Genomic DNA, 143799 nt, shown 5'->3' with positions numbered 1-143799 from the left:
CTCACACTTCGTTCCCCTCACGCCCATCTCCCCTCACGCCCACCTCCCCTCACATCCCGTACCCCCCACACCCACCTCCCCTCACACCCACCTCCCCTCACATCCCATACCCCCCACACCCATCTCCCCTCACACCCACCTACCCTCACACTTCGTTCCCCTCACGCCCATTTCCCCTCACGCTCACCTCCCCTCACACTCATCTCCCCTCAACAACCCCGGCGTTCCCGGCTCCCCTTACCCGTTGTCCCCACCGAACACGTAGATCGCATCCCGATAAGCCACCACAGTGTGTTTGCTGCGCCTGCGGGCGGCATGGACAGGTCAGCGGCGCCGGGAGCCCCCCTCCAACCATCCCGTCCGCTCCCTAGCTCACCGGGCCCCCACGAACTCATCGCAGGGTGGGAGGCGGCGCCAGCGGTGCACGGTCTCGAAGGGCCCGAAGTTGAGGGTGAGATACTCGACACTGTCCGAGCAGCTGTGGTCGAAGTCCACGCTCGGGGCCACCTTCGAGCGCCCCGCGCCACCCGCCGGGGCCGCGGCCGCCGCCATGGCCCACGCCTGGCCCCTGGACTACAGCTCCCAGCGTGCCCCGCCACGCGCGCCCGCTTTCCGGCGCGCTGCGGTCCAGCCGTCAGACCACAACTCCCGGCGTACATCGCGTCCGAGGCGCCGGCCTTGCAGCCGCCAACCCCTGGACTACAGCCCCCAGCATGCACCGCTAGACGGGAGCGGGGGCCGAACGCCACTGGGGAGCCCGAAGTGCCGCGTTCGAGGCCGGGCCGGTACCGGCGCTGCCCGGGTAAAGACGGGGAAGCCAGGCAGGATGCTACATTACTAGGGTTATTTGTTCATTCAAAAACAGAACAGTATTGATGAATATGCATAAAGTCTCATTCCAGGGTCCGAGCTGGGCGGATGGCTGGTCAAACGCGGTCCGTGGGGTCGGAGCTGCGCTGCTCCCCTCAGGGAGCGAACACGGCCCGTTCATCCCCACAGAGTCCTGAGCGGGATATGTGTGCCAGGCACCAAGGCAGCAGTGGATGTGCCCTCGGCTGTGCAGTCCCCCACAGCCCATCCTTGGCTTTTCCTTAGTTTCTGTTTCCTAACATGGTGCCAGTCACCTCTATGACTGTTAGTTTAGTTTCTTCGCAACAGCAGACAAAACAAGCGGTGCTGCACCTCAAAACCAGAGCTCAGATGCTGCTTCACAGAATCCAGCAGTTTCCATCCTGAGCAATTGCTGTGTGACTGGTCTGAGGGTTTTTTGGCACAATTCCTGCAGCAAACACAATCCTTGTATAAAGACACACCACAGAGCGAACCTTCAGAATTTTATTAGGAAAGATGACAGTGGTTAAGCAGAAAAGCAGCGTAGTCATGACCATCAGCAGGACTTTGCTGAGGTCCTTCAAACCATCTCCCTCGTGCACTCTCAGATCCTCTCCAGCCTCTTCCTAGGGATTGCTTGAGTCAGAGTATTTCTTGCCCAGACCACCCTGCACATGGTGAGGGTGCTGGCAATAGCTGCTGCACAACCACACCATCCCTGTGCCAATCCTGTCCCTCAGGCTGGTCCCAGGCTCCAGCTGCCATGCAGCAGCACCCTGCCCAGCCAGCTCAGGCTGTATCCGAGCTGAGGATGAAAGAGGGAGAGTGCAGAGCACCAGTTCAGCCAAGAAGAACAACCTTCCCACTTCTGAAGCAATCTGTAAGGGACACAGAGCCTTTTTTTTGTCCATCTGTGCTGTGGGAAACTCAGGTAAGTGAATCTTTACACAAAGAGACAATGCCACTTATCCCCCCATCCTTCCCTTCTCACACTCCTTGAAAAAGCACTGATAACTGCAAATCAAAGCTGGTTTTGCCCAAAACACAGATGAGCTCCAGCAGGAACATGGCACTGACCCATCCATCTTTTGGCACTTACAATGACACAGACACCTTTAGATGTTTCAGTTCAGTGTCAGTACTAATGTCAGCCTCATTTTTCATGGACTTGTTTCAATCCACCCTCTGACCTGGCTAAAGCCCCCCTGAGGTACAGGATTCCAGCTCCCACTGGAGCACACATGAACCCCAGCAGCACCTCTGTGAGCCCAGGCTAAGCAGCCTTCAGCTCAGTGTGCTGATTGCTCCTGACACCCTGAACACACCTCGATGCTTCCACACATTTGGCATCCACTTTTGTCCAAGTATGGATGGCTGGGTTTGTGCCTTTGTTGCTGACACACAGCAAAGAAAGCTGGTCCTGCCTCTTCCCAGAGCTGGGACCAATTCCTGTAAGGACACTCCTGATCCTTCTGGAACAGCCATGTGCACACACCACTGTGGCCATCAGCTTCTTGGTAGGTTTTCAAAACTGCACTGTTTGGTTTAACTTGTTGGCCCTTTCAGTGGAAGCTGAGAGGCAAAGGCCTCAGAACAAAACTCCTACTGGACTGTTATGAGTAGAAAAGTTGTCCATTTTTTTAAAGGTTGCAGAGCTCACAAGTTAAACCAATTGCTGCCAAGTTGGAGTTCTATTTGTTGTTAATAATTTCATGTTGTAATCCCCTGTTGTTAAGTTTTCCTTCAATTACCTGTTCTTGATAGTTAGAAATCCCCCTTTGTCGAGTATCACCCTGCTGCTCCCTGGAAGATGGCACTCAGGACTGTGAGGAGGTGACATTGGAGTTGGCAAGCAAATGAGGAAACCCCTCAGCAAATCTAGCTGGAAAAACCACTAAAAACAACGAGCCACCATGGAATTAAGAGATCAAAGTGATGTCTAGACATGAAGAACAGAATCCAGTATCTGCTGAGACCCTTTTTACCTCTCACCCTAACCTAAAACATGTCAGCTAGACAGAGGACCCCGAATGTCAGACTGAAAAACTGGGAATCTCCTGATGCTCTCGTGAGGATGGAAGCCCCAGCTCTGCCCACAGACCAGTGGATAAAGCTGCACTTTTCCTCCTCCTCTGTGCCACTCCTGGAACAGCAGCAGCGTGAGCGCGACCCATCGGTTCTTCGCACCCGAGCTGATTTTTAATAAAGGCATTAAAAGGAAAAAGATCTCCTGCCCTATTTATTTCATGGACTGTATGACAGGAGGGTCAGGGCACCCCTTTTGTTACATGTTCTTATAGACCAGAGAATCCCCAGGGAAGAAAGACACTGAGACTCAATGGTGTGGGAAGAGCTTGTACCTTATTAGACACATAAAAATCAGGCTTCAGACTCTGCATCTTATAGAGTTAGTTAGGCACTCAAAGAATTGAGAATGGCTCAGAGGAGTCTGCAGGGGATGGGGGGGTTCCCCCCTGGCACAAGGTGAGACCAGTGAGAGACAGAAGCACTCCAGGTTATGGGGGTTTTGATACAGTGTCTAAGCAAATGATTCCACAAAGGAACAGCAAGTGCCTTTCTTAAAAGGAAACTGTAATGGCTCAGCCCATTTTAAGCAGCAGATACACACAGCACAGGACTCCCTTTCTGTCCAGGTGGCTCCCATGAAACACCCAAACATCCTCTGGCAGCACATACAGAACGTGTGCTAAAGAGAAATATGTCTTTATAAAAAGTGACTTCAGGAAACAAGCACAAGTTCCTTTTAAATCTGTTTTATAAGAAGGATACCAATGTACATTTTAATAGTTTTATTTCATTTTCCCTGAAAGGGAACCAAAGGCAGAGAGGTGTTGTGAGATACATCACACTGTTCTCATGGGGAAATCAATTTGCAAATGTTACTTTACCACTCTATAAAAATACACACAGGAGTGTGAAAAAAGCAAAGTAGTTCAGAGTGGCTGTCATGGAGCAAATCTGTTAAATACAATCAGTTCTTTTTTTTCCCCTAAAAACTGTGGCTCCTTGTGTTCCAGAAAACCAGTCTTTCATAGCCACATGCCACAGGAACAGAAATGTAAGTGATGGCTTCCTCTGAGCATGTGCACACACAAGTGTTAGTGAAGAACTGCTCCCATGGGAGATGTGAGCAACAGAGCCCCATCCACACCAGGAAAGAAGAAACGCACTCAGGTTCATTGTCTCAGCTTCCCCTCCAAACTCCTGTGAACTGGCTCCATCCCACCCAGGCAGCTCTGAAAAGAGTCTGTGGTTCTAAAAAAGAAGTCAAGTCACGTTGTAGGATCAAGATATTTACCCTGTGTCAGGTGAGGAGGAACAACAGCCAAGAGGAACAACCTTCCCACTTCTCAGGCAATCCGTAAGTGACCCGGGTCCTTTCTCTGTCCAACTGTGCTGTGGGAAACTAAAAGTGCCTCTTCACAGGTAGAGACAGTTTCCTTTTAAAAATATTAAGGACACATTATTTTTTATCTTTAAGAACTTCCTGGAAAGTTACTGTGGAAAATGAAAGTGCTCCTGTGGTGAGACCAATGTGCAATGTCCTTGCTGCTTTCTCAGGATTCCTCTCCTTAGCATCCTTAGATGTGCATTAAGATGAGGCTCAAAACAAGGAGGCCATTGTCGACCTGAAACAAGGCAGGCAGACACTGGAAGATGTTTTATGTCCTATCATAAAACGTGGAATTAGCCAAAAATAACCTATTGTTCAGATCTGGCAGGTGTGGTCTCTGGAGTGGCTCTATATCCCGATGGCCTGCAGCACTCGCTTCTCGTTGTCGTTGAGGTGGTCAGAGAACATGGCATAGCAGGGCTGCTGTGCAAACTGGCACAGGAAGTCGGTCAGATAGGCCTGGGAGGGACAGAAACACCCTGTGAGCACCACCCTCCTGGGAAATCCTGCTGCTTCCACCTGGCAGGACACATAGCCCAGCCAAGTAACACCCTTGGGAACAGAAAGGAGCGTGCAGGAGGAGGAGTGGAATCAGAGAGAAGGGTTGGAGAAGAGGAAAAGGGTGGGAGCAGAGGGAAGGGCCCATCAACAGCTGCAGGTGGTGGGAAAAGCAGGAGCAAATGGTAACACAGGGGCTGACTGGGTGGGAGCATCTCCAAATGGAGTATGAAATTTTGTCAGGTTCACTCTCCAACCTACTCCTGACTGTGCAGCTCACAGGTAGAAAAGTCTCATCTCCCTCTGTTCAAAGAGTTTTGTTCATTCACATTTCCACATTATAGATATTAATGATAAGGAAAAGTAGCTCCAGAAGTTCTTGGGACACCTGGCCCTTTCAAAGTAATTTCAATTAACAGAGTGCCTTCTGGATGACAGTAACTGGTGTTTCCAGTGCTTACCTATTTGTTAAAGTACAACATCAAAAAATTAAAGTTTATAGAGAATGATTGGAATCTGATAAAACCCCTCATTCTAAAGCATCACCTGGAGATCTATTTGGTAAAGAGGGTCCTTTAATGCATCTGGATCATCCTCTTCATCATCTTCATAGTAATCTTCATCTGTCAGAGGCAAATCAGCAGGTTTTAACATCAAAAAGAGCAGAGTATCTCAGGAAATTTTCTATTAAGCTACTGAAGGATCCAAAAGTAAATAGTTTCAGCACTGCTGGGAAAGAGAAAATTGTATCCAGAATATTCTCCTTTAGGTGATGTGATAGAAACCACTGAAGCCCAGAAGCAGGGCCAGTGGAGGCTCGAGTGACACACAAGTGAGCCAAGCACACAAGGGACACTCCCAGGCAGGTTTGGCAATTCCAGGCACCAGGATCTTCTGCCTTAATCCCATGTGAGGGTGACACTTTGCCAGTTCTGAGCTAAAGTGAGCAGCATCCCTCACTGTTTCCCTGTAAAGTTCTCCCTTCTGAGGCTACATGAACCTGAGGGATGATGCCCCCACTCATCTCTTCATGCAGCACTTGCTCCTCAAGGTCTCTCCACAAACGAGCTCACCCATCCCTAGGACACCACCACGCTGAGGTCACACCTACACCTTGAGCAGCAATTTTCTCTTTAGAAGAAATACCTGCAGGAACCTCCCAGGTGTGAAGCCTGTGCAGTATGTGAACTCCCAGGTGATGTTATTTATAAGGCAGCAATTTAATCCCCATGTTGCTCAAAGCCATGGCTTCTCCAGAAAGTCCTTATTCACAATCCCAGAGCAGAATTCCTTCCCCATGCCTGCAGCCTTTGTTCTGCTGCTGGCAAGGGAAGGAAACTTTGACTAGGATGTCACCTACTTGATTACTGCTTTGAAGAAGGACTTTCAAGCTGTTACTCACCATACTTGTTTGTGGAAAGAATATCTGACAAGAACTGTCCTGCTAAGCCTTCATCTTCATCCTCATCTTCTTCCTGATCCTCCCACATATCATTTGAATCATCTGTTTAGAAAAAGAAAGTTCTAGAAATGATCCAAATCCAAGAGGTCCAAGAGGTTTGTGATCACTCTATAGGGGACTGGAGTTTGTAGGCAAACACAACTCTGCCTGTGTGGGTGGATGAAGAGAAACACCTACAATCCTCCTTATCCTTCTGGAATGGTTCCAGAGCTGGAGCCAAGCAAAAGGCAACACCAAGAACAGATACTAGAAGTAGGAAGAAAGGCAAACCAGATACACCATGAAAGGGTAATTTTATTTGCACATGGTCAGATCCCAAAAGAATTTTTAGGTCTAAGGATACACAACACTGACTGATCTTATTCTCCCATTTTATTTATTTTTACCTGGAAGAGATTGGTAGCACTTAAATACAGCACAGGGAAGGAAGAGATGTTGTCCTAATGATGAACTGCACAACAAAACAAGAGATCTGGAGAGGGACTTTGACAAAGAGGAATGGCTTCCCACTGCCAGAGGGCAGGGTTAGATGGGATATTGGGGAGGAATTGTTCCCTGTGAGGGTGGAGAGGCCCTGGCACAGGTGCCCAGAGCAGCTGTGGCTGTCCCTGGATCCCTGGGAGTGTCCACAGCCAGGCTGGACAGGGCTTGGAGCAGCCTGGGATAGTGGAAGGTGTCCCTGCCATGGCAGGGGGTGGAACAGGATGAGCTTTAAGGTCCTTTCCAACCCAAACCAGCCTGGGATTCTGTGATTCTATGAACTTACCCCTCTGGACCACTATTCAAGCCTTTGCAGGATACATGCTTTACTGTCACAAAGTTCCTATACCAGAAATTCTTCTCAAGAGAAGATCAAGTAGCTTTAAGCCATGCAAAGTGTAAAAGCAAACCCAGTATTTTACCTTGGCTCCAATCTGCAGTTGTCTGTCTAGATGCATTTGCTTCCATGGCATTAGAGAGTTCATTTATTATTAATTTTAAGATTTTTACTAACAAAGGAATGTTTGTCCAGCGCTCAGGATCTGTAAGAGAAAAAAACCCACATATTTATGTTGCTTTTAATTAAAAGTTATAAAACAGGCCCTTTTTTGTTGAGGTGGGGTTTTTTATTAGGGAGGCTGGGAGAGAAAACCAAATGACAAAAAAAACCCCCAAGCTTCTTTCCATATACCCTCAGAGCTACATTCCCAAAGATCTCAATGCAGTATCAACCTTGCATGTTCTGAGTGAGGAGGAGGGGCAGGGGGAAAATCTTCACAGCTCAATGAACGTGCGACTCTGCTCCTGCAGGCTGCTTAAGAGAGTCAGCTGGAGCCAACCTTTCCTTCCTGAAGTCCAATTGCACATCCACCAATGCTTTCATGTCAATGAGCAGTGCATGCTCCCAGGCATGGCTCTGCCCCTTCTGAGGCCCTGTAAGCTCCAACTTTTCCTTACTAGTGTTCCTGCAGGGCTCAAGTATTCCACAGGGACAGCCAGACAGTATATTTGCCCTTAACTACAAAACTAAAGATCCTATCAAATAAAATCTGGGAGCATTAGTTTTAGCTCTCACTAATGCCAGTATTAATCCTTGTTTAACTCAAATGCTGGCAGTTGCAATTTTTCTCTCTGACCTTCATTGGTTTGGTTTTTTTAAGCCAAGATTAATCAGGTAGCAAGTGATTTGTGACTACCACTCACCTCATAAAATCCCTAGTGCTTGCCCCTATTCATCTCCTTAGCTGTGACCTTAGTCCTTCACTGCATCACTGCAGATCCCAGGTCCATGGCAGCTCAAGGAGCACTGACTGTCTGGAGAGGCTCCCAGTTTGGATCTGTACAGCCTCCACATCCCATGCCACCACTGGGCACACAGGAGCTCTAGCACAGCCAGTGGCACAACCAAGGTCTGACTGATGGCTGAGCAGCCCCTGAGTGTCCTCCCCCTGGAGCTCAGTCCTCAGGAAAAACTGCCCAGGGCTCTGCACTAATTTAAAAGATTAATCTCAACAGCAACCTCCAGTCAAAGACCTTGGGTTCAACCTATTAAAAATAAGACAAGTCTTATGCAGGAGACTGGTCAAGTTTCCTTAAAAGAAATCTCTAACTTGTTGAATCATTGCTTTTTGTGAATGAGTCCCATTGAAAAAGACACCCCTTTGTTTTAAACCTCTGCATGCACTAAAGACACTTTCAGAGAAGCTACCAGGCATCCAGAAATATCAATTCTGTCTCATGATGCAAAACAACAGTGAAGAACTCCCCATCCCATAATTACCTCATCTAGTTATATTAAATCAGACATCAGGAGTCCTCCAAACCAGTCTCTGGCAGAATTAAGGTAAATAGATACAGGTATATTAAGTACCTGATGTATGAATTAGCTCTGAAAACCAACACATGCCTTCTGCAGGAGCTATCTCCCACAGCTCTGTGTGACCTGCCAGACCTATCTATTTAAGACCTTTCACAGCATCTACTTACAGAAAAAAGCCCTGTTAAACACAGCAGAATGATTACTCACTTTTGGCCGACTTGGATCGTGTCCGAATTCCCTCATCCATATTGAATATTTCTTCTCCCTTCACCCTGATGTCCTGGAGTCTCTTGTCATCTGTGTTGATGCCATACTGCAGGAGTTTGCACAGTGCTACAGAGCTGGGAGCAGAGAATAGGAAAATTAGAGATCAGAATTTCCCTGAACTGTCTGGTTTTCACAGCCCCTCTCTAACAAGGAACACAGCCCAGAGCAGACACCCCAATGCCCTCTCTTCTGCATCTTTGCCAAGAACAAGCATGACAGAATTTCTGTTTTATGTCAGCATCTGAAACTGGACTCGGCTCCTGACCTGCACAGCAAGCTGGGCACTGCTCAAGCTTTGGATTTAGCACCAGCAGCAGTCCAGACATCCATCCACACACACATTAAAGGTTCTTCCAGGTCAGAAGGGCCACCAGGTTAAACGAGCCCCTCCAGCACCATGTGCACATGAGGGTGGAATTAAGAGAAAAGCAGTGGCAGCAAAGCAGTAATTTGGCTGATCTGTAGCAATGATCTGCCCCCTTTCTCCAGTCTCAGTCCTCATTTTCACTTCTGGTCCTTCACAGCTCTGCCACACTCAGACCTTCCAGCTTGCTCCTCCCCTTTACATGTTCTTCCCATCTCTGATCTCACATTTCCACTCCACACTTCAAACCTTCTCCAGCTCCACACTGTTTTCAAGCACACTGAGGATGATGCTGACTACAGGTCAAGGTTGACAATCTATGCTTGGCACCCCCAAATCTCTCTCCCTCCTGCCTCCACAAATCTCAAACTGAAGTTTTGGAGTTCTGTGGAACTCTTTTTGTGCTTTCACTTCTCACCCTCTCTCTCTCCCACACTATGGCTCTCACTTCTGCTGGTTTGGACCCAGGTCTTACCTGCTGCCTCAAGCTGCCCAAAGTTTTCCCATCATTTCATCAAAACCCCACAGCCACTTCTTCAACCTGCCCCCAGTGGCTGGGACTGTGCACACAGGAGGTGTCAGCTGCCTTCAGGGCCCTTCTATTAACCCTGCTCCTCAGAGCAGGCCCTGCTTTTCCTCAGGACACAGAAACTCCAAGCATTTACTAATGAGGTAAATGTCACCACAACCAACCAAGTCCAAGTGTTTAATACAGTGTGGAGCCCTGTTACATCACCTGTACACAAACATTTCTCATTTTGGACAACACAGCTCTAAGCAATCACCTTTAACCTTGTTCTCCTGGTCAGCCTTGGCTTTTCCCTGTGCCATAAGCCTCAAGAGATGCTGCTGACAGGCCTGCACTGTCAAAATGTGGATAAACCTCCAGGCTTAGGTATGAAACCACCAAAATGTGACCAAAAAGAGCACTGGATCCCCAAATCTGCTCCTTGTCCTTCAGGATTATTCACTAATTTCCATTTTGAACCTGCTTTTTCTCATTATTTATTTCACAGGCTATTTGACAGCCCATAACAATGACATAACAACACGCACTAATAAGTGACTTAACACACCCTAAGAGTGGTCTGTGAGGCTTCATGATTCCAGAAAAATCTAATACAGCAGCTGTGACAAAATTTAAATGAATACAGAGCATCCCATGCTTTGGAATACAGCACTCAGTCTCCAACAGAACACAAACATGCCCCCACAGCAAAAGGGAGAGAACACTGTTGCAATTGATTTCTCGATCAACTTTTAAAAGATCAATAAATCCACAAGAAATCACCAAATTCTCTTAGGAATCCCTCTACAACACTCCAGAAATCTGCAGTACTCTACAAAGGCAATTCCATGTGTGGAAGTTCTTCTCATCTCATTCACAGAAATTCAATCCCAAAAGCAGCCCCGTATTTGCAGGAGCCATCCCCTTCCCCCCTCGTGTCTGTTCCACCACAGGAGCACCAGGAGCACTGCTGGGAAGATCAGAGCTTGCTCCAGTTAGCACAGCTCTCCTGAGCACAGCTGACAGTGCAGGGAGTTCTGCCCAATGCTGGCACCCACTGCTCCCACGTGAGCCAGCTCCCCTTCCCTGCACCCAGCACTCAGAGGCAGAGGATAAGGGCAGCTAACAGGAAGATCTGTGGCTCCCACCTGACTTTGCCTTCATACTGCCCATAGAAGAGGTGCTGCCTGCTCATCCACTCGGCCATCACAAACTCCAAGGCAGGCTTGCCAGTGGGGCCAGGCAGGCTGCACAGGAATTCCAGGAGGGGCTCCAGTTGTGAGTGAACCAAGTGAGCAAACACCATGATCAGGGACTGCAGGAGGAGAAAGGCAATGTTAGTTGTACATAATTTAATAGCTGGAAATGTTTTATCAAATATTGAAGGAGCTGGAGTGAAGCTGAAGCTCCCTGCAGGAGTGAAGGCTGTGCTTACCAAACCCAGGAGAAAGAGAAAGTACAACCAGCTGCAAAACACTGTGCTCCAAATGCAGGAAATAAACACCAGCACATCATCACTCAGCAGCACCTTCCCAATTCTGAATGCATTTTGAACATGATTTTAGGGAAAGAACTACAACTTTTGAAAAGGTTTCATTACAACATGCAGTTTTTGACTCCTAAAGACCAGGGCAGAACTCACTTGCTGTGTATGTCTAAATGTCAGCCTCCCAGCCTGAGGCATCTCTGTAGCCCTCCTCAGGAAAAAGCTGCCATCTCCAGAGGACCATCTTCCAGGCTAACACAGGGAAGAGATCCAGCACTGCAAAATGCTTGGCTACAAGGGCTGCAGGGGACTGCTTCAGATTTAAACTTCTGGATCTTTTAAATCCAAAACCAAACGAAGTGAGAGCCATTCCAAACAATTATCATCAGTATATCCAGGGGTAAAAAATCCTAAAGCAGGTGAGATCTGCTGACATTGAAATGGCAATTGTGGTACCACAGGCTGGCTTGAGAAATGTATATTCAAAAATCAGATAAATAAGATAAAATTGTTAGAGCAGAGTGAAGCTCAGCTGAGTGCTGCACTGGGGGCAGAGATGGGATCTTGCTCAGCAGTGCCAGCAAAATGTCTTCCCCCAGCTGCTACCAAGGAACCAGGGCAGTCAGCATGAGCTGTTTTACATTGAGGGCACAGACAAAAAAAGAGGAGAGAGAATGAAGACCACTGGGAAAAAAATCACTCCAGAAAACTGTGTCACTACAAGTAGGTCAAGGCTAGAAGAGATGGTGATGCTCTTTAGTGGGCTCACTCAGGCCAACTATGTCTCCCATCCACCAAAAGCTCATCTTGTCTCAAGTCCCAGGCATCTATCCATGGTATACAGAACAAATCCACTCAAAACCACATACAGCCTTTGCCATAACGTCCCTACTGAGGCCACTCCTACCCCTCCAAAGAGGGCTTGCAAGTACAAGGGCATGAGGGACTACTGAAGGTACATTACAGCTTATCCAGGAGAATCTTGCTTACCACGTAACCTGACCAAAAAATTTTGGACCTGAGGAAGTGCGTGGAGCTGTGTCACAGGAGGGTCAGGTTGGGTATCAGGAAGTTTCTTGTCCCAGAGTGGTCAGGCACTGAACAGGCCCCCAGGGAATGATCACACCCCCAAGGCTGCCAGAGCTCAAGGAGTGTTAGGACAGAGTGAGATTGTTGAGGTGTCCTATGCAGGGGCAGGAGCTGGACTTAATGATTCTTTTGGGTCCCTTCTAAATCAGGAAGTTCCATTATTCTCTGATCAGAGTAGGCATTTTCCTGACTATTTCAACAGGATACACAGACCCACCAATTGCATGAGCCGTAAATAAACAGGCATGAAATGAAAGAAAATGATGAGTTTCTTCTCCTGGTGCTTCTCCCCACTCTCCTGGGTGCCAAACCTGCTCACCTGCATCACACTAAGCGTCTCTGCTTGCTGCATTTTACTCAGGATGGCTCTCAGGATCTGGTCCAGATTCTCTCCCAGCTCACTCCCGGCTTTTGAAATTAAAGTGGAGACCAGTCTGCCCACAAAGGCAGCGGTGAACTCCGAGGTCCGTGGGTCCAGGAGCTGGCTCACCACCTGCATGACGTACCAGAGCCCGTTGTGGCCCTGCTCGTCGTGCCACTGCGCGATCTGCTCCAGCGCCACCGACACGTACGCGCGCAGGCACTCGCCGCCGTTCTAGGGACAAGAATGGGCAGGGTGTCGGGGAAGGTGAAACAGGAAAGCCTTATCAATATGATTGTCTGGCAAAAGATTTTGAGAATATGGAAACTACAAATGAGATTGAAATGAAAGCAAGCTTTGAGATCCCTCAGTTACTGAACAACTGGAAAACAATGGTGTGGCCAGCTGAAGGTGATCCCCTTTTGATGGAACAACACCCTCTGCTTGCAGACAGGCCCAAGGGTCAGAGCAGACCCTGCCAGCTTGGCAGAAGGGGCCCAAAGAGGAGTTTGTAGGGTTTAAAATGTAACAGAGTATGGTAATGTAATGATTCTTACAGGCTGTATGGAAATGCTATAGGATTTGTATCTTGTACTAGATTGGTTAGTGAGAATCAGAATATTCAACACAGAAGAAGATTTATGGTATTGTAACAGGAACCTCACTCTCTTACCCTTTTACTCTCTTACCTTTTTACTCCCTTACTCTCTTACCCTCTCATCCTCTCTCCCCCTCTCTTCTCTCAGTCCTGCTCCAGCTGTGGCTGGCAGCTCCCAGCAGGGCCCTGCACCCAGGCCCTTTGCAATAACCCACAAGTTCCAAGCCCTGGCCTCAGAGATCTCTCCTCTCCATCCGTCCTGACCATCCTACCCCTGATGCTCCTACATAAGGGAGTGGGCATGTGGCATTCACACACTCTTTGAACATAACTCTCTCTCTCCCAGGATTTTTCCTGGAGAAGTAAAGAGAGAAGAAGAGAAAGCAATTCTTATTTCTACTTGCTGCTCCTGTTGTTTTTGTACCTGTGGACTGTGTTAGGAAGATTGTTTACCTGAAGGGATTTGTCAATTGGATTCTGCTGAGGATTGTTTTGTTTCCTTGGCCAGTTGGGTCAAAGCTGTGTCCTGGCTGTCTCAGACAGTCACAGGTTTTTCTTTAGTATTCTTTAGTGTCTTTTGTGTAGTATCTTTTTAGTATCTCTTTAGTATAATTATAATATAGTATTAATATAATACAGTATCATTTTAATAAAGCAATTGTTCAGCCTTTTGAATCATGGAGTCATTCCCAGACATTGGGGTCACCCTGCATTCAATATGGGCAGGCAGGGGAGACATGCCCTTCACCATCCCAGAACCTCCCTGAACCATGATGAAAACAAGGGGAAAACTGGTGGCACCTGTGAAAGATTTACAGGTTAGTTCTACAGACTCCAGCTTATTAACACATACACTACTCCTCACTGCCCAATCAGCAGCAATCAAGATAACTAATAAATACAACAACCTCAAGTAGCTGCAGTTTTGTGACCATCTTGGTATCTGAAGAAATTCAAAGAGTTTTTAACAAGTGAGAGGTGAAGACAGAAAAGTCTGACATGAACAAAACACAACTCAGCAGTTAAGCTGCAGTCCTTTTGAATTCTTCTAAGCACAAAGATCCAGCAAAGCAACCAATGTGCAGGTCTACAATTTCTTCCTGCTGGTCTCTCACCTATTCTTACTGGTTTGTTGTTTAGGCAAAGACCACGTTGCCATGGTCTGTATTCACATGGCAAAGAGTAGCTGCCACTATGGAACTCCTTACATAAGGAATGAAACCACCCTTGTTATTCATATGCCAGTTAGGAGCTGGAATGGAAAGGCTTCCTGCACTTCTAGCCTCTGATGCTTTTTCCTTCTTGCCAAATACTCCAAAGACATCAGGCCATAGCCAAGCCTGCAAGCACAGCTCAGGCAGTGCTGATGCTGGAGATGATTCCCTGCTTTCCCTCCATCCCATACCTGGCTCAATCAAAAAGAAGTTTGCCTTCCCCTTCCCTCATAAATGAGTACAGAAAGCTGCTAGAGTAGGAGGGCTAGGAGGGTTTTTGCTGTCCTGTGCCTGTGATTGTTGCTGAAGAGAGCCCCTGCCATTACCAGGTGTGATAAATGTTATGGGGGCAGAAAAGCATTACAATTTGCTTGGTTGTTTGGTTTTGGCTTTTTTTTTTTTGTGTTGTTGGGCTTTGGTTGGTAGGTTTTTTTAACATGGTCCGGTGCACTAAAATAGAAAAAAACATCCAGGCTGCTGCCTTTCTCACTGTAATTCTCCACATTCAGTAATAATCAGGAGAAGTCACTGCAGGCCCTGAACAACAGGACTTTCATGGTAAACTGGAGGTGACAGAGGCTCTGAGGGGCTGCTGATACAGCCCTGCAATCCTCCCCCTCCCCAAGTGTCACCAGCCTCCCCCTCCCCACAGCAGTACCTGCATAGTAGCATTGTCATCTGTGTTCAGGCTGCACTGTGCCACTGCAGGGAATGCCTGGCAGATGAGGAGCTGGGACAGAGGGGGCTTTGTATTCCTCACAACTGTGGTCAGTATATCAATAGAGGTCTGAAAGGAAAGCACAAACTGTCACAGCAGCAGCCACAGAACTTGAAGTCAGCACTACCCACCCCTGCTGCAAACATCAAAGGTGTGAACTGCAGGGATGTGGCCACTGCTGCAATCACACCCTGAACTCACAGTCTAGAATCATTTTTAAATGCAAGGACCCTGGAGTCACACACCCAAGCATCACTGCTGTGAGCTGCAGAAGTTCCCAAGACAGTGCCCACATCAAGAGCAGTGTCACCACTCAAACAGGGCAAACAGATGCATGCTAATCAGAACAGCCAGAGAACTGCTCTAGCAGACTTGTTCCATTTTGATTATATTGATTTAAATTTATCTTAATTACCCATAAGCAATTATTACAGTCACACTAATTAAGAGATTATATGCATATTGATACGGATGTTTATGGATTTAATTCCATACAACCATTCTACACAGTCAATGCTCCATCTTTTATTAAGGCACCTGTATAATTTATCTCAAATTCACACATATGTGATGCATAAATCAGAAAAAGCCTTAGGAAGAAATGCAAGGAAAAAGTTGTGTAGTCTGCTGGGAGAAGAGGCTGTTTCTGCTGAAAGATGGCAATGTCACAGCAAAATGACTGGGGATGATTGATAGTGTGGAGACTGGAAGAAGGCCAGAGGAGCAGTTTAAAGCAAACTTTTGGAAGCATCTTCCTGCACCTGCAGTTTGCTTCCTCCACAGAGAAACCTTCCCCAGTGACTGAGGCCACTGCTCCAAAGCATGCCCACAGCAGCCTTTCTGCCCTTTGCAGAGCAGCCACCCCAGGTGTTACAGAACAGGAACATCTCCAGCCCAGGCCATGCCCCAGCATGTAAGAAGCACTTACTGCACACAGCCCTGCTGGGATCTTGTCAGCTGGGGCCTGCATGATGCTGACAAGGGTTGGGATCAGCCTCATCTGCATTGGACCCTGGCAGGCTTCTATTTGAGCTAGCTCCTTAAAAATATCCTGGGCAAGAGAAGCAACAACAGGATCTGGAGAGAGAAAGCATCATTTACTAAAACACACACACACACATCTCAATCTTTGCCACCACGATTTTGGCTGGGCAAGGCAGCAAGTTTCCCCTCTACCACAGGAATCAGTGTTCATTCAATGACCACTGATTAAGTTTTCAGCTGCAGGATTCAACAGCAAAACCAAGTGTGCTTTGGGATGTAGGTGGAATGCATACCGTTACTGTACTTGAGGAATATTGCAATGGTGAAGGGGCAGATCTTGTTCTCCATGCTGGCTGTAAAAGCTGCATCCACCGTGCACACGATGCACAGTGTCTCCATCACCAGGTTCAGCACCTCGGAGCTGAACTGAGTTGCCAAGTGGATCAGGCCATCCAGAATGCTGGGAAGGAAAGGCTGCAACACGTGGGTGCTCTCAGAGATCTTCAGCTGGTCACAGTAGCTAGACAAGAAATGTGTGATACAAAAATACATTCCTAATTTATTGAAGTATCTTAAATATATTCCATTCTGGATAATACATAAGGGGTTCTTCCATCCTGTCCATTCTTATTCCTTAAGTTCACTCCTCTAGGACTTCTCTCCTTCAGTTGACTACTGCTTGACCTCCCAGCAGCTCAGCAGGAAGGAGGAAAGCTCTCACCAGAAATCTTCCCTCCACATTGCACACAAAGCAGAGCTGAGCTGAGTGATGTTAGAAGCTTCTACTGCCCCTCAGTGACAGATCTCTCCTAAGAACTGCCCATTGATGGAGAAAAGGAAAAAAGGCCAGGACAGACACTGCTTACAAAGTGTTTTGTTACCATGTTCTACAAGTGAGCTGGGGTGTGATAAAGCAATTTCAGGAATAACTAAGTCATAAATCTCTGACTTTATTTACTCATTAACATTTCAGTGCAAATAAGACAAGGTGCTCTGTTTGGAAGTGGTGAACAGTTAGGTTTTAGCAGATTTTTTTGTGACTATTTTTTTGATTTTACACTAATGTTCATCAAGTAGAGCAGACCTTCCTTCTGACAAAAATGGGTAAGAAAATCAAACCCCAAACACTCCTTATTGCTGTGATTGGCTCCATAGGCCTGGATGATGTCAGTCACCTTTATGGCCTAACAGGAATAATCTGGGTTTCATCCCTGTGCTTTCCAACACTCCCTAGTGCTGCTCCTCCCTGTGACCATATCCATCACAACACTTTACTGTAGCCAACCTTGAATCTCAATTCCACATTCCTTACTAGAGTTATTCTATTTTGAACCTGTTTGCATACACTTTTTAAGCTGACATCTATTTCATTCAAAGCAAAACCTCCCACAGCCCAGACAGAAATGCCACTTTAAGAAACCAGTATATCAGTGTGATTTACATCCCTGTCCCAGGGTTTGCTTACCCCCAGATGGCTCTGACTGCAGAGATCCTGACAGAGGGGGGCTGGGTTTCATGCAATCCACTGACAGTGGCTTGCAGGAACTGCTGGATGAGCTCTGGTGACATGGCCACGGTGAAACGGCTGGCGGCCCACAGGGCCCGGCCCAGGAGGAAAGGAGACACTGCAGCAAAACAAAATACCTCAGTTGTTTCAGATTAAACTTTGTGAGTTTAAAATCACAGCTGCTTCCATCCATTATTTAAAATCTTGTCATCCCAATAGGAAAACACTGAAATGTGACACACAAGACAAGTGTGCAAGCATGCAAAGAATTTTTGTTCACGGGCAGAATCTGGTTTATTTTCTTAGTTATTTCAAAGAGTAATTCCTCATTTATTAAAAAACCTCCTCCCTTCAACTATTTACACTTGAATTTGTTCATCACTGAATAAAAGCAAAGGAAGAGAACAGAGGCTTTGCCATCAATTCCCATTTATTCAGCTCAATATTCTGTCCCCAGCTGAAGAAAGCAGCATCTTGGGGAGAAGCATTGGAATAACAGAGCTCATACCCAGGGACCTTTCACAGATTACATTACCAGTCTGCAGCCATCACCCTGCAGTTACAGAATGGAATTCTGTGGTTCACCAGCACCACAGAAGCAGTGGACATTCATCATCCACTCACCTGCTTGCACTCACTAAGGTATGATATATCTTTATCACACTTATTCCTGCTGCCTTTTCAGACTATAATCTCCTTACCTATCTAGGCTGGCCTCAAAGTGATGATGCTCTCTGTTCCTCAGCATCTTTACTGCCATTATTTATGCTCCTGCAAGTACTAATTTTAAGATGAGGACATAAAACACTCTGTGCAAGATGTACAGCAAGAGAAGAGCTTTGTTTTTTAAGTCAGTATCATAAAACACAACATTTCTTTGTCTGTACCATTACTGACCATTAAATGGATATCCTTGGAGAGCCATCAACACACTGACTGTGGGAGCCCTTCTAGAGCACAGCAGCTCATTTACAACCCAGTGCCACACATGTAAATGAATGTAAATATATGTAAATTGCTGAGGTTGGTTTCTTACATGCATTGCACACTTTGCACACTAGTTCTTCACCCAACATTAACACAAAGAAAAGAAAAGCTCCTTCTTTGTAAGGGGCTAAATAAGTGTTTCTTTGATGAAAAAGGAACCCAGGAATCAGTTTTTTTCTACCCTGACAAATCAATGTGGACTCATCAATGCTGCTCACATTAATGCCTTAAACTTCTAAAATTTTAATTTGCAAGGACTTTTGAGGTCTGACTTTCAACAATTCCTCTGATTTTCTTGCACATTGATGTAAGATAACACAGAGAGCAAAATCCTGCTGAGTTCTCAATAACAGAATGCCATTTAGCCAGGAGCATTATTTGAATTCATGTGCTACAACTAGTGTCAGCCTCAGCATAAAACAAATGGGATGACATGGTGCAGCAGGAATTCTGAAGGCAGTTAAACAGTGCTGGTGCCTTTCCCAGGAACAGACACAGGACATCAGAACAGCTATTTCCACCCAGCTCCTCCAGCCCTACAGGCTCATGCATCCAGCCAACAATGAGATCCAGCTGAAAGCACAGTCCCACATATAAAGGGCTTAGAGTAGAACTGGGAGCACGTGGGAACTCACAAGATTTCTTTTTTTCACGTGAGCAAGGTGCACAAGTGCATTTCCCAATCCCTCACGCACACATCAACCTGACTGATCCATCAGAGACTCTCAGTGAGAGGCACCCAGCAGCTACTCCCAGGGAGGCAGGGTCCCACATACCTGAAAGGTTGAGGTCTGCCAGGACCACATTTGTCAGGAAGCCATGCATATCAAAGTGTATTCTCCCATTCTTCACACTGTCTGTAATTATAGACTTGACTGAGCCCAGGGCCAGCATACAGGCTTCATGTATTTTCCACCTGCAAAATAGTTCAGATGCCTTAAGACTTTTCCTCTGTCATCACTCAAGAAATAAATACATATTCTGAAGTGAAGTCACAAGTAATTTTCTGGTCTAAGCTACGACAACTATTTCCTTGATCCCGAAAGAGAATTTAAAAAAGCCCTTAAAGAGATTAACATTCACAAACTGGAAGATGGGGGCTTGGAAACTCCCTCAGGATGGGCAGCATTCTCAGTCACTTCCTAAAATATTGGTGGAATAGTTGTTACTTGTACCAATTTTGTTCTCATAATAAAAAAGAACCTCTTCCATGAAAGCTTGTGTTCCAGCCATGCCTTCATAATTTATGTGCAGAAGCACTGGGATACCCAGTACATTAAAGGTTTAAGAACATCTAAGTTTGCATTAACATTTTGTTACTTATGATGATATAGAACTCTGTGCAAATACACTTCTCCTTGGTTTTATTTGTGAAGCCAAGAACCTACTTTACAACTTCTCACAACTGAGGCAGATGGGAACCTAATGTCTGATTTTGCAGCCATTCCATTGCTGCTCATTATCAGAGGGGCTCTTCTGACACTAATATTCAAAATAAACACAAACACTGAACCAATGCCCTGTAAAACCAGGAGAGAATCACTGTGGAACAGCAGCCAGGTACTCCTGCAGTGGAGTTTTCTTCTATCCCCAAATAGCATTAAAAACTGCAACTCTGAAGTTCTAAAATTGAACACATACATCTGCATACAGCACTACTCGACATCAAGTAAAAAAAAAAAAAATTACCATATATATATTTTAATATATATATTCCTGAAAATTATATATATATTTACACATATATAAAAATATATATTTTATATATTTTTAAGTTAAAAAAAAATTACCATATATATATTTTAATATATATATTCCTGAAAATTATATATATATTTACACATATATATAAATATATATTTTATATATTTTTAACATATTACATATTATTTTATATATTTTTAACATATATATGTTAAAAATATATTATATATCTATATATCTATATATATCTCTGAAAGTTTTATCCCAATTAACTGAGCTTGAAGTATTGCAAATTTCTCTTCTGATTTTCTATAAGTAATTATCATTTCCCATGAGATGTTTTAAGGAACATCAAGCTCTGAAGGGAGGGAGCCTTGGCACAGATGACTTGTGCTAGGAACTGCCCTAAGTACTCCCCATGAAGATTTCACCATCTGGCTCAAGAACTGCTATACTTTATTTTTCTTCTTCTAATCAGAGCTTTCCAGCTCCATCCTTGCCCCTCAGTCACATTTTCACAATTGAAATGTGATTAAATCATGGTGCTGCAGATGAGCTGGGAACCCATCCCAGCGCCATCCCCTCCCTGCCCCAGCGCTGTCCCTTCCCCTCCCCACCCCGGTGCCATCCCCTCCCTGCCCCAGCACTGTCCCTTCCCCTCCCTGCCCCAGCACTGTCCCTTCCCCTCCCCGCCCCGGTGCCATCCCCTCCCCGCCCCAGGGCCGTCCCCTCCCCGCCCCAGGGCCTCACCAGTGCTCAGCACCGCTGTTTTTAGCCTGCTCAGCTTCCTGCAAATGCCTCGTAGCTGCTGCAGCCAGAGCAGTTGCACTCTCATTCTGGAAATCAGCAGCCACAGCCTGTGCACAAGGAAATGGTAACACTCATTTGTATGGACTGTTAAAAGTTGGCCTTTTCTCTAAATGCTCCTCCTGAGAGCAGGTTTGATATTTGTTATTACTACTGCAGTATCTAAATGTGGAATATCTTTCATACCAGCAGGAGATCCTGAGCAGCAATTCTCACTGTGTAGGAAAATGTATCATCATCTTCATCCTCCACAAACTGCTGTGGATTGGCAGTCCAAACCTTAATCTAGAGGAGACAAAAAGGACAAGACAGCTGAGAATTCAGGACACCATCCATTAAAGGCAGCTTTTCTGTTCCCTGCAACCTGTTTTGGAAAACTACTTTCAGAATTTTTCTCTGCCATAAGAAGTCTTCATTCTCAACTGATTTTTCTTCTCATTGGAGAAACCTTTGAAAAGAAGAAACTCTCTTTGTTCTGAGCTCATCTTGCTCTTCTGCCCCTCATTTGAGATCAGAGTTTGACAGAACCAATGACTGACCAGGAATCAATGCTACCAGCTTTATTTTTAGATGAGGAATGGGAGAAGCAGATAAATCTTTTAACAGAGTGCTTGTTTTTATGCATGTCTACCTAAACTAAAAGATGATGGTTGTGACACTTGAGAGGCCAGGAGCTATGCAGAATTTCAGTACAAATTATTTCACTTGACTAGCACAATATTTTGGCTCTCACAGAAAGCTGTTTATTCCTTTCAGCATGAAAATCCTCATTTCCACAGCACATGGAAGAATGAAGGAAGAAAGCCTGAAAGAGCTGAGGTTGCTCAGCCTGGAGAAGATTCCTGGAGGACCTTGTAATTGCCTTAAAAATAAAGCCCTTTTACCAGAGCCCCAGGACAAGGGCAAGATGGCAGGTTTAGAATACAGAAGAAATTCCTTACTAAGGGGGTGCTGAGACACTGGGTAGGTTGTCCAGAGAAGTTGTGAACGTCCCATCACTGAAAGTGTCCAAGACCAGGCTGGATGGGGCTTGGAGCAACCTGGGATAGTGGCAGGTATCCCTGCCAGGCATACCTGGAGGGAACAGGATGGGCTTTAAAGTCTCTTCTGACCCAAACCCTTCTGTGATCTGTGATTTACTGTCCACCTTGTACCATTCTGGGACCTCTAAGTGCTGCTACAGCAAAGTGATGGAACAGCCTCTTGGATTACAGCAGCTTCCACACACTGAAACACTTCCCAGGACACTTGCTGGTTTAAATCTCTCATTTCCTTTGTTTCCTACAGAACACAAACATGCTCACCTGCTCCTCTGTGATCTGCATGTAAAGCAGGATGTAATAGATCAGGTCTGGCAGAGCCTTCTTCACTGTGCTCTTAAATTTGTTGTTTTCCAACAAGGCGTGAACAAATTCAAATATGCTGAACACCAGATTTTCAAAGCCCAGGACTTCACCTGAACAAAGTGGAAAAAACAAAAAAGAACATGACTGAATATGCCAACATACAAAAAGGTACAAATGGATGTGAAAATAACAAACTGTTAGCTTCTCTGAGGAGATATTTATTCATTCTCCTGGACTAGCAAGTGCAGCAGCAGCCCCAGGAGGATTTCGGACCTCATCACTTTCTGCTCTCTTCCCACCACACACTCCTCATTAAAATTTATCAAGCTCAACCTAAAACCTATTTGATTTTCTTTTGTTCCACTACTTTTACCTCGTAATTGTTGCCAATCTCATTCCTTGAGCCATTAGAAAACTTAAATTGTGTGCCTTCATCGAACACAATCACAAGTAATTTGCAAAGAAGTGATGGACACTATTCTAACATGGTAAATGCACCTTTAGCACAATTTCCCATGGTGTGTCAGTCATTGTTTTGACAGCAATATTCAGGTAACTCCATTCCTCTTCAAATAGCAGAAGTGAAGTGCAAGTTCTAGCTCTTACCATCAGAATCCACAGGATCCTCCACCTCTTCTGTGTAATTTACTTCTGTTCTCACATAAGTGGATGGAGTTAAGGAAATGCTTTTTTCTAAAGAACAACATCTATTTTGGAATTAGTCTGTTCCTGTCTTAAAATTGCTGATAACTTGGGAAGGTTTTGTTCTTTAAAAAGCCTTTGATTTTGTGTAGAATCCTGTGCTTCAGGACACACAGACAACAACCCCAGCTCTTGGACTTGTGCTTTGCCCAAGTTCAAAGACCACTTTCCACAGACCACTCACACACCATTTCAGCACATCTTTCATATTATTTGAATAATTTAGATCAAACTCACCAAGGTAACCTAAAACTTAATTTATGTTAACTTTGCAAGAACAGAACCCCCTGGACTCATTCTTGCCAGGAGCTGTGAGCCAATTCAACACCTCACTGCTGCCCAAGGGTGAAGAACCACTCCAAGATCCCATATCCTACCTTAGGTTGGGTCTGCTCCCTACCAAGCTTTTCCACAAGCACCAGCCCTGGAAAATGACAGAAAACTAACCTGGGGGTAAAAAGGAAGGAGTTTTCTTTGCAGATGGTGAACTGAAGATCCAACAAGTACCAGAGCAAACACAAGGAAAGGAAGAACAAGACTCTCCCCTTTTGCAAAAAAAAAAGAAAAAAATTGTTTGCCCATACCAACAGGACTGTAGTAGGAGTCAGGGCAGGAGAGGGAGAAACACACCATCCAAAATCCTACAAACAGCTCCTTGTATTTTCAGACATTCACAGAACAGTTTGGGTTGGAAGGGATCCTAAAGGCCAATGTAGTTCCAATCCCCCTGCCTATGGCAGGGACACCTTCCACTGTATTTAAACAGGGGTATGAAAAAACAATATGGAGAGATTTGAGTTGTCAGTTTTCAAGTACTGGGGCAATGCACCCACAGACCACTCTGACACAGCTGGGTGTGCAGTGAGCACTGACTGAAAATTCAAATGGCAAATCAGCTTCTGCAGCAAGTGCAATCAGCCATTAGTCCTGCTGCAGCAAGGGGGACAGCTGGTTCTCCTTCTCCTAAAGCCTTTACACTGTCACCAGCACCTTTTTAAGAAGACAATTTTTACCAAAAAGTACCAGAAACAATGCAGAGCTCGTGGCAGTTCTACAGGGCACATGCATCAACCAGCATACATTTTAAGCAAAAGGAAACTTAATGGAGCCTTCAGAAGTAACAGAAAGATCCTGTTTTGTCTGGCAGGGCAGAGCACTCCATGAATTGTGGTTCTCCAGCAGTCAGGTCATTACTGAGTTTGTCTCATTTGGTTCCAGGTAAACACATTCACTACCAAGGATATAAAGCAGCACTTTCTGTAAGGGTGTTCCAGACGATGGGCAGGATCTGCTGCATTGATGAAATCATGTGCTTTGGGTAGTTTTTCACAAGTGCTGTCACAGCCTGGAACCAAAAAGAATATCAGTCAAAAGTGAAACTGGGAAAGCCATCAACACACTCCAATCACGGGCTGCTGTTTCATTAACAACTGAGATCATCCAAAGGCTTCCTGTCACCGAGTTCACCTCTCACTCCTGACCACACAATCCCTTCTCTTGCTCAAACACTCACCACACACTCCTCTTGGTGTTTCCTCTCTGGCAGGGAAGCAAAGGGATAGCACAAGATGTGGCACTCTGGAGTGAAGACAATGCCATAATGCAGTGGTAAGACAATGACTCAAATCCAAAGCACATCACTGTGCAGCCTGTCTGGATACAATTATCCTGGAAGTGTCTTGTCCCAGAGAAAGAACTCTAATGTAATGTAAAACCAGACTACTGCCCATTTTCCACACCTCTACTCGTGCAAGCAACACATCCATTGCACATCCAGGGAGTAGCTGGAGAAGCAAACACCCACCCAGATCAATTCCCTTCCCATTCTGGCTGTGCCAGCCCAGCATAGGGGCTGCTCTGGGAGCAGCTTAGCAGCTCCACAGGGGATTGTGCCTGGACTTTGATGAAGCTGATCATCCTGACTTAGGGCAGCCCTTCCACTGACGCTTGCCAAAAGCCTTTAGGACCTTCCAGGAGTAGGAGAGCTCTCACTCTCCCCTCTCCTCCCCAGGGGTACAGCTCCAGCTGTGTTACACTTGCTACAGAACAGCTCCTCACAAACTGCCTGAGAGGTGGCTGCTCCCAGACACACAGGTATCAGTTTGTTTGTGCTTACCCAATACAAACCACTCTGTGCAGTTTGTTTGTTTGCAGCACTGGGTACATTAATAGAAACAAAAAAATAGTAATTCACCTTCCAGAAAAACAAGAGCAATCTAATATCAGTATTGGAGATGAGCAGGTATCAGAAATAACCCAGTTATGTGGGTTTGGGAATGAGTCTGGCAGGTGCTGGAAGGAAGTATTACAGAAAAGTAATGCTGAAATCTCTGGGGACAAAAATTAAGCAGGTTCTGGCAAAGGATGTGAATCTGATCTTCAGGACTGCTGCAAACACCCTGCCTAGGGCCACAGGAGCATCCAAACAGACTTGTTCCATATGCCACTCCATATGAACACTAGGTAAATGTTTCCAAGCTCTACAGGAAGAGCTGCTTGGAGTGCTAAGGGAGCTTCTCCATGGCTCTGCAGTTGTAACAATAGAAAGCTGCATTTGCAAGGTCACCACAGTCCTGCACAGCAAGTCATTAAAAAACAGAGCACTCTCCTGTCAGATGTTGTATTTCAACCCCTGGCCCCTCATTCTGCCAATTCCCACTGCTTGTCTGAACTCAAAGAACTGCTTCACAGATCCTCTGCCAATCCCCATGTATTGCTCCACCACCTATTAATCCTTCAAGAAAGCCCTTATCCTTCTCTCTTCAGAGCACTGCTCCTTCAAGTCACTCTATCAAAGCCTTTTATTGCTTCTCTTCCTGTCTGCATCTTTAAACAGAGAAGAAATCCCTACATTTCTGGATAAAAAGCTTAAAATACACACTAGAGAGCATGCTAAAGCTGACTGTCAGTCAAAGTTCAGAAGCAACAGGTGAAGTACCTTGTTCATAAAACTGGGAAGTTTATCCCAAGACACAGATCCCACCTCATCTTCCATCCAAGAACAAAGAGGTAATGATTAATTACTTTTTCTACCTAGTTATTTGTTCCAGTGTCAGGAAAAATGTAAGCATAACTTCTCTGACCCACAGGTGTTGAACAGCTTTTAAACACAAATGAAGAAGCACAACAGCGAGGCTGCAAGATGCTTTGATTGTTGATTATTCTGTGTTCCTGATATATTACCACACACTAAGTACACCATTGTATTCCAATTTGTACTCCATTATTGTGAAATTTACCTTAAATCTGTCACCTGTCGTGTTTAATCACTCTGTTTCTCTCAAAACAATCAATAGTAGCATGTTCAACACTGGAATTAGGATTCAAGAATTGCACAGTTGCAGCTCATTCATCCTTACAGACACCAATTTAATGCATGCTGAATTATCAAACACAACAATAAATTACCCCATGGGTATTTCCTTCTAGTCTTTACACTTGGTATTTTTGTTGTGGCCAAACCTCCCATCTCCTCCAAGGATAAAAGGCCCTGATTTTCTGCTGATAACTGCTTAAAAACTTGTAACTATTCTGGGAACGACTTGGGACACATTAACCATCAGTGGTTCCCCATGATGTGATCCAAACCTTTCACTCCCCTAACCAGGATAACTGTCCCCATGAATCAGGCAGAGGTGCACACTGCAATAGCCTTCCTTAAAGCTTCTGCCACTGTCCTGCAGAACATTCTGACATGGACAGCACAGCAGTTTAGGTCAGGACTGCCTCTGACTTCCATCAAGAACTCCAGGAACCTTGGAGTACAAAGCTCTCAAGTGACAGGGAAGGGAAAAAAAAGTCTTCCTATCATTTGCCACACAGCACTTCATTAAGGAAAAGAAAATGGAATTGAGTTTGCATCTGGTTGAATATGTGCTATAAAAAAGTCTCAATTCCCTCTTCCATTGCATCAGCTTTTCAAGGGGTTTCTGTAATGACCTCATCTGTAGAGCTGGTTTAAATAATCCCCTGAGGTTTCTTACTTCTACATTACAATGACTATAAAATCCACTTCTCTGGAAGTGAAGGCAATTCACCTGAATCCTTTTTTCCTCAGAAAATTGCTATCATTAGCTTAGAAACCCTAAGTTACAAAACCATGAACTGCTTTAAGTCAACAGCCAGAACACTCATCTGTTCAAAAAGAGCCTCCTACAAACCACTTGTCAGCAGCAGATCTCCTGAATTTCCTGTTTAATTCCACACTGATTCTCTGCTGCCATCGATGCCACCCAACTCACAGCAGTGTATTCAGATCCAAATCCTCTTGTGCTGCACCTCCCCTGCAGAGGCCAAAGGCAGAGCCCCTCACACAACTGAGGAGCAGAGCAACAACAAGGAGACATTTCCTCAGAGACTTTCCCAGCCTGTCACATTGTTCAAGAACCTCCTGGTGGGACCAGTGCTGACATACCCATGCAAAGAGCCCAATGCCAGCAAGCACTTACTTAAATAACAGAAAAAGCTGCAGAATGCATGGATGTAATGAGAACAGAACTGGCCTGGCCTGGTTTAGAGTGAAGCCATCAGTTACAACTGCTTTCTGTGGAGGCTGAAAAATACCACTGCTCATTAACAATCCAAATGTGAGTATCTGGAGTAAGGGATCCAAATATTCTTGAGCTGCAGCCTGTTCAAATTGAGATGATACCCTGCAGTGCTCCTTTCATGTTGCTGTTCCTATAAATCAATGCCCCAGGAATCCCAGTGCACAGGCAACAGAAAGGAAAAAAAACCCACAAGAGACACTCTCTCAACAGAAACTGCCAACATCCTTCCCCAAACTGCTTTGCAGCAGTGCTGCACAGCAAGAACAGCTCAGCTGTTCCTAGAGTATGAGACATGCAGCCCCTCCCTGAGGATGCCCAGACCAGGGACTGCTGCCTTGAACAGGACTGAGACAAGTTCCACAAAACAGAGCTCAGGAGCTGCTGCTTTGTGTAACACAATAGCACCTCCCAGCATGTATTTTCATTACTTCAGTGTTGGAATGTTGGGGGACACAAGACAGATGATGGACTTTGGACCTGGTTAACATAAGAGATTTGATAACAGGATGCCTTGGCAAAAGCAAACGGAACTTTGAAGATTGGACCTGGACTGCAAGAAGATGAAATCAAATGGGTTTACTGGAAAAAGAAAATCCCATTAAACTCTGCAAGCAAGAGATGTTGTTGCATGCATAAGTTTTTGTATGTGATTTTAACCTAATCATTGTAGTACACATTACTAGTCTCCCTGAAATGGTATATAAGCATTTGTACCCCACAATAAAATTGGATTCTGACCACCAAGTCAGTCTCCCCGTCTCTCTCCATCGCTGACACTTCAGCACAAATCTGGTCATCCTGACTTTTGACACTTGTCTTCAATAACTTCCTTATTGCTTTCTTCATGGAACTGAATGGGCCTCAGTGCCCAGCCTCAGAAACCTGTACACTGACCTGAGTGTTGCTCACCCCAGCACACAGGCAGGGAAATGAAAGATTTGGATTTGATCCTGCAACTGATGCTTTTGGCTCTTTGCTCTCCCATGCTGCAGGCAGCACTCCCCACAGCTCCAGTGCTTTGTGAGCTCTTACAGGGCTCTGCACTGGCCCCTGTCCCCATGCACACAGAGCTCTCCAATCCAATCTCCTTTCTACAGGAAAGCAGCACAGTACAAAGACCTTCCATCTCTCTTTCCCAGAGATCATTTAGCATTAAAGAGCAGGCAAGTTCCAGAAAAGCACCTGCACTTAATAAGCTTTTACTACTTCACTGCAGCAGAATTCTACAGCACCTTTAGAAAAGACTGGTGTTTAACTACAGATTATGATGTCCAAGGCATATCCAAGATACATTAGATCTTGGATATGACAAATGACAGAGACAGATGGTCCTGTGGACCAGATTCCTGTGGATCATTTTACAGACAGATCCTCATGGATCTCATCATGGGTATCTTCAGTACAGGCAAACAACTTGTTTCACTGTTGATGGCGCTGGGAGCCAAAAGCCTTCACTGTTCATACCATGAGCATACTGGGAGATGTGCCACTTGAGTTTGTTTCCCAGCACATCTGAGTGTGTGTTGGTATCCAATTCTTTCTCCACTTGAGCAGCCCTGAGTGACTCACCTTTAAAACTTCCATCTTAAACCCGCTGTCCGATGTTGGTCCATCAGGCATCTGCAGGGCCTGGACAAAGGCTTCTGTGAACTGCTGCACCACAGGAAAAATCAGGACCTTGGCAGCACCCTGGTTACAGACAATGCAAGCACAGCTGATTATCAGATACAGAACCCCCACATCTGACAGGTAAAGCACTAGAAGCAACAGCAAATGCACTTTTCTGGTACAAAATAGAAGAGAAACTCATGACAACTTCAGAATATTGCAAAGTCACATGAAAGCTGTTTCAGACATCACTTGGGCTCTCTCTTTAGGTAAGGAACTAAGCTCAGCTGAATCCCACTCTTCAGAACCCCACAGCACAGGCTCCCACAAAACACACACATCCAACTTATCACTTTGGAGTCTCAAGAGAGATCCAGACAATCCAGTCTGGAGAGCCCCAGGAGCAGCGCTCACCCCACCATTTCATTTGATGAGCTGAATCCTGCCCTGCACCCCAGCACCCCCAGGCTTCAAAACCAACCTGGGGTGGCTCCATCACACACACAATCACCCCAAACCCTGCAGCTGGCATTTATCTCCCTGCAGAGCCTCCATCCCCCAAACCAAACAAGCTGAGTATCAACAGCTGGCCTGAAGATTAACAGGATGATTCTTCCTAGGAAAATGCAGCAAGTATTTTTCCAGATGTCAGAGCACTCCATAAGCAGTCCTTGGCAGAGCAAGTAATACAGGACCAAAATAATTTTATTGAGATTATTCCTCATAAATACATAGCCAGGACAGCAAAGTCCTATGTTTAAATCAATTAGAAAATGCCATTTATAAAAAGATTCCATTTTTATTTATTTTTTTAAGTAAAATTTCAATAGAAAAGGTTTAGTATTCAATGTAAAAGACACTTTCAGCCCTTCTCCAGAATGAGTGGGGAGTTACTACCATCTCTTAGATACTGGTATCAGCTGTGTGATACAGTGCATGAATAACCTTGTCATGGCAGTACAGATACAATGTAATTATCAGAACTTTCCAAAAGTCTGCACTGGGTTGCTCCCTACGCAAACAGGGAGGGAATAGCCACTACACTGAGAGTCATCCTTCCCTATCCTCACACCCCAAAAAGTTAAAAACAACCATTTATTGTCTGGGAGTGCTGGAAAAGCCACTTGTCAAAGGCCTTTTACAATGCAGATGTGCTCAGTTAGAGCCAGACAGCAGACTCATGTCTAAAGCTGCTTGACTGCTGTGTTTGTTTCTTAGCTATTCTTCCAAAACTGGGCTGGGTTTGGCTTCCCTCACCCCTTCAGGAGCACAAGGCCAAGACACCTCCTGAAGCACGGGGTGAAGCTCCAGGAGCTTGGAACCAAAGCCTTGCCCCAGGGTCCCCCCTTACCCAAGGCCTGGCAGGTGACTGGGACATGGCTCAGCTGAAGGCTGGAAGCTAAGTTACAGGTTTATAAACAAGGAGATGATACTCCATCTCCTCCCCATGCTGACTGGACAGGGCTCAGCTGGAAGCTAAGTTACAGGTTTATAAACAAGGAGATGATACTCCATCTCCTCCCCATGCTGACTGGACAGGGCTCAGCTGGAAGCTAAGTTACAGGTTTATAAACAAGGAGATGATACTCCATCTCCTCCCCATGCTGACTCCCCCCTTTCCTGAGCTCATACAAGCATGTCTGTTGACAAACCATAAATTAACCTTAATTATGGAAACCAAGTCCCACTATCAAGGCATGCATGTAAAGCAGGGAGTCAGCTACTTTACATGTATTAAATTACAGCCTCTTCCCCCAAATTCCAGCTGACACAATATGTAATTTCCTAGTGTTTAATTTCCATATTAACAATTATTTAGAACCTCACTCAGTTTGAATTCAAAGCATCTTGTATGTCAAGTTAAATTCTTGCCTTTTCCAGCTCCTCCATGTTACAGATCATGTGGGCACACGTGGTAAATATCTCCACCGCACGTGACCTCGTGCGAATCCCATACACCTAGACAGAAGTTAAACATCAGGAACACAACATTCTTCTTACATAAGATACTTCCTTTAATTGTATTTTAATTGTATTTTATTTTTGCTTTAGCTTTATTCTCTTATTTTATTATTGGCTTCAACTCTTCTTTTAAAACATTAGCTGCCATCGACTATCATGTCATCAAGAAAATTCTTTAAGTCTAACTCATACTGCAGTATGACTTAACCATTAAATTTGAAGTTTCTCTGTTCCAAGAAACATAATTCCCACTAATTTAATAGTGGGAATTATTTCCCACCAATGGGAATTCATTTCCCACCAATACCAACCTCACTGTGAAGATCATACCTCTGCCATTGTGAAAATTTTGTACATCTCTGGAAGAATAACTGGAGCTACAAGTGGCATCTGTATGTCTGTCACTTCTCGGGTAAATTCTAAAAAATGGAAAAAAAGAAGAGAAGTTCTTATAAGAAATCCAATTTCTTGCATTTCTTATAAGAAATGTTTCTAGGGAACAGCAACAATAGAACCACTGGGAAACATTAAGTGAATTGAAACATGCTGATCTGCACTTCACTCGACTATGGTCATCTGATCTACTTGAGGCAATCCTCAAAGGCAAGCAGAAAATATCACACTAAAAACTGCAGGTATCTGGAAAACAGGGTGTTACAGTCCAAGTCCCTGCTGAGCTCTAACCTGCAGCACAGCACCTCCTTCCCCAGCCCTCATGACACCTGCTCAGCACAATTCCACAGCCAGCAACAGGCACCAAGGGAAGAGAGGAAGAAAATTCCAACTTCTTCAATTTGGATGAAACATGACACAATACTGGCACAAGGAAAAGCCTGACCAGCTCCCTAGAGCAGCCTTGCCCAGCCATGGCTCCCACAGACCTGTGAGCACCCTCATGGCTCCGTGCACTGCGTTGACATCACCGCTGACCAGCATCTCCATGAGCAGGTTGAAGAGCTCGGGCCAGGCCTCGGGCCAGTCCCAGTGGGCGATGGCTGACACGGCGTAGGCCACGCTGGAGCGCACTTTGCTGATGGACTCGCGCAGCCCGCTGGGCAGCAGCTCCCTGATTGCCACTTTTGCCTGTAGGAAACAGCATTCAGAACAGATCCACAGCACAATCTAATTTTAAAATATCTAGACCTATGGCTGCATCCTGATATTGATTCAATGCTGGTTTTACAAAATGAACATCTAAGAGACAAAAATACTCTTGCATACTACAGGCTGTAATTTCTTAGGGAAAACTGCATTGGTGACCGACAGCTTTTAGGGTTAGATCGGGTTCCTTGATTTTGTCTATTATGTAGAGGATTTGGAAGGATGGTAGGGTGAGCATGACCAGCACTATGGCTGGGAGAATGGTTCAGACAAGTTTGATTACTTGTGCTTCAACTGTGCTTGATGACAGTTTTCCTGTAAGTATGTGGGTTAATAGGTAGAGGACTAAGCTGCAGATTGCTAGTGTAACCACTAGGGCGTGGTGGTGGAGTCCTATCAGTTATGCATGGTGTGTTTTAACACAGCATCATCTCACACATAGCACCACACAAGCACAGAGTAAACAGCACACAGCTGCAACTACACAGGATGTACAGATCTACATGGAAAACATCCAGAGTTAGCTGAGATAAATCCCAGCTCCAGTGTCAGGGACTATGTTTGCTTACTTTGGAAGATTTCAGTAAACAAGAACAGTCACCCAGCCCTGAAGGGACAGGAAAAAACAAAAGCCACTTCTGGGACATAATTCAAGTAATTATCTCTGGATGGGATGAATCATATTCTAGATAGGAAAGATATTCCAGTCAACAGTCAGAGTGGAAAGGGCTGGAATGTCTGGCCATCTTAGCTGTTAAATACCCCTGCTGAGGAGATTCTCAATGAAACACAGCAGCTTTAAACTAAAATTTGTCATGGGAAAATAAGTCCCAAGATGTATAACAAAAGATTTAGCCAATCTCCAAAAAAAGACTGCCAGAATCAGTATTGGTGAAACTTTGGAAAAGGCTTTTCTTCTAGTCTTGTTCTGAGAGTAACAGGAGCCTGAACTTTGTGGCTGAACTTTCCCTACAGGAAGCAGCCCAAGCTTCTCAAGCCCAGTGCTGTTTTAGGCAACTGAAAACAGATTTTTGAAGTGCAAAATGTCAAAAAACCTTAACTGAAGCCATTAATCCTCAAAATACACATGGGTGCTGGTACTTCTTTAACTGTCTACAGAATTCATATTCTTGATGGATAAAGTGTTTCAAACCAGATAATGTGAAACCAAGTCTTACCCTTTCTGTGGTCTCTGGAGGTCTAAACTTTTCAGACTGAGAGCACCAGTGAGTTTCCACATACTGTTTGAGAATAACGGATGCCAGCTGTGTCAGGAGAGAGGTCAGGAATCAGGGACATATCCTGGAACCACTGCAAGAATCACCCCTGACCCATTTGCTCAGCCTCCTGTCCCATCATGCTTCTTTTAGAGGGGCAGCATGACTTGCCAAAAATGCTAAAAATCCATGAAATGGACCATAAAGTTACTGTGGTAAAAAGAACTGCTGGGTATCCACTGAGCAGCAATGGCCTGCACAGCACTGACCCAAGGCAGCAGCTCTACAAAGGCACAAGATTCAGGTCACAAAGTAACTAAAGAAATACAGAACCAAAACTTCTTTTCCAAGGAGGAAAACACCTCCAGAAAAAGTTTCTGCAAAGAGAAGCCACACTTCTGTTTGCTGATGCCTACCACCCACCTCCTAAGCTGCATCCATTTCCAGTACAGTATTGTCTCTGCACCAGGTTTAAGTAAAAAAAAAAAAAAAATTCAAAAAATGTTAAAGTATAACACCAGAATAATGTTGAAAGACTCAAAAAGCTACTTTCAATTTTTCATCTGAAAACATGGAAGAATATTTTAAAAACCAAGGAATTTTCCATCTAAATTCTTTCTGCAGTTCCAGGAAAACTCACCTGCCGGATGGCCAGAGCTCCCTGAGGATCCACAGTCAGTTCTGCTAAATGAACACCAAATTCTGCATGGAAAAAAACCCAAATATTTTAACTATTTTAACAGGTATTGTAACTTTTATTGCCACACAGCAAAAGTCATCAAGGTTTTTGGAGAAGGACATCATACCAATTGAGTGACTCATATGCAGGAAGGAGAAGGCAACTCCAAAGCAGAGCTACTCAAATAAATCATAAGCATTAATTCTCCCCTGTGCTCTCCACAAAAATTTCATTTATTGTCTTGGCATCTTATTTTCTTCTCTCATGGGCAAAAAATTTTGCAATGCAGGCTAATAACAAGCAAATTATTTAAATACATATATAAAAGTCTTATCTATAATGTAAAATCATTACTCAAGTTTCTACAGGAGAGATGCATGGAAAGGATCCAGGATGGAGTAAGACAGCAGCAGACTGGCAGGCAGCAGCCCCTCTGTGGACACCCTGGCTTCATCCATCATCACTTCAGCTGTCCCAGCCGTCACCCCAGCACTGCCCAGGACACACCAAACACCTTCCTGAGCAAACCCTGCCCAGCACAGTGACACCAGCACTGCCTGGACAGCCCCCGGGGCTGTGGGACCTTTTCCTGCAAAGAATCTGTCCAGAAAAAAGCAAGAGCTTCTTGTGGCTTCTTGCCAGGGAAGCTCCATGACAAAGGCAAAATTCAAACACTTGTAACAATGTTGTTGATGCTGAGCACAGGAAATAAAAGCCTGGAGGAGCAGCTGTTCTGGTATGGTAAATCCATACAACTCAATAAATTTGCTTAAAATTGCAATTTTAAGTTCCAGGCAGCTGATAACTGTCCTAAATACTTCATTTAATTTCACTAGTGTGCTTAAGAAACACATTTGTGAAGTTTTAGTTCTTAGAAGCTGTGGAGCAGAAGTTATGCCCTGGGGTCCTGTCAGCACACCCTGCCTCCTGCAGACAGGCTAAACGTGCTGACAGCATCCCTGACAAACACAGGCTGAAAATGCTTCTCAAAAGGACTTCTGTGACTTCCCTCCCTCAGCAGCACATCTGAGGGAAATGGCTGAGTGTCTCCTAATACCCACCTCACTGCTAAGAGGCTTTTCTGGGTTGGGAGATAATTGCCTCTCACTTTCCACAGCACACACTGAACATACCCAGTTCCTTTACCCTTTCTTCATAGATCATGCATTTAAGAAAGAGGAAAATAACCCTCTTATCCCAGCTGTGAAAGCAGGGAGCCTCATTCCAAGATGTACTTAACATAATACTTCTCTTAACTGAAGCAATCATTATTCTGTGTGCTGTCTGTGATTTCCATGATCAAGTGTGGCATTGCATTTCAGCCCCATCTTTAAAGGGAAGTAAGTTGGAAGGGTATAAGGAATATAAATGGGAAGCTAAAAAGGGTACAAAAGAAGCCAGAGTAACTGCAACTGCTTCACACAGCTACAACTCAGTATTCTAAACCACAATCCTTAATTTGTTGACATATATGCATTCGATGTATTCTCTCTGCATACACTGGAAAGCTGGAAGGGACCCACAAGGATCATCCAGTCCAATTCTGCTGAATGGCTTACACACTATGGAGAGGAGCAGTGTCTGCCACACAGTCCTCTAAATTAAGTGGTAAGGAGGTTGAAGGCAGCAGGAGGAGCTTTAACCAGGGCCTGGGATTTCCAGTATTTAGCTTCTCCATTTTCCAACACCTTGGTTCTGCTCCCCAGGCAGACTGCAGTGCCACTGTTGGGACACCAGACCTACTCACTGCTGCAGTGCCCAAGAGTTCTGTCCTACAAACCCCTTGGCTCTAACAATAACCACTGACAAGCCCCTCCATACACACAGGCTTTCAGCCTGATGTCCTGCTTAAAAATATTACAAAACTGCATCTTCTTAACTGAGAAATTACCATTGTGGCAAATTCCTATCAGGAATCCTGCTGAATTCAGATCACTCACACCCAGCACTTGTTTAAGGAATAAGCCAGCTCTCCTGTCAAACCAAAATCAGATGGATTTATCAAGAACAGATCACATAGAACAGTACTGGTTGTGTAGCAGCTATTTCTCCTATTGTTATAGACAGTGACAAGCTGTTTAATGAGCTGCTCCAAGAATACTTCCAGGGACTGATGTTCCACTGATCCTTGTTCAGGTCACTGGCTCCTCTTTTCTCAAAGGATGGTTCATTATTGGGTTCTTTCCCAGTTGGCTGGAAATATCATGGGTAAATGCAGTTCAAATGGACCCTGATAGGCAATTCCTCCACTTGTATTTTGTAAATTTGAGATATCAGAAATACCAAGTCTTCTCCCCAAGATAAAGTCTGTAAACCTCAGAGATTAGAAGCTTTTAATGAAGCTTTTTTTAAGTGCTCTGGCATAGACAGCACTTGGCAAACATATTTTCTACTGGCTCTGCTTCTCCTCTTCATTAACCTCAATATTAATAAAATCAAACTCTCCTCCTTTATCTACCATGTAACCAGTTTATGTTACCTCTTCACCCCCCAACATTTTTGCAAAACTAAGCCACATGAAACCAAAAATTACTTGTAAGCAAGCAGGAAGGAATAAATGAGCAGAAGTTTCTAGTGAATCTTTGCACCTACCTGCCTAGCTGAAAGGGGTCAGCACTGGCCAAGTCCAGCTCTGCACATCCATGCAGAGCTGCCTCAGGAGCTGCTAAAGGTCCCTTTGGTTGTTTCTGCTGAGGGCAGAGACAGGCTGAGCTGGAGAAAGGACTGTGGCAGTCTGGTGAACCCAGGTGGTCCATGGCCACTGACACTCCAAACTAAAGCAACACTTGGTCTGCAGAGCCTGGATCTCACCACCAGCCCCACAGCAGCACCAGAAACTGAGTTCCCTTTAGTCAATACTTGCTCACCTTTGTGCATTGTGGTCCTCAGCCACACAGGCACAGACGTTTTCCACAGCACTGACTTTCAGTAACATCATCATAAAGCAGCTTGGGTTGAAAGGGACCTTGGGAGGTCACCCAGTCCAATCTCCTGCTCAAAGCAGGGCCAGCCACGAGATCAGACCAGCACAGAATGAAATGAGGACCTACAGACAGACTAGGAGGAAAAACCAAGCAAGAATCTAATGCTTAGCCAGAGTTCTGACACTCTACACATGTGCTGCCTTGAGGAACTTCTTCATCCTCCATCATGATGCTCAAGAACTGCTCCAAAAGCACTCCTTTTGTTAGCCACCTCTAAAACTGCATTCATATTTTCCTCATCTCTCAGCAAAAGATAGAAAGATTGAGGTCACTCTTCTCCAGAAGCTGGAGAAATGCTGGTTTTAAGTATCTCCTTTGAAACCCTTCTTCACAACTTCTCTGTACACTCAACATATCTGCAGCATTTCACAGAGCAAACACCAGCAGCGTTTGCTGCTGGGAATTACCTTTCTCCCTGGCAGTATCATATGTTGCAATGTGGCCATTTCTTGTTTCAACTTCCCTTTTACAAATCAGTTCCATGGTAAAGTTTACCCCTGTTAAGAATTCAGCTCAAGCCACCCACAGGACTACAACTCATTTCTGCCCATCACTCACTCTACCACTCTAATTCAAGTTACAGCCACAGGAGCACCACAAAACCACAAGTTGTGGTCAATATCTTTATATTCTCCAGAATCTCTCCTTCCAAACAATGCTTGGGTTTATGGCACAAAATCATGGACTCACAGAGTACCTGAGGCAACACTGAATTCCCTCCTGAAGCCATATTAAAGCAGTTCTGTTGGGAAGGAGCTGAACCAGGGAAGCACAAGTGATGCCATGTGTTTTGTGCCATTATGGTACCTGTAGGTGCTCTGGTACAAACTGACACCAACTGTATCAGGAAAACACCATCAGAGAATCAAAGAGTTTTAAAGCATCAAACTGAACGTGCTGAGCCACCTGCTCTGGAAGAGGAGATGGTGAAAGAACATTTACAAGACACATAAAGCCAATCTTCCATTCTGAAATCACATTCAAATCAAAGCACTGGTTGTCTCCTAGACAGGACTAGTCTCAAACAAGATGGACAAGAGGGTCAGCATGCCCTGACTGACACAGGAGTCAATCTGCCAGGTCAGCACCATCTTCACAGCCACCTACACATCTCAGCTTCTGGCAACAAACAACCTTGTAAAGGACTGAGCTGAAGGCACCTTTTCACACACACACGGGTGTCACAAAATAAGCCATGCTGAAGATGGCCTTATGATGCCCTTCTACCTGCAAAAAGGACACACAGAAACACATCAAACAGGCAAAAGAAAGGCAATTCTCCAGCCTGGAGCCATTCATCTCTCACCACCACGTTTCCAGAGCATAGGAGCTGACAGCTCAGAAACTAAATACTGTCACCATAAAGCATCAAACTTGGAATCTAACCTGGCAAGCAGGGAACAGTGTTTTCCAGCTGTCTGAGAAGCTGCCATTAAACCTCCTCATCCACATAATTTAGAGGGGGTGTAAGCCATTCAACAGAGTTGGACTGGATGATCCTTGTGGGTCCATTCCAACTCAGAAGTCTGTGATTCCCAGCAGTCTGAGCCTTCCTGCTGGACATGAACTCCTCAGAGTGCCACTGCCCTGCTCTGGCATCCCTGGAGATGACCTGGGGTTCTTCACTACAGCAGAAGAGACCATTTTTCCACACGAAGCAATCATCCTCAGGTGATATGACACTGGCAGTAGTGCACACCACCAGGGTGGTGTGTGATGCACCTGGATGGACCAGATAACGGGAACAGAAGCCCCACTTGACCAGCAACACACTGATTGCACAGTGGAGCCAAGTCAGACACACTCACAGCAGCACCACTCCACAGCTGCTGCTCTCATTTCTCTGCCTTCCCCCTGCAGCCTCAGCACTGCTTTTATTTATGTTCCACTAAAATCTAGAGACATCAAAGGTCACCAGGTGAACTCTCCTCTTTCCAGAGACCAACAGTAATGCATCTCCCATCCCCAAGCTGCCATGTGGGGCCTGTTTCCTCAGCAGCCAGAAGATGCAGAAGCAGGTGAGAGACTGAGTTGCTGAGGACATCTGGCAGTTGCCAAAGGGTGACTGACATGGTGGGAAGAAACTGCTACCATGTCCTTAATCCAGAGACATCCCATATTCCTCCAGAGCAGATGGATGGAGTCAGACAGGACACTCCCCTCGAACAGTTCAGCCTGTTCCAGAGGCTTTGACTGTGCACTGCTACTCTGTCCTTGTACAGGCAGCAGCCAGATCCACTGCCAACCTGCAGCAGGGAGCTCAACTGCATCCTCCAGACACCTGAACCATCCTCACCTGGCTAAAACCTGCTGGAAGAGAGAGCAGCACACAGCACACAGGAGAGCCAACAGCTGCATTGGCCTAACCACAACATCCAACCCAACCCAGGAGCAGCTTAGGAAAAGGGGTGGGGGTGGAGCAATGCTGCCCCAACACCCTGCAGGAAATGCTGGCATTAGGAACCTCCTGCAGTGGATGTTACATCCAACCCGAGGAGTTTTTGCCTCCACAAATGTCAAATCATTTTAAAACCACTTCTACTTTTAACATCCAGCAGCAATGAATTCCACAGTTTGCACACTGGGGCAACAGCCTAATTCTGCCTGTTTCAGATTCATTTTCCCTGACAGCCCAGGATATTCCATGATTCTGTGATCTCAGCTTTATGAAAAGTCACAAACAATCCCTCCTCATTCACCTTCTCTATAGCTTATGATTTCAGGGCCTCCATCTCTGCTAACCCTTTTCCAGGCAGAAAAGCTGATGGATTATGTCTTTGAAAACAGAAGCTTTTCCACACCTCTGTGAGTGTCTGTGCTGCCTTTCTGCTGCCCTGCTTGATCCCTGCAGGAGCAGCAGGCAGTAATGCATGCAGCACTGGCTGTGGAAGCACGAGGAATTTATGATGGCTTTGTTCTCTGTTCCCTCCTTAACGGTCCATTTGGCTCACTGGAGCATGACAGAGCAGTGATTGGGTATTTTCAGGGAACTCTCCACACAGACAATGGGATTTCTTTTCCCAAGGACAATAGTTAGGACCGCCCATAACTTTTTAGGGCATTATCTGGACTGGGTCCCCTTCCCCCAACACTACTCTGCTGCCCAACACTGACCAGCTACAGCTTATGTGTCTGCACTCACCACACCTTGTGAAATCATCTTGTAATTTGTGCCACCGATTCTCACTCTGGCCAGACTGAGCAGCACTATCAGCAACTTTGTCCCACCACTACTCACTCTGTTCCACACCATTTCCAGATGTGCTGAACAGCTCAGCTTCACCTGGGACTCCTGACCCTGCCAGTCAGGAGCTGTGGTCAGGAGCTCAGTTTCTGCAAAAAAACTTCTCAGCAAGTGAACTTTCTAAGAGCTTTGTGGGAGTCCCAGGACTCCTTCAAACAATTCTTCTGCCACAACAACTTAATGTGCCTGTCTCTTCTCATTCCAGCTGCTGAATTTTAACCATAACAGACAGTGCAAAACCCACACCACTCCCCTGTACCAGCCCCTGCTGCTCTTCACCTTGGAGCCCTCACTTAAGGCTGTCCCATGTTTACCAGCTGAGTATTAAGCTGGTCCCTAAGTGGCAAGTTTTACAGCCCAGCAGTAATTGAATGTTTGAGTCCCTCTAAACTCTGGGAGATCCATTCTTGAGCACTGGTAAGTGGCACTGCTCCTACTCAGGCTCCAATCTGATGTGGATTCCCTGACCTGTCTCCTGTAGAGGCTCCTCAATGGTGCAAGTCAACATCAGCACAAGGAATTTGGCTCCTCTGCAGTCCTTTTGTACTGAATGCACCTTCCCAAGTCAGTCGCTGGCTTTGAACACTTCTGAAACCTTTTCTGCTTCTGCAACATTTGAAAGCATTTAAGTTTTTCTGACTTTAACTAGTTCTTCCTCAATCTCTTTTTGCCCTACTTTCCTTTGTTTTGCATTAAAAGTGCCAACCCTTGTACTCTTTCCTATTCCTTCACTTCTACTTCAGCGTTTTCATGCTGCCTAATGATACATTTTTTGGTCTTTTAAAGTACTTGTGACACACATGATCTACATTTCTCTACCTCAATAACATGGTGCTGGCACACACCAGATTCCTGCAGCTCCTCCTCTTGGTTTTTGCAAGCCTCTCCATACCAAAGACAGCACAGAAAGGGGAATGTAGCTTATTCTTCCCATGCTGCTGGACTAGTACAAGAGAGGAGCAATCAAAGGTGTGCAAAATAATTCCCTGAAAGACACCTTGGGAGGTTTCCAGACAAACCCCCATGATCCAAGCAGAGTCTGCAGCATTAGATCAGGGTGCTCAGATTTTCTAGGCAGGCCTTGGAGATACTCAAAGATGGAAACAACACAGCTTTTACAGACAACCTGCTTAAAAATTCCTTATATCCAGTTGGAACCTCTTGTTTTGGGTTTGTGCTCATTTATCCCTCATCCTCTCCCACCTCTCAGTTCCTGACAATCTCATAGTTACCAGAAGCTGCTGTCAGACCCATCCCCAAAACCCTCTTGCTTCCCCAGTGGAAAACCCCTCAACCCCAGCATCACCTCATGCAGTGAGTGCTGCAATTCCCCCACCCAACCCACGGCCCTTTGCTGAACTCAGTCCCCTCTGCTGCTGTGTCTCATCCTGGGGCTGGGAGCAAAAGTGCCCAGGAACCCCAGGTGTGGTGTAATGAGCACTGACTGCAGAGGGCTGATCCCTGCCCTGACCCTGCTCACACAGCCCGGGTGCAGGTGGCCTCAGGGCACATTGCTGGCCCTGTCCAGCTCAGCAGGCACTGCTGCTTCCTGGCCCTTTGTCCCTGGCTGCTCCCTGGCCAGGCAGTGCCTGACCCACATCCCAGCAGTGGCTTCTCCTGTCCCAGGAGCAGAACGTGCTGTCTGTCTGTCCTTGCTGAACTCCTCTGGCTCTGCTCCTGCAGGGCTCTCTGGAGAGCAGCCCTGCCCTCAGGACATCAACTGCCTCCCCTCCAGTTTGGTGTCACCTGCAAGCTGCTTGTGCAGGTGTCCTGCAGCCTCCTCCAGGTCACAGGGACAGATCCTGCACCAGACCTCAGAGTCCTGGCCCTACAACCACAGAGAATTATCGGGGACTTCAGGAGATTTGTAAAAGCATGACAAAATAGAAGGGTAGATGACTCCATTCCTCTTACCATAACATCCACTAAATACAATTCTGCAATCCTGACCTCTCAAAGGCACCTCAGGGACATCCATTGCCTAGAACCCTCAGAAAACATTCTGGGAATCTGTCACCCAAACAGACTGTGGAAAGGTTCACACACTTTGGGGAGAAGCTGCCACTGAAGTAGTAGCTGTGAAGGCCAAGGTTCCATGGTCAGTGAAGCTCCCAGCACTTCCAGACTTGTGCTGCTGCAATGTCATCAAACCACTCCATGAAACTCAGAGCTGTGGGGGCAACACACAGAATTCCTGGTAATGCCAGGAAGAGCTAAGCTGAGTGTGGTAGAAGCACTTTAAGGGAATGTACAACAACAAACATTTAATCAAACAATCTGCCTGTCTTCACTCCCAGAGCAGCAAAATCACAACACCACTCTTGACCCTGTCTCACCCTTACACCTTCCCTCCTTGCACCACAAACTGCCTCTGGTAACACTTCTGAGCTGAAGTTCAGGGGCAGAAAGGGTTCTCAAAACACTTCAGAAAACACTTTCAGAACAGTGCAATCAGACTAAAGGGAAGGCAAAATTTCCAAGAGGGTCCACAAACAACCAGCTCATCAAGCTGCCAGGCCACAGGCAAAACTTCAGGCCTGGGGTAGCAGTGCTGCACTCTCCAGCTCCTGGCACAGCAGATCATCTGCAAATCTTCCTGTGGTTTCTACAAACTCCAGTGATTTGGGCTGAAGCAAAATAAAATGTTAGCATTAATAGGTTTTTAAATGTATCTTCCACACAGAAAAAGCAGCCAGTGCATAAACTAACCTAGTGCCACCATAAAAAGGCCAAAAGACGAATGGAATTATAAGAGACTGCTTGAACTTTGGGTGTCTGCTCATTTAGAATCTCTCTTTCCAAAACCATAGGTCAGTTGCTATCCAGCTCCACTGTCCTGCTTGTCCTCAGCTTTCCAGACAAACAGTAGAGCTCTGTCACTGGAGTTTCACACTGGATGAGGGCACAGCTACATCCTGGCCACTCTCAACCTCAACCCCCCATGTAGAGATGACAGCCTGCAGGACATGGGCACGCACCAGGACACACATCCAGGGGTGAAGGAGATCCCTGTGGGAGCAGGGCAGGGGCTACAGATGGAAGGGCTCTCCATGACCCTCATGTGACCAATCCTGGGGGCTCCAGCTGAGGTGGACCAAGGTACCCAGAACAGCCCAGCTGCTTCACCACCCCGGCCCTGCAGGGCCCACCCTGGTGAGCTCAGAGCACTCCTTGGTGCCCAGATGTCCCACAGCACCCCAGATCACCCAGGACAGGGGCTGCTCCGGAGAGAGACGCGGAGCTGCGGGAGCGGGTCCAGTGAGGCCACAGAGATGATGAGGGGTCTGGAGCATCCCTCTGGTGAGCAGAGCCTCTGGAGCTGGGCTTTAGTCTAGAGCAGACTGAGAGGGAAATCTCGGCAATCCATACAAGAACCTCCACGGCGGGTGCCAAGAGGTTGGTGCCAGACTCTTCTCAGCAGTGCCCACCGACAGGACAAGGAGCAATGGCTATAAAGTAAACCACGAGAAGTTCTACCTCAACATGAGGAAGAACTTTACACTGAGGGAGGCAGAGCGCTGGAACAGCTCCCCAGGGAGGTCGCTCTGTGCAGACATTCCAAACCCACCGGGACGTGTCCCTGTGTCACCTGCTCCAGGTGACCCTGCCTGGGCAGGGGCTTGGCCTGAATGATCTCCAAAGGTCCCTTTCAGCCCCAACTGTTCTGTGATTCCGGCAGAGACATCGGGCACACACCGACAGCCGGCAGGAAACCAGCCGCAGCCGCCTGCTCCGGCCGGCTCCAGCGACGGGGCTGGAAGTGTTGGCCGAGGCCGAGGCGCAGCCATGAGGCGCCGGTACCGGGAATGGCTGTGGCGGCGGCCTGGGGTCCCCCCATCCCCTCAGCGCGGCCCTCACTCACCCTCCGTCACCTCCAGCACCTTCACCTGCTCCTCAGCAGCGGCTCGCACCGCCTGCACCGGGCACAGGATCCCCGTCAGCGTCTCCACCAGCGCCTCCTTCAGCCCCTGCGCCACCGGCCCGGCTCCGGGCCCGCCGCCGCCTCCCGCCATCGCCGCCCCCTCCGCGGGCCGCGCGCGCCAAACGCACCGCGCGCCGGTGGGAGGGGCCGGGCCGGGCCCGCGCACAGCGCCCCCTGGCGGAGCGGCGGACCGGGGGCATGGCGGGGCAGGGAACGGTGGCGAGCCCGGGAGGGGCCGGGAATGCCGAGAGCCCGGCAGGAGGGGCCGGGAATGGCCGACCCGGGCAGGAGGCGCTGGGAACGCCTGACCCAGGCAGGAGGGACCGGGAATGTCGAGAGCTCGGGCAGGAGGGGCCGGGAATGGCTGACCCGGCAGGAGGGACCGGGAATGTCGAGAGCCCGGGCGGGAGGGGCCGGGAATGGCTGACCCGGGCAGGAGGGGCCGGGAATGGGGAGAGCCCGGGCGGGAGGGGCCGGGAATGGCTGACCCGGGCAGGAGGGGCCGGGGATGTCGAGAGCCCGGGCAGGAGGGGCCGGGAATGGCTGACCCGGGCAGGAGGGGCCGGGGATGTCGAGAGCCCGGGCAGGAGGGGCCGGGAATGCCGGACCCGGCGGGAGGGGCAGGACGGGCTCCACAAGGGACCGTGCGGGGCCGGGGCAGCGCTCCCCTGGCACAAAGCTCCCGGCTGGGCCGAGGCCGGGCGGGGCTGTGCACGGTCAGAGCCCTCACGGCCCCCGAGGCAGCTCAGGAGAGCCCGAACGAAGGGGCTGGCAGGAGAACTCTCATTGCAGGAGAACTCTCCTTGCAGAGGAGCTCTCATTGCAGAGGAGCTCTCCTTGCACGGAACGAGGGACCTGCGGAAACCTGCCCAGAAAATGTAAGGAGCCTGCACAACCCATGGAGCGGACAGCAGGATCAATGTGCTGGAGCCAGGACTGCTGATTGATTGACTGATTGATTGATTGATTGATTTCTCCCTCTCTCTTTAATTAATCTCCTCCTTTTTCTCTTCTCTTTCCTCCTAGCCCCCAATCCAATCCCCACTGCCATGGGTTTATAGAGTAGATCAGGCATTAACAGAGCAATTTCTATTACAGGTGTGTGATTTACTAATAAAGCTTTGATTTTTTGTCGACTGATTTTTGTCCTTTTCCAGCAGGAGCATCCAGGGCCCGTGGGTGCCCCCTCCCCTGTAAGGGTGGGATGCCACAGGGGGAGCAGGGACTGAGGCAGTGCCCAGGGTCCTGTGGAGCCCCCAGGGAGTCCAGTGACCCCCAGAGCAGGGACTGCCCCGGGGTGCAGGGACCAGGCACAGGGAGGAAACACCTCACAACCTCTTTCCCAACACATAGATGTGGTAAACAGCCAGTGTGAGCCTTGAGGAGCCCACCTGTGTTCTCTGCAGCTGTTTATTTAGGAAGTATAAGCAATTTCACAAAGCATTACAAGTATTAAAAAGCAGTATTGCCTCATACAAAGTGGGTTTCTTACCTGGGGATGGTGATGGAATTTGTGTTTTGGGATGGGGTAGCAGCTCCCACACACTGGGAAAAACACTGTGAGGTTTTCTGTATCCAGTAATGGTTTGGTCACTAAGTCCCCAGGAGTGTGACAGCAATTTGTCTACAGCCACAGTTCAGTGCCAGGGATGAGCCTGGCAGCCACATTCAGAGAATCACAGAATCACTCAGATTGGAAAAGCCCCCCAGGATCATCCTTGTCACCAGCCCAGAGCACTGAGTGCTGTGTTCAGTCATCCCTTGGACACCTCCAGGCACAGGGACTCCAACAAAGCCCCTTGCAATGTTCCATCAGCCTCTGTCCAAGAAGCCCTGTCCTGCTGCAGATGCACTTTGCACTCAGACCACCCTATCCTGGGGGAACACCTCTTTCCACTGAGAGCCCATCAGCATCCCAGTCCATGGTGAGGGATGCTCTCCTTGCCCACAGCACCTCCTGTTTGAAAGCTCTGGGGTTTATCAAGTGAGCACCTGGTCACTCATGTGCTGCCACCTGCAGAATTTGGGGTTCACTCTTGTTCTTGTGCAAATAACAAATGTTCAAGGCCAGGATGGGACTTGGAACAATCTGGTCTAGTGGAGGTGTCCCTTCCAACAGCCCAGGGTGGAACAGGATGGGCTTTAAGGTCCCTTCCGACCCCAGCCAGTCTGGGATTCTGCAATTCTGCAATTCCAAACTTTTGCAACCTGGATTGAAGATTTTCTGTAAAAGCAGAAGGAGCAGCTTGAGATGCTACACAACCCCAAGCCTGGGTTCAGCTCCCTGCAGGCTCAGTGTCCTGCTGCCCCTCATCCTGCAGCCCCCTGCCAGCACACATCAGCACCAGAACCCAAGGGCAGAACCCACCTGCCCACACCAGCCCCCAGCCCCCCTGGAGTCCCCTCCTCACCCTCCCTGCCCGGTCTCCAGGCCTGGGCAGCTCCTGCAAGGGCAGCTTCACATCAGCCAAGAGAGCAGAGGAGACACCAAGTGCCTCTGGAAGCTCCCCTGTGTTCACCTGAGACACAGCCTGGGCAGCTGTGGTGAGAGCAATCAATTCCCACCTCACACCAACTTCCCAAGAATGAAGGCAGATTTCCTTCCGCAGAAGTTGGGCTGCTGGGCCCCATCTTGCCTCCAGATAAACAGGAGCAGGGGCCATACCCCAGACAAGCCCTGCTCTCCCTGGCACAACACAGACTGCACAGAGAGGACACTCCCAACCAGAGGCACAGCCACAACCACACAGGCTGGGACTTTTGTAGCAAGAGAAGGGCACATTTCAGCCACACTGCTCCACCCAGACTGGGCCCTGCCCTGAGCAACCAGGGAGCTCCTGCCATTCCTCTGTCATTGCTGGTCCCAGAGAGGTCTCTGCAAGGGGAATGTTTGATTTTTCTCTCTTGTTCTTCCCAATCCAAAATGCTGCTTCTGCTGGAGGAATAAATACATATTTTTATGTGTGACTTCTGCAAGCTCAGGGTCATCACTCATCTCTGCACTGTCCCAGGATTTCAGCCTAATGGAAAACATAAGTGAGCTGCTGCTGCACCAAAATCAGCGAGGCAGGAGCTCCAGATCTCTTCTCCCAGGAAATAAGGGATAGGACAAGAAGCAGCAGCCTCAAATTCCTCCAGAGGAGGTTCAGGTTGGATATGAGGGAAAATTTCTTCCCAAAAGGGTGGTCAGGCCCTGGCACAGCTGCCCAGAGCAGGGGTGGAGTCACCATCCCTGAGAGTGTTCAAAATATGTGTGGATGTGGCACCTGGGGACAGGGTTTAGTGGTGAACATGGCAGAGCTGGGGGAATGGTTGGACTCGATGCTCTTGGAGGGATTTTCCAGCCCTGTTGAGTCTGTGGTTCTCTGATCCCATCACAGCAGGCTCTCAGTGCCAGCACCACATCTGACACATCTCTGCAAGTATCTGTTAGGAAGGCACAAAAATGATTACAATGCCTTACAAACACATTGCAAAAAAAGAGGATGAGGTTTAGTGAGAGGAGGGGTATCCCAGAGCAATGCCAGCCTAGCCCAGCTCCTTTTAGCTGAAGTGATGCATAACCACCCTGAATGTGCCAACTCATCCTTCTGTACTTGTAGAAACTCCATTTATTTGAATCTTCCAGGCTTTTCCAGTTTGAATTCCCACCTGTTTGGGCACTGCACAGGCTTTTCACAGGTTTCTGCAGGGATCCCTCATCAAAGCCAGCACTCAGAGCTTGCTGATCAAATACTTCTGTCTCCAAGCTTAATCCCAGTGCTGTCATCCCTTCTTTGGGAGGACAATTCCCTCACCACAAAAAGACATTCTTGGTATGCAAAGGTGTTTTATGGTGAACTCTCTGTTTCTGCCTTTGCTGTTTCAGCTCAAAGCACAGCTCTGAGCTCCCCCCACAGACCCATCCCCAGAAGGCCCCACAGGAAGGTGGCATGGGACTACTGGAACCAGCAAAAAAACCCCAAGAAATTATCAGGGCAGCACATGGAGCAGGGAAAGGATCAGCCTGGGTTAGAAGGTGCCAGCCCAGCCTGTCCCCTGCTTGGTTAAAATCTAACTCCAGACAGTAACAAAAACATGAAAAGCCAAAATCCCAACAGACACCAAAGCAGCCCAAACACTTGACCCACACTCTCCAATATTGGTTTTATCTTCAATAAAGCCTGGATGATGGAGAGACACTTCAAGTGAATTCCATGTGCTTTAGACAGGGGGCTGCTGCTTTTACTTTACATGTTTAGAAGCTCAGCTCTCACAGATTTCAACAAACAAGCACACACACATAATTTTATATATATATTATATATATATATATATATATATATATATATATATATATATATATAAAAATCTGGCCCAGTATTATGACTAAACAAACAGCTAAATTCCTTTAAAACACCACTGTAAGCAGTTTTTCAGAAGTAGAAAAACTGAGGTGCACAAGGAGCCTTTGTGAAGCTGCACCTCTGAATTTAGGGTATGTCACTATTTCTTTTCAACCACCTTGCAGCAAACCTTCCTCTAAGCAAGTGGAATTTTGGACCTGGCAGTCTATCACATGATCACACAGGCTTTTCTTTTTGTCATAAAAGACAAAAATTTGTTCCTTCTACTCAAGGCCTTTGGGTAGAAAATATTTGTTCCTTCTACCCAAGGCCTTTTTGCAGGAACCCCCTGATCCCAGTCTTGTCTGGCTCTACGAGCAGCTGAGTGTTGAACCTGCAGTTCCATTCTTCTCGTGTGGCTGCTTTATCTCCTTCTGCAGACAGACTTTATCTCCATTGATGCTCTTGGTGAGGAGCTGTTTCCTCACAGGCTGAGGTGCTCACATCTTCAAGGAGAGCTCTCAGTATGAGACTTGTTCCCTTCTAAATGAAATGTATTGCCATTTGTCAGGGCTGTACTTCAGCCACTCTCTCAGAGCAGCACACTCATTTCTGGATTCACAGAAGAGCTGTCTCAGCTCCTTATGTTGCTGTGTGTGCATTCTAGAGATGATCCCTTCCTGAACCCTGTGTGACACGTGCAGTTGTGTCCTACAGACCATCTCCTGCAGCCAAAACATCCAACATTCCCGTTTGTTGATGTTTGTGTGCCCTGGCAGGGTCCTGGCAGCTGAACCCCTGCTGGAAGCCCCGATTCCCTGAGCTGCACTGACCCTGGAGCAGCCCAAGCACTCAGCAAATGCCCCCCAATGTTGGTTTTATCTTCCATAAAGCCTGGGTGATGGAGAGTCTTCGAGTGAATTCTGTGTTCCGTAAGGATAAGCTCATAGAATCACAGAATCCCAGACTGGTTTGAGTTAGAGAGGACCTTAAAGCCCATCCTGTTCCACCCCCTGCCATGGCAGGGACACCTTCCACTAGCCCAGGTTGTTCCAAGCCCCATCCAACCTGGCCTTGGGCACTGCCAGGGATCCAGGAGCAGCCACAGCTGCTCTGGGCACCCTGTGCCAGGGCCTGCCCACCCTCACAGGGAACAATTCCTTCCCAATGTCCCATCTAACCCTGCCCTCTGCCAGTGGGACATTCCCCCTTGTCCTGTCCCTCCAGGCCCTTGTCCAGAGTCCCTCTCCAGCTCTCCTGGAGCCCTTTGGGCACTGGAAGGGGCTCCAAGATCTCCCCAGAGCCTTCTCTTCTCCAGGGGAACACCCCCAGCCCTCCCAGCCTGGCCCCTTGGAGCATCTCTGCAGCACCTGAATAGGTGGAATCAAAGCCCTGAGCCTTCCTTGGGTGAGTCACAGGTGCTGTGTGAGCACCCTGGGCTGTTCTGATGCTCCTGGAACACAACACAGGAACATCCCATGGACTAAAGGTGGCACAACAGGTACAATCTCAGGGTCTGGGCACACGGTACAGGCAGGATTTAAACCTGAAATCCACAGGTAGGGTTACTTAATTTCATTTTTGTCCTGTTTTATGATTAAACAAATGTAGAAGCCATAAACTATTCTTATTAAATAAACAATTAGGATCTGATTCTTCCAAGCAAAAAGAGGAAAAAAACCCCAATTTCTCATCCTTTTGGTATTTAAATAAAAAGGACCAGTTATACCATGGAAGCATAGACACAACTCCTATACAGAGGCTCAAGGCTCTCCCTTACCCCAGCACATTCAGACAGATCACTTGAGCCAGGCTGAAGATTCTTTTAACAGTCAAAAATTAAAAATTTTAAAATTTTTATCTCAGAAGGAAATAAATTAAAAAAAAAAAAACAACCTAACCAAATCCCTGTGGGACCAAATTCCTGCACAGTTCTGATCCCACCCACAGACCCTCCCTGTCACCATCAGCCACAGATGCTCCAAGCCTCTGCCCTACCCCAGTGACTCCGTGCACTTCTGTCCAAGGGAAAAGAGGTAAAACCAGCAGGGAAAAAACTTACCAGCAAATTCCTCCTGGTGATGAGGGGAGGGAACAGCAAGCCCACCACGGTTCTGCTGAGGAGAAGCTGTCCTGGAGAGTGCTCTGCCTGGGACAAACAACTCCAGCCCTCCTGTCTCCCTGGGCTGCAGCAGTTCCACCTCTGGCAGGCCTTGGAGCCACATCCCTGCCATGGGGCCCTTTCCAGCTCTGTCCTGCAGCAGTGGCTGCTCTCCAAGGGATTTTGGGGGCAGCCCCATGTGGGAAGTGCCCTGTGGGCATGAACACCCAAAGCTGTGCTGCTCAGAGCCCCAGGTTCCTCTGGTAGCCACACCTGCAGTGCCCCAGCTACAGGCCCTGAACAGCCTTTGGGAGAAGCATAAATCTCCTTATTCTCAGGCTTCTGGGCTAAATGCAGGTGGGAGCAGCTGAAGGGGTCCACGCAGAGGCAGAGCAGAGCTTGCTGTGGCCACCAGCCTGGGTGGTGAGGGAAGGTCTCTGCTTTCCTGCAGCTGGGAAGGGCTGGCAGGAGAAGCTGCCCCACACGTGAACCCTCCATTCCCCTCCCAAGTCCCAAATTGTGCCTTCAACTCTTCACACATTCAACCTGCAAATAATTTCAGCTTTGAAAAAGCTTTGCACCTCCTTCCAAACCTGAACAGACAAGAATCACCACAACTTCTGCATTGCTTCTTTGGAAGGTGATTATTTCTTGGCTAAGAGAACCCAGCGATGCAGTGTGGATTCAGAGGGAAATAAAACTGCATTTCAAACTCTCTAAAAACACCAACATTTAATTTTATAACATAACCAGGGGTTTATTCCACAATATAAACTGCAACATTTGATACAAGCTACCCAAAAAAGGAGAAAGCCAAAATACAGCTGTGGCAATTACTTTACAGATTTTTTTTTCCTGTCTTCTACATCACAGGGCCCTCAGTGACACTAGGATCTAACATTTGCTGTCTGTACATCAACCAATGCTAGAAGCAACACGCTGTTCAGTTGTCATTCCAGTCACTGAAACCAGACATAGAAGTTATTGCTCAGATAAATAAACCTAGTCTACGAAAAACGAAGTGAAAAAAAACTAAAGTCTCCAAAGAGTTAACAGAGTAAACAGGGATTTCCTCAAAAGAGGATTATTGGAAAATTCATGGTGCAGGGGTTTTTTTTTGTTTGTTTTTGCACCCAAACCAAGCTGAATTAAATACGTCGGTAAATCCCAGAGGTAACTGAATGCTGTACAATAAAGGTGCATTTGTCAAATGCCTTCCCAATCGGTGGAAACCCCTGCAAACAGTCAGCATCTCAAACCTCAACAACCACAAACAGATCAAGGGAAAATACAAAAGTGTCAAAAATTGTTCTGAGTTCTGGAAAATGATCCCATAAGGATAGAAGTAGCACCATTTGCAATCTGGTTCTTAAACCAGCCCCTGTGGCTTAACTGGAAAACTGGGAACCTTCTTTACTCGAGTCCTGAAGGGTTTCTGGGGTTTCACTTGCGGCCCTGGGCATCCTTGCCGGCGCAGCTGGCACAGATGTAATCCTCCTTCTCTGCCATCTCGGGGGAGATGCCCACACACACCTGGTGGAACCACTGGTTGCAGCTGCCGTCACACTGGACCCAGTCGACCTGGTGAAGAGCAGACACAGGGGTCAGAGCAGGGCCAGCCCAAGTGTCCCACACTCCTGGGTCATCCTGGGACTCCTGGTCTGTGAGAATTGTCTGATCCACAGCTGGCTGGTGCTGGATATTCACTGTGTTCCCTGCTCTCCCGGGCTGTGGGCAGGGCACACCCTTCCTTATCTCCCCACTGCTCTCCCACCTATCAGAGACTCAACATCCCTCTTCTCCATTTCCAGCGTGGATGGGCCTGAGCAGAGCCCCAGGCACTGCCCCCATCACAGAGCCCATCCACACCTGGATCCCAAGAGCAGCCAGGACACAGTGTCTGCACGGCCCCACCTGCTCCCTCCCATGGTGTGCAGATGTTCTGATGCCACATGGCTGCCCCAGGGTAGGTGGGGTCAGTCCTGCCCATCCCAGCTGCACAGGCACCAGCCTTGGGTTAGCCAGGGCCTCTCACCCCCCTCATGAACAGCTTTTCTGCAGTCAAACAGTCCCAGGGCAGCTCCCTGTCCCAGATCCCAGCACTGGGAACACCATGGTGGGTCTGCCCCTCCTGACCTCATCCCCCTCAGGCTGGAGGCAGTTCACAGCTGGGCAGATGGCATCCTCATCCTCGGAGTCCTCCTGCTCTGAGAAGGACGTGTCTGAGGGCAGCAGGTGGCTGTCACTGGAACGCTGCAGCTCCAGGAGCCGCTCCCGCTCTCGCTCCAGTTTGTTACTGCACAGATCCTTTGAGTGACTCAGTTTCAGTTTCTTCTTTTTGGGTGTTCTCATCTTTTTTACTCTCGCTCTCTTCTCACCACAGAAGGTTTCTCTCTCGAAACGCCGCTTCAGTTTTCTCTCCATGTAACTAATGCCGTCCTTCTTCCCTCGGCAACACTCGTTCTGTGGGAAGGACATTTGGCAAGGTTGGAAGTGTGCAGCTAACACCCATTATCCTGTTATTTCAGACCCTGATTCTAGGAATAGGTTTAAGTACAAGTGCAGTGTTTGATACTGCAGCATTTTCAGTAGCATGAGATGTGTAAGAGGAGCCAGGGGCAGGGTCAGGCACCAGGGATGGAACTCAGAGAGAAAACCATCCTCATTTCCTGCCTCTGAGCCCACAGCTTCCACAGCAGCTCCCTTGGAAAGCCTCAACATAGGACAAGAGTCAAGTGTCCAAGGCCAGGATGGGACTTGGAACAATCTGATCTAGTGGTAAGTGCCCTGGCCCATGGCAAGGGATGGAACAAAATGAACTTTAAGGTCCCTTCCAATCCAAGCCAGTCTGGGATTCTGCAACTCTATGAAATCAGGACAGATGTATGTAAAGTACAGAGACTGACCATAAACCCATATCTAAATTTCAAAAATATATTAGGCCACAAATTCAATTCAATATTTTGTAACTAATTTATTACCGACTTCTTGACTCCTTTTGCACAAGGAAAATGTATTTTCATGGAAGTGCAGCCACACACACAAAGCCCAGTAAAGCCCAAGGGCTGAGGCAGAGCCTTCCCCAGGGTGCCCCAGCTCAGTGCTGCTGTTGGACACTTGCCTTGTCACCTGTGGCTGTGCTGGGTGACCTCTGCTCTGGCTGCAGGGCTGGGCTCTGCTTTGTGAACAGGGCCTGATAGAGCTCCTGGATCTCGGGCAGAGAAACCTGCAGCAGCTGGGCTTCCATCATCAGCTCGTCCAGCTCGGTGCTAACCACTAGTGTGAAACACAAGGAGACACAGCAGGAATTCTTCAGTGACAACAACTGCACAGATAATGAAAAATCTCTGGTATCACAACAAAAAATGGTGAAAGACTTGAAATCTGCAGCTGCATGAGTTAGTTCTTATCTGCTCCCTCTCGACTGCTCATTTTTAACAGTAGGGTTAAAAGGAAAGACAAAGGCTTGCACAGAAGCTCCTGCACTGTGGCTCAGCACCCTGCCATGCTCCCATTCCCTGCTGGTTCAAGGATAAGGCATTGCCATCATCCCTGGAAAATTCTCCTGCTTTGGGAGCTGCAGGAGTGTGACAATCCCCTCACTACCTAACAAGTGGGTAACATGAACAAACTGAGTGAGGTCTGTACAGGGAGCCATGAGAGGAGAGGAAGGAAGGCTGAGGATAAGCCTGATGACAACTGCCCACTGCTGCTACTGGCTCCAAGCTCCAAAGCTCATGCAGGGCTCTGAAACAGTCCTGGCCAGGGAGGCAAAAATCTTTGTATAAATAACAGCTTATTAATGCACTACAACTCAAATATGAAAAATAAACCTGATGACACAAAGAACTGCCTTGTTTGATGTGAACTGTAACATTCCACCATTCCATTTTCTAGCACTGGTATGGACTGAGCTGCACAGACATGAAGGTAAGTCTAGACTTGTGTCCCTGGAGCATTATGCATGAGGAGGGAAGAAATGATAAATAATTTCTGTCACAGTCATAAAATGATGCAATTCACAGCTTGTCTGTTAGTCCAACCCACTGAGTCTGAGGTGAGGATGGTCCAGAGCCTGTGCTGAGCAGAGCAGCCCCATGGGGGCTGGGGCAGCTCCAGTCCCTGACAGCTGGAGAGTTGTGCTGCAGCAAAGCTCACATGGACTCGTGTCCTGTGCATTCAGTATCCCATGGCCTCCAGCACCACATCCCTGCTGTTCCCATCCACCTCCTGCACTTCCAGTGGCCCCTCCTCTTTCCTTCCCCCTTCTGCAGCTCGGCTGGGGCACAGCCTGGGGGAGCTGTTCTGGTGGGAAGGGGCCAGCTCTCCTGATTCCTCATCCCGTTGTGCCACACCTTTTCATCACACACGGGAAATTTCTATCCTCAAGCAATGCACCCCTCTGCCAAAGCTGGACACTGAGCTCCAAATTTGCTGAGGAGATGGAGAAACAACCACCAGGGCTATGCAGTCACAGGCCTGCTCAGCCATTTCCTGGGGACCAGGACACCCTCCCTGCCCCACCAAACACAGGGGAAAAAAGGAAGGGGCAGGGGGAAACCTCCCAAACCAAAGTGAAGATTACAAACCATGAAGTGGGATGCAGTGCTGTCCTGTAGAGAATGGAGAATGCAAATACATGGTTCTGTTATCCCAGTCATGAGGCATGGAGAATGACATTGCCCCAATTGTCTGTGACACCTAGAAAACAAAACACATAGTTTCACTAAACATGGAGTTTGAAATGCAGAATAACTGTGATAGGATCAACACTTGTTTCTCTTACAGCTACTGAAATCTTGTATCTGGTCCAAAAGACTGCAGGGACACGCCAACAGCAAATCCTGCACCTCCTGACACTGCCAGGGGCATCTCACCAGGAACCTTCCACAACACCCTCAGCCTCACTAACCCAAGTGCCTGGGCCCCTTGCAGAAGAGGGCTCTCCTCAATCCCCACTGCTGCTCTCAAGGGAATTTTTCAAACTCACCCACATTCCTCACTTTGGCCTGTGTCAAAGCAGCCCAACTCCAGTGGTTACTGAAGAGCTTCCTGTGTGGAAGTGGGTGCTGGATTAGCCCAGATGACAGGGAGAACAGAACTGGGACAGGACAGGACAGCCATGGTGAGACACTGGATTCACCAGAAAACCACTCAAATCCATGGAGACTGAAGTTTCAGCTCACACCTGCCCCGAGGAGCACTGGGGCCTGGCTCTGGAGGGTCCCCAGCTCAGGCACACTGAGGGACCCAGGCAGGGGGACCTGCTCAGAGGCTCTTCCACTGAGCTTCCCAGGGACCTCTGACTTGGGAAATGTCATCACAAGGACCTGGACAAGCTCAGCCAGAAACACCCTGATTTGGAAGGTTTACTGACTTACGGTCCAGACCCTCAGAAATGGTTACACTGCTCTGGGTGGGAGGAACCTCACAGCTCCACGCTGAGCTAACACTATCAGGCAAATAAAATGAAACTGTTTCAATTTCTGGCCAAAACATCAACTTCTGTTTCCAAAATCTTGGCCAGCTCTTTTCAGCTACACTAGCTGACCTAGTAAAATGATACTTTAAGACCTAAATTACCAGAAAATCATCTTAAATACCTAGAGATATTTTAATACATCTTGACTTGCCTGTTTGAAAAATTTGGTCCACTAGCCACTGGCACAGCTGGGTGAATTAGAAGCAGCTGCAACACCCTGTCAGGTGTGGCATGGTTTGTGTTTTAATGTAAGTGAACATGAAAATAGAAACACAGCCTAACTGTAGCTGGACTGGACCAGCTAATCTAAGGTGTTTCAAAACGTAAAACCAACAGAGTACATTCCATTTTGGGGAGTTTCATGTCCTTCATAGAGCACAGAACTTTGATTTCTGCTATTCTTCTGCATTTGTTATTCTCAGGAAAATTCTTTACCTCCTTTCCTTCTTTATGTGGGCTTTTTGCTGAAGGAGCTTCACTGAAAAAAAACAAACTCCCTCACTACCCCACCTGAAACAGCTGCTGTGGCCAAACCCAGCAATATGAGCAGGATATTCAGTTTGGGAGGTCTAGAGGAAGTGAGGAGAGCCAGCAAAGGATGAAGACACTTTGTTGAAAACAACTTTGCCTGAGAGCCAAGCTGGTAATGCACAGGACAGTTTGTGCCTCTGTCAGTAATTCTCAACACTTATTTGAATACTTGTAGAAGCAGAATATAAAGACCAACTGAATAGTATGAGTGACAGTGTTCACAGGGATCTTAGGATGAGGGAAGAGATGAGGATCTGACTCCATGTTTCAGAAGGCTTGATTTATTATTTTAAAACTATACTAAAAAGAATAGAAGAAAGGATTTCGTCAGAAGGCTGGCTAAGAATAGAAAAAAAAGGAATGAATAACAAGGCTTGTGTCTTGGAAGGAGAGTCCGAGCCAGCTGACTGTGATTGGCCATTAATTAGAAACAACCACATGAGACCAATCCCAGATGCACCTGTTGCCTTCCACAGCAGCAGATAACCATTGGTTACATTTTGTTCCTGAGGCCTCTCAGCTTCTCAGGAGAAAAAATCCTAAGGAAAGGATTTCTCAGAAAATATCATGGCTACAAGTATGCACTCCAGAAACAGTAACACAGCAGCTCTGTCGTTAGCAGCGCCACAGCAGAACACAAGAGCTAGAAGAGGACAGGGGAAAAACAGGCTCTTTGGGAGGAATTGTTCCTGGACTCCAGCAGAAAGGAGCACGAAGCTGCTGCTGGGGCACACACACATCCTGGCTGAGGGGCACAGCAGGACCCAGCTCCTGCCAGCTGTAAAGCAGGAACAAACCCTCTGCCTTGTGGGGATTTGTAGGGAGCTACAGCAGACCCAAACCCAAAGCAGCGTCGCTCTCTGTCCTCACTGACCCCGTGCTGCCAGTGCCAGACGCCCATCCCCGGCCCAGCCTCACCTTGTTTGTCTCCGGCAGCTGTCCCGCTGAGCCTTGCCACCTGCTGTACAGTAATCCTGAGCCAACTTTGTCCTGGATGCGTTTTAGATTCCCTGAATACAACATTTGTTGTGCTCTGTGCTGCCAGTTCACAGTTCTCTCGATCATGTAGCGCAGGGCGTCCCCCTCGGGCAGCCGCACGCGGATGCGCTGCAGGGACGCCAGCAGCGGCAGGATCTTCTCCAGCGGCGGCTTCTCGGAGCGCCGGCACTGCGGGCACAGCCACACGCGCGGCCCCGGCGCCGTGCCCGGCACGGGCACGCAGCCCGTGTGGAAGAAGCCCCTGCAGAGCTCACACTGGATCATGGGAGCAGCCGGCTCCTTCTGGCACAGACACACCTTGAGCTCGGCGTCCTCCTCGCTCGACAGCACCTTCAGCTCGTTGGCTGCTCGCAGGGCACGCAGCGCCTCCATCTCCCTCAGCCGCGCCTCTCCCAGCGCGGCCATCTGAAAGGGAGGCAAAGGATGGCTGTGGAAACCCAGGGCACCACAGGGAATATTTCTCTGACCCCCAGGGGAGCGTGGCAGTAGTTGCCAGTAAAGTCCAAAGTAAAGAAGCAAAAAGGGCCTTTGCATAAGATCTATAGATATTTAATTCAGCCTCGTGGTGAGACGTTCAGGTCCCAGCCACACATCCATCTCGGGTTCAGCCTTCTCCCCTCTGGGGGCTGACCTTGGTCTCAGGCAGTATAAAGGTGAGGGGCAATCAGGGAAATGGGAGGGAGTGGCTCAGGAACACCTATGTTCAGACATAGAACAGGGGAAGGAGCCAATGGGGTGTAACTTAGGAGATGCCCCCCCAGGGCCTCCACAACGGAGCGCTGACTTTGACCCTCACCCATGGAGAAAGTTTCCCAGACTCCAGGATAGACTAGAATCCCCTAAAGTGTGAAATAGATTATAGAGAGTAGTGTAGGTGTATCACTTGATGAGAAATTTAGGGTTTGGGATTTTTAGTTGTGGATGGAAGCAAGATGGAGGGCACAGGGTGTCCTCCTGGGTTTCTTCTTCCTGCTTCTTCGTCCTTCCTCTTCATGGGTTTGGGTGGCATTTTGTAATTGGGCAGAAAAGTCCACATTGTGGGCTCTGTGGAATCAGTTATTGGGTTAAAAGGGAAAATAATCTAGGTGGATAGTTTAGTTTTAAAAGACCTTGTAACAAGAGATTGTTGGCCATTTTGTGCCTTCTAATGAAAAGCTGCCGAGCTCACAGTAGTGAGACTGTTTTAGTGATAAGAAATAATGAACACCTGAGTCCAAACATTAACTACTGTCTCAAGTGCCTTCAATCCAGAGCCAGAGAAACTGACAACCAGTACCCCAGCAACTGGGACCCCAAGAGATGGCATCCCCAAGGGAGCACTGCCTGTTACAAACAGGGTGCCCCCTGCTCCATCATCCTGCAGACACACCAGTCTCCAGGGCTTTAAATGGTAGAATGAAGCAAGGATAGGGATGTGCAGTGGGACAGCAAATGGGATTGGAGGGGCAGCACTGGGGATGTGCAGTGGTGTGACTTCAATTCCCTACCATTTTCTCATGAGTCCCTGAGAGAAAAGGCTTAACCCTTTGTAAAAAAATAGCTCCTAACCCCTTCTCTCTTCCAAGCTTTTGTGTTTTGTAATACAAAAACATGGTCTGCCTTCAAGCAGCTGAAATCCTGAAGAAGTGCAAGTTTGGATTGCAGACACTGCTCTGGGAATGTGTCTCTCAACTGTCTGACTCTGGATACTCAGAAAAGCTTCCTGGGCAGTTTCCACAAATGCAAATGTACCTCTCACCCTCATTTTGTACATGCTGAGCCATCAGGGCCATGCCCTGACCTACAAACTTTCTCTGGGGATTGTGAACAGCAGACAAAGTTCAGGTGTACCCTGGATCTGCTGTTTACCCTCTCTGCAAAAGCTCATGATCCTTTTTTCAGGAATCTTTAGCACTAACTCCTATAAAGATAGCAATATATTTCAGTTCCATAAAAGCTGTTCTAACCAGCTGCAACTAATTAATTCTATGCATTTTATAATGTATATAAACACACTGAGGAGGGCTTATAGATATATACAAAGTGGTTATTTCTCACACCATAGCTTTCAGGCATAATTCCTGGACTAAAATCAGCTCTGGAAAAGTTAGACAGCTGTGTCCATCCTGGGCAGACATGGGACTGGGACACAGCACATTCTGATGTGCACACAGGTGCTCCTCTGGGTTGGGAGCTTGGGAAAGTTCTGGTTCCCCTCGTGTGTCAGAAGCAAACCCTGCCACACTGAATGACCTCTCCCTCTCCTGGGTGTAGCCCCTGGGGGTGCCCTGGGTCTCCTTGGCCAGGGGTCCTGGAGTCACCAAGGGCTGAGTGTGACCCAGGTCCCAGCCTGTCCCGACAGGGCCACAACAGGGACACCACTGCAGCTCTGGGGCTCAGACAAACAACACCAAAGCACTGAAAGTATGAGTTTCAAGTAATTGCCACAGGTTAAAACTTAAATGTCCCACATTAAATGACATTCAAACCCCACCCAATGAGCCCCTACTGCATCTCATGAGCCACAGGACATCATTACCTGGCCCAGGCTGAGGCTCTGCACTAGGTCTGCTGGAATGAAGCCCTTCCTCACCAGCAACTGAGTCTGGTCCACCCAGAGCAATGTTTCAGTGACTCCATAACTCATGAGGTTTTCTTTAATTATTTAGAATGTTTGTTTTAATTATAAATGGTGCTGGGTTATTGTGTTCTTTGAAAGGATCAGACTTGGCCAAACCCTATCCCATTTTTAATAAGGTTTAGGTATGGTAGGGGAAAACAGGTCTCCATTTTTTGTTTTGCTCAGCTACAGTCACTGCCTAGCAAACTGTGAGGCTGCCTAATGCACAAAGCAACAGATGATGTTTCCACTGAAAGCAATTTTGGGAAGTCTGAAGCAAACACAGCAAAATGTGGTTCCAGAAATCCTACAGAGCAGCACAGCAAAAACAGGGTGGAAGCCACACTCCTGCACAGGAGGCAAACAGAAACAAGGGTTCAAGGAACTCAGAAGAAATTCCAGTTAGGAGAGATCTGAGCACTTACTGCAGATGCAGTGTCCTTGCTTTCAGAGAGTGCCCGCTCCAGGTCGCTCAGCGTCTCCAGTTTAGTGCTTTTCTTCTTGCCACTTGGCACTGGCTCCTTCAGCTTCTTCTGCTTCCTCTTCAGACTGAGCATCCCAATGTCACACCAGGGACACAACACCTGAGGCACAGAACAGCAGTGTCCCACATGCAGCAGTGTTACACCTGCACTGTTCCTAACAGACCTTCCTGCCTGGATGCAGCCACAGGCAACTGCTGAGAACTACGGTTCCTGCAGTTATTCCATCAACATCTGAGGGATTAGGATGAGGTTATCTGGAAAGTAGGGAGAGCTGGGAAGTTGGAACTTCAGTTTTGTAAAATGCCCAGACCCAAACAACCCTTGTGTTTCACCCAGACTGCTGGGAGAGAGGGGGAGAGAGAGAGAGAGAGAGAGAGAGGAAGAGAGAGACAAAATGCTGAACAGCCTCCGTGGGACTGAAACTGCAAACTCTGGGAAAGAGCAGAGATTCCAGGGGCTGCCCTACATTCCTGTCTGTCCCAACAGGAGGGGGCTCAGAGGGCCTCAGTGCTGGGCAGAGTGTACATTGCTCATAGACTGCAGGTGTGACAGAGCCACAGCTCCAGAGGGGCAGCAAACACAGCCCCAGTCTCATCCTGGCACACCTGAACCTGAGGAGGATGGAGCAGGTAGGAACCTGCTCACCTGCAGCTCGGCCTGATGCACTGGAGTTAATCCAGTGCCACAGATTTGTCACTATTCCCATATTCATATGGAAAATGTTAGACACTGGCACTGCCTGCTCTTGTTAGCCACTGATTAAGAAGAATAGAGGAAACATAGCTAAATCTTAAGCATTTTAGAAGTTTAAAACTAATATTAGAGCTATAGGTCACTAACAAAAGTTCTTATTAAACCAGTTTGTGTAATCCTAAAGCAATTCTGCCAATAAGAATTTACAACCAAATTGGAGACGTTGGACTTATCCTCTGCATAGCATGACTATATTAAATATTAAATATTTCATATTTACTTAATATTTACTGCTCCCTCCTGGGCACACCCTGAGCCCCTGCAGCATGCATGACTGAGCTGATCCCCACGCAGGCTCTCACCTCCAGAAGGGAATACGGAGAGTTCTCACACAGGAATGTGTTTGCTGCACACTCCTTCCACGCCTGCACTTCAGCCACCAGGGCCTCCAGCCTGGGCAGGTGGTCCAGGTGCACTGGGAGGGACCGGCCCCTCGTGACGAGCTCCACCAGCGTGTCCAGCACGGGCACACGGCCCCCAGCCTGCCAGGGGGAAATGAGGAGATGCTGCATGCACCCAGCACACAGCACACAGCACTGCCCAAGTCACAGCAGTCACTCAAGGAATTCAGGGCAGAGCTTGTAAAAGTGAATTTAATGCTCAGACAGCTCAGTGACCTGCACTCTCAGTCCAACATTTGTGCTGCTTGTGCATTTAGTCATTGACTATCAGACAAAACTAACAACACATTTGGGGCCTGGGAAGCAAGAATGCACTTGCCAAGTGACCCTTTAAAAAGAAAATAGAACAAAATCAAAGACTGACAACAATATAAGTAGTCTCCCAGTCTCACACTGCATTCATAGCAGAAAATCAAAATAATTCTGAAATTGTAACACTATAGATTTATATTATCATTGAGAGAAGATCTCCAAGATCAATTTCAGCAATTAACCCAGCATTGCCAAAGCCACCACTTCTCCCCAAGTGTCACATCTACATACCTTTTAAATCCCTCCAGGGATGGTGACTCTACCCTGGGCAGGCTGTGCCAGGGCCTGACCACTCCTTTCAGTGAAGAAACTTTCCCCAACATCCAACATGAACCTCCCCAGGTGCAACTTGAGGCAGTTTCCTCTCATCCTGTCCCTTGTTCCCTGGGAGGAAACTCTTGATTCCCTGGCTCCAGCCTCCTTTCAGGTACTGCAGGGAGCTCCAGCACCAGAAGACAAGCTTAACCCAGGCTGTGCCAGGCCAAGAGTGAGAACCACCCCCAGTATCCCATGTGCCAGTCAGGAGAAAGCTCCAACCATTCCCTTGGCACCCCACACCTCAGGCAATGCAGGTACCACACACTCAGAGGTAAAGCAGCACAGGAGTAATTCCAGAGGCAATTTCTAGAACAGGCAGTTGATGTAGAACTGGAGAACTATTCACCAAAACAACCCCAACACCTCTAGCAACTTCAAAGTCCTAATGCCAAGAACTTCCTGCAAGTCACAGTGATTGCAGGTCTTTAACAAAACCTTCACAGAACCAAAGCAGAAATTCTTGGTGCAGACAGAACTAGTTTTCCATGTTCAAGAGGCAGGATTTCAGAGTCCAGACCAAGAGATTAGCAAATACCAAGAAAAAAAAAATCACTCAAATTCTTTCAAGACAGCCCTCAAATGGAAGTTAGTATTACATGAATTTTATTCCTTAAAAATATTTAAATCCAAGAAAATTAGTTTTTTAAATAAGAGCTCAAAATAAATTTTTATTGAAAGCCGAATTTAGGCCAGACAGGCCTGAAAATACCCCTAAGTTAAATTAGAGCTCACTTTATAGAAAAAAAAAAAGAGGATAAATGAAAATACTTGGCAATTTATATCAAAATGTGAAATCAGGGCTATCCCAGTGCCACCCTGGTCTGATCTGGGCAGTCCCACCGTCCCCTGGCTGGCTTGAGCACTTGCAAGGCTGAGCCAGGAACTATTTCTGTATCACCACTCTGCATCTCAGTGTAGCACAAAAACGTGATTAACAAGGAGTTGTTACTGAGCAACTCAGAAAAAGTGACCTTTTGGTGAAGCTCCATAATGCAGTAACTTTTTAACTTTAGATTTTTGCTAATAGCTATTTTACAGATTTTATTGCAGGCAGTTAGTTGCAAAGGTGAAGGAATACAGACCAGAAACAGAAGCAAGAATCAGGGCAGTGGGTGTAGCTGCTCCATGGCTGAGGTAACCAATGATGTCCCAGACTGGGAGCTCAGACTCAGAGCGACACCAGAGCCCAGGAGCACACACGGGGTGTGGGGTGGCTCTGGTGACATGAGCAGGGTCACTGTCCCTGCCCAGCAGCCAGGCTCACGTACCTGCAGAGCCTCCACCTCCTGCAGCCAGTCCTTGGCCTTCTGCACTGCATCCTTCAGTGCTGCTCCATTTGGGAGGTAGGCTGGGATCTCCTCCAGCTCCTTCACTGCTGCTGCCAGGCTGCTCAGGGACTGCCGGGGCCTGGGGGAGCACAACAGCCCAGATGGGAGATGCTGCTTACAGGGGGGCTCTTCCACTCACCTGGGTTGTTAAAATCAGAGGGCCACACCAACTGAAGATGTTACTGATGATGTTCAGTACTGGCTGCACCCAGCAGAGCTGGGGTGTCAGGAGCGGGGTGGGTTTAGAAATATCTGTTTGCTTATTCTAGCCTCCTACTAGAAATATTCTCACATTTGGACTTAAAGATGATGTTCCTTTTATTAACTTTTGGATGACAAACACCCACCAGACCCCAGACCAGCACCAGCTGAGAGATTCTGCATTAGAAAATTAAAACCCTGAAATGGGCTTTTCTATATTTCCCGGTTTGATTCTGAGGTTTTAGAGAGGTACAAACACAACACAGCTCCCTATCAAATGTTGAACCCAAGCTTAGTCAGTAATGTGCTATATGAAATTGTCTTAAAACCCTGTGGGGTTAGTAGTGGGTAAGAAATGTTCCAATACTTCAAGTATGACAAAATTAAAAAAAGAAAGGAATCTTGAGGGAAGAAACCTGGCACATAAGTTTGTGCCACGTTCCTAATTTTAAGTACACTGTCCTCTCCCTTGTTTTACTTTATAAATCAGAAGGTAAAAACCACAAGAAAATTTTTCTTAGTAAGGATGTATTTGGCTTATTTCCTTCTTCCCTGCACCAATTAATCTGGAAAAATCTCCTCCTTGTCAGTTAGAAACAGCCCTACATGGACTCTATGGACTACGAAGTTTTACCTGCTGGTGGTACCTATCTGAGCTTGATCTGAACACGTGCTCTCCAACCTGAAACTGGGGAGGGGAGAAGGTGGAAAAGAAGGAAGAGGTACCTTAAACCCCTTTCCTGAGTGTCCTGCTTTGATAAGTTTTTTTGGCATTGTGGTAGTGTCAAACCATGACACCGTGGCACAAGGAGAATTTACACAAGATGGTTGAGCAACACAAACACTGCAAAGCAACCCTGACACCTGAAACTGCTCCATCCCTCATCCCCCTCCTCCAGCCCTGCCCCTTCTGGCTGGCACAAGCTTTGCCTTCATCAAACTGGATGAACAAAGGGGAGCCCCTCCAGGAGTCAGGGCACTTCCATCTGAAACAACTCATGAAACTACAAAATGCAACACTGAGATTTAGCTCTACCTGGCCTTTATCAGGTTCCTGGCTTTGTCATCCCAGTGCTCGGACACGGTGAGGAGCTCCTGCAACTTGGCCATGGCCTTCTCCACTGCCGGGTAGGGCGCGAGCCCCACGCCGGAGTCGATGAGGCGCCTCATGTCATCCAGGGTGAGGGAGCTGTGCTCGGAGCAGGCCAGCTGCACGTCCTCCAGCCAGCGTGCCTGCTCCAGCCGCGCCCGCAGCTCCGGCAGCTGCGGCAGCTCCACGTCGAAGTCAAAGCTGACGTCCAGCAGCTCCTGCAGCTCCGCAGCGCTGGGCATCTCTTCGGAAAGGAGCTTTTGGCTTTGCTGCTGAAAAGCTTCCACACGGTCAAGGAGATCCTGAAATACACAAATGCAACATTAACAACGGGAGCACGGGCTCCTGGCAAACCCCCTGCTGCAATGCCACAGTGCACATGGCAAATTATCCCGATGTATGTCTCCTATTTCCTTTATTTCTCCTCCCAAGTTGTCCAAGTTTTTTGCTCCTGGAACTTTCCTTAATTATGAAGGATTTAAGAATTTTCATTGTGATGGTCTAATGTTATAGCGTTGCTTTTTTTTTTTTTTTGGCCCAAGGCGGTGTACCTTGTGCCATCTGATCAGACCAACAACAGACCCCCACTGTTCACCATCCCCTCGTCTGCTAGTAACCCCAACACACCCCCTACAGCAAGCCCCACCACCACAACCAACCCCATCCCAAGGCCATAACCAACAACACCCCAGTTAGCCCAGGCTTCTGGGTAAGGATCCACTGCCAATGACACTGAATAAACAAACACTACCAACATCCCCCCTAAATAAACCATAACAAGCACCAAAGACACAAAGGAAACCCCCAAGCTTACCAGCCAACCACACCCTGCAACTGCTGCTACAACCAGCCCCTGCACCCCATAATAAGGGGAGGGGTTAGATGCAATTAATAACTTATACTAAACCATATGTGCCAGAGAAAGGAGGTGTGGAAACATTAGAAAAAGTACCAGGAGCTTTTTGTAAATGGCACATGGCAAATTATCCCGAGGGCTGAAACACTACAATAGTGTCTTCCACACACAGTGTTGCCAGCACCTCCTCATATGTAGCTGGGGTATCCCAGAACAAGGCAATCCCAGGGACAGGGTGCCAGAAAGAGGGCTCCAAAGAACAGAAAGGATGGAAAGGGAAATTGAGCATTCCATGGATGTTGCTGCCTGGCTTTGTTTTGGAATGGTTCAGGCAGCTGAGGAACAGCAAGGTAAGGAATATGAAGGCTGTGCAAAACACTGGGAAGGGCACAGAATTTCTGAGGTTCATTTCTGCTGCACTGCTAAGGCTTTTGAGCTGCACCCCACAGTCCCAGTGAGCCACAGGCATTTTACTCTCTCATGCAGGGGAACACCTTCTCTCTCTCCATGCACTCAGCAGCTCTTTACCCCAAAGGTATTTCTGAGACTGTTTGCACTTTCTTTAGGATAAAGTACAGTCATCCAGAGCAATCCCACAGTGAAGGCTGGGATTATTCTGTATGAAGCAACCTGCCCAGTACCCCCAGTGCTGCCTGAAATGCTGCTCCTGCAGGAAGTTCTTCCCTCACAGCTGACACCTTGGCATTTTGCCAGTGAGGCTGTTTCCCAGGGTGGGCAACTACCCCCAGCATGGAATCAAACATTTTTTAGAGATAGACTGAATTGTGAACCCATCTCCAGTAATGCTGGTCATTTATATTAACAGCCTAATTTGCACAATGACATATAATTGAGGCTTGTTGAGGATGACACAAAGGAACACTCTGACCATATGTGTTTGTTATTTCCCTGTTCAAGAATGCCAGATGGAGAGGAACTGTTTGCATGTCTGGCATTTCCAAATTTCTGCTTTTCAACCAGCAAGAAAACTTCACAGCTTCAGTGCTACAAACAAATAACTGTAAATAGGACTGCATCGAATCTGATCCACACACTGCAGGGCAGATAAAGCTTCCAAAGCAGCACTCAAAGCTGAGTAGAACTGGTTTATTCCCATTCATTTCCATGGCACCATCTGGTGTCAGTGTTGGGTGGATATTTGAGGGACAGTTCAAGAACTGGACACGGCATCTCCTGGTTTCAAGTATCACAAATATGCAAAGCCCTTCTCCTTTAAGACAGGAATTGCAGCTGCACAGATTTTTTTTAATTGCCCCTCAGTGTGATATGGAACATTTTGGCAAATTCTGAAACAAGATCTTGAATTACTTTCAAGTTTGCCTGAGGGCTCATCATGTGGGGAGCACAGAACCAGCACAGCTGGTGGTGGTGGGATTCAAAGTGATCTGACTCCAGCCAGCAGCAGGTTCTCTGCTAGAGACAGGATTTGGCCAGCCTGGGCTGGGTTTGGCTGGAGTTATCTGTGGGGTTTCCTGGAATGTGGTTAGAGAGCACGAAGAGGGATCTAATTACAAGACTGAGAAAGCTGATTTTGGATTAACAAAGAAGGAAAGTGGAAAGGATGACAGAGCTGTCCCTCAGAGCACTGGGGAGTTTGAATGTTCTCAGATTAACCTGGCTTTACTCGTAAGAGCAGACAGTTAACTGACCCCAAACTTTTAACTTGTAGTTACCCAGGTCATCCTGCTCCTTCTCCTACAATCCTTCATACAACATGAATGGTTTGATTTGCCTGTGCAGTATAAAACTGTTGACCACAAACAGCAGCTGGTCAGAGCTCCTTTCTTCAGCATCCCATGTGCCCAAGTCACCCCAGCCTGCCGGTGCCCAGTATCAACCCTTGAAGCAAACAGTGAGATGGGAGATGAAGGCAGTGCAAGCCCATCACTCTGTAAATGCTCCTGCTCCCTTGCCAAGGCTTCCCCAGTTACCTTCAGCAGTGGTGTCTGGCTGAGGACACAGGGCAGGGCGTAGAGCTGCCTCACGAAGAGCCGCAGCTCGTTCACCGTCAGCTGGTTCTGACACTTGCCTCCCCCGGAGCGGTACCTGCAATGACACATTCAGCCTTCAGCTTATCACCAAAGAGAAAAAAACATCAGAACATCAACTCTGAGGCCAGGCTGGACAGGGCTTGGAGCAACCTGGTCTAGTGGAAGGTGTCCCTGCAGGGAGTGGAACAAGATGAGCTTTAAGATCCCTTCCCAGACAAACCATTCTGTGATGTATTGATTCCCTGACATCTGCTTATGATTTCATGTCAGCCAGGCCTTCTTCAGGAATTACAGAATATTCACAAGCATCCAAGCAGCCCAGGGCTCACACATGTGGGAAACCTCAGTCTGCCACTGAAGAACGAGCTATTGTTGAAACACTCATACTAAACAGGATTCTGGAAAAACTACTCAGCCTTGGAAGGGCATTGGTTATTATGGAATAAAATTAAGCTTTTTTTCCAGAACACAAAGCAACTGTGGATAAACTATTCAGTTATGTTGCAGTAGCTATTGTAGTCAGCTCTGCCCATGTCCACACCAAAAGAGAACAAATCCCAGTTCTGAATGGGTTTTATATTGACAGGTTGTGTAGGCACTTCTGAAAAATCCTCTCTACACTGAAATCAGCATTTTTATTTTTATCTAAAAGCTTTGTAGCAAATGAGTGGCTTATAAGTGTTAACAAATGGCCCAATATTAAAAGCCTCTCTAAACTCAAGCCAGTATTAATGAGGTCTGAGAAGCCTGAACAGAAAAGGAAAGAGATCCCTTACAATGCTGGCTCCAATTGAATCCACAGTGTGTTTTTTATACAAAAGAGGAGAACAGCCCAGCAGGATATGCCAGCATGACTGGAATGTGAACTCTATAAAATAAATTTTAATTTACCATTCTGTGTTAAAAATAGGTATTTTTAACGGATACACACGATCACATTGAGAGTTCCAAATCCCACAGTCAGCTGAACAATAAAATGAATTCAAAGCCTCAGGTATAACACAGGTTTCTTTACAGTCTGCTTTGTTCTACTGGTTTTTGAGTAAGCTCCACAGTGTCTTCCAAGAAAAAGCACAAGTTTTTAAATACATAAATATTTATATACATATACATACACATAGCTAAATAGCAAAGCTGTCACAAGATGTTTTTGAAAACCAGAAATTACATGAGCCTAAGAAAAACCATTGACAGAAGCCAAACCCATGTCCATCCAGGGTTAATAATCACAAAGGTCTCCAAGCACCAACTCTCAGAGACTCTAAGGAACAGAACAGGTTTCAGGAGACCTAGAGAAGAAAGGGGATAGACAGGAAAAATATGGCAGCAGGGCAGGAACACTACTGCCTTCCAGTGCCAGGAGAACAAGGGCCACACTGTGCTCCAGCCCCATTCAGATGCTCACAGAACATCTCCAAGCCAGAATCTGTGAGTGTTTAATCCCCCAGCACCAAGAGAACCAGAGGAAACAGGGACATAGAGCCCATCTGCATCTCTTCAGGTACTGCAGAGGAGCTGGTGAGCAGGAGCCACAGGGTTTACTATGATTTATATTCTGTCCGGGTCTTCTCCCCATGAACTGCTGTGTTTACTGCACTGGAGAAGATCCTCCAGTGTCACTGATTGCTGTGACTGACAGGGACAACCTTCCTACAGGAGACAAGTCTCCTGCATGACTCTTCCAAACTCAGGATCAGACCAAAATGCTCAGTCCACAATAGAAAAAGTTTGCCAAAAGCACAAATCAAGTTTCAGGCAGAATCCAGAATCCTTCCTAATCAACAGCTGGGTGTGATGGAGGTTGTCAAGCATCCTGCAGATGTGAGCTCCAGGCATATGAATCTGTATGTGATGTAACATGTATTAAGATTTTAAGCAGGTAATTATCTTCTTTACATTTTCCTTCAAAAGTTGTGAGCATTCCCCACTTCAACCTTGTAAGGAAAAAAATAATCAAGTGACACGGGTTTTAAAAACAACTAAAAGTTATGAAGACATGAAACTGGACTTATCCCAGAAACATACTAAAAAAGATGCAAGAAAAAATTGTGAGAGAAGGACTAAAACCTCTTCTAGAGCAAATAAGAATCTCAATGCAGGCACTGTGTACAGCAGCAGCACAGGGTCAATTACTTGTCACAGCCTGAGATGCTGCAGGAGCTGGCAGGCCCAGCTGTGAGGAAGGCTGAGAGCCTCTCATGGTGACAAAAGAACAGATCTAGTCAAGGAGATGAAGATAAAAATTGCTCCCAGCTCTTCCCAGGCCAAACAATGTCAGGGACACATTCAGTGCAGGAAGGACTCATCTGGCAGAGGAGCTGGGAAGGGCCTGGCTGCTGTTCCAGTTCAGCACTGGGAGACCTGAACAAGCACCAGGGATGGGAGAACACACACAGGGGACACCAGATGGCTCAACACCAAATGAAGGAGGGGATCCAAAGTGGACAAGTCCTTTGGTGATGGTGCCTAAAATCTCTAGGTTGGAAGTTCCCTATCTGGCAGAAGTCATGCCTGTGAGAGTGCTGAATTTCTCATTCCCTCTTGCAGTATTTTCATGTTGCTGTTACAGAGGCTTCATCTTCCTGTGTGTGCAGGACAGCAAAAGTGAATTTTTATCAAGTTCCTACTACAAAGGCTTACAGAGGGAACACCAGGAAGGAAAGCAAGAATCATGTCTAAGTGTGACAGCAATATTCAGCTACAGTGTCACAGAACATTCTGTCCCCAAAGTTCTTCCATGCCAGTCTTCAACGTACTGCAAGAGCACAGGAGTGAGGAGCTCTGTGACCCCTGCTGAGGCAGGTGACATGCAGGAACCACATGTGCACTTGCAGCAGCACAAAAGGCAACTGCTCCAATAAACACCACATTGCTCAAAGCAGCAGAAATGGGTGATAATTCTCCAAATGGGACAAATGACAATCAATTTTTTCTGAAGTATATCACACTTAAGATTGGTGGACATGAGCCATACTGTTCTCCACACAAATAAACCAAACATTTTCTTAGAAACCACCATCCTGCAAGGCTCAGTGTGCCCATGGTGAGTGTGAGTGCCCTGATCAATGGCTTTAAGTTGAAGGAGGGCAGGGATAGATGGGATATTGGGAAGGAATTGTTCCCTGTGAGGGTGGTGAGACCCTGGCACAGGTTGCCCAGAGAAACTGCAGCTGCCCCATCTCTGGAAGTGGCCAAGGCCAGGTTGGACAGAGCTTGGAGCAGCCTGGGATAGTGGAAGGTGTCCCTGCCCTTGGTAGGGAGGGTAGAATGAGATGAGCTTTAAGGTCCCTTCCAGCCCACACCAGTCTGGGATCTATGAGCGAGAATGACATGACAGAAGATGGTAATTTGTGAATCCTGAGAGAAAGGCTCTTACATCAATACAGGCACAACTAGACTTGTGCAATGAAGAGAACTGGCCTTAGTCTTCTGTTCTGGCTCTTTTCAGCTCATTTCAGACATGGAGTGCCAGCAGGACCAGGTAGGCAGTTCACAACCAACACTGCCTTACTTCAAATCCCTTGAACAAATAACCTGTCTGAAAGATTCAATGTAAAGAGCAGGTATTTTTTCAGAGCTCTCATACAACATTCCCACCAGCAGCAGCTCAGGGAGTTAAGGCACTTTGCTATTCCACAGCACAGAGGGTAATGAATACAACAACACCTCCACTATGGACAGATTTACAGTGCTCACAGCACAAAGACAAGGGGACTGTATCTTGCTGAGTGTTACTTTGTCAGACATACCACATTATTCTTTCTTTTCAGGGAACACTGGAATGAATTTACAAACTGTCAAACACAGAGGAAGAAGAGATTTCAAAACTCAGGATGTTTAACTTATTACATATAGTAATGCTGAATCTCCCTGTCAAAGATAGCTCTGCTGAGGAGACAAAGATTCTTTTAATCTTTAAGTCTTGTAGAGCACTAGCACCCATCACTGGCCACTGACATCCATCTCTGGTGGCCCAATTTTGCTGCAGACATGGAGTGGCACTTACCTGGTCTGTCTCTTGCCATTCAACAGCTGCTGGGCCACCGAGGCACATTTGTCTGCGTCCTGTGTCACCAGCCGGAGGTGTCGCAGCAGGTCATTGTCTGGGAACTTTTTCATTTCTGATTCTTCTATCAAAGCCTTGAAACTGATGAGACCTGTTGGGAAAGACATTAAGTTAAGAAGTCTCCTTTTGTGATGGATTTTCCATGGTAAGGCTTAGAAACACAACACATTAAATGTATTTCTATTTCTACTTCAGTTACACTTGGTGTCAAACTAATTTATGGTCTTGTCACACAGAGACAGCTTAGCATCATTTCTGGGACTATAACAGCTAAAATATTTACTTAAAAACACAAAGTAATAAATGATTTCTTTTGATCATCACATAAGAAAAAAGTTACTGCAGTTTGGAAACTAAACACTGAAAAAACAGTCCTTTTAAATGATGTGCTACAGGCAGTAGGTAAAATCCTCACTTTTTTTGTTGTTGATCTTTGCCTCCAGGGCCTCGTTGACGTTGGAAGCCCACTCGTTGTAGGACTCGGCGCGCATCTTGAGCGCGTTCATCATGGGGTACAGCTCCTCCAGGGTGTAGCGGTACCTGCGGGCAGCACACGACTCAAACCTCCTGCAACACCGCGGCTGCACAAGGGGGCAGCGAGGGCACCAGCACGAGGACCCAGGTTGGATGGGGCTCAGAGCAACCTGGACTGCTGGAAGGTGCCCCCTGCCCATGGCATGGATGGAATGAGATGAGCTTTAGGGTCCCCTCTAGACCAAACCATTTGGTAATTCTAAGGTGTGTTGGTCTGTACAATACAGAAATAAGCTTCTGTGCACTCAGGGTTACGCAATTAAGACCTTAGAACCACACCACATTCCTTTTGAGATAATTTCAATGTTGTAATTGCTTCAGAAAGCAATTTCTATGGGACAATTAAGGAGTTTGGACACTGTCTTAGAGCAAGCTACATTCATGTAGGACAAAAGATGTACTAAGAAGCACAGCAAAGTTAACAACAGGAAGGAAAGCTCCAAAAAACAAAACAATACTCCTTGGCAAGGACTGGATCTAAGGGACAATGACCTGGTTGCTATAAATAAAAATGCAAACTAACTTAGCCAGCAAGTTTTGCCATTATAGAGCAAGAAGAGCTGAATGCTGAAGAGGCTTTGTGTGTGAGCACAAAACAGTCCCAATTGTTGTGGGGGCACTGGATTTGCAAAGGACTGAAACAGAAACAGAGAGCAGTCCCACTGGCAGCAGAGATTACCAAATCACAGTACCTACACACACAATACTATCTCCAGATCGTGGTGGTAGTTACTACCTCAAGCTTACCCCAGTTTGTATTTGTAGGTGGGACAGGAGCAGAGGTCCTCAACGTGGTACAAGCACACCAACAACCCAGGTTTGCAGGGACAATAAACTGCTGACATGAAGCAGGTGGTTTTACACTTCAGGCACTGTCGCTCATCATCAGGGAACAGCTCAAATGTCACCCTCTCCGAGTCAGTCACTCCCTGCAAGAGTGTCACATCAAAGCCTAATGAAGAAGTGACTGTTCCAAAGAGGAGGCTATTCCAAGCAATAACATCAAAAGGTGAATTTATCAAAAGAATAATGAAGTTTAGATATAAGATATTCAACTCAGGTAACAGAAATCTTGGTTAATGAAAAAATCAGCTTTTCTGACCAAATGACTGGAAGTACAAATATTACCTTTAAAGTGACATTCTGAGCAACATTAAAGGGCAGGTACTAAAATAAGGTGCATGATCAATGATTCTTTACCCAGGTGCTCCTCTGAAATCCACAACTTAGGAAGGGACTAAGCACCTCTATGCCTCTGACACCCCAGTACAAGAACCAGCATGTTCTCACATCACTGTTTCAACTGTTACTTCATTCATTATAATTAATTCCATCCCTCCAAGTGCTCAAGCCCAGGTTGGATAGGGCTGGCAACAACCTGGTCTAGTGAAAAGTGTCCCTGCCCATGGCAGGGGATGGAACGAGATGACCAGTGAAGTCCCTTCCCACCCAAACCATTACTTCCTACAACTCACCAGTTTATCAACCTTCTCACGCAACCTCTTCTCCTCTTCAATCATAATAGCCATGTCTTTCTGGACTGTAGATGCCACCACAACGTCCAGGACATCTGCTTTGGAAGCCATTTTACAGATCATCTCGTCGTGGGAGAAGACGCAGTAGCGGTTGAGCAGCCGGTAATGCTCCACGCACTGCCGGCCCAGGGGCAGCTGCGGGGCAGACACAGGGTGCACTTGGGAAAGGACATCAAGGGAATCCCTCTGTATGCTACTACCCAGAAACTGCTCCCAGACAAATCCTTTCAGCAACAACATTCACACTTCAGAGTGTAAAACTAGAGAAATCAAGATTCCATGTTGTGCACACCAGGAATGCTTATGGCTCTTTCCCAGTGGACTCTATGGGTGTGAGCCGACGGAGGTGCCTTCTCTTGCAGGCTGTAATTAAAGGCTACTAAATCACTAAACCACAGTGGGCTCAGGAAGATCCAAGATAAAGTTTCACTGAGGCCAAGGAAGCATCAAAAGGACAAGTACATAAGCCTGGCCTGTACCCAGCACTCGAGGGATGCCCCATTCCACACGGGCGCAGGGCACCCTGGGCCTTTCCCCTGCTGACAGGAACTGGTGCTGCAGCACGAGAAACTGCTGGCTCAGGGAGCACTGATGTCCCTAACTGGCTGCAGGCACAGCACACAGCTCATCCTGAGCTGGGCAGGTCACTCAGCTCTGTTTTAAGAGCAGGCAGACAGGGATGCTCAGGTTGCCACGAGGTTATGTGTTGGGTCCAGTGTGAAACTCATGGAAGGACAAGAGGAAAAACCAAACCGACTGACATGTGAGCACAGTCAAGTGCAGAAAGCTTTCTTGCAATATTAGTCATCTTCCTCTTCTGTTTTTTACATCTAGCAATATTTCAGTTGGGCTACACTTAGAAATAGCCAAGACTTTTTTGGGGGAAAAAAAATCACAAGAGAAGTAATTTGAAATACCAAAAGCTTAGAAGAACCTTTGTGAGATCAGACAGCACTGTGTGTCTGAGTCACTTTCTGTGAAGGCAAAATTACTTGTAACTTAGGAGCAACTGTCCTCCATTTGTGTTTATTTTTAAAAAGACAAAGATCTTACTCAGTAACTCTAACCTAGTAACTGTAATGTGTGCCCACCTCTGCCAGTTCAGTGAGCTGAGTGAAGCTTACCGAGAATGATGCACTGCTCTGTACACCTTCCATCTGAACTTGAGAACTTTCTGCTCTCTTCTCATTAAGGAGTTTTTCCCTAAAAATCTAGAGTACCCCTGGTTACCTAAGAGGATGTTGTCACATTTGCAATTCCTACTTTTTTCCCCCCACAAGAGGACTATCAATGTCCAACTGTTATTAATGTGCTACATGTATTATCTAACTTTATCACAGAAGCAAAAGCAGAAAAGATATACAAGTTGGATTTGGTTTCCAGCTGCAGAAAGCACTTAGAAAATTCCCAGTGCAATAAGTTAGGAAATTTTATCATTCCAGCTTTTGATTTGAGATGGAATTTGGGGACACAAAAATGAGCAACACTGGTGCATCTCATACTCCAGGCATGCATGGGACTGTGCCTCCCTCCTGCTGCAATAGCTACATCAGCCCTGATACATAATTCCAAATGAAATCTTCAGAACCAGAGGCATCCTGCAGCTCAGTGCATGACAAACCTTCAGCAAACACAGTAACAGGCTCCTTCTGATCTGTGGCCTAGATTTGTGCATCAGCAATAAATCAGAGCTATACAGCAGCTAGGAACAGCTTTGGAACTGCTCACTTAGGGAAAAACTGGTTTGGAACATACCCAGTCCACGGTGCAGAAGTTCACAGCTTCAGCAAAGTTGAAGCCCTGGTTGAAGCCGCTGTGGTAAGCTCTGGGAAAGGTGATGACAAACTCCCCTGCACACTGGTTGGTTCTGTACACCTGGGGGGACAGACAGGCCAGTGTCAGCTCACACCCAAGCATGGCTGCTGAGGAGAACATGGATTTCCAACTTGCAGTAACTTCTGTGAGGACTTCTGAGAGTTTAAACCACAAGCCCAAGAATTACAACTGGCAGCTGATAAAGCCTCACATAAAACCCTGGAAAGCCTGGCTTCCTCTAAGCCACACCCCTCTCTGAACAGTTTCAAGTTGGCTGCCTGGGCCTCGTGCTCCTCACACCTCAGGGTTAGGGTCAACACAGATCCAGCTCTCTCCAACGTGCAGCTGAAGGGGAAAATAAATTTGGAACCTTAACATTCATATTATTGTTCATCTAAGACTGTTGGGGCCACACGGTCATCATGAAAGCAGGCAAGTCATCCTGCATCCTTCCATTTTGGAGGCTACCATAGGAGACAAACAATTTTGCTACTTTTTCCAGATTTTCCTTTAAGTCCCAAGGTCAGCTCATCAAAAGCCAATTAAGTTGTAAAGGGACATAATTCCCATGAATAACCTGGTATGGAATAAGATGAAATCTGATGAAAAAATGTTTTTTTTAATACCTAAGGACTTATCCAGGAAAAGTAAGAGAATGTGGATGACAAAATAAAGGAAGAATGGGGTTTGGGGCCTTGACAGAAACTCTATGCCAAAAAAACTGTGTCTGATTGAACAGACATACAAGAGCTCCTGCCATTGTTCCAAAGGTAAAGCCTAAACCTTTCAGCTGAGACACAGAAATAGAAATACCCAAGATAGATCTCCAGAGAAGAGTCTGCCAGTTGACTCCAAAGGCAACAATTGCATTGCCCATCTGTTCACACTGGCACATTTTAGTGGGTAAGGAAGATGCAACACACATGGAAACCACCACACCACCTCTGTAATAAAAGTGGCTTCAATTATCAGCTTTAAGTAGGGTTCCAATCAAAGAGGGTTGGTTGGGGGAGTAGCACAGGAGTCTGACACATACAGGCACCCCGTGGGCCATCAAAGTGTTCGGGTTCATTATGGTGACAAGTTGGTGCAAGAGATCTGGCTGGGACTCAAATAGCTCTGGAGCAAGTTTCTTCATTACATCCTCCAGCTGCTCAGCTGCGTACCCTGGGGCTCCATACCACGTTTTAGGCTCCCCCCTGCAAGATTATTAAAAAAAGTTAAATATAAGCAAACTTTAAGTTACATTTTTAGTCTTCTGCTTTAAAATACACCATGTCAAAAGAAGGGCATATCACCAGGAAGGAATGCAAAGGTTCTGTACATTCCTGAATCTTCACAATTTACACAGGTCCCACTTCTCCAGACCTGTTTTTAACTGCCTACACTTCTGAGCAGGTACTTCAAATATTGTGGGGGAGGGAGAAAAAGTCTGAAGAAGTCCTCAGTGAAGTTCTGCTGTTCCAGCACAACTTCAAAACATAAGCTGCCTGTCTTTTCCCATGAACACAAACTCTCTCTTGGGTCCAACAACCAAAGCCAGTTCGTTCTCTCTTATGTATAGCTGCCATAAAAGCAACACATAGGAAGTAGAAATCAAACTTCCAAATTATGCAAGACTTCAAGGGGAAAAAAAATCCATATCCAGAGTAGGAACAAAGAACTTTCGGCACTCGATGCAAGCCAGCTGAGAGAATTAAGGGGATGCAGATGTGTTCCAGCAGATACTGTTACAAGCTTACACTGACACTGGCTCACTGCAGCACTGAGACAAAAATGCCTCCAGGGCCTTCGAAAGAATGAACTTAGAAAAGGTATTTTGAAAGGAAAACAGACAAATCACCTTATATCAAGATTTCTGAAGAGTTGGCAGACTAAAACTGACCCAACAGTGTTCTTTACTTCCATCAATCATTAAGCAATTGGGAGAATTCCAAAAGATAAAAGTGAAGTGTGAATCCAGAAGTCTCTCTCTCATCCCTAGGAGCTCATTCCTGTACTTACACAGCCCCTGTGTCAGGGGAAGAGGAGAGCCAGCAGGATGGACTGTGGAGGGGCAGTTACACACAGGGAGTTACACACAAGGAGTTGTTACAGAGCATTAAATGACTTTGCAGCCTTGGGCCTGGCCATCATCCTGGGACAACTCTAGGAATTCAGGAAGACCAGCCACAGATGTAACTAAAAACCATTCTGTGTCTGGACTGGGCTAGTCAAGAGTTCTGCTCCCTGACAGATGTCAGCACTGAGGAATGGGTAACATAACAGATATGAACTGTGTAAACTTGAAGCAGGATATTGGAACTGAGGGTCTCTGGACTCAGGGGAACAAGTAACAGACAGTTCTAATGCAGGTGTTGAGGTGCCAGCAGCCTGAGGGAGCAGCAGTGGAGGTCACAGGTTTTTTGCTCTGTTTCCTGACTGCTCCACATCCCTGCCTGTACAAATACTGGAAGCATTGATGGCAATTCTTCCTCTGTCCAGGACTGACATCTTATTTATTTCCAAGCATCTTTAGAGGAAAGGTTTGGGGTTATTTTTTCCCCTTTACCATTTCTAGAACCAACACAGAATTTGGAGTTCTGTAGGAGGACTATTGTCTTCAACCCTAGGAAAGCTCTGCTGCTGCAGCCTGGGTCCCTTGGGGTTAGCTGCTCACAACACTGCACCAGGCAGGGCACAGGCCCCTCCAAGGCACATGGGAATGTTGAAGACAGACACACCATCCCTAGGACTCTCCCAAGAACCAGTCCTGCTTTTTGGAGTCTTTGATTCACAGTTTGGAGCACTGTCTCTGCAGAAGCAGGCTGTTCAGGCTGCTCTGGCCAAGAACAGCTTTAACCTCAACTGCACATTGCCCTCCAATGCAGACTTAAACCTCTGCATGGAAGGGAAATGAAGGATATCTGCAAATGAAAGGACATCAAGGACTTTCGGGATGGAGGATAAATAAATTGAAAGCAGGTCAAGCAACTTTTTATGTCTGGATGCATCTCATGTATGCACAAGTACACATTTGCACTGACACACCTTTCTGGCCATCTGCAGACAATAATGCAACTGGGGGCTCACTATGGAGGTCAGAAAGCCATTCTATGAACAGTTAAGGAAACTCTTCTAGAAGAAATGAAATCTGTGCTGCAATCTCCTCTTCCACCCACAGTTTGCAGTCTGACTGAAGACTCAGACAAAGAGAAAAAAAAAGCAGTAACACATGACAAGAAAGATTGTTTTTACCATGCAATACTGTCACTCCTTTGCTCACTCTCACTCAAACATTTGTTTTTTTAACAGTAAGAACCATGAAAGCAAGTGAATTAAGTCACTGGCTCTTGGGCTGCACTGCAGAAGCTGCTATTTCAAGGAGCAACAACAGAATAACCAAGCAAAAAGGACCCACTGAACCACAGCTGGGATTGGTTTTACCATTCTGCTTGAATACTCGTATGAACTAGGAAAGAGAAAGAGCTTGACAGGTTTCAGGAAGAGTGACAAGCATAATCCAGACTCTAGAAAAGCTGTTGTAAGGTGAGAAGTTCAAGGAGTTCAGTCTATTTAGAATATCAAAGAGATGGCAAAGATCTGTCCTGATTACAGCTGACAAGTGTTGGCTTGATGAGAGGATTTATGACAGCATGATCCATCCAACAGACAAAACCTGCCGGAACTGAGTTGCTAAGCTGAAGTTGGATGATTGTTAAAAGAAAACTCGCATGGTTTTTAGTTTATATTGAGTATAATAAAACATTTGATGGAGTATCTGCTGCATCTTTCATGGATTTTTTAAAACTGGGAATGGATGTCTCTTTCCAAAACATGACCTCTTGTCCAAAAGTAAATCAATGTAGGAATTACACTGTCAGATTTGACCCTGCTGCAACAGGACAGCAGGTTACTCTGGCTGAGCTCTGTAAATCTGCTTTTAGTCCACTAATTAAGGAGAATAGGGAAGGAAAGGGAGGTTGTTTCCTAGACTGGGTTTATTCCTCAAACTCACCAATGCAGATAGTTAATGGAATAGCTCCAATGGTCTTCTATATGCCAACAAAATGAGGAAAAGCACATTCCTACGTACAGCCAGGGCAGTTTCATCCCACAGATGTCTGCAGTGATGTGAGCAAGCACAGACTGCTCCATCACAGGCATGTTGTTTAAATTCCAGCCACTATCAAGGTATTCCTGAAAATAGAACAGAACAGTCACAGGTTTATACAATAGGAAGAGAAAACCCAAGAAGATAAAGCTGCTCAAGAGCAATAGAAGAGAAACACTTTTCCCAGCCGAGGAATATAAGAAACAGGTCAACGACTCAAAGACTAAAGCCTCCATTGTCTTTGCCTCTTTCACAACCCTGACCTGCTTTGTTAAAATGACACCTTTTTTATTTGGTTTTATTTGGTTTGGAAGTTATTTATTAACTACTAGAAAAAACCTATGGCTTTGAATGGCTGATCACAACAAATTTTATTTATTCAAAATCCCAATATAGCTCTCCTCTTCAAATACTCTGCCAGATACACAAAACAAACTCTTTGCAACCAGTTCAATTATTGTGCTTTAAACCAAGAAGACCTATTCCATGAAAAACTGCAATAAAACCATCCATAGTAAACTAAAAGACCTACCTCTTCTTCTGGTCTAACTTTAAACTTCCCACCTCTAACAGGGAAGCCACTGCCAAACTCCTTGGAAGCAATGTCAGCTCCGTACTCCACTGTCACATCCTCTTCAATGGTACTGACAAGTCTCCAAAATTCTTTTTCAACCAGCTCAGTGGGGACCATCTAGGTATGAGAAGAAAAGGGAGTATGTACTGAGGAATCAGTAGATGAGAAGCACATGCATCAAAGCTGTCTCAGGGAGGAACCTCCATTAGCTTGAAGATTTTCCCCATTTTAAAATTATTTCAATAAGAGAAAAACAACTGCAGCAGAGATGGGGCTCCAGGAAATGCTACTGCCCTGTTCTCTCAGGAGTGCCTGACGGTCACCTTCTCTTCCCTACAGACACCTCTTGTAAAGTGGGAAAAAACCAAATACAAACACAAAATATCACAACCAAATACAAGCAGCTGGTGGAACAAGAAACCACGACACCAGCAAGAACCAGGATTTGCTGACGTAAATGAGAACCTCTGATCTGGGATTTCATTCAATTCAAAACCAGAATCCCTCCTTTCCTCCCTTCCCTAGAGTTACCTATTTTAGCTAACCACACAAAATGAACTGTACACAACATGTGGATAAAGCAGGAACATACATGTACTGGCATGTTAAAATAGTCTGACTTGAAGGCATCGGCCATTTCCCCGAACGTGCGCAGGGTGTAGTCTCGTGCTGCTTGTTCAAACCCAAAGGCTTCCTGAGGCTTGTTACACTCCTGCAAGTGAAAAGGAAATTGTTTCTATAACCCATTAACACAACACTGTGCTCAGATTTACACAAATGGCTCCTGTAACAGCTTCTGAGCGATAAGAAGGACACCACTGAAATGAAAACACTTTCCTAAAGGGCAGAGTCACAAGAAGAAATTCTGCTTGATTCACCAAATTACAAAATTTATTTATAAATCTGCATAAACATTAATGAATTAATATGCCTAATTTCTCCTTACTCTAGTAGAGCTAAGCAGGATAAGATCCATAAATGATCACACTGAAGCGCCCAGTGAAACTCCAATTTTAAGTACAGAGAAAAGGTGTCAGTTAAAGTCCAAAATGTTCTTCAAAGACACACCAATTTTTGGCTCAAAACAGTAAGTGTGAGCTTTGCAATATGAAGCACTCCCAGTCTTCATTTAGGTTTACCTCTATCACCTTATTTGCACAACCTTAAATAACAAAAAATTGTATTTTCTATTCCTGTGACCAGTTTAAAAAAACCCACAAAATACAAATTAGCCTTTGGCCTTACTGCAGTGATTACCTGAGCCAGACACTGGGGACACCTCCAGTCCCCTTTGGGAACATCATGGAGGGGTGGAATTAAACAGAAGGTGTGGTAACTGTCATCACAGCCATCACACAGCAGGAGTCGGTCCTCATCGTTCCCACTGCCACACAGGAGACATACATACAGATCCACCTGCAACACAGAATTCCACAGGAGCAATGGGAGAGCTGAAGGTAACTCAGGGTGAAAGCAGTTTGGTAACTCCCATCTGTGACACTCCCCAAAGCTTATCCTTACTTTATCTCTGCAATGGAAATGAGACAAACACACCCTGAATATTCTTTTAGAAGTTTAATTACCTCCCTCTTTAATTTAAGAAAAGACCACAAGAGCTGCAAGCCCTTCCATGCATTTTTTTTTTCCCAAATGCCAGAAGATTGACCAAGTGCCAGGACAGCTCAGATCAGCAGCACTGTGGCCTTGGCAGGTACAGCCCAACACCTGGGGCTGGGCAGGAATAACCCCACACCTGCTGGGGCTCACAAACCCAGCATGGGCTTTTCCCATGTACAGCCTCAGGTGTTTCATTCCCCTCCGAGACCAATTGCCTTGGAAAACAGAAATCTGGAGAAAGGAGGTCCTGTTGCTGAGGATGTTCCTTATTTTCCCCAGAGAAGGCTCCAACCTCCCAGAGGAGCTTTGGGTAGGGGGACAGTTCTTAATTCTGACAGAGCAGCTCCCAAGCCCCAAGGAACAGGCACAGGCACTCCAACCTGGGATGGGCTCTCTGCTGCCTGTCCTACACCCAACTCTCATCAGCAGTAGCCTGGAAGTCTCTTCCCAAACACAGAACAGAGTCATGAGGACGGACAGAACCTCTTGCCTTATGTTGTTAAAAAAAAAAAAAAAAAGCAGCAGCATCTCCTGTTCCTCCCCACAGGCTTTTTTCATTTGGGGGTGAGGGTGTCAGGCTTCTGGTATTTGCACCCTTCATTTCTCAGGTACCAGCTACAGGTGTGGATTGAATGAGAACATGTTTGGTTTTAGGAGGCACCCAACTCGTGGCATAGGCAGAAAGAATCTCAGCATTATCTTCTCAAAAGTGAGACAACTACCACTGCCTTCAGGTGGGGGCTTTGGGGGTAGTTGGTGGCATGTGGAGAGCTGGAGCAGGAACAGGGCTGGTTTTTTAAGATACATTTGAACAACAAAGCTTCCAATTTAGTGCTGAAATTGGGGAATTAGGGGCAGTCTGTGAAGTGCCATGTGCCACAGCCTGCACAGAGCTCCCCTGAGAGCAGTGGGGAGGGATCAGCTCACACAAGAGCCACTTCCACTGGACTATGCTTTCAAAATGCTTATTTTGAGACTGTACTTTGGAGGCAGAAAACAAGTTACTTTAGTTATAGATAATGAAACTTAACCATCCTGCCATTTCCAGCTCTGTGAAGCAGGAAGCTTTGGCAGTGATGATATTCCAGCAGGCACAAACACTGCTGTGCTTCAGCCTGGGGCTCCAGGAAGAAGACAGGAGTCCTCCAAGTGACAAAGTGACAGCAGATTTTACTACACACCCTAGAGAAATCCAGAAATGCCTGCAAAACATGCAGCTGCAGGAAGGCAGAGGGTACTCACAGCATTGGTGGGCTTTTTAGATCTGGCTTTGGATTTGTCCTTCTCTGGCTCCCCAGAAAGTTCTTTCTTCTCAGGGAGTTTCACCACACTGCGCATTTCCTTGTCTGGGCAAAGGAAAAAAAATGAGAGCATTGCAAAATGTTATAATGCTTAGCATTCTTTGTTAATATTTGTTTTATTTATTGCTTGTTAGACTGCATCACACCAAGGTGTTTGCTGAATTGTTATCCCCCCTACACTTGTTTCAGTCAGCATAGGGCAAGACTTGAACTCCTGCAATGCCTCCAGAAGCCAGTGTTATCCAAAAATCCCAGCACACCACCACAAGCCAGCACTGGCTATCACAGCCCACAGTTTTTCAGTATATGCCACTTCAATTCATTTTAATTGAGTTATGAGCAGGTTTATCAGCTAAGGTTTTCTTTCCACATGGTGTTAAAGAATGTTGTCAAGAGCTTTTTTCTTCTACTCTTGGGGGAGGGAGGCTAGTGCTTAGAGACTCCTTAAAGAAACAAAAGTCAAATTACAAAACACCATAATCTAAACAAATTATTGAAAAAAAGATTCTGAAGGAACAAATGAGATTGACAGATTGCTCAGGTAATTTCAATTATTGAGTAGTTGTAAATGGTTCCTGTATTTATTTGGCTAAATTATTTATCAACAAGCTTATTCTTCTGTTTGATGGCATTAAATATTGTTTCTCAGTCTCAAATAACTATTTCTTAAGGAGAGAAGAGACTCAGGACTGCTGATAGCAGCAATTTAATCATATTATGGGAACTTTATCATTAAGCTCAAAACAGACTACCTTTTGCTTTCATTAGTTAAATTTCCAGATTTTAAGTCCAAATTCCTTCCTAAAAGTGTCTGGTATCTGATACATTCTTAAAAGAGTTTCTTCTATTTAAAGCTCATGGACTGATGTTATTTAAAATACAAAACAAAAACATTGCTCCAATCTTATTTCTGATTGTTCCAGAAGAGACACCCAAGTTCAAAGAAGTGTAAACCTTTTTCAAACGAAAACATCATCTTCAAGAAAACTCAACCACTTACAAGAAAACACCCCAACAAAAATACTTAAAACCCATAAAAGAACTTTTTAGCAAAAAATCCAATTTTAAAACTAACTGAAAGTTGAGTTTTTTTATAAAATACTTTGAATAGTTCCAAATGCTGATTTTAGTTCTGGTCTTAAAATGCATTTGTGCAAAGTAACAGAAACTGCATTTATGCTGTGTTTCACTCACCACCTTCACTCTTTGGAGGGGCACAGCCCATTCTGCGTCTCAGATTGTGAGTTCTGGCTTCTGGAGGGTCAGTCTCACTTTTAACATTGGTTGCCTTTAAAAAGAGAAAAACAAGACAAGGAAAAACCCCCTCAGTAACATCCTTAGCTGGAAGACTCTGGTTTGCCACTTGTGTTTGGGAAGATGCTCGCTGCCAGCTGATCTGGCTGCTTGCCCAAGCACAGGGAGATGAGTTTGGAATCTCCAGCTGCCTGTGGGAAAGGCTGGCTCTGTGAGTCCCAGCTAAACATTTCCTAAAGTCCCTTCCAATGCAAACCATGTGGATTGCATTGGTGTGGGACACAAACACCTCTCTGAGGTACCACAAGGGTTCAAGACTTGTAACCTGCCTCATTCCAGGAAAAAGGGAGACAGGTGAGAGTCAGAGAGACACTCTGAGGACTTCAATTAAACTCGGAACCATTTGATACTTACAAACCACTAAATCTAAACAGACATCTGGAGTTCTGAAATACTTGTCTTCAATTATTTACAAGTAGTTCAGATAGAAATTATGCAGGGAACAACAAGGAAGATTGGAAAGCAAACCCTCCATAATGTCCATGCCAGTAACGATACCAGGATTTGGGTTTGCTTTCAGTGGGACCCATTAAGAAGCAAAGAACAAGGAACTCGGTGCTTTCACAGATTTTCTTGTACTCCTGAGGAGCAGAACATGCTCCAGTCTTCAAAGCAGGAACCTTTGTTGGTACATCTTGGAACTTTCACACAGAATAATGCTCTTCATTTAATTCTTACATTTCTTCCTTGAAATTTTGGGATGGTGGGAGAACAATTCTCAAATCCCTCAGTGTTACAAGAGGTTTCTCAAACACAATGAGGTTATGCAACAAGTCAGTCACTCTCAGCCACTCTCTGAAGCCCAGAAGATGGGATGTGTGGATCAGGTCTAAGGCAGGACTGGACACAGCCTCATGTACTCCACAGGTTGGGAACTGTTGCTCAATCTAGGGGTTTTTGGTTTTTTGATTTTTACAGAGCTGGTTTTGACATTATTTCCTAATCACTTTTCATGTTCTCTTTGCCCCAATGTCTCCATCAGACCACTCAGAGGTCCCAATGCTTAAGAAATGCACCAAGAGAAGTTGTTCATTGTGTGCAGCAGTTCTGCCTCAGGGCCAGCATGCCCTGAACCTCAAGTGCAGGGACAGACACCGAGTTTCTGCATCTTCAGCTCCTCTGAGCTGTGCCTTTTGTGCTTCAGCTGATACTGATCTTCACAAGAGCAGCTCCTATTCTGGCCTGAGCCTTTTATCACATCAGGTCATCTCACTTTCACCTCCCCTGCATTGTTGTGGTCTTTCACACTGAACTGCTCTACATCAAACACTTAAAGCCTTTGCATTTCAAAACCAGCCCAGACAGTCATTGCCCTTTTCCTTTCTCATTATGAACATTTTCTCCTGACTGTTTACTCACCAGGTAGAAAAGGGCAAGGAAAAACTGTGTGTCTCACAACTGCAAACTAATGCTTACCCTACAGGCCACAGTAACTTACAGTACTTCCCTGTGGGGCTCACTTCTTCTAAATGCTTATGGTCAGCCTTTGAAAAGCAGGAAACATCAAACTGGCAAACATGAGAATGAATTTAAGACTCACAGTTTAAGGCATTGACAAATCGTTGTGTATCTCATTAGAGCAAAAAACTGAAATGTGAACCAAACATTTCTCTTTTCCAACCAGATCAGTGCAAATGCAAACTGCATGGAGCTTCAATGTTGAACAAAATGGATTTAATCACCTTCTCTGTCTGCACTGATATGGAAGAGCAAAATTCACATTAACAAATCTTAAATTTAGGAAATTACTGTCTTAAAACACTACAGCTCCTGGCTAAGCCAGCCAGTCCCTGTTACTCAATTCAGCCTTAGCGCTGTGTGTTCCAGTTATGTTCTTAATTATGGATTTTCTTTCCACAAAAATGAGGTACACAACATCAGTGGTGCTTGGGGCAAGAGCTGAGAGGGCAGCCTTGCCTTTTGGCTTAGGATGTGCACTTGGTTTCCCACAAAATGACAAAAATGTGCTCTCTCTGTCAGTGCCACCGGAGACCACTGCCAGAGAAACAGCTGGAATTTTAGTGTATATTTGTCCTGCTGTCAATTCTTAAGGGATCCACGAGAACAAGAATCCTTCAACCACAGGCAGATGCTTCAAATGGAAAGTTTCAGCCCAAACTACTCAAGTCTGCTCAGAATTATAAATCCACTTGTAACCAGGTATTTGAGTGGAAAAGCTTTAGAAACCCTTAATTGTATCTCATTAACCAAGCATAATTACAGACAGAATTTGCAACAGCTAAGCTGTACTATTAGTACTAATAAAGACCAAGACCAGAACAATGGGAGTTAATAAGAGTCTGAAACAAACTGTGACCTTCCTAACTCATGATGTCACCACTAATCAGACCCTCTCCTGGGAATATCCTCCCCTACTCTTCATCTGCTCAAACAAAAGAAATAGGAACTCTCTGGAGATAGGATCATCAGGCTGGAAAGGCTGGAGCCAAAGCATTGCTGTTTTCCAGCAACAAAGGAGACACATGAGATCTCCTAAAATATGTCTTCACAGAAGATACTGAGATATAACCAATACATTTCATGCTTATCCAAATAAACATTGCTTCTTAGAGATGTGTAAGATTGCATAAAACCACGCTGACTTGATGGTATACATTTTTCCTTATATTGCAAGGGTAAATTAACACAAATTGATAGAACTCAAGAGTGAAAAATGAATTACAACAATGCTGATGTTATAACCAAAATCTTCCCCACTCTAATAGCTGGCTTCAACTCATGAGAGATGTACAGAAACCTCCTGGCACATTTAGAGCACAAGGAGGAGGAACAACAGATCAAAGCTGCTTCATTTCCAGGATTTGTCACCTGTATTTTAATCTAAGAGCCCCACAGTATCCATATCATGCTGAAAGCATAACCCTACTGTACAGCCTCACCAACAGTCCCCACAGCAGAGCCTCCCAGAATGCCAAACCTCAGTAACACACTGGGTAAAGTATCAGACAATTCTTACCCATTATTTACAATTTCTGTTATAGATGGATAATGAGATTATTGGCTCTCACAATTAAAAGATAACTTTTGCTGAGTATTAAGAAAAGCTTTAGTGATGTTATTGTAGTTTTGATGTCCTCTGTTCTCTCCATAGTTCCCTTTCCCCCCTGTATTGTTACCATCAGACAGCCAGGGTTGTCTAAGACAGGTACACAGAAGCTGCACACATGTCCCTTGCATGGGGCAGTTGGGAATGGAAAAGTTTGGTGCTTAGGGGGTGAGGCATGGCAACACCTGACCCCCAATCCAGTTACAAGAAAGCAGTTTCCACTGATAAATGGCAAAGAAGAGCTGACTGACAGACTTTGAGAGGGGCCAGGGCTGGCTGATGCAACCCCCAGGGCTATAAAAGACTGAGCATCCATCTTGAAGATGAACCAGCCACATGGTATGCACAAGGGGCAGTTTCCAGCACTGCAGCTTTTTTCTTATGTAGTCCTTTGTTGTGTTTTTGTTAAGGTTAATAACCCTTTTTAAATTTTCAAAGTGAGCAGTTGTTTCTCACAATCTGTAAAAGTTTAGGTAGCCCTGACACAGTGAAGCAGCTGTTCCTAGACACAAACACACACACACACACACACAGAGTGCCCTGCTCAGGGTGCCCTCTGCCCCCAGCTCAGGCACACACACACACACAGAGTGCCCTGCTCAGGGTGCCCTCTGCCCCCAGCTCACCTGTTCTAGGCACACACACACACACACACACACACACACACAGTGCCCTGCTCAGGGTGCCCTCTGCCCTCAGCTCAGGCACACACACACACACACACACACACACACACAGAGTGCCCTGCTCAGGGTGCCCTCTGCCCTCAGCTCAGGCACACACACACACACACACACACAGAGTGCCCTGCTCAGGGTGCCCTCTGCCCCCAGCTCACCTGTTCTAGGCGCACACACACACACACACAGTGCCCTGCTCAGGGTGCCCTCTGCCCCCAGCTCAGGCACACACACACACACAGAGTGCCCTGCTCAGGGTGCCCTCTGCCCCCAGCTCAGGCACACACACACACACACACACACACACAGAGTGCCCTGCTCAGGGTGCCCTCTGCCCCCAGCTCAGGCACACACACACACACACACACACACACAGAGTGCCCTGCTCAGGGTGCCCTCTGCCCCCAGCTCAGGCACACACACACACCCACAGAGTGCCCTGCTCAGGGTGCCCTCTGCCCTCAGCTCAGGCACACACACACACACACACACACACACACACACAGAGTGCCCTGCTCAGGGTGCCCTCTGCCCTCAGCTCAGGCACACACACACACACACACACACACACACCCACAGTGCCCTGCTCAGGGTGCCCTCTGCCCCCAGCTCACCTGTTCTAGGCACACACACACACACAGAGTGCCCTGCTCAGGGTGCCCTCTGCCCTCAGCTCAGGCACACACACACACACACACACACACACACACACACACACACAGAGTGCCCTGCTCAGGGTGCCCTCTGCCCCCAGCTCAGGCACACACACACACACAGAGTGCCCTGCTCAGCTCACCTCGGGCATCAGGCGCTTGGCGCGCCGGGCGGGCGGGCAGCTCTCCGAGGGTGGCACCGACTGCCGCTGCGGGATGTCGTGGGGCTTGTACTCCTTGTCCTTCGTGTCACTGCTCAGATCTGGCTTCTGCAAGCACTAAAGAGACAATTTGATTACTTTGTTTCTGCCTCTCCTTGCAATACAAACAGTGTAGAACAATTTCTTGGCTCTTGGAAAGAACACAGACAGGGCCCTAATAATTCCTGTGCTGGGTTAATAAACAGCATGTATGACAATGGTAACATTACTTATCTGAACAAGGCACAACATCACTTTTTCTCATCAGTTTAAGGGCTGCAATCACCATAATAATGGATCTTAAATAAAGCTGAAGTCATCCTTTAAGTGTTAATGAGCACCAAACATTTCTCTGTGTGTAATACCAAGTCCAACTCTTCTGGCAGATGGGGATTTGCAGAGTGGGTCACCAGCACTCTGGAACTGCTGAAGTGTCCTAAGGTTGAGTGGCTGTCATGCCAACATACAGAGCAATATAAAAGTAAATTACAACCTATCAAACATCCCTGTCCTAACTGAAATACAGCTCTGTACTACACACATTGCAGGAGCTCCCTTCCTTCCATGTTTTGGAGAGGACAACTGCTGCTTGAATTAAGGGCAGAAGGGAAAATATTCAAGAACAGTTTTAGTTCTTTCAAGCTGCTGAATGAACACACTTAATTGCTGAAAACTGTGCATACCTCTGGCAAGAAACAGAATAATTAGTGACAATTCCCCGTTTGTCAAGCCACACAACACTCAGTAAGTGCAGACAAAATGTAACAGTTTTTAATGAGTAAACAACAAATCCTACAGACAGAAAAATCTCATGTTGCCAGGAAGTAATTCATGAAATTGCTGGATCCACATTTCCCCAGTTCTGTTAGTCTATTCCCATCATAAACATTTTCTCAGCAAGAGAGAGCAGTAAAGGACAGAGAGAACCACTGCAGTGGTGTGAGGATGATGATGCTCTATAGACAGCACAGAAAACAGACTTTCAGAAACAAATGACAGCCAGGAGGGGGCAGGGAAAAGGAGGAAAAAGTGTTATTTTAGAAGTGAAGTCTATGCTAAAAAACTATGTATTTAACAAAAAAGGAGCATCAGTCAAGGGCGGCAGGATGTCATTAACCACCACCCACAGACAGCCTGTGATACTGACCAAAGAAACATCCAGAACTGCTGTTTGTTTCAGACTGCCTCCAGTCTTACACTTTGGAAACTCTAGGTTTATATGCTGAAAGCAAATGGCTGACTTAACTTCAGCATTAAATGCACAGTACCACTCAACCTTGCAGCTCATGCACACAACCAGTGAGTCCTGGCTGATGCTCAAAGGTTGGGGCTGGAGCCCCAGAGCACTGCAGCTGCCTCTTCACAAGAGCCTTAAAGCTCCCACTGGAACCAGAACCACAGGATTGCAGAAGGGTTTGGGTTGGAAGGGACCCTAAAGATCACCCTGTCCCATGGGCAGGGACACCTTCCACTAGATGAGGCTGAGACCCATCCAACCTGGCCTTAAATGTTTCCATGGATGAGGCATCTACCAAAGATGAAAGATGATGTGACATCAATATCAGTGGAAGACAGCAAAAAATAACAATTTCTCAGAACAGAAAATGGACAAGCAGAAAGAGCAAATGAGTGGGAAAAGGTTGAAAATGAGAGAACAGAAAAGAACTTCGATAAAATCTGGGTCCTTGAATCATTCATTTCCTCATTTGGTGAAAACCAAAATTATCAGAAAAAAGAGCTTCTACTGCTTCTGATAATAGAGGACATATGGTCCTTGAAAACAAAGATCTAGAAGGCAAACAGCTTTTCCTAAACAAAAGTGTAAGAAAACCTTGAAAACCAACAGATTGTGCCTCACTTCAGAGCAGTGCCCAAACAAACCCAAAACAAAACCAACCAAACAAAACCACACACAAAGCAAAAAAAGCCCAAAAAAACAAAACGACCCTCAAAAATCCAAACTAAAAAACCCCCAAACCTCAGGAACAAAAAAAAAAAAAAAAAAACCAAACCCAAGCCCCCAAAAACCAACGAAAAACACACCCACAAAACCCTGAAAAAAATCAATCAAACAAACCAAACCCCCCCCCCAAACCCCACAAAAAAAAGAGCATTCACTGTTCTTTAAAAAACACCAGAGGACATTTCCTAAATAATGATCTTTCACCACCTATTTAAGCACAAACACTTCCCAGTGCCTCTCTAACCTGAAGCAAAGGCAGTGGTATGGAATGGCTGTTAATCACAGTATCAGCTGTGATTAACAAGAGAACACCTGGAATTAAGTTCTAAGGATGGGAACTCCTCTGTCCCTCCTTTACTCCCACACTGACCATCAACTGGCTCCAACCAAGGACACAGCTGCCATCTCTGCAGCCCTTCCTGGTCCCAGCCAGGCTTTGGTGAGGTTGTGCTTCCATCACCCATTCCCCAGCAACTCATCCCACACACTCTGACCATGATCTCCTCATATTCCAACAAGATGGTTGCACACATGATCCTTGAACCCTCACAGTGACAGGGAGCAAGTTAAAACCCCTCAGCTGAAGCCACAAAGGAGCAGCTCCTTTAGCAGACAAAGGACAATGCAGGAATGGTCACAAGGCCTTCAGGAAGTCAAAAAATTGGGGGGGAAAGGGATACAATTCATCTCCTCCAGGTTTAGACATTTATCAGTTGTAATTAAACTGGTAGTAATTTACACAAAAGCCAGTCAGTCAGGCTCCCTGTACTTGCAGAATACAACTGGTTTATCCCTGTTACACATCCATGGAGGGTAAGCCCCACCAAGCTCCAGAGGTGCTTGTTGTTCTCCAGGAACAATGAAGATGCCAGAGAAATGTCTGTTGTTTTGGTTTTTTTCAAAGTTTTTCTAAACTTTTTAATGTTTATATTCTTGTAACAAACTTTCTCACACACTTAATGTAAATAGTTTATTGTTTTGTATTTTTTATGGAGAAGAAGAAATTTAATAAACTGTTAGTTTGTTCATTGTCATCCTCTAATCTACTGTCACTTTTAGAAATCTATAAATGTTAGAGTCAGAAATTAAACTTCCCTCTTTTTTACCTTAGAGAATTGCGTCTGTGTTGTTTTATTTCATGTCCTATAGCAACAAAATGTCTTACACTGAAATATCTTTATCAGAGGCACACACATATAAATCTTTGGAAATATGAATCTCACTAAAGCCTTACTTTGGAAAAGAGACGAGATGCACAATTACTGAGTCAGCTGGATTCACTGAAAAACAGAAGTGAGACCACCTCGAAGGCCCCCAAATGTAGCTGCACTTTAAATCATGAAACATCTGGGCAATGCACCACAGAAGATGCACTGACAGAAGATCCTGGACACCCCAGTTCATGTAGGAGACACCTGTCCCTGTGGGCATTCAGTGTGGCTCCCTGGGATGACACACAGCTACCACAGCTGGGAATGAGCGGTACAGGTGCAGGAGCCAGTACCAACAGGTTCACTGCAACTACTCTGGAGACACCCAAGGCCTGTCTAGTCCAATTTCAAAATAAGAGGAAAACAAATACCCCTTGTGGGGAACTGCTTTGGGTATTAGAAATTGGCTGGTTTAAGGAATCTTTGCTGTTGGACTGAACATGAGCTTTAATGAAAACATGCTATTCCAGTCTATTCCCCTCTGAACAGCTCCAGAGAGTTTCATTATTTCAGCATGTAGATAGAAATATCTCCAGCTGGAATATCTGTCAAATAACTCCTGAAGCCAGTTTAACATGTATTGAAGCCACACAAACAGATAATGCTATACACAGATCTAGATGAGATTAAAGTTATGGCACAGTCATTAGTGGAAACTACATAATTTCATATTCTTGGCTTTTGCAGGAAAGAAAGCAATGACTATTTCAAGTATTACCAAATAAAGAAAAAAAAAAATCAAAAGACTCAGTGAATACAAGCAGTAATCTTGTCTGGATGAGCACCAGAGCTGCATGAAGAGCTTCTCTCAACAGGCTGTTGAAGGAGGAAGCATATCTCCAACTGACAGCTGTCACATTGAACAGCCACAGCTTCTCCAAAAACACAGCTCAGGTGCTTACATTACCACTGAACAGACACACAGTAACAAACACCTACACAAGAAGCATCTGGGTAAGCACCACTTAATAAAAACATGTGAAAGGAAGCCAAAAAGAATCTCATTTGACATGATACTCAAAAAATGTATTGTAAAACAAACTCACTTGAAAGACAACACTGTCAGGAAAAAAAAAATCAAATTAGAGTGAAAAGTGAGCTAAACCCAGCTTATTTCTGTGAATTCTCTCAGGTCATTAAAAAATCTGTGTCTGCTACATATAGGAGGGGAATATTTTAACTGCCTGGGGAGGGGAGGAGCTAAAAAAAATAAGTTAACCCTACATGCATCACTTGTCTAGAACTGCCTCCACATGGGTTTGGACAGATGTCAAGTGCTCATTGCAAGACAGAGCTTGAAAAGTCATTTAAAATGAAGCATGTCTTCATTTAAGGAGGTTTTTCCTCTTCTAAAAGAGTTAAATACTGAGCAAACCATGAAGTGAGTGTTAACTGTGTGACAGACACTCTCAGGAAATTTCTATTCCCAGGATACTATGGTACCATATTCACTATTTTACAATTTAAATTAGATCTTTCCCTGTGCAATGGCACCTCAAAAATATGGCAGTAAAGACAGGTGTAACAAACATACAATAAAAACTCAAAAAGAAATCACAGTTTTCAGACCTAATATAAATGCCAAGTTTTCAATTAAATGCCTTTAGAAAATGGTGCTGCTTTCCATCACTTAACATGAATGTTTGAGGGAAGCCAAATTATTCTTGATCCAGCAGATTCCTTAGCATGAAGATTTTTATCTTCAACTCTATTTTGTTCTTATCCTGTTTGCAAAAGACCCCTTTTTCTGAAGAGCCAGCAGAATTTAGCTGTTCTTCACTGACAAGTGATTGTCACTACCTACAGAAAAAGTCTAATTCTAACCTCTCTGGACTTACATCAAATCCCTTCCTCATTTTGGTAGCTTTGTGTAAAGGCCCGTGTTGATTTCTGTACACAGAGATATTGCTTGTAACAGGATTAGGGCATTTATTGCTTAAAAAAGGTCAGCACTCCTATCTTTGAAAGATCATCACGGAAAGAGCATTTCAAAGAAATAAAAACGGATGTTGGCAACTGCAACCAATTTTGGTTTTCCAAATAAATGACTGCTGCTCTAAAAGATCAGACCTATTCCTCATTAGAGATTACGCGGCCTCCACTCTCAATCAACCCTGAATTATGGTTTAATGGCCAAATCAAAGATTGATGACTAAGAAGGATGAAGATTTAAGCTTGAAAAATATCCCAAGTCATGCTATTAACATCACTACAGCAGCCAGGAAGCTTTCTGCAACTTGTCCCCCTTAGTGAACGTGCCACAAGCCTGCCATGGCTTGGCACAGTCCCTGAGTCACTCTAGGCACGTGCCCACTCAGGCCCACAGCACTTATTGTGGCAGAGAGATGGACCTGGAATGTTCCATGAATGCAGCAGGACTTGGCCTTACAGAAATCATTACAGGAACATCCCTTATCATGAGGCTTTGGTAAACTGCAGAGAGAGAATACCAACAGATACTGCTGGAAACAGGAGGCAGAGGCTACCTGGGAGGACTAATGCTAAAAACTTCACTTCTAATGAAAAGTTTGCCTGTGGCTTCCTGAACTGCTGAGCACAGCATCTGGTCACCTGCATGACACCAGGCACAAAATGCAGCTTCACAAACATTCCAGAAACCAAGAGAACCCTCCCAGAGTGGCTGCTACATGAACTGAGCAGTTGGTTTCAGCACAGCTTACCAAGAGACTCGCCCCTGACTGGAACAAGTTGTAGGGGTAGAGAATTCGCTCGTAATGCGCGCGGATGTGCGAGCCCACGGCTTTGCCAGGAGCAAAGCCCATCCTCGTGGCTATTTTGGTCCATTTTCTCTCCTTGCAAACCACATCGAATCCTCCTTGTTCTGCAACTAGCTAAAAAGTGAAAATAAAATAGTCACATATTTAATGGTAAAACTACCAGTGTTCAAGGATAAAGGCAAGAGGACAGCATTCCAACTGACATTTTAAACAACAAAAATATAGATTTAAAATCCACACTCGACATCGAAGTTGTTTTAAGGCAATAACTGGAATATGTAACATATAGCCTGTAATTCCTGTAATATATTCCTGTAATTCAGGAATTACAAACTTGTTGAATTTACAAAGAAGTCAGCACCTGTGTTCCATGCGCACTCAGCCTACTCTGAGAAATTATTTGGCTGCAATTTGTCACTTTGTATCCCAACACAACTTTCTAGCACAGGACACACAGTCCTTTGCACTGGAACAAGTGCTATAAAATAAGCTTTAAAACTCCCAATAAAAACTGCCCTAAACATAAAAAAAGAGAAAGAATGTATCCTATTGGAGAATCCCATCTCTTGCTATCAGTATACATGAACTTCTCCACAAGTTTAACAAGTTTCATCCTAAAAGTAATTTGATTTTTTTCTTCCATATTTCTAATGGAAATTTTTTTTCTCTCACTTTTGTCATTGTTCAGGAACTTTCTCCAATTAAGCCTAAGTTTATTCTTAACCAGTATACCCAAGCTCAGTTTTAAAGAAGAGCTGTACATTTAAGGTGATCTCCTAGCCCACAGGAAAACTTCTATGAGAATGTATTACTTACAGTCTTTCTCTGATAATGTATTCTTACTCTTACTGTCCCATTAGCTATGTTAGCTTAAACAAAGGAATACTTTTTCCAGCTTAGATATACCCCAAAACCTCCCCTGACCCACTGTGATACCACCCCAGGAACTGAGATAACACAGTAGCTCTTCAGGATAGTTTTTCATAATGGTCTTACTCTGTTAAGCTGAAATAAATCCAAGATCTTCCTCTCCACATGTGGAATTTTCAGTGTGCATCCTTGAAGCTCCCAAAACTTTGCAATCTGGTCCAGAAAATTCAGCTTTACACGAGTTTGAGCCTGAAACCAACCAACCAAACAAGTGAACTGCATGCTAAAAGCAGATGTAGGTTTTGTATAAGGTTTACAGCACTGCAGCTGGAGCTGCTTGCCCAGCTTTGCCCTCTGCAAGAGTCATTTTCCATTTTTCCCTCTCATCATTTGAAGAAAAATAAATTCCATGTAGATATCATTGATGGTATTTGTACCTTTCCTTGAGTCACTCTGTGTTACCTTTTACTGCATTGAGAAAAGTACTTTGGGAGAACAGCCAAACAGTGATTACTGCTAAAACCTCCCTAAACCAGCTGCAGAGTCAGGATTTATTGCATTTACTACATTAATCATTGCAATCATTTATTACTATTTGGTTTATTTGCAATAACAAAAAAATAAATCCTTTTTTTTTTAATTTTTGAATTTTTTTCTGTTATCCTTTCTCACAACTGCTTTTGTTTCACTTTCAAGGATACAAATGGGTCAGGGCAGGGAAAGTCTGGCTGGCTGCACAGCAGTTACCACAGTTAGATCACTGCACTGCTGCTATGTAAGAACAGTAACTTAAATTTTGACTTTTTTTTTCAGCACATTTTCTAATCTTAAGGTAAAAACTGGCCACATCTGTACAGATTAGCTTGTCTGCAAACTCCAGGGAGTTCTGAACAGCTTGTGGTCACACAAATCACCCCCTTAGCATTCCAAGCCAGCAGCTGAGCCCTTCCCCAGCACTTCACACGACCACGTCAGGGCTTTAAAAACCAAGAATCAGGAGAATAATCAGGCATAGAGTCACCATCATCCCAAATGGTACCAGCACTGAGCCAACCAGGATCCCTCACACTCCCCTTTAGTGTCAATTCACTGAAGCAGTGAATGAAAGTGCTTGTGAACAGCAAATTTCCACAAACTGAATCCAGATTTTGCAATTGTTTCTTCCAAAAGGCTGGCTATTTTTAAAGCACTCCAAGTGTTTCATCTCTTTTCCTTTTGAAAGATGCTGTATGAGTACAAAATACAGACACAGATCTATAGTCCTGGACAGTTTAACTACTTTGAAGCACCACCTGTGTGGAAAAGGCCTAAATTATGTTCCTTTAATGAGCATTAACATTACTTTTATGCCTGGAATGTTTCTAACCAGGTTCTCAAACAGATGAATTTCCGTGCTAATTAAAAATTGCTGGTTTTGGTCCAAAGTGCTGTCAGCTCATGGCCAACTCTGGCAAACATCACCTCCCAAAAACACACAGACACATTTGGGAGCAGAAGTACTGCTCAGCTTTCCAGTTTACCTCCAGTTCATTGAGCCTCTGGATCCTTGGTGTGAAGTGAAGCTTGTCCACATCGCACGCGAATGGAGGCTGCCAGTCCTGGAAAACAGAAGGGTTCCATCAAAAGAGCAGGAAAAGGAAAGGAGTTCCTGTGACAGTCAAAGCCAGGGGAGCCCAAGGCATGAAGATGCCCCCGTGGCCTCCAGAGCCTCCTCAGCCCCACCAGAACTTGGTGCAGAGGGGGCTCAGCAGTCCCAGCCCGACCCATCAGGGAGCCAGGGCTGTGCTGACACCCAAACCCCCTCAGCAGGAACAAGTCAGCAGCAATGGTGAGATACCTGGAGTGAGTGTCATTGCCCACCCCTTAGAACACTCCACTGTGCCTCAAAAGCAGATAATGGAACCACAAAATCAGTTACATTTCGGAATTGAAACCTGTCCTGCACTGTAAGCCTCCACAGAGCCATGGTATCATTAAGGCTGGAAAAGCCCTTTATGATCATTGGGTCCAGCTTTGAACCCAGCACCACCACCACGATCACCACTAACCCATGTCCCCAAGTGCCACATCCAGAAATCTTTCCAACACTTCCAGGGATGGTGACTCCACCACTGCTCTGGGCAACCTGTGCCAATGCTTAACAATTTCTTTGGCTGCAAACATTCAGGAAGAGCTGGAATATGACCAATTAAAAAAAATATTATTATTACTATGATAAAGTACCTGCAACTGAAGTGTTATTTATAAACACAACTATAAAGCTGTTTTATCTTTTAGATCTCTGACAACTACTGCACACTCTTGGTTTGCTAATACACAACTTCACAAAACTAAATTAGATTTGATTTAAACTTGACAGGAATTTATTACATATTATTTTATCTTATTATCACTAATTACAGAATGAAGATAATGCACAAATGAGCTACTGACAATGGAGTAAGACAAAGCTTTGCTTCAGGAAAACAAAAACCTTTCTTCAGCATTGGGTGACTGAGGCAACTGAAGTAAGACCAGCATCATAAACACAGTATTTTTTATTTTAGATTCACAGACAACATGAAAATTGGAGTTAAAACCAATCATCCATGATTTCCAAAGCAATTATCTTACAAACAAACAAGAAGCAAGATTCACCAAGAGTGTGGAGAAGCTGAAGAGCAAAGAGAGCCACCAATCCATACATTTTACCAAACTTGCATTGATTAATCCAGACCTTAAAATCAGTAGTAGAAGTTTTCTGATCCTGCAAGGCACTTGCAGCACATCACAACTTGACAACTCCAATTGGAATTAACATTTGAATTGGAAATTAGACAATGGTAGGGGGTCAGGAAGAGAAGTTACCCAGAGAATACTCAATCCTTGACCAGTGGGACAGATTTCTCGATTATTTTCCTGCTTTTAACCACAAGACAGCCTGGTGCCCAAAGATGTGTTCTTGAGAAACTCGATAACACTAACCCTTCTTTGACTGCCTATTCTCTATGCCAGAAAACCAAATGCAATGAAACCACCAAGGCTGAGGAAGAGAACTGACATTCTTCTCTAATATCCTGTTGTCTGATGAGTCATTTCGAGCCCTCAAGCTGTAAGATGAGAAGTACAACTGGGAACAACCCGGCAGGATTTGAAGTATTGTACTTCAACAGGACAAATCTGACACTCAAGCTGAACCAACTGGTTACATCATGAGTCACAACTCCAGAGTCTGCTCTGTACCAAAGACAGGGAGACAGGAGACAGGCACCAAGACCAAGAGGGGACACAGTGGCAATGACACACAGGACCCTTGAGACACTGGGGACTGAATTAAACTGCCCAGGGGAGAACTGTAGGGAGATTTGCTTAGGCTGAGAGTAAATGAAACCAACCAATGAAGCCAAACCAGCTTAGGCTGTGCTGCCTCTGGCTTTGCTAAGCACTAAGTCAAGGCTGTTCCCAGGTGGACTATGCATTACCCCAAACCAGACCCTCTAACAAGGCTCTGCAAGGGACAAGAACCAGGAATGAGGTGAACAGGGGCAAGAAATTCAGCTCATGTGGGCAGTGATACCACGTCTGAAACTGTCACCAGTCTAGGCTGCACTTCAAGGCCACCACCTGCAGTTACTGGGCTGGCAACACGTCAGGGAAGCCAAGGAAGGGAGGGCACAGCACAGGAGACTTCTGGTTGGGCCACGTGTCTGCTGGCACAGGCTGCTGCTCTGGGCAGAGCCCAGAGGAAAGCCTGCATGCCACTGGGCACAACAGGAGGAACAGGATCTACTTGCTCCTACAGGCTCTGGCTCTTGCTCAGACTAAAGAAATCCAGCTCCAAGGACGCCTAGGGCAGACACAGACCCAATCCAAGTCAGACAGCACAGAGCAGGCGAGCCCCCTCTGCTTACAGAAGCAAATGAGGAAGTTTATGTGCATGATCTTACAGAAACACCTCGTTCACAGCTTGGCACCCGAAACATCCTGCTCCAGAATTAGCTGATTATCTCCATGATCTCCACGTGTCTATTTATTACTGACTGATGCATGTTTGGGGACAGTCTTTCCTGTTTGGCCAAAGACACTGGCTCTGGCAAAGCACCAGTCACCTACTGTGTTGGAAGAGTAACATGACTCCAGACAACACAAGCTGCCACAAGAGGCATTTCCTACTCCTGCAGCTCTGAAGTTTACCAATGACTGAATGACCAAGGCACACACCAAGACACCCTGATGGCACATCAGCTGTTTCTCAAAGACAAGCTTTGTGAACTCCATTTATTCAACAGTATTTTCAGAAGGCGACTTTTCAGCCTATCAGGCAGATGGGGTCATCAGCCAGAATCAAACATTTAACAGCCTTAAAAGTGTTTAATTTTCAGCAAGGAGAAAGTCATTGCAAGAGCTTCTGCTGGGTGATGGTAAATTGGGTTAATGAGAGGCAACACAGGATTGACTCCTGAGGTTTTTAAGCAGGTACCATAGAATATGTTGAGTTGCAAGGGATCACCAAGTCCATCAGGATCATCACATCCAATTCCTGATCCTGCACAGACACCCCAACAATCCCACCCAGTGCCTGGGAGCGTTGTCCAAACACTTCTTGGACTCAGACAGGCTCAGAGCTGTGCCCATTTCCTGGGGAGCCTGTTCAGCACCACAGCACCCTCTGAGGGAAGAACCTTTTCCTGACATCCAACCTAAACATCTCCCAGCTCAGCTCCAGCCATTCCTGCCAGTCCTGTCACTTGTCATGAGAGAGAAGAGATCAGTCCCTGTCCCTCTGCAGCCCCTCAGGAGGATGTTGAAGACCCCAGTGAGGTCTCCCCTCTAGGCTGAACAAACCAAGTGACCTCAGCTGCCCCTCATGAGGCTTCCCCTCCAGACGCTTCACCATTCTCATGGCCTTCTTTAGGATGCTCTCCAGTGGCTTCATGTCTTTTTTATATTGTGGTGCTCAAAACTACACCAAGGACTGGAGGCGAGGCCGCAGTGGTGCAGGTAGAGCTGACAGAAACAATACCATACATAATATATCACATTAGATTATTATAAAACCACTCCTGGCCTTCCAAACACACTACAGCACATCCCACTGCACACAAACTGTGTCAGATGACACTGCTGCAGACCCACAGCCATTCACCATCTGGAGAAATGACAGCAGGTATAGCAGACAGTCCATCCTGACTGTCACTGAGTCATTTAAAGTCACAACAAGTTTAATTTGGGGCATCCAAACTACTCAAAGTTGATATAACAAATAAGGCTAATATTTATCTTTCTCTATTCCACAGTATGGCAAAGTCCTAAACAAGATGCTTTCAACTCTTCTTTAATAAGTGTATTATTTACTCAACAAATATCTTGGGCACATTTTGAAGCACAAGTTACCAAGCCAAATGCGATGCTCGCTTGCAGGCCCATGAAAAGACATTTCTGTGAGACAGAAATGCCTTTATGCACTTGGAAAGGCAGCAGCACCACGAGAGGGAGCTTCATTGTGCAGGATTCACTTGCCAAGCTGCTGAGCCACACGAGCAGCTTTGCTGGGGAAGAGACCAGCCCCCACCCCCAGCTCTCCAGGCTCTCTTCCCTAAAGCTCCTGCCTGGCAATCAGTAAGACTTGCCCTCTCCATCCAGCTCCTCAAAGGAACTGGTTTGGATTTTCCTGTTTGAAAAAATTAATTTTTAAAGTGTAAGAAGTTCAGTTTGAAGTGTCTTCCAACAGCCATGCTGGGCATTAAGTATATACAGAGAGCAAGAAGATATCAATTTCCTAAAAAAAAAAAATCAGGTGTTCTTACTCCACCAGGACTCTACATTTGAAATTACTCTACTGTGTTCTCTTGTCTATCCCTGACTGTTGTAAGCCTACAAGGGACAAACAAAATCCTGTGCCCACCTTTGCCTGCAATTGTTATAAACCTATAAACCTGTCATCAAATCCAGGCAAAAATGAGATTGACTTCAAAATTCCAAACTCTTCTATAAACTTGAGGGACAAATGCAGCCATGCAGAAGGCACGCTCTAAGGATCACATTAATATTTCAAGCAGTAATGTGAACTACAAATGGTCAGCAGAATTATTTCTGTGATTTCCATATTCCAGCTCCCAGATGAGCTGTTCCAGGGATGTCAGGCTTCAGAGCACTGCATTTCAGCTGGCAAACCTGCACCTCACCCAAACTGACTAATTAAAATTTAACCACCCCCACCCCTATGAATTCAAGTGAACAAGAAATTACCAACCTCCCTGCTAAGCCGTTCTACAAGTTGGTTGGCTTCAGCTTTTCTTCTTCCCTTATCCTCATGTCCTTTATAACCAAATCCCTCGTCTGCTGGCTGCCAAAGCAGCTATTCCTGAATCCTTCCCAGAAGAAATGTTTCAAGACATTTTTCAATAAACAAATACCTTTTTCCTTCTCTTTACAGAACCAGCTTTCCAGTCCTGCAAATAAAAGGGTTTTTTTCCTTTGGCTTTTTTTCTGAAGTCTCTTATATTTTTTCAACATCTTTTGAAAACTGCAAGTAGCATTTTACTTGCAGTCTCTCCCATGTCAGACACAAAAAAAAAAAGACAGCTCTTTCATTATTTTGCTAGACAGCAGCTCATAGTAAGATCCAAAGGAGTATCTTAGCAATTCTTGCCAGAGAAACACATTCATTCAGTAAACTGCAGCAATTCCCCCCTTCCTGGGATGCCCACCCTGTGAGCCTGACCTACATTCTTTGTTCCCACATCTATGATCTTGCCTTGGCAAAGGTGTTCCATGATTGCTGCCTCTGAGAGGAAAGGAGCACACTCGGTGACTCAGGAGGTCCCTTTCAGCCTCCTGGTTTTATGCCTACATTAAAAACACACTTGGAGCTCAGATGGCAGAATCCACACAAACCCATTATCACCCGGCAGTGGGTCAGCCACAAAGCTCCTGTCTAACGGGAACTAATCCCTCTGTGACCCTGTTAAAGGCTGACATCAGTTGGAAACTCCAATCATCAGCTAACCCAGTTTGTGATGAACAGTCCTTCCTTGGTCATTTTAAATGGTGCCGATTTTCTCATCAAACCCCCTGAATTCCTCCTTGCCAGTAAGGGACCCTGGGTGCACTAACCCACCTCAAGTGCAGAACTCTCCAAAAAGGAGCCTGGTAGGGTATTTCTTATTTGAGACAAAATTGGGCTCTGCTATGTATTGCAGACTAGCAAGGGAGAACAGGCTCGACCACAGATCCTTCCCATCTGAGAACCACAGCTAATGAAAATGAGTGTACAGTGGGAATCACGTCTCTAGATCCCAGTGTTTCTGTGGTAGCTCCACAGCTGGAGAGAAATAAAGGCTCAGGTAAGCTGGAGATGATTCTCAAGCACCAGGGCAGGCTGCTCCTTGGGACCCAAAGGCAGAGGGGACAGAAAATACACACAGGGTTTGAACCCCTCTACAGAACAGGCAGGCAGGCTCATGCACAGGAGATGCCAGGCTCCTCTCCATGGAGGCACCTGCATGCAAGGGACAGATACAGCACCAGTGTACCAGCAGAACTGCAGGTACAGCTGGGGATGGACGGGGTGTTGGGATCAGCAAATCCCAGACCCCTGATTCACTGCAGAGCACTGACCAAGACCCTGAAACAGAGCATCCATCAGGCTGGGGCCAGACCCAGCTGTGGCTGTGTGAGGGCACCAGACCCCAAGAGCTGCTGCCACCTCCCCTCACATGGACACACTTTGCTCTGATCCCCAGTACATTCCCAGAGTGTGTGACTGGCAGGGACAGTGCACTCTGTTCCTTGGGCTGTCCCATCACAGCCCTTGCAATGAGTCCAAACCCTCTTCAGAGCCTGAACTGGCAGCTTTCAAACCTCGAGTTCACTCCCAGTGCAACTCAGACTAGGAAAAGACCTGAATTTCACAGCCACCCAGAGCAGCTATGGACAACTCCACCACCCTCAGCCATGAGCAGCTGCAGAGCCCCAGCTGTCCAGGGATTCCCTGCAGCTCCCACCATCCACTGCCCTGGCTCTCCACAACATCCTCCCTTTCCAGCTGCTCAGATTCACCATCCAGGTAAAGCACCTGCTCCAGGAAGACATTTCACTCAGGCACTCCTAAGGGCAGCAGGCTGGAAGATCCCACAAGTTCTTCTTGGCTTCTAAAAACGCTCAGCCTGGTCTCTGGACATGGACACAGCATTCTCCCCCAGCACATCTCAGACACAACCCAATCATCTGGGATTGAGAGGAAGCACATCCTAAAGCACATCCTGGTTTGCTTCCATCCACTGGCAGCTTTTGTTTCGTTGCTGGGCAAGGGAGCCATGTTTAGTTTTAAACTCCATTTTGAGCTATGAGCTATCTTAAGTTAGATAGAATTTCTGTAATTTTTTGTTTATGTTATTCTTGCCCCATATGGAAAGCTCTAGACTAAATTGTTTCATCTTAAATTTTCAATGAGCTGAAGAATGTATCTTGAAAATCCCTCACTGAAAGAAACTGAGGCAAGGAAACTCTCAATGGTTTTTTAAGCCTCCCCCAATGTTTCAGTGTTTCTGAAGAGCAGAAACCACTCATGGTGACCACAGCAGCCCTGTGCATGGCCACTGCCATTAGTAAAATAAATAATAAACTAAAAAGAATTATTCTTTTGCATATTTTCTTGCTAATTAGAGATCAGTAAATAACCTACTCTGAATTTACCTGATTCCACAATACAACCCCTGTGATGAATATGACAAGTTCCTCATTTAAAGCCAACATTTCCTAACGACCTTGGGCAGCAGATCTATTTTTCTTCACATGAATTGACAGCAGGGGAACAGGAACCTCAGCACTCAAATATCTCTTCCCCTCCCAAAACCTCATTCATTCTTGACCCCAAAAGCAGCAGATCTACCACTTTCTACCCTCCACTTTCCCCTTCCAGCTGATCCTCTCTCAGTCAGAAATGCCCCGTTTCCTGACTCACCTGAGCCTGGCCCCTGTTAGGCAGGACCAGGGGTTTGGGCTTGGCTTGCCAGGACTGACAGACGTGGCAGCACCTCTGGTTTCTCCCACTGAGCTCACTTAGGTGTTGTAATTGAGTTACCTCTGTGTTTTCTTTTTGAGAAAATCAACTGACTGAGCCTCTGTGTATTATCAAATCTGAAGGATCATCACCATCAACTTCCTGCTTCAGACAAAGTATCACAATTCTCTGCATTAATTCCTGTTTTAATGGTGGTTTGTTTTACGGCTCCAGGACTAGATTGCCAGAACCCTCAGTCAAGCTGCTCCAAAACTGAACCGGTTTTTTGTTTTGTGTTTTCTTTTTCTCCATAAAAATGTAAATAAATCAAGCAACCAGCTGAATGAGAAGCCTAAACAGACCTTAAGAGGTCTAAACAACATTTAAATCAATGTTGCTCCTCAAAACATGTCCCAGGAGGAGGAGGAGGTCCATTTCTCCCAAGCCCTGAGCCTTTAGGTTTCACCACTCAGGCTCTGCTAAGGTTGAATATTTCAAAATTCATTATTTCACGTGCTGAACTTTTCTGATGCTTCTCTGTGTCCTCTCCAGTTGTCAATTTTTTTTTAAATCCTCCAACGAGTGCGAGATCCTGAATGCAGAATTTTCTACTCTCGTGCTGCCACAGAGGTAAAATCCCCCCATTTCTCACTGAGAAACTCCAGAGCTGCATGCACTGCCTCATCCAGAGCTCCCATTCCACCATTACACTGCTCTCCACAGGGATCCACAGTTATTTTTCTATTTACTCTTTCCTCCTCTAAGATGCTCTATGCTCCTTTGTTCCAAAGGTAAACCTTCTCATTGAGTCCTACTTAAGTGATTACTGTTTCATAACATCCACTGTTTATTGGGCAACTGGGATCCCTCCAGAGCAACGAGCCACCACCATAACTCCATTCAGAATCACAGTTTTTGCTCGTCTAGACTTGTAAAGAAAATTACCTTTGGCTTGAGGTTATGAGACACCATTAGAAAGGGATCCTTCATTACAAACAATCATTAGTAGTTGAAACAATTTGTGATTTGGTGTATTAATTTTGCACAACAGTCATTTCTGTAATTAGAATACTGATCACAATTTCTAGATCTCAGACAACAATAACACACAAATACATGGAATCATGGAAAAAAATAAAACTAATTTGACCACATCAGTGTCCATACAAACGTATTCCACACTATCACCTTCCAAGTTCCTATCCAGGACTATTCCAGACATTCTTCCATTCTGGAGCTAGAGGGGGTCAACTCTTGCACCCAACAAAGAACTTAAGGAAATTAATTTTCCCCATTCTCAAGTTCACCAGTATTCCAGGATTTACTGAAAACTGACAGTCAATAATTTTGATAACTCCTTCAAATTTCCAGCTCTGCTAATACAGACTTTCTAATCTTTAGTGCTTGGTTTAAGTTACTTGGAAGCCTTAACAGTACTTCTCCATATTCACATTATTTAAAGCAATAAAATTTAGCCTGGATGTTGTCAATTTTCATGCTTGGCCTTGGGAAAGTGATGATGTTTCTAGTACATTGTACAATACTCTGTATTTTGAAAAGCATTCATATGTTAAGTAAGGCCTAAGCAATCATTATTTATTATTTCTTCACAGCAGCAAAGCAACGATGCAATGAAGTGAAGGAAGAGTCCATCTTCAAGAAAGGCTTGGAGCATTTGATACCACTCCTGCTCCACACGTTACCATTAACTCTTGAAGCTAAGCTTCACATTTATGAGACTGTTTGCTTCCATTAATTGCTATTAACTACTGACCTTGAAGAACAACTCCATTCTCAAGCAATTCTTCATTTGCCCCCTATATGCCCTCACTGATTTGCAGAGCTATCACAAGCTTCTAGAATATAAGTCCATCACTTGACACGCCAAGTTTTGGAGTAAACTTAGTTTATTCCAAACTATCAGATACTGTTTAAATGAAGAAATGCTAATGAAAGATGTTTTTGGTTCATAGAAGGAAATTCCAACTACAAAATGGCACATGATGGACTGCAAGCAAGTTGTACCCCACCCACTTTCCTGCATCCAGCTGCCCCTTCCCCCGCAGATCCGCAACAGACTCAAATTTAAATCTCTACTTTATACAGCTCACGGACTACCAGGAACAACCCTCATCCAAGCACTCTGCTGCCAATGGGACTCCCTACTCATACCCCACACTGCTGACAAAAAGCCACAGAGAGCAGTGCCAGTGAGCTGGTTGTTGCTGCACCCTCCACTGCAGCATCTTAGAACCCCCAAATGAGAGCAAAACTCAGTCACTGGTGATGGCTGGAACAAACTGAACTGGAATGAAGGGGAGGAAAACTCCTTTTGAGCACTCAACTGGAAACTGCCATGCAGAAATTGCACCCCTTGTTATATTCCTGGATGTTCTTTCATCTTGTGAACATGCAGTGATCCCCCAGAATCCTCTGTCTTCCACCCAAATGTCTTCTGCACATCAGCTACCTCGATATCTCCTCACTAAACAAGTCACTGTCCTCCAAAGCTGCTACAAGAAGCCACTGCAGTTGCGGTTTTCTCTGGGCCCACCTGGTTCTCAGCTAATGCCAGCAGAAAGGGACCAGAGAAAGCCCTGCTGCTGGTCCTTCAAAGCCCAGGCAGCTCTCCTGTGCATGCTCAGGTGCTGGAGCATCCAAGCCAGCTCTGGAGCAAGGACTTGTTCATAAATAAGTGGGGAAGCTACAGCTGGGCACCACCAGCCTCACACAACATTACTCCACACTGCTACTCATATACAGAAACACAAATTCATCTGCTGATAACTATACAGCAGAGTTTAAGCTAAAATAATGCCAGCCCAAGATCAAATTTTCAATTCCTCTCTCGGCACAGATCCTGACAGTTCATGGTGCTGCCTACCTGCTTCCCGGCACGTAACCAGACTGCGCACGCCGGCAAGAGATTCCCTGGGATGCAGGAGGATTCCAAAGCCCAGCCATCACCAAACAAGGCATCCAGCTGGAGCACACACACTGCTGTGCAGAGGGCAGTGCAGTCTCCAGCTCTTGGTATTACAGACCCCTCGATTACACCAAAAAGAACAATAACTGAATATTCACTGCGGCTCCTGATCGCAGGGGGAAGGCCAGGAACTACGTCAACTTAAAGGGTTTTCTGGTCTCTTTGGAAGAGCTCCCTCTATGCTCCAGGCCGCTGAACCAACCACGCACTTCACAAGTCATCCCAGGCATTATCCAGGGAAGATAAAGCCATGGGAGCTCAGCTCTCCCAAAGCCAGGCTCCACAGAACCACCCGTGCTCAGCCCTCAGCAGCTCCAACTATTTCCATCCTGCTTCTAAATGCGCCCAAAGAGCTGATCACACGCCAGGCAGGCACAACACCTGGTGTAATATCTGCTGCAATACCTGCCCCTTCGGGAAGAGGAGAGCGGCTGAAAACGCAGTTGCAGTGAGTAATTCAGTCCTTTGGAGGGCTGTTGATTTATGATCTCCAACAGATAACCTCCTACAAGCAGCTTTCTGATAAGGTTTTGGCTTTTTACACAGGCAGCCAAGAAACATGGGATTTTTTAGATGAGATGCTTCTAAAACAAAGAGACACTCCCCCTCAAAAACATCCAAACAAACGAAAAAATAACCCCCTCAAGAAACCCAACCAAACAAAAAAAGCAGTTCTGGTCGCAGTTGCTGAAACATTGTTGGCAACTTAAAACCCCAAAACATCTACTAAAAAGTACTACAGAACTTCAGTGGTGACTCTGTAACAAAAACCATCTTGCCCCCTTAACTCTGAGCATCTGGCTGCCCTGCATGAAAAGAAGCCCTGGCACATTCTACCAGGACACAAATTCAAGAGCGATCTTCACACAGCAATCGGGGATTATTCCTCCAGAGAGCTGGAACACCTTCCTTCCTCTCCAGCAGGATTCACATTATTCACTCTGCCACAAACATTTCTGCCACCTCTGACACTAACTCAGCAAGTTACTACTACTATTTTAATTCAGAAGGAAAAGAATGGACACAAGAGGAGTCGCAGCAACAACCAAAACACAAAAGTGAGGAGTGTGTGTTTCTGAACATTATTTCTTTGAAGCCAAAGTCTCACTCGCAAAACTTCAGCCTACAAACTGTTCAGTCAGCTTCTCCCCTCGCTGGAGGAGATGTAAGCTCAGTGCCTGTTTAACATTCTAGTTGTTGCCGTCATGTTAACTGCCTCACCTGGCTGCACCACCCCAAGACTCACACCACGCTCCACTTAGGGGAAGAGCAATTCACTCAAAATAAAGATGGTTCACACATTGTTTAATTAGATTTTTTTACTTCCAGAAGCCCCTCTCCTCACCAGTGCGGGTGTTCATACCTTTAAACAAACTAACAATTCTGACTCCACAAAACTGTGGTTCTAAGATCGACACAGCATTTCTTAGTAAATTGAGTCGACGAACAAGAGGAAATCAGAATTCATACCCTAATTTTGAGCTTACTACACCATCGGTTGAGATGATGATGATGAAGATGAAGGCTTACTACTTCTTCCCACTGTGGATTGCATTCTAAAATGGTGGCCATGTCTGTCTAGGCTTCAGCTCGCACAGCCACCAGCCAAACTCACGGCTGCGGAGTTTGGTGTTGTCCAACTTGAGGAACAGTTCCCTGCGCTAAAAGTGCGCCGAGGCCGGGGAGGCCGCGGCGGGGCCGGGGGCTGCGGGGAGCGGGTCGCCCCGGCCCCACACGGCCACAATGCCAACATGGAGGGCAGCACCCCGGGACCTCCTCCGGGGTTCGGCGGGGCCGCTTCGGGCGCGAGGCCCCGGCCAACCCCGAAAGCCGGGGAGAGGCCGGGCCCGGCCGGGGCAGCTGCCCCCCCGCTCCCTTCACGGCCGCTCTGGCGACTCCCCCACCGGGAGCTCCGACACTTAGGAGCCACTTCGCGGGGGAAGCGGCCGCGTCCTTCGGTCCCCTCAGCCCCAGCCCAGTGAAACTTCTGAGGGGCGGCCCCGCCTGCCCGGGGTCACCTGCGCGGCCGCGGGCCGGGGGGAGCCGGGCCGGGCCCCACACAAAGGCCGCTCCCGGCGGCGCCATGCGGGCACTCACCGGCGGCGGCCGCACCTTGCAGATGCCGGTCTGCTCGGCGATGGGCCGGATCTTGTGGATGAAGGCGAAGGGGTCGGCGAACTCCTCCCAGCTGGGCTCGAAGACGGGGCACTCAGGCGGGGGCAGGAACTCGGCCATGGCCCGGCCGGGGCGGCCGCTCCGCTCCGCGCTCCGAACAATCTCCGGAGCCGCCGCGCTCCGTGCGCGTCCGCGGGGGGGCCGGGGCTGGGAAAAGAGTCCGCCCGGCCCGGGCAGGGGAGGGGGCGCGGCTGCCCCGCCCCGCCCGCGCCTTTGTGCGGGGGCCCGGGGCCGGACCGGGGAAGGCCCGTTGGGGGCGGGGGGAGCAGGCAGCGGCGGCTCCTCTAGAGCGCGACCTGGCCCGCGCGCGCCGATCCCTCGTTCGCTACCGGGCCCCGGCGGAGAGCGAGGCCCAGAGAGCGCCGCTCACCGCGGCCGCTGGGGGTCCCTCCCGGTGCCCCCCGCCCCGCCGGGCCGCAGCCTCGCGCCCCCCCCTCCCGCCGCCTTTGTGCGCGGCCCCTCGCCCCGGGCGCGCTGCGGCCGCTCCCCCCAGCACCGCTGGTTCGGGGAGGCCCCCGGGCCGCGCTCCCCGCCCGCCGTGCCCCCCGCGGCCCGGCTGGTCCGTCCCGCCCCCCCGCGCGGGGCCGCCGGCGCTGTGTTTACATGCGCGGAGGGATCCGCACAGCTGACAGCGGACCGCAGCCGGTGCTTCTTTTTTTAAAGAGCCTCTCCGCGCGCCGCCATTGGCTGAGCACGGGTCGCGTCACGCGCGGGGCGGGGCCGTCCGCCTCCGCGCGGCCGCATTGTCTGCCCCGGCCGCGGAGCCCCCGCGGCCCCGGCCCGGCCCCTTTGTTCGGGGGGAGCCGGGCCATTGTCCTGCCCGCCGGCCCCGGGCAGCGCGGGGTAAGGGGCGCTCCCGTTCCCGAGGGAGCTCCGCGAGGTGCCTCCCCCGCGCCCCGGCGGTTACCGGGGCTCCCCCCGCTGGGGGTCCCACACTGGGCGGTCCCGGCCCCAGCAACGGGGCTGGGGGGCGGTGCCGGGCGGGGGAGGGGCGGCTCCGCCGCAGCAGGCGCCGCACGTAGCGCACGTGCGCGGGGGGGGCGGCCCCGCCCCCGGCCCGGCCCCCCCGGCTCAGCCCCGCCCCAGGGACCCCCGGCCCGGCACCGCCCCCGGGCCCGAGGGACCCCCGGTAGCGCCCCCCGCACGGAAGCCGGGGCTTCCGCGGCCCCTGAAGACACAAAGTCACCCTCGGTACTTCAAGTCACCGGTCCAGAGAGGAGCCAACGCTGTGCTGTCACATCCGACAATGAAACAAACAATTGCAACTTTTGAGACGTGCACACAATGCTCAGGGTGTCATTTCTTATAAAACTTCACTTACCGGCTTCAAATTTCACTAAAACTCAGAAAAGCGTCCCCTGTTAACTGCCGTGGCTGGAGAAGTAGCACCGAGTTGCAGAGCAGGGGATCGGGCAGCAAGGCCCTGAGTTCACCCCCTGCACGCTGCCACAGCAGGGATGGATGCTCATGGAATCAGCTCCGTGTCACACAGTGCTCCCACCGCACGGGAACACCTGCCCAGATGGGATGAGGAGGAAGCTGTCAGCTCTCCACGCTGCTGCTCATGGTTACAGTGAATCAAAAATTTGTACAAAGTGCTCAGGGCCAGTTTATTCCTCACTTAAAAATGAAGGAAAAAAAGCAAGCAGACACAGCTTTTGTAAAGCATTTGTGCAGGCAGTGTCACAGGGAGAGATCCTCGCCTCTGAGCTGTCCCTGCTGGAGCCGCCCTGGGGGGATGCAGAGGAGCAGGACCCACACCCCGGGGACTGCCCCTGCCAAGGGCACAGGACAAGGCAGCACCTCCGAGCCTGGCAGCACAGGCTGCTCTCCATCCCACCCCGGGCGCAGGGGCCGTGCTGGGCCAGCGCCGGGGCCAAGCCGAGCTCTGAGTCAGCACCCGGCCCCAGGCAGCGCCGCTGAGCTGAGCTCTGACAGTCCCACCCTAGCAGGGACACGGTGACAGTCCCACCCCTGCAAGGACAGGGTGGGCCCGGAGTCACACCCAGGTGCAGCTCCAGGAGCCCAGGCAGGCTCAGCTTCTGGGAGCCCTGGAGAGTCCTCAGCCAGCAGGGGCATCTCCAGTTTCCAGGAGGCTCCTGTCCTTTCCTTCTCCGAGTTTGACCTACATCTGATAGAAATCACTATATCCCTCTTCTTGTACAAAAGCAAGATCAGGTTTAGTCAGGGAGCTTTAACCATAGATGTGAAATGCACCATATCTGTTTGTACTTCCATTTACACCAAGAGACCCCACGGTACAAATCACCAAATATCACCATCTGGAGAGAAAATGAAGCTGGTTGATCACCTTCCAACAGCTGGTCTGCAGCACATCCCAAACTTGAGGGGCTCTGGCAAGGAGCAGAACACACTATCTTTGAAACTTTGGGTCTGAGTGTCCCTGAGGGGCAGGGATGTTTGAACAACAGTGGATTATGGTGTTCCACAAATAAATCCATTTCTGCAATGATTCCCTGAGGACTCCTTTCATCAGAGCTGAAGGACCACATTCAGCAGGACTGTTTCTGCCACTTCTGTCACATCTAAAGGCCTCCCATGGGGCTGTCATGAAAAAACACAGACACAGGAGTTTTACTTGAGTAATTCTGATGGAGGAGAAAAAGCACTTGCTACAAAGATCTGAAGATGGGCAAAGCAGGGAGATCAAGGGATGACCCAGGGATAAAAAACGGGTGCCTTGAAGGGAGGGCGAAGTGGCTCAGGGGTGGATGAGATGGAGATTTAAGGTAAGCAGGAAGCCCTGGAGGGTCTGTGCATCCCATCAAGCATCTTACTTGTCTTTCCTGCTAACCTTGTTACTGCTAATGAAAACACTTCATCACCACAAATGTGTACTTTTGCACGTTGCCTTCTCTGTATCTTCCCTCTGCTGTGACATCTGCAGTATTTGTTCTGTTCAGGGGATTAGTGTGGCACAGCACTGTCTGGCTTAGAAACCCAATTCCCCAAGTGTTAGAGGCACAAGCTGCAGGAAGAAAAGCTGATTTCCCTCGGCTGGAATGAGAGTGCAGACATTCCTTCTTCATGGTTCAGTTGACTGCCATTAATTAACCTTTTATTAGATGGGCTTTCTCCAAGCCTGTTCCATTTGTGCCCTGTGAGCAGAATTCCCCCATTTGCTGCAGCTCAGTGTTAACCCAGGAGCAGCTGCAGGGCTGGCAGGGACCAAGCAGGGACAGTGAGAAATAAGGGAGCAGGACTCCAACACACAGTGCAAGGGCCATCCAAAGGGGTTGTTAGCCCAAGGTGAGGAGTGCCAAGGCTTCCAACTGAAGCCAAGCATTCTTCACCACATCAGGGATTTGTTCTTGGCAGCTCCTCCATCCTCGCCCAGCTGTGAGCTCCAGAGTATCTGTCCAGAACATTCACAGCTGAGCGTCCCTTTCCAGGCTGCTGCAGCACAGCTCTCCTCACACACCATCTGACTACAGGAGTCCCATCAGCCTGGAGGAATCTTTAGCAAATCTTTTGTGTTTTCTTGGATGGGCACCATACCCCGAACTTCCCTACTAGTTCAAACTCCCCTTCATTCTCCTGCACCAGCCATCACCTGCCTGGAGCACCCTGTTCACACAGCCTAGGCTGACTTGTTTGCATTTATGTATCTGATTCAGACACTGCAAGGAAGATCACAGAATCCCAGACTGGTTTGGGTTGGGAAGGACTTCAAAGCTTATCTTATTCCACCCTCTGCCATGGGCAGGACACCTTCCACTATCCCAGGTTGCTCCAAGCCCCATCCAGCCTGGCCTTGGACACTTCAGGGATGGGGCAGCCACAGCTGCTCTGGGCCAGGGCCTCAGCACCCTCACAGGGAGGAATTCCTTCCCAATATTCCATCTAACCCTGCCCTGTGGCAATGTGAAGCCATTCCCTTGTAAATGGTCTCTCTTCATCCTTCCTGTAGGCTCTCTTCAGGTACCGGAGGCTTCAATTAGGTCACCCCAAAGCTGCTCTTCCCCAGGCTGAACAATCCCAATTTTCTCAGCCTTTCCTCTCAGGAGAAGTGCTCCATCCCTCTGATCAGCTTCATGGGCTCCTCTGGACTCACTCCAGCAGCATCACCTCCTTCCTGTGCAGGGGACCCCAGAGCTAGATGCAACTCTGCAGCTGGCGTCTCATGAGAGCAGAGTAAGGATAATCAGGTTAATCTTTCCCCCTTCTGTGTACCTACCATTCTGGACCAGCTCTCCTCTTCAGACAAAGGTTGGCTACCTTGATCCAACACACCTTCCATCCCAGTCTGGGTCGGTTTGGTTTAATTCTGTGTCACAGCAAGAGCTGCCACTGCAGCCACCTGCTCCAGCCCTGGTGCCATCAGCCTGGCACAACAGGAACACTGAGAGGAGCAGCTTTAGGAAACACCATACCCTGGACTTCTGAGCAGACAGAAGATATCTGCTCCTGGGACACTGGAAAAGCCAAGCAAACAGCTGCCAGAGGCTCTGCAATGAACAATACTCAGGGGAATCTGGTAACATTCCAGAAGCTCCACTCCAGAATAACCCAGAACTGATCTGGACATCCTGCCCAGGAGGTGCACTGCCATGTCCAGGGACCATCAGCACCACCTGGGAGCTGAAACCCCACTGAAGCCAAAGCCCTCATTTCATCAGCACAGTCTGGCCTAATTAAAGCTCTACATGTTTAGAGGAGTACAGGGCAGGGAGAGATGTGCTGAGCTTCTCTGCTCTTTAAGAAAATAGGTTCCTGGGAACAAACAGATTTAGTAAGCAGAACCTCTGACAGATCAAACCAAACCAGTTTTCCTGGGCAAACCAACAGCCTGCACAAACCTGCAACGCAGTCCAAGTGTCATCATCAAGGCTAGAGAAGGGGTTTACATTTTCCAGCTGCTCCCAGAGATGGTGATGCACATCAGTCCTTGAGAAACAGGGCTCTTAGTGACAAAGCACTGTGATCTTGGGATCCTGGTCCAAATTATGGAGTATTCTGAATACACTGGGCTCTGGCATTTACAGCACAGCTCTCAGCTCAGATACTGCACTGGATCTTGCTCTGATGCCAGGCCAGATCTCCTGTCTCACACTGTGCTCTGGGTGAGGCTCAGCAGCAGCACTCAGATGGGGAATTAAGGACTTTGCTGGCAACTTTTACTACAACAGAACCATTGGTTTTAATCTAGAGATGCCCTGGTATGTCTCTGCCTTTCCTCCAGAAGCTGTCCCTGTCCCTCTCTGCACTGCTCCCTGTGATCCCTTCTGCACTCCAGGGGAGCCAAAGAGCCCCAGCAGCTCTGAACTCCTCAGGCTGGAGCTGTGAGCACAGGAAACCCTGCTGAGGGGCCTGCAGAGGGGGCAGGCAGGAAACCTGAGCCTGGGCTGTGGGCTGAGAGTGGCCGAGGACAGAAGTGCCCCAGCTGCACACAGGTCCAATGGGGACTGCAACAGCCAGGTAAGAACAGCTGGTGAGCATGTGGAGCCAATATGGAAGTTCCCCTGCAGTTGTGCAACTGCCTTCAGCATTACTTTTATTAATAAAATTCTCTAAGTCCCTTACCCTATCATTAACTGCTATTAAAGCTGAGTAAAGCCTTACTCCAAATCCTTGCCCAGACTACCCTAAGAACAAGGATAAGCAAACCACAGCTGTTGGAAGTGCTGGAAAGGCAGAGCTGAGGTGCTGTTTCACATGCCTCACCTTGCTCTCAGGCAATCCTGACTCACACTGAAGAAATTTGGGCTGTACCTTCCTGTGCTTCAGCATGCAAGTGACAGCAGTGTGGGACACAGCCTGCTTGCAGGCAGGACGTGCAGCAGGTGGGATTCTCACAGTGTGGAGGCTGGCAAGGGACCTGGCACCAGTGTAGCACTGACAGGCAGTGAGGGTGAGGCTTTGAAGTTCATTATCTTAAGGCAGGTGCCTAAAATAGGTCAGAGTAACCTCACCCAACCCCCCCTGCTGCTCTGCACCGACTGTTCAGGGAGCCTGGGGTGACTGCTCAGCCCCAGGCCTCAACGCTTGAGAAAGTGAAGCCCTGGCAACAACAGAGCAACTTGGGAAACATACTTTGCCACAATGTATAAAACCACAAAAGCCTATGTTTTTTCTCAGAAAAAAAACCACTGAGGCATGAAAATCCAACTCCTCTGCCCCAGCCCCTTGACTGCAGTGAAACAAAGTGCCATCACCACCGGTCCCCCAGGAGGATCTGGACTCAGCTGTGGTTTCTGCCAGGGCAAGCAGAAGCAGCAGAACCCCCCCCAGCTCAGCAGAGTGTGCCCTGTGCCAGCCCTGCACAGCCTCTGTCACTGTGTGTGCCACCTCAAGTGAACCCTGCCCCTCCCACGGTGCCCTGACACCCCCAGGCCCAGGCAAGGAGAGAAGCTGGTTCTGCAGAAAATGTTTAATTAGCAAATCTTGTTCCTAGTCAGGCTTCCTGCCTCTGCTACAGCCAAAATCCCCCTCGGTTACCCAGACACGCTCCAGGACTCGCTCTCAGACACACCAGGGGTGGCATTACCAAGGCACTGAGGACACTTCATTAACTTGGGCAATGGCACAGGATTCAGGGATCCTTGTACCCAGGTACCTGCACTGCCTTCCAGAGGGATTTACACTCTCAAACTCTCCCACCAAGCTACTAGCCAAGTTTCAACCAGCAAGTACACACAAAGCCATCTAAGCACCTGGGGATCCCTTAAAATACACTAAAAATGTACAGTCCAAGGCTGAACAGACAAGTTTGTTAAAACTTAATCAAGTCTGTTAAAATCCAAGTAAAAACCTGGGTTTTAAACCACTCATTCACTGACAAAGAGCCATGGAAAAACTGCTCCTAAAAGGGATTTAAAGGTGCAGAAATAGTTGCAGATCACTTGAGTACAATGGAAAATATGCAAGAGCTACATGAATTAAGGCAGAGAAGACATTTCAGTCAATGCTGATGGCAAAGATGACAGTGTCAGCAAAGCAAAGGTGGCAAAAACCCACATGAATCATACCAAGGAAGACTGATAATGTGTATGGGAGATGGAACGCAGGTTCAAAGCAGCTGAGGAGCCAGCAGGCATTCAAAGGGGAAAGAATGGCATTAAACAACCTGCAATGGAAAGAATTTAGGAGTTTACAGTCAAAAATTAGGCCTCCAAATGTTCAGAGTTCTGAGGGAGCTTCACAAAGGAATCTTAGCTTACTGTCTTCATACCTGGAACCACACATATCTGAGGAAGATGATAGAAAAAATTCAAGGTCTCCAACAGACCTTTGAGCACCCTCCACAAGGAAGTAGAAGACTAAACAAGAAAAGCCTTTAGTGACCACAAGTACAACAGTAAGGGTTACTCTTCATCTGCCAGCACCTACAATTAGCAAGAAAAAAAGAGGTGTATCAGCACACAGGTGCTTCAGAGAAGTGCCTGCACTGATCATGTATGAGTGTTTAACACAACTAGCCCAAAGTAAACACAGTCTAAACCAGTATGGGGTCAAGCTGCCTCCCTCAGCCTCATCAGGCAGATCCAACACATGCAGACACTCAGCAGACATGAAGTACTTGCAGGCAGAGACAGTAATGAAGCCAGTGCACATATGCTCTAATAGACAGAGCTGGAGCCAAAACACTCTGCCAGGATCTGCAACAGCAGTGAACAAGCAAAGAAACAGGCACAGAATTTGAAAACACAGAGAGGAAGATAAACACTAAACACAGCAACAAGTAAAACAAGAAACAGGAGTACTCTGCATGGAAGTGCCAGTAACTTGCTGGAATGATGAGGGAAGTGAGGAAGAGGAACCCCCATCTCTGGGTGCCATATGTTCATATGATCACAGCAAGGCATTAACACCAGATTCAAAGGCATTTGTGGACAATGGCAGAAACTGTTCTATAGCATACTGAGACGTGACTGGGACACTTCCATGCACACATGGGCCCTGCCTTCCACATAAACACATCACAGGAGTTGTGAAGAAAAAAGGCAGAAACCATTCTGTCCCACTCAGCAGGGAGCAGAGGAGTCTGTGGTTCCACAGCTGCTGTAGCTAAGCCCTGGTACCCCAGTTCCCTGCTCCAGCACCCAGCTGCTCCTACACTGAGTTTGGGGGAGCAAAGGAAAACTGGGCCCTTCTTGCAGAAGGGATTTTTTTTTCTTTCCAATTTAACACAAAGCTCAGTGCCAAGGGCAGTGTAAGAGTGAAAACACGATTGTATGTGTGAGACAACAGGGACAGTGATAGCCAGCAGGTAAGATATAAAATGTACATATATATGTGTGTATATATATAATATTTACATATATAAAAAAGTAACTCAGCATAGGGCATTGCTGTGGCAACTTGTGCAGAATTGCACAGAATAAAGTCCTGAACTGCTGGAAGACAGCACCAGGCTCAATGTGGGACATCACAATCTCTTGAGAACACTGCACACCAGCAGCAGCATCCAAGGCAGGTTCCACAACAGGGTTTGGAAATAACTGAAAAGCCACAAAGATCCCCACTCTCAGCAGAACAAGTGAAGTGCAGCTTTTGCAAGTGGTGGTGAGGTAAGAGCACGAAATGCATTTGACAGTTGCATCCACAGAGCTCTATCAAAAGGAAAAGCAACACAAAGATGCTGAAGGTCTTTGCAGCCTTCTTGAAGAACATTGCTTGGAATTCCTCCCTAATTTGAAGTTCTGCAACAAGTGCCTCACAGCAGCCACCTCTGAAACAGGAACTGGAACACTGACAGCCAGTAACCTCAGGGGTTCTTGTCTAGGAGAAAGGACAGATGAAAACTGCAGGGTAAAAATCACAGAAACATTGAGACTGGACAAAAACAGAGTCCAACTATTCCCCCAGCACTGCCATGTTCACCACTAAACCATATCCCAAGTGCCACATTCACAAGTTTTTTGAAAAAAACTTTTCCAAATGATGTGGTGGAGTCATCAGCACTTCCAGGGATGGTGACTCCACCACTGCCCTGGGCAGCCTGTGCCAGTGCTTGGCCTCCCCTCTGGGAAGACATTTTCCCTAACATTTAATCTCAATCTCCCCAGTGACACTCGAGGCTGTTTCCTCCTGTCCTGTGCCTTGTCCCCTGAGAGCAGAGCCTGACCCCATCTTGGCTGTCCCCTCCTGTCAGGAGTTGTGCAGAGCCAGAAGGTCCCCCCCGAGCCTCCTTTTCTCCAGGCTGAGCCCCTTTCCAAGCTCCTTCTGAGCGAGGTCTCAGAGAGTTTGAGCCATTTCAGACAGAAGAATTTGTCCCAGTTTAAGCCTCCTGAAGTCAAACACAAGTTCTGGATTTGACAACAGCAGGCACTTGCTGCCTGGTGTGTAAGGAGCAGAGACAGGTCTGCAGATAGAGCCCAGCATAACCTCTCACCACTTCAATCCAGAACTATTTAGAGATGAAAGAGCTGCAGCTTAGGAGGAAGCCACAAACAGGCCCTCAGCACAGGGTGATGGCAGCTCAACATCACCCATCACCTCCCGAGGGGAGCAGAGCTGCAGGGGCAGAAATGCCTCAGGCAACATGTCTGGGGCAGCCCTTCTGGAGCCCTGATCAGACCCACATGGACACAAACCTAAGTCATCTGGAACATTCTTTTCTTTTCAACTTCTCTCAACATCTGATCTCCAGTCCCAGTCCTATAAAATGAATTTCAATATTCCTGCCTGTGATCAGGACGTGCTTGCCGCTTTTTTTAAACCCTTGTTCCTCCCTCAGCTTTGCAGCTGACGTATCAAAATCACAGCTGCACATATTGAGCCAAAATTGAGAGACCACTCACACATTTACTCGTGTCACACAGAAGCCTGGAATAGTTCTTAAAGCCAAGATGAGCACATCCAGTGGGCTGCAAAGCTTCATTTTAAAGGGACTCAGATCCACCTCCTTTTTTTCTCATAAAGACTAACTCACTTAAGACTTCTCCAGTCTCTCTGAATTTTTAATAACTGTTCAGCATTAGCAAAAAGTAATTCCTGAATGTTTCCAGAATGTTTTCTGGATCTTCAAGCTTAGTATTTACAGCTGTTGTTTTCTAGCAAACATTTGAAAAGAAGAATTTAATTTTTTGTGCCCAAGTACCCAAAGCTCCTGACACAGATCAGGGAAAACAAAATAATGCTACAGAAAAAATGGGAAACCTGCTCCTGAAAGTTGGCTGGAAGGTTGAGAAAACAGTGTAGTATCTCAAGATCTAAGAGTATCTTTAGACAACTCAACACATTTTATATCACAGGAAGCTGGCCATGCAAAGGAGGGTCTGCAGAAAGCCAAGGAACAGGGACGTGACAGCAGAAAGGCGGAGACCAGGGTTTAACTGACTCAATTCACTGAGAGGCTCCACAGACAGCACCAGTCCTCATGTGACTCTTGCCCTTTTTTTCTTTAAATTTAATATCCTGGTATTCTCAGCATCTTGTCAGCCAACACCTACAAAACCTTCAGAGCAATGTAATTTTTCCCATTTCATCATGCTCTCATTCCTCTCCCCATTAACAGCCAGTTGAGACTCCACATCTTTAATCTACTTGCCCAACTTTTAGAAGAAATCTGTAGATCAAAGTCTCTGCACAGCCTGAAGTTACACTGTTAGTCCTCCTCCTAGTTCAAACCCAGATAGAGCCAAGGGATTAATCACTATCACCTCCCCAACACACAGAGAAACCCCTACAGCCCTTCCAGGGAGTCCTGCAACACGATGGAAAATTATTCTTCAGCTCTTTACTGCTGAATTTACTTATAAGCTCAGTCCTTGTTTTTGGACTTCAGAAGAAAACACTTTTTTATTTGAAGTAATTTCTTATAAACATGACAAAACAGGCAAGATCAGGAGTCACCTAATTCAAGATCTTTTTCCTGACAGAAGGCTCTGTGTTTTCCCAGCCAGAGCAGCTCACAGCTCCTATCCAGGATATGGCATCTCCACATTTAGTACCAGACTCATTTTTCTTCCTAAACTTTTTGGAGTTATAAAATAAATGTGACTTCAAAGGTACTGCTGTGAGGGTGGGGAGGCCCTGGCACAGGGTGCCAAGAGCAGCTCTGGCTGCCCCATCCCTGAAGTGTCCAAGGCCAGGCTGGATGGGGCTTGGAGCAGCCTGGGATAGTGAAAGGTGTCCCTGCCCGTGGCAGAGGGTGGAGTGAGATGAGTTTTAAAGTCTCTTCCTTTTTGTTGCCACAAAACTTCAGCAAGGCCAGTGAAAAGCCCACCCCCTGTGCTGAAGTAGCTCTGCTCTATAAATAGTGACCATGGCAGTTTTGTTTCCATGCAGCATCTCCTACACACAGGAAACCATGGCCTGCTGCAAAGGTTTATCTGGCAGAACAGAGGCACTGGGCACAGAGCAGCACAGCAGCAGCACTGCTGCAGCTCTCAAGCTCTCTGCTGTGACAGAGCTCACAGGGACTGCACTGCAAACAGAGTCACTACAGAACCATGCCAGCCTGGCTTCTCTTGGGGAATTACCAGGGTGGAGCAGGATGCCAACAGGAATGCCAGCAGGCCTAGCAAGGCTGAAGGCCTGGAACAAAACAACCAAAACTGTGCAAAGATGCTCCTGTAAGCAGGCATAAAGTAATAGAATGAGTGAACGGGTGAACCTTGCCTATTTCACAGAATTTTATGTATCTGAGGCACAAAAGTTCTTTGTGATATTACTTAAGATCAGTTTATCTGTAGTAAGGAGGTAGAGGCATGTGTAGCTGTGGGCTTATGTGACCTCTTTCATCATACAATTACACTGTGGCATGCTTACTATAGAAATGTACATAATTATATATATAATATAGATATTAGCACATTAAAGGGGATTCATATTGCTTTTTCAGAGGGGAGAGTGGGTGGAAATCAAATTCTGCTGCATTGCATTCTCCTGGAACAGCACCAGAACTATCCTAGAACAGATCTTACAGATAACACCAGAATTTACCACAAAGTTCACAGTGACCGCCACGGCTCCAACTCATTTCCTCCTCCTCCTCCACCTCATGACTCACACAAGTTTTTCTGTCAGGTGAGAGCTATTAATTGCCAATCTCAATGGTGGAGAAAGCTGTGTCACCACACAGGTAAAGATATATTTAGTTACCACTAGATAATGCCTGCACTTCTGCCAGTGCAAACAGGCACATGACTGTGCAAAGCACAAGTATGGGCATTTCTTATCAAACAAAACAACAATTAAAGTACAGAATTAGAGAAAGTGCCAAGCAAGCAATTTCCTTAAAGTGACAGCTAACATCAACCTCTGCAAGTTTCAGAAGTTCTCACTCTTACACTCAAATTTTAATTTAATGCAAGGTCTCCTCTACATTTCAGGAAGCAGATGAGCCACACATTTGCTAATCCAACCATAGAGTCAGTAATTAGAACATGTTTAAGGATTTCTGCAGCTCACTGAAGCAAGAGCAGTTTTAGCAGGATTTTCCTGCTGTAATTGGCTTCATATCTGAGAAAAACCCTATCTTATCTTAGCTCAGCATGCACATGCCTACACAGAGAGCAGCTGCCCACTAGCTAAAGCAACAGGGTTTCTTAATACTAATATGATGAAGTTTCAAGTATGATGTAGGCTGAAAATGTATGTGTTTTCAGCAGTCCCATGGCTACCAGGTGCCAGAGTATCTCTTGTGAAACTTTCCACCCATCATGTTGCAGATTGTATCTTCTCTAAGTAACATTACATGTTACTTTTAAAAATTAAAAGCACAATGCTTCTCATCTAATGCCTACACAGAACGAGATTCCCAGGTTTTCAGAGCTCAGCATTCCATATGCACCAGGATTTTACATGGCTGAGGGCCCTGCACAGCCTCAGCACTGTACACACCTGCATCAAACAGACACAGCATGAGCCAACTCCCACTGCAGAGGAAGTGGCCTCTGCACAAGTAATCCACCACTGCAGTAAAAACCAGACACTATTTGCAGGAGAGAGTTAGGCCAGGCTTCAATGAAACCAAATTCCTCACAGAAAAGCCAATCACTGCTAAAAGATCCTACTAAAGGCTGGTTCAGAAACCCACAACTCCAACACAATTAACTTCCAAAGGAAATCATGGTGCTGCACTTGTGGCACAGAGCACTCTCCATGACCTGCTGGCAATGCAGGATGTTTGGGGTGAAAACCTGACACTTGCATGGCACCAAACAGCCCTGTGCACGTTTCTCTCTGGGAACTGCCATCCCATTAAAACCTGAATGATTGCCAACATGGAGTCCTTCTGATTGGAATGAATTGTGTCTGTCCCTGGGCCCCACCAAGCACATTTGCTTAATCAACCAGTAAGCAGGAAAATATGTTAATCAACAGGACTTCAAATTCATGACAGTTATGTCTACCCTGGAACATAAAACCACAAGGAAAAACAAACGAGAAACTCACTGAAACACTGGTCACACTTAGCTGTGCTGAATGGCAGGAGGTGTGATTGCCACACATCCTGCACAGCAGCAGGGCTGACTGTCTGACACAACCATGGAGGTGATAAAGCACTAAGACTGCTCTCCTCATCCTTGTAAAACTGGGAACTTCCAGCTCCAAATCAGACTGAGTCAACACAATGGCTAAAAAAACGACAGAGTGATCCAGGAAAAGAGGAGCCAAAGCAATTCCTGGTCAGCTCTCACAGACCAGGTTGTTCTGGGACCTTCTATCAACAGCAGCAGCCTGTTACTCTAAATTATAGGTGACACCCCCACCTAGAACAAGTGCAGCCAACTGGGACCAGGAAAGGGCCCTGCTGTGTGAGGGGATGTCAGACACTGCAGCATTACCTGAGTACTGAAGCTTCCATGCAGAAAGGAGTTCAGGATCTTGCATAATTCAGCGGAGACTCCTGCCAAGCAGGTGTGCACATCTGCAACTAACAGATTTCAAGGCTTGGCCTGAATCACACTCTGCTATTAAATCAGAAGGAATATGAGTAAGTTTGAAATTGGATGGGGAAAATTCTCCAGCCCAAATCTCATCTTTGAGTCAGACTTTGGTATCCTGTAATCACATTCAGTATTCAATCATCAGATTTAACTGTTCCACCTTTGGCATTGCTGTGGGGGAGATTGCTCAGTCATCCAGCTCTACAACAATGAAGTTATTTGGTTTGTGGTTCACTGTGTGCCCAGGCCCCCACTCAGTCGATGCAGAAGCTTTCAGACAGAGGCTGCTCACATCTGAAGATAAACCTGATTAGCCAAATCCTCTCCTGTTCCAGCAGCTTACACAGAAGGATGGCAGCATTCATATCTGAACCCATGGAATAATTACTTCTGCAAAAGACTTAGTTTTAGGGAAAACTAAGATGTTTAACTGTGGCCAGTTAACCCAGAGATTTTTCTCCAGACAGCTTCAGGAGAAGTCTGACTCTAGAGAGCTGCAGACAGGGAGACTGCAGGTCCTTCTGTGGGAGGGCACAGCAACACAAGGGCAACCACTGCTCAGGCTCTGGCTACAGTGGCAGGTCCACCACACCCTTCCTGGACATCTCCTCCCCATCCAGGTTACTGCATCTCTAAGTTATAGCCCTCTCTAAGAATAGGAGACAGCTAACCCAAACAGCCTTCAGCTCTGAAGGTCTTGCATCTTTTATGGGTAACACAGCTCCTTTTGCCTCTTGTGACACCAGCTCTAGAGTCTTGGAAAAAATATACCTAATACCTTCCAGAAAAAGCTCCAGCTCATTCTAGTCTCATGTTCTGGGCACTAATAACTCTTCAAATAGCCATGCCTTAAGGACAAGAGCTGACTGAAACACAGCATGGTTATTTTATTCAGCTACCTTCTTCAGAAAGGAATTCCATCTCTTGGACTGCTGACTGCATGTAGTTAATGAGTGTACATAGTGTTTAGACACTACCAAAGTTCTGGATTAAAGAAGTTTATTCCAATCAGTTGACATGATTTACATTGCTACTAAAGAGGCAGTAAAATGGCAAAGACTTGCAATTCACTGTTGGATTTAATATTCTTCTCCTTCATCTTCTCCATCCATCGAGTCTGTGCCCACTTCTTCGTAATCTTTCTCAAGTGCAGCCAGATCCTCCCGAGCCTCTGAGAACTCCCCCTCCTCCATCCCTTCTCCAACATACCAGTGGACAAAGGCACGTTTGGCATACATCAGGTCAAACTTGTGGTCCAGGCGAGCCCAGGCCTCGGCAATGGCCGTGGTATTGCTCAGCATGCAGACTGCCCGCTGGACTTTGGCCAGGTCGCCCCCAGGAACCACTGTGGGGGGCTGGTAATTGATGCCAACCTACAGGAGAGGTGCAAGAGACCATGAGTTTCTCAGTGGTGTTTGACAGTGACAATAATCAAAGTTAGACAACAGGAGTTGATTAAAATGTATCACTCACAAAACAGCCCTGCATGAGAACCTAAATCTTCACATCTCAGAATATAAACCAGGTACCTACAGAACAGCTCAGAGCAAACACACTCCATTGTGGGAACACACCAGAGTTTTCCCCAGCTAGGCTGAGAGAGAAGACTTCCCCCATGGTGCTGTGCAGCACTATTGCCAATCTACATGAGATTGCTTCTCCCATTGGCCAGCTGACCCTGCCCACCCCAAGTGTTCATCCCCCATTTCCCCTACAGGTTGCTGCCCTTTGCCCTGCCCTGTGCCCTCAGGTCATTGGCTACTGACCCCCCACCTAAACCTGTGCACAGCACATGGTTGTGTCTTTGTCCCTGATCCCTTTGGCGTGGTGGATGCAATAAACCTTCCCTGGAATACATCATACAAAGACCCTTCCTGTCTGTCCTCTGCTGAGCTATCTGTGGGGTGTGTGTGTGTGCATGGACTTGAAATGGCTGCTCTATGGCCTTACTCTGACTTCTGAAGGAGACACTTTGAACAAGAGTAGTCAGAAGCTTATGTTGTTTATTCGTGGGAATGCTATATCTGGGGCTCCAACTATTAGAGGAACCAGTCAGTTTCCAAAACCTCCAATTATAATTGGTATAACTATGAAGAAAATTATTACTGGCAGCATTTCTACCACCCTGCCACATTGCAACAAAACAGCACCCACCACCCAGGACAGTGAATGAGAAATCTAAGAAATCATGGTGGAACTGAGACTTGCCTTAAATCCAGTAGGACACCAGTCCACAAACTGGATGGTGCGCTTGGTCTTGATGGCGGCGATGGCGGCGTTGACGTCCTTGGGCACCACGTCCCCGCGGTACAGCATGCAGCACGCCATGTACTTGCCGTGCCGAGGGTCACACTTCACCATCTGGTTGGAGGGCTCGAAGCAGGCGTTGGTGATCTCAGCCACGGAGAGCTGCTCGTGGTAGGCCTTCTCCGCAGAGATGATCGGGGAGTACGTCACCAGCGGGAAGTGGATGCGAGGGTAAGGCACCAGGTTAGTCTGGAACTCAGTAAGATCCACATTTAAGGCACCATCGAACCTAAGGGAAGCAGTAATGGAAGACACTATCTGACCGATGAGGCGATTGAGGTTAGTGTAGGTGGGGCGTTCAATGTCCAGGTTCCTACGGCAAATGTCATAAATGGCCTCATTGTCAACCATGAAGGCACAGTCAGAGTGCTCCAGCGTGGTGTGGGTGGTCAGGATGGAGTTGTAGGGCTCCACAACAGCTGTTGAGACCTGAGGTGCAGGGTAGATGGCGAATTCCAGCTTGGATTTTTTCCCATAGTCAACTGAGAGTCGTTCCATCAGCAGAGAGGTGAAACCAGATCCAGTTCCTCCCCCAAAGCTGTGGAAAATCAGGAAGCCCTGCAAGCCAGTGCACTGATCTGACTGAAAGAGAAAACACAGGTGTTCAAGACATTGTGTGCATTAAGAATCCCCAATCAAGCTCAAGAAAGACAGCTCTGAATTCTGACACATACCAACTGTTCAAGCTTCAGAAATACAGAATTTATCCACCAAGAGTCAAAAAGGTGTCCCAGGAAAAGCAATATTCTTGGCTGGTTTAAACCCCCTACGTATTGGATGGCAACCACTTCAAATTGCTAGCTTAAAATTCCTTCTATCCCCAATTCTCAGCTGAAGCCATTAACAATGAGCAAGAAAAGCAGGAATAGTCAAAGACCTAACCCTTACAGTTACTTGGTATTCTCTATCTGCACAAAAATGGAGCAATCCCCCATCCCAGAGCTACTGTTGCAATGCTGCACGAGTGCCAAGTGTGTATCTCCGCTGGGGGAAGTGAGCTGTCACAGCCTATTACAGTGCCAGTCCCATCCACCCCACTCAGGAGACAAAACTAGACAGCCCTGTCCTCACAAAGAGGTGCCACATGATGCTCAGCTCCCAGGACTAACAGGGACTGCCAACAGCTTGTACAAAGAAATCATGACTGTTTTCCAGGTCAAAGTAAAGCCTGCTGCAAACTTATCATTGCTTTAATTAGAGACTGTGGCAGTCAAGCGTTGAGAATAATTCCAGTTGTAATCTGCAAAAGGTGAACTTTACACTAAGACTCAATTAGCATTCCATATCAAAACACCTGCATTTTGTGCAATGAGAATTCCCACCTTTGTGACACAGATTGGGCAATGGACATGCTTAGCAGCCCTAAATAGGGAACATGAACTTCCTAAACTGCCCCCTTCATAAGTTTGCCACATGACTGAAGTACTGGGGAAGCTGAAACATCCCAACTTACTGAGATTTATTCCTTTTCTACTGTTATTACCATAAAATTAATCCAGAAATCATAATAGCAGGAAATGCAAACGATAGTCCAAACCACAGAAGCAAGCACTCTTATTTAAAATTCCTTGAAAGAGCCACAGCCAGAGACCAATCTTTCTCCAGCAGGAACTATGCAAATCATAATTTTTGGTTCTGACTTTCCAAACATGAAACTTTATATGAAGTTTTAAGTGCCTCATCAGCATTTTAGGCCACTTGAAAGCCATATCTGACAGGAGAAATCCAGCCATTCTCAGCTGGCTAAGAATAAAAGCAGATGCAGACTAAGTCCACAGATTCTCATACCACAAAGAAATTAAAGCACAGTTTATGTATTTGATAACCTCATTTCCATACCCTGTGAAACAGATATTTCAGAGCCTTCAGGGGAGTCTTACCAGCTTCCTGATGCGCTCTAGAACCAGATCAATGATCTCTTTCCCCACTGTGTAGTGACCTCGAGCATAGTTGTTTGCAGCATCTTCTTTCCCAGATATCAGCTGCTCAGGATGGAAGAGTTGTCGGTATGTCCCATTCCTAACTTCATCTGGGGAGAGACAAGATATACATTAATATATAATATATAAATATTTTAAATAAATTTTTTATATAAACCAGCTTTTTCAAACTTCTAGGGGTGTCCAGAATAGTGTACTTAAACCTTTAGAGATAAAAAGCAAATACCAATCAGTAGGTGCCTTCCTACAGCCTAAATGCTGAATAACTAAGAAAAATTAAGTTATTGCTTAGGAAACTGCTGTATTTTACACCAATTTTAGAATATTGACCTGTCAGAGCAATTAAAAACTGCACTGTAGCAGAACCATTTTTTCCAGTTTAAAACAACTTAAGGCCCATTTTGCAGCCCAGCAGCTGAAATCCCATTTTTCCCCTTCACTTCCCAATCCCTCCAGAATGCTTCTGTGGGCAAGCAGAGCCAACTTGGCTTCCATGCCCCTTTCTCTTCACTGTACTTTCAGCCAAAGGTAGAGAAGGGTTCCAAAGAGATGGAGATGCTCTTAGAGCAATTATCTAAACCCTGAGCTGTAAGCTGTAGCACACACATCCCCCAGCAGTTACACATTTGGAGACTGATTTAGAGCCACTAGTTCCCAAAAACATGCACTTACATCCAGCAGGCTAAAGCTCTGTCCTACCAGAAAGGTACAAAGACACTCAGCAGAGCTTTGTCTCTGGTTTAGCTCCAACCACTCTCGTGTGCTATTGCAGTATTGCATTGTTTAATTTAAATCAGGTGAACAGCAGAGAGCTTTATTAACTACAGCTGAAGCTGCCTGCTTGCGTGTATTCATGAATCTGAAATAGAACAAGCAATACAAAGAAAAGTAAAACTTAAGACATAAAAATAAAGTTAGCACTTAAACCAGTTTAGGCTGAGCAGCTCCCACTCCAGTCTGCAATCCAACAGTCTAAAGTATTTCTAAGACTGCATCAAAATAAAGACAATTTGGAAAAATTTACCATCTCAAATACCCATGTGTCTAAGACTTCCTACAAGACCACTCCACATTACAAGGGACAAATATGGGTAATAAGGGAAAAATACAGAACCAAAATAAAATGGTTCTTTATCCTATGCAGACGAGTAGCATGAGCCAGGATGGTCCTTGGGAAGTAACAAAATTTGTAGAGTGCAAAGGATCAGCCACTGGACTACAAAAGTGTGCCTGGAACAAAGGACTTGGGTGAGGGGACAGCCAAACCAGCTGGCCCCAGACATCCTATCCCTCATGTTTTCAGGTCTAGCTGGGGTAGACTGCTAAAGACACTTGTGTTGAATTCCCAGATGTCACTGCCCTATTTTGTGGTGGAAGTTTGATGGTATTTTACCACCACATTCACAGAGGTGGTGCATATCCACCATCCTGCTGCTTTGTGCAAGACCAGCACTGATCTGGAGGGACAGAAATCCCTGTGCACACAAGTGGCAGCTGCACAGCTGCTGCATGCACAGAGATGGGTTTTTCATAAATTCAGTGCACAGGGACTTGCTGCATGAATGGAGACTCATGAGCCCTGCCCAGGAAACTGGAGCAGTAATTTTCACATTAGCCAGGGAGGAATAGCAGCTATTTCTGAGAAAGGCACATGATGTAACCTTTAACAAAAAGCCCTAACTGAGTATCACCAATCTTGCCCATCTCCCTACACTACACCTGCATCACCAACAAGCACTGGAACACTCACTACCTTTGGGCATTTGTTCCAAGACTCACCAGCTCCTCTGCCCTCTTTTGCCACCTGTCTCATCTCATTTCTGAGCTGTTCCTGGTTGCTCAGAGCCACCACCTGGCCAGTGCAGAGGAGGCAACAGCCACGGGGCTCAAAAAAGCACAAAGCCAGACCTGCAGCAGCTCCTGGGAATATCAGTGTATGGCCAAGGGTGCCTGGGCTCGTTTCAAAGTTATAGCCCAGCACTCCCACCCTCAAACAGCCCCACAGCCTTCTGCTGCCCTGAGAGGTTCATGTGCTGTGTTAGCCACAAGAAGGGGTCTGGTGTGTTACACTGAACAGAAGCTACAGAACAGCCATGGTTTGGGTACAGAGGAGTGGCCACAGCCACACATTTCCCCAGCTCTGTATTGCAGAAAGATAAAACATAGGCAACACAGACCTCTGCTATAACAGCCCCAAATCACTACTTGAGGCAAGATAGCCAAAAACCAGCTCCAGAAGAATTACTTCTGCCACACACTGGTGAGAGGAAAACCAGGATTCCTGACACAAGGGATGAAGGAATTGTGAAACCAGGAGCTCACATTGAGCTGACAGTGCATCTACTCCCCCAGGATGGAGGACTGGTCAGTAGCTGATGCATGGGATCACACCTGAACACCAAGAGCCGGTGTTGCCAGAGCTTGGAACAGAACACATTTTCAGGAGCAGACTGTTTCTCAAAGATAAGGCACCAGGAAGCTGAAGTGCATGTTCAGAAACCTCTGAATTTAGGCCAGATATGGGGACTCATTTCTGCAAGCACTGTTCAGCTTCCACAGATTCCTTTGGGAAACTACAGCAATCATTCCTGTGTGCAATAAGGAATCTTCCTAATGATATATATTGTGTCTCTTAAAGAAGTTCTACTGACTGCAGCACACCTTATGCCATACTGTTCCAAGAGGCTGTAACTGCTTCTTGCATAGCAAAAGCATGAAGTGTGTTCATGAGACCCATTTAACTCCACAGCCTGGCAGAAGGTAATGCTGAAATTCTTGAAAGCTCCACAGAGCACATTTGCCAGTCTCAATGAAAATAAAGCCAAGTATTTTCCATCACTAGGAAGGTGTAGGAAAGCTTCATGCACTAAAAATTTAAAGCCCAAAGCATTTTTCAGGACTAGAGGAATGGACCCCTTAGCCAAAACCAATAGTCTAAAGTATTTATGTGGCAATAACATGTGGCAATATTCTCCAGTGCCTTTGTGAAATACAAAGCTGTGTTTCGTGTCAGGTACATACAGGCAATGTGTGTGTTTGTGATTGTGATATGTGTGGAAACAGACCATGAAACAGTTATAAAGACCAATTCTAATAATAACTGAGGAAAGTAAAGCATGGAAGAAGGCCTTTGAACCTATCCTTTGTTCACAATTAACCTTTATAAGTCTTAAGTTGATTTAGGAGCATTTGAATTAAAGCATTAAGGATGTTGCTTTTTGACAGGAACTTTCTGCGTGTAGCTAATCCTTAAAGAGCTCTGCAATAATAACCTATTGAAGTATAATTTTAGAATATTGCTTGTATCCTTGAAACTATAACTCTGGAATATATATAAAGGAAACATGCTTATCTCACACCTTAACAAAACAGTGAAAAGCAGCTCGAGAAAGGAAGGTGAACATCAACTCAAGGATTAATAGTTTCAACCAAGCTGGACATCACTGTTATGAGATTTATAGTCCTTGCAATTAAAAGGTGGACCCACATCTGGAGAGCTGGACCTCACCAGATGGGATTTGTCTTCCTTCTTTTGGAAACCAGACCAGCACCATCTGGGATGCTCCTTTTGGGATACATCCTGAGAAAAACTAAATCACAATAGTGTATAGAATTGTGATGTAAAAATTGGGAATAGAAACTGCTGATGAGTAAAAATTGGAATAGAAACTGCTGAGAAAGCTGATGAGTACCCCTATAAATACCTGTAAGCCTCAACTATCGGTGTGCAGTTGGAAGGAAAACTTCCCCCACTGTACCCAGCACTGTATGGCTCATACTTTACCATATTAATTAATAAATTGATTGCTGCTTGAACATTGGCCTAGTCAAGCTTCTTATTCATGACACCTTGCACTGTCAGCGTTACCTATGACTGCAGGTTCGAGGTCCACAAAGACAGCACGTGGGACGTGTTTCCCCGCCCCTGTCTCGCTGAAGAAGGTGTTGAAGGAGTCGTCCCCGCCGCCGATGCTCTTGTCGCTGGGCATGTTGCCGTCGGGCTGGATGCCGTGCTCCAGGCAGTAGAGCTCCCAGCAGGCATTGCCGATCTGCACGCCCGCCTGCCCCACGTGGATGGAGATGCACTCGCGCTGCGGGACAGGACAGAACGCATCGCTCAGCACAAACACAAGTGCCCTTGTTCAGCAGAGGATCAGCACGCCCGGGGGGACTGCCAGCCCGCAAAGCCATTAAAACATTGGCCTTATTGTCTCGGTGTTGGGGCCATTTGGCACAAAACACACAGGACACAAAAGCCCCTTTGAGACATCATCAGCTCCACCCAGAAAAACCCTTTTGAACATTATCATTTTTACAAGCTCATTCCTCTTTGTTATGCTTCAATCAGACAGGAAGAGTCTGATCAACTCTTTCAAGTTCTTCAGCCAATTTCTCTCTTCATACCAAACTGAATATTTAGAAAAGCTGATGATCACACCTCTCACTGGCCTAAGTGTCCAGAACAGCAACACCCAGACCCCAGCCCCAGGGGCAGCAAAATCCTCCCAGGACCCGGAAACACTTAATTTAATGTACACAAAACAAACAAAAAAATATTCTCCAGACCCCTTGAGGAACCTTTGTCACTCAGTAGGAGAGGCTTTGCCTAACAAACCCCTTCATAACCCTCCATAAATACAGACCCATCAGGCCTCAAACCACGCTGCTGTACACAAGGTACTCAACACCTCAACACCGGATAAAACTACCTCATGAAAGCCATGTAGAAAATAGTTCATGGCAGCCAAATTATCTGTTCCTACCCATTTATGGATTCCCAAGTTCCCTCTGATGTCCAGAGTATCAACCCAGTTTCTTTAACAGTGCAGCACAGGACTTCAAGTGGTAAAAGCCAAACCATAATAGAGACATCTCCAAACTCCTGGTCCATCTGTGGCATTTTATACTCAACATCTAGTTTTGAATGTCAGTAAAGCACAGTCTACAAGAGCCTAAATAGACTCCAGTTTAAAGTGACTGTTACCCAAATCTGTTCAGACCCTGTGACTGGATGAGACAATTTGTTTCCCTGGAATTCCAGGATAAGCCAGGAGTACTTTCAGGCACAAGTACAGGCCAGGCAGAGAACGGACAGAGAGCAGCCCTGGGGAGAAGGACATGGGGGTGTTGGTGGATGAATGCTCAGCGTGCCCCAGCCCCGTGCTCTGGCAGCCCAGAACCCCCCTGTGCTGGGCTGATCCCCCAGGGGGGCAGCAGGGCAGGGGGGGATTCTGCCCCTGTGCCCTGCTCAGGTGAGACCCCACCTGCAGAGCTGCCCCAGCCCTGGGCTTCCAGCACAGGAAGGAGCTGGAGCTGCTGGAGCCAGCCCAGAGGAGGCCACAGAGCTGCTCTGAGGCCTGGAGCCCCTCTGGGAGAGCTGGGGATGCTCATCCTGGGGAAGGTTACAGGGAGATTTTAAACCGCTTCCAGTGCCTAAAGGGACTCCAGGAGAGCTGGAGAGGGACTTTGGAGAAACGGAAATGGCCTTAAATGCAGGATGATAGGGTTAGATTAGACATTAGGATGAAATTCTTCCCTGTGAGGGTGGCACAGGTTGCCCAGAGAAGCTGTGGCTGCTCCTTCCCTGGAAGTGTCCAAGACCAGGCTGGATGGGGCTTGAAGCAACCTGGTCTGGTGGAAGAGATGAAACTGGATGGTCTTTAAGGTCTCTTCCAAAACAAACCAGTCTGTGATTCTATGACCTGGAACTGCCTATTCCACATCCACAGTCAATGCAGAAAAGCAGGAGCACAGTCCTTTCAAACTCATTGGGAATCCCATGAAATTAAGATTTGTATTTGTCAAAAAAAAAAAAAAATCAGTTCTCAAACACAGCACTGAACTATTTTTAAGCTCCCATTCATCCAAGCTGTACATTCAGATGTCCAGCCCACATCCTCTCTGCAGGCAGCATCACTCAGAGCTGCTGCCACCCTTCTCCTCTCCAAAGCCATTACACCACCACCCTCCAGGCTGAGGCACTGAGCTTGGCCGGTGCTGCCATGGCAGAGAACACACAGCCAACCTGCACAGCATGGAAGAGGTGACAGGAAAGCTGGCTGCAGTGCCACAGAGACCAGACCATGACTCAGGGAACATCCCCTTAGGAGAGCAGGACAGCCTGAAACTTTCCTGCAGGGACAGGAGAACACAGACCACCACGTCAGCCTGGATCCTCACCTGACTGAAGTGCTACCAGTGACCTAAGCCTTGCTAGAGAAACCCCCAAGCAGCTGGGAAAGGTCATTGAAAGGGTAAGGACTACACCACACCACAGAGATGGAGGGGGTAAAGAAGAAGGGTATGTGGAGCAGCTGAGGCCATTGGCTTGGTTAGCCAGGAGAACAGGGGAGATTTGAGCATGGTCTAGAGCTTCCTCAGGAGAGGAGACCCTTTGGTGACCAGTGACAGGACCCCAGGGAAGCTGTGCCAGGGGAGGTTTGCCTGGATATGAGCAAAACATCCTTCCCCCAGAGGGTGACCAGACAATGGAACAGGCCCCCAGGACAGTGGTCACAACCCCAGGGCTGACAGAACTCAACACAAAGAGTGGGATTCCTGGGGGTGTCCTGTGCAGGGCCAGGGGCTGGACTCAATGGTCCTTGTGGGTCCCTTCCAACTCTGAATGCACAGCTTGGCAACACAGCCACAGAGCAGGTGTTACAGGTGCCACGTTAAACATGGCATGTTTACCTGGACAAAATACAAAGTTCAACACATTGGGCAATGACTCCCTGCACAAACAGCAGTAACTGAGAGGGAGCCCTGCTGCAAAGATCCTGGAGGCTCCCACAGAAACCAGCCTGAACGTCCCACAGGGTGCTCTTGTCCTCAGTAGGGCAAGCCATGTGCCAGGGAACAAAAGGAGACGTGGGGAGCACAGGAGAAGGCTCCCTCTGCTCTGCAGGTGGCTCCAGGTTGGATTCTCAGAGGTTGCTGCAAGGCTCAGGCTGGTGTTAGGAAAAGGCTCCCCAGTGGAACGGTGTGGCCCTGGAACGGGTCACTAGAGAAGTGGGAGGGGATTTGCATCCTTGGAGCCTTTCAAAACTTGACTAGATGAGGTCAGTGACAAAACCTGGCCTGGTGCTAGTGTCCTGCTTTGCTAAGGACTTTTAAGTAGTATGAGGCTATTCAATTAAGAACAAACCTTTGTCAGACACTAACAGATTCTCTGCCCATTTTGTGCTGCATGGCCTTTTCACAGAACCAAGGATACTGAAGAACAAGGCCCAGATTTTATTCCAAAAGCACCAGCTCCAAGTTGGAATGACAGGCAAGAGAACTGCCACACTCATTATAGATCAGTGCCTTCACACATCACTGATGAGCTTCAGAATAAGTATTAAACGTATACAGACAGTGCTGGTAAATGCTGTATTCAAGCCATTACAGAATACTCTCATTTACTTAACACTAAATGCTTTCTCCACACTTACATACATTATTTCCAAGCACACAAAGTTTCAGGCAGAATTTCTCCAGCCCAGTCTCAGTTTCCTTTCCCTACAGGATGTGCTCCAGCTGAAGGGCACTGCCCTGTCCTGTCACTGCCCTTCCAGCAGCTGCAGACAGCCCCTTGCTGCACTCACTGCTGGGCTGCAGCCCCCCCAGATCCTCCATGGCACTGCTGGATCAGGCTCTTGGTCCTCTGCTTTCCCCAGCACAGTGCTCAAGGTCTAGCTGCACCTGTGTGAGGCTGATGGAAAGCCAAGCTTCCTGAGAATGGCTGTGCCAGCTCAGACCAAACTTATCAGCACATTATATGGAGGAACGCAGTTTCCCTGGGATGGGACTCCAGGGGACCTGCATCCTTTGCAGAGACCAGGGGCTGTATTCGTACTCTTGATTTGACTTTATCTGAAAACCGTGACAATAAACAGCCCCCAAGGGAATGGTAAGAGCAAGAACACATCCACCAACACTAACTTACTTGTTGAGCTGAAAATTATTGTATTTCCCACACATTCACATGCCTACAGTAGCAGTCTTGCTACATTTGTAAATCCATGTAACCTTCTGACAATCTCTTTTCAGAGATGTAGGAAGGCAACACCCCTGCGGGTAAGAGCCGAACGCCCATCCCAGCCTCCAGCGCACCTGAACCCTGTCCTGCGGGACATCCCAGCCCCGTCACACCTCTCAGACCAAGATGACTCAACCGATCAGCTCATTCTCGCCAGCCCATCTCACAAAGTCCTTTAGGAACTCTGCCCATCAGCCCAGCCCCCGGACAGCCGCGGGGCAGGAGCGGGGGAGCGGCACCTCGGCACCTCCCAGGGCGGTGGGCCGGGCTCCTCCCTCCCTGCCTGCCTCCGGCCCCGCGGGTCGCGCACACCGCGCGGAGCTGCCCCGGCCTTGCACACCGCGGGAACCCGGCGGCTGTCCCGAGCTCTACAGGCAGGGCGCCCCGGGCCCCCACGGACACACGGCCCCGGGGGCTGACGGTGCCCGGAACAGAGCTGCAGCCCCTGAGCCGGCCGGGGCTGAGGGTCCCGGGGGCCGCCATGTTCTCGGCGAGCCCGCCACCATTTTGGGACGAGACGGCGGGAGCGACAGGGCGCGGGACGAGACACGGCTCGGGGCAGCGAGACCCACTGCCCCCCACGGCCCAGCGGGGCCGTGCCGCCACCCATCCCGTCCCCTCCTTCACCGCTGCAGCTCACGGAGCTGCGCCGGGCTACCCCTGCCCCGCCGGGCCCTCGCCCCACTCACCATGGCTCAGGAGCGCCGGGACAGACGCGCAACGTGTCTGGGCAGCACCGCAACAGCGGCGGCTCTTACCGGGCTCACATTTTATAAAGTGAGGGGCGGGGCGCTCGGCTCCCTGCGCTGTGCTCATTGGCGTGGCGTGCGCTCACCTGTGGGCCATTGGATAATAGAAATGTCTGTCACCATCCTGCGCGAACTATTGGCTGATTCGTAACAAAGGGCGGGGAGGGGGCGGGGTTTAGTCTTCCCGCCAACGAAGGTCTGCATTTTCCTCCTCAGACTCCGCTTCAGGCCGGGATCGCTGTGGCCGGGCCAGCGATCGCTCTGTCCCGGGCTGGGATCGCTCTGTCTGGAGCCAGTGGCTGAAGGGCAGGGGGCTCAGCACCGTCCACCCCTGGGTGTCGGCCAAGGGCTCCGAGCTTAGCTTGGGAAGCCCAGAGTGAGCGGCTGCTGCCCTGGGAGGGAGCCCTGAAAGACGGGGGGCCGCTCATGGCCTCGCACCCACGGGGGTCCTGGGTGAGAGCTCTCCCTGTCCCGGCTCCGCGCAATGAGCCTGGGGAAAGGCAGCAGTGAAACACTCGGGCAAAGTTGGGACCAAGGATGGCACCTGGGATCTGCTGGGGGACATCCTGAGAGCCCCACATCTGCCCGGTGGGCACCCACAGGACCCGGTCCTCCAGGCGCTCTGGGTGCTGTCTCTGGGCTGAAAAAGAAAAATCCCTGTCCCAGGAGGCTGGAGGCAGCTCCACTGCAGTCACAGGAACAGCAGGGCCTGTGCCAAGTGCCACTAGTGGGATGGAGAATCACAAGATGGAAAGGACTCAAAGCTAAGGGGCCAGATCTGGAGATCCACATAGGTTCTACTGGAATCTGTAGATCTGGTATTTAAACGCCCCAGTTGAAGTTGGATATTAAGTGGAAAGCATAAAAACCCTGTGGTATGTCCTAAGGGTTATATTAACAGAAATATTCCTGCAATTGCCAAACTCATTCCCTGGGTAGAAGCAGCTGCTGTGTGTGCAGGTCTGATATTTGATACCTGGAGTTCCACCCGTCCTTCAGGGCCTCAGCACCAGCATCAATTTCAGGAAATTCCTTCTTCCTGCACAGAGCTGAGTTTTTGCAGCAGGAGAGGGATGTGAAACAGTTTTGAACAATAACAAAGTAGATGATTTTTCCTCTTCCTGTATAGATCTCCAGCCCTGCAAGCAGCCTGGATAAAGGTTTTACTTTTAACAGGAGTGTGGTGGAATTGTGCCAGGCTGGATCTGTACATGGAGGGGAGGGATTAACTGATCCCCAGGGCAGGGAACTGCCACCTGCTGAGGATGCTGCTCCTGCTGTTCAACCCCACTGTGATCATTTGAGCCCAAGGCATGGAACGAAACCTGTGTGGGTGTGCCCTGAAAGGAAAGAAGGGCAAAAGCACTCTGGAAAGCAAGGACCAGAGGATTGAGAGAGGGTCAGAGGTGGAAGAAAGGGGAAGAACCCACAAATAACATTGATATAATTGTTTTTCCAAATAATGACTCCAAGTTTAATGTGTGACTGAAAAACAGGTGGGCTATAAGAAAGCACAAAATGGTGTTTAGGGAATTTGGCTGATATCTTAAGTTTTAGCTTTCATATTTTCCAGATTCTGTACTGCATTAGTATATAGCTCTGAACTTCATATAGAGCGTCAGTGAGTTCTCTTCACAGTTTAGTCAGACAAAGCAATGATTTTCCAGCCCCAGAACCAAGGACACCGCTGCAGCTTCAGGCTCTAAAAGTGTAAACAACAGGGAATTGAGGAGAGCAAACTGGGAGGATGGGACTGCATAACCTGGAGCTGGAATTGGACAATTAACCCCAATATGGAAATGAACCAAAACTTTTAAAAGTGTGAAAACTTGTGACTTGGAGTCCATCTTGGGTGTAGCCTTGGCCAGGCTCTTGTACTGCCCAAGGTGTATCTTTTGAGGGCCTTTTTAATACCTCCTTTATTCCTTTAACACTGTCTAGCTCTGTTCTGGGTAGCCTCTCAAGGCATCATGGCCATCCCCACACCAGAGTGGGGAGTGATCACACAAATGGGTACCTGTGAGCTGGGTGATGGACACCAAGCAAAAACATACACCAAGGTGTGCAATGTGTTTTTTAAAGATAAGTCTTCTCTTTCATGTTTTGATCCTCAGCAAGCCCAACTTCTTTGCTTAGTGCTTTCAAGCTGGTGTACATTTGAAGAATCCAGTCAATTTTAAACTTCTAATAATCCCCAACCTGTGCTCCAAGAGACCTGAAAGAACTTCTCTTTCTGTTATTTTTTCTCATTTGTTTTATCCTAATTGCTTGGCCTAACCTCACTGAGGCATGACCTTGGTTGCAAAGTGCTCTTAGCTGTGAGCATCTCCTTAGTGAAGTTGTTTGGTAAAGAAGACCAGGATAGTCCTGGTAGTGTGCCTCAGTTTCCCTCAGTGTGCCCTCCCACAGCTGCTGCACTATCAAGAATTCCCCCAGTCCTACAGAAGCTGGTGCTGCTGCACACCCAAAAACCATTCTTTAGGACCTGAAATGCTTTTGATTTAGTTTGACTAAACAGTCATGTCAAGTCCAAGGGGCTATTGGGGCTTTCTTGAGCACATTCTTTTTTCCTGCTGGAGACCTGTTCTGTGAGCAGCAGAGTTTTTTTTGTTTCTCCAGTGTAAGAACCTGAATGAGAGATGTGGGATCCAGGCAGCTCTCCAAAATGCAGTTTATTCCATCCAAGATATTCCAGCAGCCCAGGGTCATGGGTGACAGAGCTGTGCCCACAGCTGTCAGCTCCAGCTGCAGGCAGGCCTGGAGACCCTTTGGTTTTGGTCACAATGCATTATTTACTTTTCTTTTGGTCACAATGCATTATAGACTTTTCTTTTGGTTACAATGCATTATATACTTTTCTTTGCTGAGCACCTTAATACAGCAGAACCAATCTATACCTTAACTATTATCTATAGCCTATCATAACTACTATAATTACCATATTCATGCTACTATTCCCCAATCACTCAAAGTTAGTACATTACAGTTTAATCTAGAAGTTGTTTTTTAGTTTTCTTGCAGTGGAAAATTCTGAGACCTTTTTTCTACTTGCACCATTTGCTGCCTTGTTTGCCTGTGCTCTCTTTCTGCTTGGTAAAAACATCTTGTTTGGGGTGGGTTTATCCTTTGCTCTAAGCCATAAAAACCCCTTCTGACTAACACACCCTTTGCCTCCTTGGTTATCCAGTAAGACTGGCTCAGCAATTCTTTCCTTCTATATCAAAACTTGCTTCCATCTCTATTCCTTCACCAGACTCTACATTTAAAAATCTTTCTGCTAGGCATCCATATCTGTGAGGCTTTCTTGTCAAACTTTCATCCTTCCCAACACTCCAGGATTTCCCTGTGCCTGGTAATGCTATCATGGCCCCAGGCACAGACTTTGGCTGCAGCCTGTGTGTTCAGTGAATATGACACCTTCCAAAAATTCTGGACTGGCTGTGTATCTGTGATACAGTCTCTGCAGCTGCACTGTAGGCCTGGGGCTTCTCCAGCAGCTTGGATGAAACTTCTTTGAATGTACAACTCTGTAGCTCTTACATTCTGTTCTCTCTCAGAAGAATTGGAAAAATAATGTGTGCATGTTCACTTCTATCAGTGAATTCCCAAAACCATGACATCCTTAACCCTCTGCCTGCCTGCCCTGAGTACCTGGGATGACCTGGGAGTTCCATGCACATTCCCCAGCACTCAGATGGACAAGGGCAGCCTGCTGCCTGCATTTCAGCCAGGTACTGACTGAGGCAGCAGCTCCTCCTCATCCCCAGCTCACAGCACACCCGTCCAGGTGTGAGAATTACTGAGGGCACGTGTATGGTGAGAGTGAAGCCATCAAACTGCACCACTCAGGGGACAGTGCTTCAGCACAGCTCCATGGTTTCAGAGCTCAGGTTCATCTCCTCCTCTCCAAGTGCAAATCCAGGCTGTTTCACACATCCATCCTCAGTCCTGGGCACTCACCCTGCTTTTAGACCTGGCTCCTTCCAGAAGTGTAGGGCCCCTCTGGGTGGATCAGAGGAGAGACACTCCCTTCCAAGTGCCTCCTTTGTGGAGGCCAAAGAACGCAGCCCAGATGCCTGTGTGGACAATTCCACACACAGGAGCATGGCAGCTGGGGAAGGGGGGACTGACAGTGACTTTGTGGGATTTCCTGCTCTGGTTTAAGCTGTATCCCATAGCCACCAGCCTTACACCAGCCCATTGCAGGCTGGATCAGGGGGTACCTCAGCAGTGTGGGGGCCCTGCTCCTCAGTGATAGATTTTATTCTCTGGCTCTGAAAGACTCTTTCTGTCTCTAATATATTTGATTTTATTAATTGTTTTAAATTTTAGATGGCAGGACCTGGAGCTGCTCCTGGACATCACCTGGGAGCTGGTGAAGGGATGTGTGATGCTCCAGCAGCAGGAAGGAGCACAGTCCAGCAGCCAGGTCCTTAACATGGATTTCACTTTCTCATTAGGAGAACTGCATAACCCAGGTGGGTGGGGATCCTCTGGTGTGCCCCAGGGTGGTGTGGGCAGGGCCCTGGGAGGGACAGGGATGTGCAGGTGGGGGTGCTCCTGGGATGCACCAGAGAGTAGCAACAGCCCAGTGCACATTGCTGGGCTTTGGCTGCAGAGCAGGATGTTCACCTCCCCACACAGACCTGCACATTTGCCCTGGTTTCAGCCAGGACAGGGTGAAACTTTTTCCCAGCAGCCATGAGAGGCAGAGCCTGGAGCCATGTGGGTGGTTCCAGGTTGTTATTCCATACCATGCACTTCACTGCCAGGGTGGGAAGGTGGCAGTGAGGGACTCCCCCTCCCTGGGGGAGAATGACATTCTCTTTTGGTGGGGGAAAGTGTGGTGTGGTTGGGAAGAGCTGTTGGGTATTGTGGTTCTCCATGTAAATAAATAATGCCTTATACCTCATGTTATTACATATTGTTGCTACTTCTGGTTGTTTTCTTATCTCATAGCTGTTTCCAGTAAATTGTTCTTAACTCACAATTTGCACCTTTTGTGCCCCCAATTCTCAATCCCATCTCCTCCCTAGACCAGGAAGGTGGAGAGGAAGGGGGCAGTAAGAGGCATCTGGTTTGGGGGAGTCTTGGTGGAGACACTGAATTGGGGAATATAATTTCTAAACCACAGCAACCTTCCATCTCATCACACAGACCTGCACATTTTATCTCAGTGCTGCATTGCAACAAACAGAGCAACAATTCAGGGAGAATGCTTGATCCACTGACCTCAGGCCAGACCTTGATGGGAGGACATGGATTCTCCATAAGGGTTTTGAGAATGTTTGCTGGGTGCCAAGATAAATCTTTCATTTAGAGCTGAAAACTATTAATAACTAGACAGCACTGAATTCATTCCTGTTCTAAACAGTCCTGATCCAGATGGGCTGGGAATCCCTCAATACAGGAACTACAAGGCAGAAGGCATAGCCAGAGTGGTTTGTAGGGAAGGCCTCCAGAACCCTGAGTGTGTGCAGTAGGTGTATCTGTGATTATGTGATTAAACCCTGTTTGTACCTGATCCTGCCCCCGCAGGGAGTGTCCAATTAAGTGGCAGGATGTGCCTGAGTTGCCAGAGTGGAACCCCAAAGGGCTGGGCTCTGTTTTGTTTGTGAGGTTCTTTCAGTGCAGCAGTGTCTGCCCACAGATGAACATTTCATGAGCAAGATTAATATCAGCATTCTCTCCCTTGATCACTTGACTTTGTAACCTCACCGTGCTATTAGCCTGGCTTCTTGGAGGTAATCCTTAAATAAGTGCCTGGTTTAATGACCTTAAATACATTCTCTGCTTTTAAATCTTAGATTATTTGTTCATCCAACTGTTTTAATCCTGCTCCTGCAAGCCTGGACTTCACTACCTGCCCTATTTTTTTGTTCTCTCCAAGCCCACATTGCAGGGGCTGCTCCCATCCCTGCTCACTTTAAATATTGCTTCAGCCCAGGCTCTTTCAGTGCTGCTTTCCTGCCTTTCCTGCTGCTCTGCGGTACCAAACCTCCACCTGCCATTTGTCAAAGCTGAAAGAGCTTCTCTGGCAAGTACAGTTGTTTTTCATTTAGAATTCAAAGCCCCCCTGAGGAACTCACCCACTGGGCTGTGCCTCTCTGTTTTGGGGTGCTGTGTCTGTGCTGGACAGTGCCCCTGTCTCAAATGATCCCAGACTTTGGTACCTGAACCTGTAACCAGTTCAGTTTGTTACCTGGAAGTAAACTGTCCCTAGCCTACACATTTTGTCTTCTCCACACTAACTTTTGGTTTAGATACTGAAAAATATCTTGTCTTGCCCTGCTAGAGGAATTGGTCTCTCTTTTAGGGCAATAATTGGCTTTTTTTGGG

General features: G+C 46.9%; 4 protein-coding genes across 5 annotated transcripts in view; all 4 read right to left on the bottom strand.

Annotated features, from left to right (window-relative positions):
- The window catches only part of LZTR1 (leucine zipper like post translational regulator 1), a 36735-nt gene extending 36177 nt beyond the window's left edge, over window positions 1-558 (bottom strand). Inside the window, exons 1-2 of the mRNA XM_066565255.1 lie at window positions 377-558; window positions 242-304 (exon numbers count right to left, since the gene is read on the bottom strand). Of these exons, the coding sequence (XP_066421352.1) occupies window positions 242-304; window positions 377-552 (239 nt within the window). The 5' untranslated portion in view covers window positions 553-558. The remainder of the gene's footprint in view (window positions 1-241; window positions 305-376) is intronic.
- A 2615-nt stretch (window positions 559-3173) lies between these two features.
- Window positions 3174-44508, bottom strand: IPO9 (importin 9). Its single transcript, XM_066565217.1, has 24 exons — window positions 44355-44508; window positions 34226-34287; window positions 33547-33633; window positions 32149-32350; window positions 31598-31686; window positions 31178-31264; window positions 29267-29386; window positions 24392-24492; window positions 23052-23110; window positions 22404-22555; window positions 21286-21384; window positions 21043-21149; window positions 19365-19504; window positions 17560-17719; window positions 16388-16614; window positions 16039-16187; window positions 15051-15179; window positions 12539-12814; window positions 10793-10959; window positions 8713-8846; window positions 7109-7228; window positions 6147-6248; window positions 5291-5367; window positions 3174-4705 (listed from the first exon to the last, which is right to left on the bottom strand). The coding sequence occupies exons 1-24, from the start codon at window positions 44503-44505 to the stop codon at window positions 4595-4597; spliced, it is 3108 nt and encodes a 1035-aa protein (XP_066421314.1). The 5' UTR covers window positions 44506-44508; the 3' UTR covers window positions 3174-4594.
- A 7049-nt stretch (window positions 44509-51557) lies between these two features.
- On the bottom strand, window positions 51558-110761 carry KDM5B (lysine demethylase 5B). Of its 2 annotated transcripts, none has more exons than XM_066565208.1 (27): window positions 110505-110761; window positions 97959-98036; window positions 96565-96687; window positions 95512-95682; window positions 89600-89734; window positions 84940-85030; window positions 83684-83787; window positions 82082-82240; window positions 81417-81536; window positions 80783-80941; window positions 80155-80336; window positions 77194-77356; window positions 76098-76217; window positions 74283-74477; window positions 73555-73736; window positions 72689-72813; window positions 72214-72364; window positions 68148-68262; window positions 65286-65641; window positions 63989-64127; window positions 61992-62171; window positions 60877-61035; window positions 57772-58257; window positions 55430-55541; window positions 53962-54116; window positions 52977-53303; window positions 51558-52421 (listed from the first exon to the last, which is right to left on the bottom strand). In XM_066565208.1, the coding sequence occupies exons 1-27, from the start codon at window positions 110640-110642 to the stop codon at window positions 52284-52286; spliced, it is 4563 nt and encodes a 1520-aa protein (XP_066421305.1). In that variant the 5' UTR covers window positions 110643-110761; the 3' UTR covers window positions 51558-52283. The 2 variants fall into 2 exon arrangements, with proteins under 2 accessions (XP_066421305.1, XP_066421304.1); XM_066565207.1 differs by having other exon boundaries at window positions 84937-85030; window positions 110505-110760.
- Window positions 110762-125423: 14662 nt separating this feature from the next.
- Window positions 125424-137447, bottom strand: LOC136566150 (tubulin alpha-1C chain-like). The gene is made up of 5 exons (XM_066565164.1): window positions 137401-137447; window positions 132557-132779; window positions 128629-128777; window positions 126650-127330; window positions 125424-125814 (listed from the first exon to the last, which is right to left on the bottom strand). The coding sequence occupies exons 1-5, from the start codon at window positions 137401-137403 to the stop codon at window positions 125521-125523; spliced, it is 1350 nt and encodes a 449-aa protein (XP_066421261.1). The 5' UTR covers window positions 137404-137447; the 3' UTR covers window positions 125424-125520.
- Between the last annotated feature and the right edge of the window lie 6352 nt (window positions 137448-143799).

The sequence above is a fragment of the Molothrus aeneus genome, chromosome 24, assembly GCF_037042795.1.
Source record: "Molothrus aeneus isolate 106 chromosome 24, BPBGC_Maene_1.0, whole genome shotgun sequence".
NCBI lineage: Eukaryota > Metazoa > Chordata > Aves > Passeriformes > Icteridae > Molothrus > Molothrus aeneus.
This window is presented reverse-complemented; position numbering and strand designations above follow the sequence as displayed.

Coding starts and splice junctions, on each gene's coding strand:
- IPO9 (XM_066565217.1), bottom strand. CDS start 44,505: ATGGCGGGAGGCGGCGGCGGGCCCGGAGCCGGGCCGGTGGCGCAGGGG. Junction 23,111..24,391: donor CTTACAGAAAGTGCTGCTTT/ATATCCTTGGTA, acceptor AACTCCATCCAC/TTATGTGAGAACAGAAGTAA. Junction 12,815..15,050: donor ATGACAATGCTACTATGCAG/GTACTGCTGTGG, acceptor TCTTGTCCCTAG/AACGGCGGCGAGTGCCTGCG.
- KDM5B (XM_066565207.1), bottom strand. CDS start 110,642: ATGGCCGAGTTCCTGCCCCCGCCTGAGTGCCCCGTCTTCGAGCCCAGC. Junction 65,642..68,147: donor GCCAGACACCACTGCTGAAG/GTAACTGGGGAA, acceptor TGTGTATTTCAG/GATCTCCTTGACCGTGTGGA. Junction 54,117..55,429: donor GCACTGCATCCCACTTCATG/GTTTGTAATCTT, acceptor GTTTCACACTAG/TGGTTAGCACCGAGCTGGAC.
- LOC136566150 (XM_066565164.1), bottom strand. Junction 128,778..132,556: donor CCTCGAACCTGCAGTCATAG/GTAACGCTGACA, acceptor GTCTCTCCCCAG/ATGAAGTTAGGAATGGGACA. Junction 125,815..126,649: donor GGTGTCCTACTGGATTTAAG/GCAAGTCTCAGT, acceptor CCTCTCCTGTAG/GTTGGCATCAATTACCAGCC.